This window comes from Melanaphis sacchari, unplaced genomic scaffold (genome assembly GCF_002803265.2).
Source record: "Melanaphis sacchari strain LSU unplaced genomic scaffold, SCAv2.0 Contig9_pilon_pilon, whole genome shotgun sequence".
NCBI lineage: Eukaryota > Metazoa > Arthropoda > Insecta > Hemiptera > Aphididae > Melanaphis > Melanaphis sacchari.
Window position 1 is genome coordinate 1,037,936 of NW_020271711.1, and position 144,179 is coordinate 1,182,114.

Genomic DNA, 144,179 nt, shown 5'->3' on the forward strand with positions numbered 1-144,179 from the left:
TCAATTTAGTAAAATGTAATAATATCTATAAACTTATACTTACTTAGCTGCTTGAAAAAAAAAGAAATATTGGAAATTAAAGAAATTTTCACGAAGGTGTTTTCAAATCTAACAGTATGTGTTTATAATTCACATACATATTCTTTAGGTTAACAGTAAATAAATAAAACGTATAAATATCTGAATACCTAAAATATTATTAAATTATTTAATTAATATGAATATTATGCTTAAATACGCTCTTCGCTAACTTCAAGGAAATACATACTATCTAAAAAATGTATAAATAAATAACTATAGTATGTTGAAAAAAATTTAATATGTATTTCGAACAAAAAAAAAAAACATGTATAAAGTATATTAAAAATCATACCAATGGTAAAATCATTTGACATTTTCATCATTTCTTAAAAAAATATTTTGTATTGATTTCAACTATTTTATAAGTAACAACTGATGAAATCCAAAATATATTTTTAAAAAATGTCTTATAAAATTAGTAACATATGAAAGTGAAAATGTGAAATAGTAGTATAATATAATAATTTAGAAACAATAATGACAATAATAAATATGTCCCTACTATAATATTTAAAATTATGTGGTACATTTTGTTTTCAACGTGCTGGTACAGAACAACACGTTGAGTTGATCAAATAAAAGAAGAAAATAACACATTTTCAATAAAAATAAAAATAAAAATAAATAGGTCTAAGACAGATAGCATCAGTCAATAACAACACCTACCTACAACAATTATATTAAGACAATAGACCATTAGGAAAAAAATAATGATACTATAATTATGTCCAAAGTATATTAAGAACATACGAAGACTTTAAGAGTGAAACCAATTATAATGGTAACATTCATATAGCCAACATAATAATATATCAAGTGGCGAGAAAGTGACTTTACAACACCTCTCCACGTGTTATTTAAAGTATGGGTCGGTGTTTGGTGGTGTTTATGCATATCGATTAATGTATTTCTTTTGTCAACAAAAACGCTGATTCCGGCCCTGGGCCTATAGTAGTCGTTATCATTACGATGGTAGAATTCACGGAGTGGACTTCACCACTGACTTTGTAAGATTGAAATATATCAACCAAAGATGCATATGCCCCAGAAACCATGGCAAATAAAGCGAGTAAAATGATGGCCACATCTTTGGCAGCCGTCAATCTGTTCATAGCCTTCTTTCTGGTACCCAGTGGATCACTGCTCATCCTCTTTTGCTGTTGTCCTTGTGTTACACTACCACATTCTATACTCATGTCATCAAACATCGCATAGTTATCGACACCGTCAAATCTTAAATCGTTTTCTGAATCTGAATCCTCGTTATGTTCACTATTATCGTTGTTATGATTCCAAAATACTATCAAATGAATTGCAGCTGGACACAATAGTCCCAAGATGGAGAAGAACACTGCCCCGAATAAAGAGATGATGGGAGCAAGGTTAGGTACGATAGCAGCAATACCAACTGTAATAAATATATTAAATCAATGTGAGTATACACTAGAACGACATTATATCAATATAATATGGTACTGTACAAGTTCCCAGGATCATTAAGGCCCGCATGACATAATATTCCCAATCCATGTACTTTTCTGGTTCATCCAGTTCTTCTTCAGTCTGTTTCTTCTCGTTGTTTGTTGTATGGTTCACTGTTGAAGTAACCGTGGTCATGGTTACTATGGTACCGACTATGGTGCTTACAGTGGAAGTCTCTTTGTCTATGGTAGGAGTTGAATATTTGGCATCTGATTTACGTTTATGAAGCCAAGGCCCTAAGCGAGCCCAAACGATCTCACTGGGGACACAAAATTGCAAGCCGTACGAGAAGAGTATCGACAGCGTGACCATCATCTTAACTGCCTCAGCAAATCTATAATTTGGAGCAATAAAAAAAAATTACAGTTTATTAATATAACTGTCACTAATCTGATTATTTTCAGTTTTATCATTGATTATTAATTATAATACTAAAAATACATACAAATCGTTAGGAAGATTGAGCGTAATCGAACCTTCTGTGTCATTGCCGAAACGCAAGTATCCGAGGAAGCCAGCTATCGAATATAAAAATACGACTAGAGTCATGGCAGCATTCAACACTCCGCACGGGCGGGCCCGGAGAAAATGCTCTGGATGACGCATTGAATTCTCAATCGGTAGAACCTGTCCATAAAAAAGTGTTATTATTGAAGTCATTATATAGTAATTAAAATTGTCTGACATATAATACATACAGTGCCGATACCCTCCATGGCAAAGACAACGGTAGCAAAGAACAGTGGCATGTGCGCAATTGTGCCAACCCATGGGCGAGACGCCATATCTGGTAGCGGCACGGCTGCAAGCACAGCTTCCTTACTAGAAAATGGACTGACACCGACAACCACCCACACCATGGAGCAACCCAAGCCGACTAGTATGAATGTTGTCGCTACGGCCGAAAAGGGGACCAACACTCGGAGTGTACGAATGATGCCGAGAGGAAGAATCGGTAAGGCGAGACCCAAGATCCAAGTACGGATGGAGAAATGCCACTCTTCAGGCGTATGGTTGTCTGCAACCTGAAAAAGTCAAAGTGAAAATAGGATGAAAGCTGTTTCAAGTTTATGTACAGTTGTTATATACCTGTTTGAATGACGCCGAGATGAGTATGACGTAAACGCAGTTACCGAAATAATACGTGCAAAACAATGCAGCGTTAACAAACCCTCTTTATTTAGACATTTTTGCAGATAGTTAAATGAACAGTGACATGAAAATATTTGCAGTCACAGGACATAAAAAAAATAAATAAAAGAATATTGCATTATTATTTATTGTGTATTTTTTGAAAATATAAATTATATATTGGCACAAGAAATGTGTTAAAAAACGACTTTGATTCAAACTAGACAAGTAGTAAAATTTTTTTCTTTAAAAATAGTTGTTAGGTTTTGTTTATTTTTTGTTATAATTTTATAATTTTTTCTATATCAAAAATTACAATTTTATACAGTTGGTATTTAAGAGAGGTAGCTTTACCATCATATGTTTAAGGTAAAACAATCTAAATATTATAGTTTATGCGAATATATTAATTTTGTTGAAATTTAAAAATAATATGAAAATGATAAATAATATTTGTTAATAATGTCTAAGATTTGACTCAATAAAATATAAAATTTATATCCAATTACTATAATTAAAACGTTCAATATTTTTATTATATTATTGATCGAATTTCGAAAAATGTATTTGGGTTGTTGTTTCATAAAAAAATAATACTAGATACAAATTATACCTATTATAGCTGAGTTATAGATACATGTTAACTTTTTAGTAAATTCAAATCTATTACCAGGATTTTTTCTAATATTTATTATACAATCACTACCAAATCAGATCGGATAAAAAGAACTGTCATTTATTGTACATGATATTTGGTTATATATTAAACAGCAATTTCATATGCTGAATGTACGCATTTGTGAGTATTTGATAATTTTATGTGTACCTAATGTATATTTACATTATTTATCTCAAACAAATACGATGTATATCAAAACAAATACGCCTGCATGTAACTTTTTAATAAATCATTCTTTCATTCCCTTTTATATTATAGCCTTATGCCCAATTCAATAAACTTTATTACAGTTTAAAATATCCACGATAAAGGCCATAAAAGTCAAACAAAATATACAATTGATAACGAATGACAACTGTCAAGTTAAAATGAAATGTATTTACTCATAATACATATACAGCATAAGCATAACAATAGTAGAAACGAACTCAATAGCTTTTATCCTATAAAATATGTCAGTGAGTAGATATTTCTTTTTAAAAATCCTTAGTTGGTGTATTAAAAGCCTGTTATTTTAGCTACAAAAATACTCTAACGATTGGTCAAAGGTCTGAAATTTATCTTTGATATACATGGTGTGGCAGTCATTTGATGATCTCAGGTAATAGGTATACACAAACAATATTTATTTTAAATTTAAGATCAGCATTCAAAAGATATTTTTTAGAATAACTAGCACAGCAAGTCAGATTTATGATTTTTTATCCACTATAGTTAAATAACGCTGTTAATTAAATGTTATGATAACAATCAATACTATATTCAATCGTCATACTTTGCGAATGAAGCCCAGGCGCGAATTCGGCGCGGACCGGTCTTAAATGCCAAATACGCAGTGTCGGCGAACCCGAGGGCCGGGCGACGTGTACGACGAGCTAGTGTTTGTGAGCACAGCACCTGGAAAAAGAGTAATACGTTTAATCAGAATTAAGAAATAACTTAACTTACGATAAAAATTACTGTATCAAATTAATTTTCCAGTAATTTAATTATATTTTATTGTAGGTAATTTATACGTAAAAAAAGTTACTAAAGTAAATTACTAAATTACTTGTTAATTTTTTTTTTTTTTTTTAATGCATTTGAAGTATCATTTAATACGTAAGTTATTAGTATATAAAATGTAAATATATTATAGAAATACGATTTTTTGGCAAAAATTCAAAAATTAAGCACAAGTTTTAAATAAGTAATTTGGAAAATACATTGTTATTAAAAATAAATAATAATGTGTTTGAAAATTATTATTTTTATTGGTACTCAAATAACATTTTATGTAATTTAATATTGTTGATTGTTATTACTTCGTTAATATATTAATAATAATCAAGTAATTATTAAGTTCCAATAATATTTAAAAGAAAAGTGACTTCAAATAATAGTAGTATAATAGTGTTCCATTGTATTTCGTGTTTAATAGCAGCAACAAGATTAAAACGTAGTTAACTTAACCATGTTAAAAAACTACAATTTTATTAAAATTTCGATCGAAATAGTAAAAGAATAACCGAAAAATCATAAAAGGATATTACGATGACAGCCGGTAAGTCATGTAAATTATAGACCACAGCAGTATGTTAAGGCGCATATATTAGAAATCAAACGGCGCGAGTGCTGCATTCATTTGAAAGTGCGTAACAAATTACAATACTGCGTGTATAATATGAAAAAAAAAATTCGGCCTTCGAACTGTACGCCGCTTTGATTATCGTGTTGTGTATAATATTTTTCACTGAAATACTCCAGAATATATTCATAATTGAGTAGGTTGTTGTAATGAACGTGTTCAATTTGAATTGAATTCATATGATTTATCAATTAAAGTATTCGAAAAACAAGGATATTCGAATATTTATATTGTTATTTATAATTTATTCATACATTAGAATATCGGTTGGGTCAAACCAATTTTAATAAAACTAAATTTTATAAATTATATAATAATGATTATACTATTATTTAATACAATGTTAGCAATTATTAATTTATTTAAGCTTTTAATAGTTAAAATTAAACTTTTGAACCAAAAATAATTTTTATTATTATCTAATATATTTTTTTTCTATTAGAAAGTATTGGATTTTTTTACTATTGACCTCCCATATAGGTATACAATTAGATCCGATTTTCAACCTTAAACTTTTCATAATTTAAGATTCAAAAGGTAATTATAAATACTATACATTTTACTATAACACTAATACATTTGTTACTCTGCTCAGAATAAAAACATATTAATGAATATGATTTCTCATAGTTTAAAATATACAACGATTGGTACAGTAAGATGAAAAACACTACATAGTTAATTATGTATTAATAACTATTATAACGATTATACAATATTAAATAATGATACATTTTTGTTTGTCGACCGATAAAACGCAGGTGACATAGGTACTTATTAAGTCACGAATTCAAAGAGTGTCTATACTGTACACGTAGTGATAGTTTTCTGTCAATTTCAGTATTTCATTTAAAAAAGTCAAGTTGAAGTACGTACTTAAATATTGTAATAACAACAGATTTTTTTTAGTACATTTATCATTAATTATGTATTTCTGAATGAGTTTTTACTTCTTTACGTTTTCATATTTGAATTCGGGCGTGTATTTATTTTTATCTTTTATATTCTAAAACAGATTATATTTTTAAAATTTTTTTATGTTATTTTCTCTGAACATAATATATATGTATAATACAATTTTTTTAAATAAAAATTCCATACATGCGTGGTCATACATTGATAGACAAATTACTTTGTATAATAACATAGTATTAGTGTACTGTAAATAATATGTTTGGTAAATGTGGACGGACGACTGCGCTTAGGGTGAAATCGATAGAAATGATCGTACACACACAGCGGGGTGCACTGTACATGTAATATAATATTATACTCACCAAAAGGTAGATGCAGTGCGCGCACAGTGCTCCGATAGCAGCCGTTCCGAACAGACCAAAAATGAGCCCGCCATTTTTGAACGCGTTCGGCATGGCAAGGACGCCGGAACCGAGACTACTCTTTATCAGATGTAGTAAGGCACCGGTCGCGCTGAAAAACCATTTTTGATTTTAAACGCGGCATCGGGATGATACAAATAATAATAACAATATGGTTTATACTCACGTGGTTGTGTTGGAGCTGTCACGCATTTGGAATGGGTCGTATGGCAGCTGCTTTTTTTCACCCTTGTCATGACGCCACCCTTGAGTTCCGACGTTGCCGTCGCCATCGTTGCCGTTGTTGTTGGCTACGCCACGGCTCTTCGAACTTAAGATGTGTTTCATACTGCGAAAGCTGCCACAAAACATGCGTTCATTAATTATGGGCATCACTCATTAGGCATATCATGAGACGTTCATAATTTGTTGTCATTATAATAACATTATATATTCGATAATGCGCGCAAATCGTAATGTCAGTATGATAGTACTATTTTATGGTTTAAATAGATGACGAAAAGAGTCTACCGACAGATTATTGCGCCAAAGATGACATGGCAAAAATATAAACAATTACATTGAATAGAATATTATACTATATATGACTAATATTTAATATTTCTATATTATATGTTTAATGTACATTACCCGAACAGCTAAAGTCAAATTTTTTCATTGGGTATTGTACTTAAAATTAATTTCAAATATTCGAATCGTTTTCTGTTATTCGATAATCAAGAATTTAATATTTTTGTTTGAATTTTAATAAAAATAATTCAATCTTAAATACTATATAAACATTTTACTCGTACATATAAGATCCAACATATACATGGCGATAATAATCAAATATGTTATGAAAACAAAATCTTATAATAAACTAATACAGTAGAGTCTTGATAGTCTGGACGAATTCAGACCGAGCATCGTTAGGATTATCGAAGAGTTTTTAAAATTACCTACGCAAATGACTAAGATTTTTATTTTTAATTCCATCACCTTTATACTTGTTGCATTTTAAATTAAAAATAATAAACAATTTAAATAGATTTACAAATTAATTAACAGTATTATAAAAAAAAAAAAAAAAATGTGTGTAATAATACCGGACTTATGCCGTCCAGATTACCGCGTTCACCGGACTATCAAGGTTTTACTGTATGTATATTTATTTAATATATTTATTCAAAATCGTTGTTCATAATATACTAATAAAATATTGGTAATCTGATTAAAAAAATAAAATTAATAATTGTTTAAGTACCTATTGGGATACACTGATATACATTGTTTAACAATCGCTCCATAAAGATAAAAATATATAATAATTAATGACACATAAGTCTCGTATAATTGATTGATATTATAAAAAAAATCTTTATAATTATAATTAGTAATGTACAATTAAAATCTAATTGAACACTTAACAAAAAAAAAAATCAATTCAAACTTGTAAATAATTATGAGGTCTCAATTAAAATATAAAAAAAACAATTTATAAATATTATAAATGTATATATTATAGAAGGGCACTGAAATAAAAAGTTCCCTATAATAAAGTGTTGGTTAAAACAAATTTTATATTTGTGGTTTTGCCTCTTGCTATACTCTTTATATGTATACAAATATGCAATACTATACCGAATATGTGGCACTTCGATACATATATTTTATAGGTACTTAAATGCCATGTTTTTTTTTTTATGTGAGATGTCTCTCGATAGTTTCTCAATTTACAAGTGTATACGATCGGTTATCACTTATCAGTAATAAAATTAAATAAAAATAATCTCGAGGCCTAAAGATGTATTTTTGTAATGATTAAAATTAAAACAATCATTGTGTTTTAATATTTGGTAAGACTATAGCATCATGTCCACGTTTTATAAATTTAAAATTAATTATAAAATTAATATACTCTAATTAATTAATTAATTTTTTTTTTTTTTTTGTAATAAATTTTAAAAATCAGTTGTACAAAATAGATAATTTTAAAATTGATAAACTCGTATAATGTTAGTTTTATTTATAATTAGTTTTAGTATAGTAGTTTAATCTTTTGAAAATTATATTATAAATTGAGAATTTTCCTGATACATCATCGTCGTGTAAGACAAGAATATTTTATTTAATATTTGGACGTTTTTCCATATATTATTGTATTAAAAAGTTATATTAAATATATATATATATATATATATTATACAGTTTAAAATGTTTTATAGTAATATTTGTAATCTAAGAAAGTTGTGCAACCTATTTTTTTAAATAATTTTATATACACCAGTGTAAAATGTATATATGTATGTTAATATCACTAAAATAAATAAAAACTATAAACTTGACTATACAATTTATAAGTCTTAAGTATATGATTGTACATAATAATACATAATATTATGTTCATATTTTTACTATGGGTATATTTAACATATTATGTTTTATAGTCATATTTAACATACCTATATATTATTATAATATATTTTTAAGGGATTAACTATGGTTACTTTTATTGGACACTAAAGTACAATAATATGTTATACTCAAATTTAAAATTAATATATTAGACTTTTTATAAACAATAGTCGTTTGTTTTATATAATAAGTCAAAATAGTATTTTCAACTAATATTTTAAATTTCTTTGATTGATGTTTTTTTTAAATATTTCATATAAATGTGTCTTTATTAAACTTATGAAACGGCCAATAAATCATGATTGTAAGTTAACATTTCGTATAACATGAGTAATATAAAGTTTTTTTTTTTTTTTGCTAAAGAAATATTTGTTTCATTGTTTGGTTTCGATCAAATAAGTAAAAATATATACTCGATTACGTTTGAAAGTTAAGTATATGTTAAAAATGTTTATATTGAGTGCTCATCAAACAATACATTTTATTCTTTTGTCTTTTTTAACGGGAAATGTATGAACAAAGTGTACAATATCATTAAAATAGAAAGACTTTTACCAGTAGATGCATACTATAAATTAAATTGTGCCTTCGTCAGAACTTGCACATCGTTATAGACGTAAACTACATTGGACACAAATAATGACGACAAATACGAACAAAAAAATTAAATAATATAATAACTGTTTACAACTCATTGAATCACTTGAATTTCAAGTGTAGGTATCCACCGTTATATATAAAAAAATATATCTACTTATTCACCGTGCTTTCGCGTAGTCGTTATCTTACACGAGACACAAACACCTGTGTAAGGCACCTGAAGCCTAATCGTTCCACATATGCATTTCTTATTTCCTCACCGTTGTTAACGAGAGTAAAAGCTTTAAACAAAAAAATATTTACATCCTCTCGAGACTTGAGGGAGCGGTGGCGGCCACTCTAAATGACGGTTGCGTCACGCACCACAAAGCCTTGTATATCTTACTTGTTATGTCTATAGGTGCGACATGTTTCGACACTTTTATTACATGTTTGCAAAAAATATTACAGACGTGTTCACGTGAAAACGGTACTTAAATAAAGTAAATCGGTTGAATTAAGAAAAAATAAAAATAAAAACGGCTCATACCTTTAGCAGCTGGGGCTGCAAGTAGTGGTGATGGTGATTTTGGAGTGTGCTACTGCTAACGGTGTTGCAGCAGAAACGCTGCGATTTTCTTTTGTTGGCCGCAATTGTCACGGTCGCTGGTGCTGCTTTTCTCGTCCAGTTGTCCCGGTTTCCGGTATATGTATTTATAACCTGACCGCTGTACAGATATAGCGGTCGTCCGTCGGATGTGAGTGGTTGTCGACGACTGAACAGATTTTAGACTTAAATATGTTTACGAGTAAAATATATAACGACGACGACAATTTATTGATATCGATATATTTTAATTAATTTCGATGTTGATTACGTATACTGCGGCTAGTCATTATTAATTATAACAGTGACTTCTATTCTCTTTAAGTTAGCAATGGTAAAACCAACTATTCGGTCGATAAATGAAGCTTTGTCGAGTTGCTGCTGCTGCTGTTGCTGCTGCTTTGTGACTGTTCGCGACCACTGGATGAAACTATAATAATATGTCGATGAATGAACGAATTTGACAACAGAATGTTATAATAATATTGTAAAGAAATGATATAATTATAATGAGTGTGTAGATTGCACTAATTTGTCTTAATGATAGAATCAATCGAAGACAGCTATATACGTTCCAAAGTGGTGATGACGGCGGCGCCTCGTTATGACAATAGCGATAACGCGCGCGATAATAATTACTCTGACCATGGATGTCGAGAGAGCAACACGTTTAACCGAATGCGATTTGAAAGCGCAGAAAACCGAACACTAATATCAATAACATATTATCTAGTATGCAAATGTCAATAATATATTCTATAATATATTATTAAACGGTATCACCTATAAACGACGACGATTTTATTTTTAGCATGTGTAGGTATACTAGATGCCTGTGTCCTATATAGTTAAATAATTATTGTACTTCGGGATCACCTATTGATTTTTGTAGAAATCGATTTCGGTTATCGCATTATTAAAATATATAATAATATAATAGACATTCACTATCCTTATATCCAATTATTTTAAATACCTACGAGTTCGTAATTGTTATGATACAATTTATTATTTGCGTGATAATTAAAAATGTTCTTTTCGAATGATTTTATCAAAACAATATAATATTATAATATTATTTTTGTCATTTAAAATGGTTGAATCGATACTAAAATGTATTATAAAATCAATATTTATAGAAATTGGATGACTTCTTAGTAATTAAATCGACTAAATTAAGTATTCATTAATATTTTCATTTTACCATATGCAATAAATTAAGTATAGATAGTCTGTTTGAAAAAAAATAAACTAAGTATATTCAAAATGTAATATTTAAAATTTACTCAGCGTGTTGTTGTTTTTAAATAAAATCAGTCATCTTTGTTTACATTTGTTTAAATATATAATAAAATAACAGCCGTATTATAATACAATAATGAAAACGCTGAAGCGAATACGTTAATCAGCTTGTTATAACTAACAAGATATTCCTTTGTTTTTACCATTAATAAATAAATTACGATATCTATATTTCAAAATCAATGCTACATTTCAGTGGTTCCTATTCTAAATAACATTACAATATTCAAATAAATTAAAACTGTAAATTATAGTTGATAAATATAAAATAATTATTATTTAAATAGTTTAGATTAGACATTTAAATAAAATATAATGTTTAAATATACAATAATATGTTAATAAAATAATAAGTCATAATATTTAAATTTTTATTTTAATTAATATTAATAACATTTTAGGACAGTCTTGTGGTGTTAATTCTGAAAAGACTAAGTTCCAATTTTTTTATGAAAATTATTATTTGTCGTTATCTAAATCTTATAAATTATGAATAATTAATGGAATTACTGAGTAATAATTTAAAATAGTATATTTTATGAATTAATTTAATAAAGATAGGTAATCTATTACCACGATATTAATTTTGTACTTGGTCTTAAGATATTATGAATATCTTTAATTAGTGTTTGCTTTAGACATTATAGTATAATAATATCTACCAACTTTTAGAACAAATATAATAAATATTCAATTTAAGTTTTATTGATGTTGATGATAAAAATTATTAGTTTCATAGTATATGGTTATTTGAATTATTCTGAATTAATTGTACCTATAATTTTATAATTTTATTTTAAGATTATTTTAGTGTACCTAATATAAATACATTTATGAAATTAATTTAATTAAAAATTTTTTTTTTTCGGTGAACCACATTTTTGAAAAAAATATAATTCTTTGTTTTAGATCAATATATTTAGGTATAAATGTATAACACTTTTGAGAAAAAATTGTTAGAATGCGAACTACGATAACATTTCTTGAAAACTATTTTATACTTTACATTATTCAGTTTCACACTATTGTAGGTAATTTAAATTGTATAATTAGTATATAACATATTATACAATAGAATAGATATTCTTAAAGTTCTTCAATTCTTGTGGTGTTTCCAAACATAAAATGTATTTACAAGTGTACTTTCTAGAAAAAATACGAAAATAATTTCGATTGAAGTTTTATTATTTTAAATAAAAAATCTGTTTATTCAAATTAGTTTTTAGATTTTGAGCAGATTAATGTGTTATATTATCTGCCGTTAGACTTTAAATCAGTTAAAATGATTTAATATTTAATTTTAAGAGTGGTGTCTGGTAGAAAATGAAATTCAGTTACTTTCAGGTCAAAAAAAAGAAGAAAAGAAAAAAATTAATATAATAAATAAAATAAATAAATAATTTGTATAATTTATAAACGAGACTGTCCTAAGTGATTGATGATTCATAATCAACGCAGAATCGAACCTATTAGAGCTATCAATTTGAAATTTTAAAAGTAGATTAATATTATAATTTCACCATACATTAAGAAAGAATTTTTCAAAATTTTGATTTTAAGGGATTGAAATCAGTAAATAATAAAATCTTACGTGTAAATTGTATACCTATATGCATCGATGAGTAAGCGCTTATAAGTCGTGAGCCTTAAGCTCACATTTTTAGGCTTTTTTCACATGGACAATTTTATGTGGCATATTCCGAGTCAGCATGCCCAGAAGTTCAATAATTTTAGCATCAAATGGAAATACATCAAATTTATTTTATAGAGGAATTTTATAACACAATTTTGTCATAGATTAATATTTTTTATTATATATTTATTAAAATTTTACTGGCAAAACCGTGACAGGTAACTCGCTTACAATAAAATAAATAAATTAATACTGTAATATTATTTTGTATTTACTCGTCACTGATTTTTGATGAAATCGATTTTGTTATATTGTTGTGATTCGATTACGAAAAACCATAAATAAGTACTTGAATTTTTCACCGATTAATAAATATTTTTATTAATGCTCTCTGCAGACTTAGAAATACTAACGTGTTGATATAATATGTGTTATCATAGTTGTTAATAACACTATTATAGTATGATTCTATTTTTATTAAATGTTAATTAGTATGATTGCGTGAATGTGGTATACAGTGAAATTTTGAGATTACTTATTTGCTTTTTTTTAATATTTGAATCTTTATCAATATCACTTTGTGTGATATATTTTCAATAGTTTAAAATACTGTAACTCTATACAAAATAATAAATAACTAAGCATTTGCATTTGAAGTAAATCAGAAAAATTTAAAGTTGTTAGAATTTGTATCGAAAAAGTTAAAATAAATATCCGTTCTGTATTCTTAGATATTGAATTATAACTTTTTACTTAATTTTCTAAGTGTTTAAACTAAGCTAAATTATTAAGTACTTTTTAACGTCATATATATTTAAGTGCTTTAAATTATCCGTTTTGAACACTTTTATCTTTCGGTATCTACGTTTATCGCTTCATTGAGACATTTTACTTTTGAGTAAGTTTTATTATTTTTTGATTATATTGAAAAATATTTATATTTTTTTAAATGTTCTATAATAGCTGTTGTTATTAACTTTTGAAAATGATTTTAAACATTTTTCTACTCCTGGTTATATATTTTAAAGAATAAATATTATTATGTAACAGTAGCTACAAATTACAATATACACACTAATAAAGTAAATTATAATTTTTAAATAATATAGCTACACAATATCTGTTGTTAAAAATTAATTAGTATTTCGATAATGTATGATGAAAACAAAACTTTTGTATTATTATTTTTGTTATGCATACATACCAGTATAATGGGCATGATGAATAAAGTTAAGTACCGAGAAGCGGTTAAACATGATATTATGTTTTCGATACTAAAATAGTTTTAACTATGACCTGCATTATTGAAACATAAATACAATTACTTATTTATAAAAAATAATTATTTTATATGGCAATGCGCCGTTGTTATCTCAAAAATTATAAATGCGCTTTGGTTTATTATAATAAATTGTTTTCAGCTATTTAAATGTAGAGATATGTATATAACACTACATAATACTATAATTTACGGGTATATACGTAGATTAAATTGTTAATGCAGTACCTTATTTTTATCTATGTCATTTAAACCAGCTGCCTAAAATGTAAATACACAAAATGAGTAAGAATTTTTCAAGACTAACTGCAGTTTATTTACAAATTGAATCGGAAATTAATGTGGTTAAATTTCCGCAACTGTCGTCGAAATAACATATAAATAACATTTAAAACAAATGTCTGAACATTTAAGTCAATAAACGTATTTAATATACCTTCGTTTTGTTTGATTTAGAAGAACAAATTAAATTCCAAAAGTAATTAAATTATAATGTTTTAAAAATAGTTTATACTTATGTATTACATGAAATTGTTCACGGCGAATAGATAGGTAATACGTATATCTACTATGTATTGTACACATAAAACGTTATTAATTCAATAGTTTTTATTTTTCACAACAAGTTGTTGAATGGTGACTTTTGTTTGGATAAAAATTATATTTTATTACAATATACCTATTACATTTTCTTATTTAAATATAATTTTAGTAATTTAATTTATATAATAAATAATAGGTAAATGCAATTACCAAAATATAAGAAGTATAATATGTTTATATCTACCCAATCTTTTGAAATGTTTAGTATATAATTGAGATTTTTAAGAAATATATCTCTGTATTTGTCGAATATCAGATATGCAAATAGAATTTTTAAAAATGTGTTTAGTTGAAAGTGAATAATTTTTTGAGCAAAATGGGAAAATTGTTTAAGTGAGATTGAAAACTATTTATTACTTTCGTAGAAATTATCATTTATTGATTAATTTTGGTTATTTTGTATTGATATAAAATAATACTATTTCTAGTCCTTATACTCAACAGTGATTTTAAATGTTTACCAATTAAATAATATTTAAATACTATATTAATTCATAAAATAATTTTGAAAAATTTTTTTTGCTTGATTAGAATTTTGAATAATCTAAATTGTTTCTTTAGTTTTGTTATTAAATATAACATACAATATTTAGTTAAAACTTGTAAGATCATAAAATGCAACAAAATTTAAATAATATTCAAAAACTAATAATAAATTGTATGGCAAGAAAACATAGAAGAAATATGCAATTTTATAAATTTTTTCATTTGAAAAAATAAAATAAATGTGTGTATTCAAACAAAATTATCGACTCATATCACTTACTTGTTTTAGAATGAATGATGACATCTCGTGCTAGTAAAAAGTGAGGTAAGCACTTGATCATATTTTGAACGTCCATTGGGCATTGACATTTTTTTTATATAATGTATACAACTGTACCATAAAAATGTTCAAGTTCACTGTCAATCAAAATATTAGAGCACTGTTGGGTCTCAATCCAAAATTTTATCAATTTTTTTTTTTTACAAATATATTTGACGAAATAGACATAAATGCGATTTAATGAGACTGAAGTTCAATAAAATATTGCTTTTAATGATAATAAAAAATCAAACTTTTTTTTTTACTTCAAATTTTAATAAGAATAAGCTATCTCTTTTTATTATATATTTTATAATAAATTCACACTAATCGTGTGTGTTATTTGACTTTCTTTGATTAGGTGACTTTTTTTTTCTCAATTAAAATAACAGTGTACTTATCCATAGTTTTTTATTTTTATATATTTTTCAAGTATTAACTTTTATTTAAATTTAAATACCATGAAAAATTATATAATATTTTGTTTTTATCTAAAAATATTATGCGAATACTGCTGCAGGAACATCTATGTTACATACTTACATATCATATTTATATATCAATATATACTGTTTTAATTATAACATTAAATTGATGACTCTTATAATGTAAGTATTTATTTTTTAAGTACTAAACTGTTGATGATAGGAAGGATATTATGATGGTTATATAGGATAGTATTACAATTAACACAAATAACACAATACAATTATTTATATGAATATTATATAATAAATTAAATCTAAAATAATGAAAAAAAAAAAATAACGGTAAAATATCCATAAAACTAAATATAAAATTATGTGCGATACAAAAAAAATTTAAATGTAATTGTCTACTTGAAATTATAATAAAAAATAGCGTTAAAAAACTGTAAATGAAACCATTTGATAACTTTAGAGATGTGTACTTTTCACAATATTGGAGTATCTACTATCAACGTTTTATATTCAGTGAAAATATTATCGCGGTGGACAATGTCGTATGGGTTATTCGTAAAAAACAAGTGCAGCGGTTATAGTTCTATAATATGTGCAGTCATTTATATTATAACTAATTGTTTACCTATCTAAGAAAAAAACATTATGTAGTGATTCTACTTATTGGTTTTGAGATACTTAAGCTTGCTTATATAATTTTTGAGAATATAATATTCTCTTTCCGTTCAAGCTGTTCTCAAACCATTAACTTAATACTATATTTTAAATTTCTAATTCTAAAGTAATACATATAGTCGTAATTTTGAAAGCGTTACACTTTAGTTTGAGAAAATTCTGATACAATGGGTACGCTATGGTCTGGAGATTGAGTTATAATTTCTCGTATATTATAGAAGGCTCCGCCGGTCAGTGCGAACAAAGCCAATATAAAATATATAAAATTTTTCGCATGTCGTAAGAATCTGCGGATAGCTATGTTCCGGATGGCTTTATCAGTCTTTGCGACCTTCTGCGTCAGCACCGCTGCCGATGCCAATCCGATTCCGTTCTCCACACCTACATTATCGCAGCTATTCATCTCTTGGTGGCTGTCTTCATAGTCATCTTCGCTTTCCGGATTCCAATACCAAACGGTCTCGAGTGCTGCAGGCACTATGAGACCAAGTACTGAAAAACCGACCGAACCGACGAGAGAAATCATCGGCCCGACGTCAGGTACCGCAGTCGCTATAATCACTGCAATCACACGTAAAATGATAAAATATTCATTAATAATTTACTCTTTATCTTTTCAAAAATGAATGGAAACTTGTACCAGTATATTGTCGACAAATTTTAAGCTCGAAAAAAATGTATGATAATACAATACTCCGAGTCGACAAGTGTCAAGTTCATATATTCATACAATAAGATTAAATTATAGGCAAGTATCTACACTAGATACTCGTCGAAACACTTACCCGTTCCGATGATCAAGATAAATCGCATGATATTGTAATCTAAACTCGTTTTTGTTTTTTCTATAACCACAACTTTCGATCCGTATTTACGTACGGCATTTTTCACTTTCTTTTTTTTAATCCATTGCCACACTAGGTCCGCGGTAACGGTCAGCTGGAGTCCGTAAGTCATTAATATTCCCAAAGTGACTACGATTTTTACGGATTCAGATAATCTGTGCATATAAAAAATCGAAATAGTTACAATATAATAAATAATAATATACGTATGATCCTATCGGCAGAGTAACGAGACACGCCGCTGTGATATACGTATAGGCAATACATTTGTAAAATATGCCAACCTGTTATTCGGAGGCAAATTAAGTGGCAAGCTTCCTAGGCACCGTTCACCGTACCGTATGTAACCAAAAAAGCCCAAAGCGCCGTTGAGTAGTACGATGATAACCATAGACCAGTGCAGTGTGTAGGATGGTGGTCCGGCAAGCTCTAGTGGATACTTCATCGAGTTTTCAATGTGCATAAGCTTTATACGTAATAGGTACGGATTTAAAAATGACGCAGGACGGACGAACGATTGACATATTCAACAAAACAAAATTTCATTTAAAATATAACATGATATTATTATCCTTAAATGATTTTAATTATCCGATAAAAAAAAAAAAATATTTTGTATTTACAAATATTAAATTTTCCTACACATACATCAAGTAATGTTATGATACATATGAACATATGATATATATTTTAAAATTTATTATTGTCACTAAAATCAAAATTTAATTGTAGCTGTTTAAAATAATTAACTACTTAAATTACTAGTAGGTAAACACTACAATAGTTAATTTCACTAAGGATTAAGATCGGTAAACGTTTAATTATCTTTTTATTGCTAAGAAAATTGTATGTGAAGTATAAAAACATTCTATAGTTATTATTTTTAGTAAAATCTACTAGTTAAATGTTATCAAGGATCTGTAAGAATTTATGTATAAGTATAACTTTAAAATGTTTATTTATAATTACCCTTTTCAAATTTCATAAATGTATATTATATTAAAAAATATAAAATTAATATTACCTATACTAATTTAAGTTTAAGTTTTCAACTAACAATAATCGCGCCTCGGATAGACCACATAGGTTACGTGCCGCGCAAAGCTAATGCTACTAATCTAAAAAACTAAATAAACGATTAGACGCACTATTAAAATAATAAGACTTAATTATGCCATAAAATTATCTAAGTAAGGACATTAAAGTTAAAAAAAATAAATAGGTGATTGTAAATACTATCAACTATATTTGCCTATTTTGTACTTATATGTAAATTCAACCAATATATTTGTTTTACCTGCAACAGAATGTTAATTCTATTTGTATCAACTTAGACGTGTAAAATAAGTATTAACTCTATCAATATTATTTTTTGACCAATTTAATCTTTTTTTTTTTTTTATGAGTTATAACTAAATTTATTATATTTATTACATATTTTTATTTTTTATTTGAGGCTATAACTATTTACATAACGCGTTCAAAGTCATAGAATTTTTATTGTTAACAATTTTGATATTTGGTTACTACCGTTTAGATTATGATATAAACATTGTTAAGTTGACGTTTTTTATGCCAATAAAAATGTTTTAACTTTGCTATATTATTTAGTTGAATTATTCGGATTTAATTAATTAACTAATAAGTAGTTCAGGGGTGTTCAACCTTCTGTGAAGATTGGGCCACATCTTATGGTAGAAGTTGTTGTGGGCCACTTACTTTTTAATAACAATACATACAGTATTTTATTTTTTATTTGTTGATAAATGCCGTGAACAAATCCCCAATAATAAAATATTTCATTAAAATCGGTTCTAGTTGATCCACTGATCACCTGTATAATGTGTGGCCGTGCTATTATGCTAAGATAAAACACTATTAAAGTTTATTCGATATTTAATATTTTGTAATTTTATAATTTTAAAACAAGTGTATTCTTGTAATATTAATGTATTATATAAAATTAATTAATGGTTTTTAAATTTGAGTGAGGGCTGCATTAATATTACTATGACCGTATGTGGCCCGCAAGCTGCGGGTTGGATACCCCTGCAGTAGATATTTATATGTATTACGTAAATTGTGCATACAAATTTGGATTTAATTATTTTAATAATATTTATTCAGTTATATATTTATTAATACTATTTTTAAATAATATAACTTTATTTAAAAATATGTTTTTTTTTTTAATAATATCTGTGTACTTAGTGAATAATTTTTATTTTTTAAAATAATGTGACATTGAAATTTATATGTTATAAATCTGACCCTAAAAGCGACTACCTCTAAATCAATGGAGTATACATTTTACATACACCCACAAAACAACAAAAATTCCAAATAAATTTAATATTCTCCTTTTAAGCGTTAACACGATAATGCTGAGTAAAACATAGGTAATTCCTCCTAAGTTAAGGATAAAGCTCACCAAATGCTTATATTATGTGTTAACTATATTTTTTCTGATTATTTTCTAATAATATAGTCATTAAAATAACAACTTTATAAGTACCAGAAAAAAAAAACCACGTGTCTTAAGTTTTGTGTCTTCATTATTTCGAGAATGTTTTGATAGCTAATTTTCTAAACACGATATGATATTTACAAAATGCATAATATTACCAACGACATTTGGATACTTTCATTGGCATACAAATCTTAAAAATCTTAATGTAACAGTATAATAACGCATATTATTTTGTCATCATTTATATTGGTTTTGTTTTTTGGACTCAAGCGATAAAAATAAAAAAATATGTAAAAATATAGTGCTCACCATTCCGACCCCTTCCATCGAACATAATGCGCTGCCTGCAAACAGAGACCAGCGCGTCATTGGCCATACTACTAATTTTGATAGTTCATTCTCTTGAAGAGGGTTGCGTCCATCGTCATCAGTGAAGATGAAGTAGAACATCGCTATAGTGCCCGCCGAAATCAGCCCATTAGCAATTACTGAGAATGGCACTAGGTATTTTATTATTTGAACCATGCCCATTGGAATGATTAGCAGAGCTACAGCTAAGGGGTACCAATGAATGGACAAACCGTTTAACATGTAGCTCCACGTGCCCACGGCTCCACCGGCGGTGTAAAGATCAACGAGCTACAACGAAAAATTGGTTGGGTGAATAAAATACGATTATTAATGTAATTTTATAGAGTCGTTTACAGCTATATGCATCGTTATAAGATGTTTACACGTAATAAATACATTTTTTTCGATAGTTTTAAAAATATTTTAATTTAGATTTAATTAAAAATTGTTCTTAAGTTTTTTACTTAATCATCATATTTTCAAAATAATACTGTTTTCCACTAATGTGCCATAATTAAATATTAAAATTGATCTTAGTGACTTAGTTTTAAACAATAAATTATAATATGTTATAATAATATTATAAGCTTAAAAAACCAATATTATGTCCCGTACATTGTGTTGGTAATATAAATGTATGAAGATAAACATACTTAGTTATCGTGCGTGCATTAAATATATAAACGTGTTAGTGTTGTTACTACAAAAATTATGTTATTATTAACTGTCCGGTAATTATCCAGATATGTTTGCACCGTACCTGCTTGCTTGTACTCGCCACGACGCACACGTAAATGATGTTGACACCGTAATATGTTAAAATCAAAGAGATTGTGGTGAACTTTCTGTTCGCAGCATTTGGAGTTACAGCAGTGATGTAAGAAAACAAACAAACAAAATATTTTACGATTAGTAATAAATCGGTGTGTGGGTGTGAATCATCTCAGAAAACTATAATTTCAATACTGAGAGAGTGTTTGAGTGGAAACTCTGATGTAGACGGCTCTGAACCCTAAAAGTCAAAGGAGTCTCGGTATATTTTATTCTCTGAGGGATCTGAACCTGTATATACACAGTACCTACTTTATACGATATATGACCTTTGTACGATCAAACGTAAACCTATTCAATGAAACTGATATCGTTCGATACGTATTTGATATTATATTAAAATTCGTCATATCAGATTATAATATATGATGTGTATGTTTATAATTTGAAATTGATATAATCTAATAATATACCATTCACCAAAATCGGAAAAAAGTTCTCTGTAGTTGTATATTGTAATAAAATGTAAATATTTTTTCAAGTTATTTCGTGAATAGGGGTGATGTTTTTCAAAGGGTATATGATATACCATGTGTATATTTTATATACATACTTGGCTAATGGGCCCCATGATGCGAAGTAGCCATTTGAGCCGTACTTAAACACTGCTTCAACTGTATCCGGATAGTCCATAGGAGGCAATAATAACATCTTTCCGTTATTTTGTTTGTTCGACTGATTATTGCTCGTAGATTCTTCTTCGACATCTTCGACATCTTCATTATTTTCATTTCTTTCTGCCAAAATGGCAGCCGCGTATTTACCGGATCTTAATGTTTGTGAGCAACGAACCTACAAACATGATCAATTAAGTATTCACAATAAAGTGGAAAAAAATCATTTAACAATATAAAAGGAGAAGTGCTTAGACCTACTACACTTAAGCCAAAATTGGAAAATTTATAGTAAATTGTATTTACTTCAAAAAGAAAAAGTTTAAAATCTAATAAAATTTAAAAGAATAGCTAATTGTATAAACAAAAATGTACTTATTCGACACTACGACAATCTTTTACTAATATAACATGATTTAATTAAAATGCTCAATATAGTTTTTAACTCATTTTTTTTATATGGTAGAAACGAAAGACTGAAAAAGTAAAACTATAAACGGGGATTGGAAATATAAGAGTTATACATTTGCTTATACGAAACAGTTTTCATATTCCTTACGTATCCTGGTTATATAATAGTTAATTAATTTACACGTTTTTTTTTTTTTTTTTAAGTAAACTTTTGGTAAGTAGTAAGAATATTTGAAATAAAAGACGTAGGTATGGGACATAGTCATTATTATTTAACTATTTGTTGGTAGAATGACCAACGTCTAAACAATAATAATAATAATAATTATGAATGATTATAATCATCCGTGTTTTTTCTTATGGGATAAAATATAGATTATCTTATTATAATATTTTGAACGTGGAAACCGCAAACGTATGTGATAAAAACAAAGGTCGTGTTACTATAATATTGTTATTTATGCCAAACGAGCGTAAATAACTAAATACGTATACTAAATATATTATAGTTAATCTAATCTTACTATAGTAAACTACGTTACTTAATGACAGTTTGCAAGTTGCTTGGTTCAAACACACAAATGTCGTATAATAAATTAGGAACCTTTTAAGATAATAATATGTTTATATACTTACAATAAATGACATCATATTCAACACCGCAATTCCGAGGATCACTATGCCTATAGAGCCTACCAACAATCCTGCATTATGAAATGCTTCGGGCATGGCTAAGAATCCACCACCAATGGTCGACTTAATCATATGCATCATCGCTTCCAAATTCCTATAGGTAATGAGTGAACAGGTGTAGATGCGACAAGTGACAAGACATTGAAAAAAAATTAAAATACAACGATAAAGAGATGCAATTAAAATATAGTGATATATATATATATATCTATTTAAATACAAAAATAATATATACTATAGTTTCTTACGATATATTATGTTTTTCTGTGTTTGGAATTTCGGCGGCTACTTCAACTTGGATGGCGGCACCATTGTCCGTGCTGGTGCCAGTAGATTTGGTTTTTACTTTCTTCATAATCGCATTTCACGTGTACATGTGCCGCAAAATTTACAATTCAACTGATAGTGTTGATTAAATCGAAAGTGATTATTATGTTAACTCCTGAAAAATATTTATTGATTGTAGTTATCTTTAGTATAATATGATGTTATATGTAGGTATATAATTAATTTTATCGAAAAATAAAAAAGAGTTTTATTTAAAGTTTTCTTAATTTTTTATTTCATATACTTATTTATAAAATAATTGACCCAATTAACTTAAATCAAACTACAATTACTAAGAAATATTTTCATTTTAGTATAGCATATAATGTAGCAATGGACATTGTCAAAATAAAACATATTCAAACTGAACCAGACACATAACTGTTAATGAATGAAAAAACAATAAAAATATATTATGAACAATGGCCATGATAGTATGTTATTTAACTAAGCAATAATTAAACCTAATATATACATTTAGAAATAAGAAGATATAGTAAATAGTAACTAAAAACAATGAATATCTCTTCTTCAACAATTTAAATATTTGAACTTTTATTCTAATAATTACAAATCATTGTACGAAAATAATTTAGCCAATAACAGATACTCACAATTATCGAATCAAGAAAAAACTTATCGAATAAGAATTTGTTTACTCGATGGTGATAGTGAAATACCATTCATATCGTGAAATTTATTTAATAGATTTATAAAATTGGATATTTACATTCCTATAATTCCACAAGTCACAAGAAATAAATGTTCTTATTTAGAATTGAGTAAGAATTTTGAGCGTTATAATAAAATAAATTTTTATATTTGTATATCTATTAAAAACCAATAAATTTAATTAATATATTGTTTAGTTATTTTAATATGTTTAAGAGTGCATTAGAATTTCAGGCTGAACGTTAAGTTGTTGGTGTATTGAATTGTATCAAGCAGTTTCCAAACAAAAACGAATCAATTATAAAAAAAAAAAAAAATTAAATAAAACAATTTGTTAAAATTACACTATTACAGGTATTTATAAATATATCATTAAGCCAACAATGTTTCTTTTTTATTGTAAATAAATTAAACTGGTCATAATGGAATAATACCTATTTTATTATTAAAAAACAGTAAAATCTACTAACACGTAATTGTGTTTTAAACCTTGAACCTGTAAAGAAATAGAATGATCGCAATGAAAAATTTCCAAAGTCATTATTATTAAAAAAAAATAGAAATATGCTTAATCATCACACACAATTTTTGTAAATAGGAAAATAATTATAATATTAAATTGTTGAGGTAGGTACATAAAAATAGTAGAAGTGTAAAAATCACATAATAATATATGATATAATAGAGATGGGCAACTTAAAGTTACTAGAGGGCCACTTTTTTTTTTTTTGTTTCTAATTATCATTCATTTTTAGTATTTTTTAATTTTTAATTTTTTTAATTTTTTTTTTTTTGAGGGTTGATAAATTATCTAATGGTTATAATAACCAATTTCTAATCAATATTGATTTTGAGTTATCAACAACAATATTATCGAAAATTATATCATAATTAAATATATTACCTAATTATATGTTTATTATTTTTAGACCTACTATTTTTTTTTTTTATTCACACGTTAACAAATGAAAGATAAATATAATATATATACATTTCGTTTCAAATATGATTTAAATTAATGAAATCATATTCAAAAGAAAATGATTACACAAATGATTACTGATAAGTCTAGTAACATATTAGTTATTATACATTAAAATTTGTTCGAGTAAATCTTAAAACAGTAAGGACACAATTATATATATAATTATATGAATAATAATAATAGTATTAAATATTAATCAATATATTATAATAATATTATATTAATATTTTACTTAGAATACATTTATCATACAATTAAATAATTTTTTTTTAACTTGAATTAGGTATATAGATAATAATAGGATATATCCGCATTGCTTCCGGGAAAAAATTTATTGTTACATCCAAGATGTAACTATGTAAATGTATATTCGTTTATTATAGCTGTACTCGTATAAGTAATATTAAACTAAAAATAAATATCAATATCAATTTACTATAGTTATTACATAAAACAAGCATTAGAAAATTGATGTAAACAAAATTATGTTGAATAGTAAATATACTCAGAAAACGATATAATAACTACATTTATAAACAATAGTATATAGTAATAAATTTGATATGTCTTATAAAAAAGAAATTTATTATTATTTTATTTTTTGTTTAAGTTATAGAAGTCAAATATATTTTGTGTTAAATAAACCTTGTATTATGTTAGAGAACGTGTATGTACCTACAGTATAATGAAACAATTATAACCATTTTTTTTTTCTAAATTAAAATTTCATTTTCTCTTAATATAAAAATAAGAAAGAAATATTTTCGTTTAAGTTAAAATTAAATGCATATTAATTTTTTTTTAAATTCCCATTTAATTTAATTTGATTTTTATGAAATAAAATTACATTTACTACCTCTATTTATTGTAAGTATATAGATTTTATTCTATAAATGAACTAAAAATTTAAAAATAACATTTAGTTTATAAGGAAAATTTGAGAAATAACATTAAACGAATCAGTAAAAAGTTATAAAATAATTATTGGTATTCATTATTGTTATATTACACCTGTAAGAAAAAATAAAATAAAATAGCTATAATATATACTATACATATAATTTTAGATTGAGAATGAAAATATATAAATATAATTGAAAAAATTCTAACATGACTTCAAAATATCTTAAAATAAAATATCGTATATTTATCTATCACACGTTCAGACGGATAAAAATATCGTGTTAGGGAAGGACATCAATTATTTATAAGCATCAATAGATCAGATACGTAGACGATGCACCGACATTTTATCGGTCACCTACCCTATTCCACTACAATTACCTTTGGTACTCAAAATTTTTCAAAGTAATTCGTTATTGGTTAAAAATTCGATATAAATGCAACGAAATATTCGAAAAAACATTCTGCCCTGAAATAGGTATTAGGTACATAAAATATACAAGTTGCCATCAAAAATAAATAAATAAATAAATAAATAAATAAAAACTTGAAAAAAAACCAATTATAAAAAACAGCAATGATATATAGATAACGACGATCGACAATAATTACTCTCTAGAGAAAAAAAAAAATCGAAATTCGGTGGACTTGACGCAAATCGTTCAATAACAATCACTATACCTATAATCTATTTACGGACAATGAAAAATTAAACGATACATGATAAATATTTTAAATAATATAGTAAAATATATACAGTTGTACATACTTTTTTAAATTATACAATATAAACATACATACATAATTTTTGCATATTATTCATTTTTTTTTTTTTTCCAATAGTTTGTTAGAAACAATCGGTTAATCGACAAGTTTTACCTTGGTTCCAAAGTATTTCTAATAAACGGTTTCTACTGTATAATGATTTCACGGTTTCGGCCGTAGGTGGTCAGCAAGCAGGTACCTTTTTACGACCGGAAAACAAACTACTCGATTCCGAGTACCTGCCTACTTTATAAAGGCTCAATTCGAGCGGCCGAAATCGGGGTTGGGGTGACATTGAAACGCATATTATTATTATTATTACTATTATTATTATTACTATTATTATTATTATTATTATTATTATTATTATTATTATCGATCCGTGCATTATATTATTATTACTATTATCCACAGATTTCTATACTAACTAAATAAGGAACTCATACATTATTTATATTATTAATAGTGAAGTTCGAGTATCAGTTTCCGCCATTTTGTCGGTTGGCAAAACATTAAATTTCCAATACAAAATGTATTAGAAATAACATCGTTTTTAACGGTAAAATAATATAGAAATAAATGAAAAATTATTTATATAAAATATTTTTTATTTATTTTTTTTTTTTTTATTAAACGACAGGTTTAAAACATTAATAAAAAACACAATACAACATAATTATTACTAATGTTTACCATATAAAACACCATATAATGCCAACCGAAAAACTCGGCTTCGAACGATAGCGGGAGTCCGCTGTCTAGTTTATATATAGAAATCTGTGCATTAATCATGCTCACCTTTCGGCCGGAACAACCGGGTGGCGGACGTGGGTACGCGACGGACGACGGCGCTGCGTGGCCGCGGGAACAGGTTGTCTCGTCTCGTCTCGCGGTTAGCCGATTGTGATGATGACGACGATCGCCGCCCTTGGACGCTCTCCGCCGAGTTGCTGGTGCTGCTGTCGTTTACAGCGGTGCGCTACCGTGACGCCGGGACGACGGGTGGACGGCAACTGGTGTGCCGGGATCCGTTACAGGACTATAAGACGGTCAAAACGAGAGCGACGACGTTACCGCGTTCTGCCAACAACGTATCGCTCCACGCTCTCGGTGCACACTGCAAAGGACGGACCGGCTGACGCGGTTATATAAGCGAGAACAGTCGGCGTGCATCTCCGTCGGGTTTGGCTAATCTCTTGAACATTGTCGTGGTGTGCGCGCGTGCATGTGCGTTTGTCCGCCAGGGTTGCGGTGGGGACGCGTCCTGCGCGCACGGCGGGTCGGTGCCGCGGCGGCGGCGTGGGGGTTTATATTTTTTTGGTCGAGTGACGTCTCTACCCCCGACGAGATCGGAATGGCGGACGGACACCATGGCGTGGGGTGGGGGGAGGGCGAAGAGGACAGCCGAAACGTTTCGAACATCCGACACGAGAACATACAATAACATTTAAACAGGCGCCCGCTATACGTAGGTACCCACTACTATACTATGTACACGACAATACATAATCGTATATATATATATATAATAAACATAATAGATATGCCTACTCGCATTATTCTCGTTTTTATTGTGTACTCGGTGGTTCGCGCAGTGTTTACCTGGGTATAAATAATTCAATATTATGTTCTCCAACATTTTTTTCCGTTGCCGACGGATTTGTGTGTTGGAAAAATGATGATTTTTAAATATTTATTCAAAGACCTTTTTCCGATTTCTTGGGAGTTTTTACTTTTTTTTTTTTATCTTTTGGTTCCACGTCGTTAAAAAAATGTTGTACATCAAGTGACGGCTCCTATTTTTTCGTTTACGCACGTCTATTTGTTTTACACACTTTTCAATTCAAACGTCGAATCGAAAGTTAATCCGCCGCAGCAGCACTCACGAACGGCTTTATAAAAAACAATTATTTACACGTTATATCGGATTTTGTATTTGTCAGTGACGTATTTTGGTTGATTTTTTGAGAATGTCCAAAATTTTAGAAACTCACAAACCTGTTTTTAGAATTATTTATTAAAAACGACATTGGGCTTAGTTTTATATTAGCAATTCATTTTACATATTTAGAAACTTTGGTATGATATGGCGATAAATAAGTTCAAGGTTATTATTCAACACTGAATACTAATATTTATTAAAAAATAAACTTCTTACATGATTATATCTGTAAGCTCAGTTTGAAACTTAAGAACATTTATAGTAAATGATCTAAGCAATTCTAATTATCTGAATAAATATTAGCTATATTTAGTAGACCTGGTATGATTGTTCAGACGGTCGACGGAAAATAAGTGATAAAATAATATTAATATTAATAATGGATTCTCCAAGCTGATAAACTATTAACTAGTTTTAAAAAAATATATTACATAATATTTCATTAGATAATGATATTTTCGTTTTTTGACTTAAAGTATTTTTCTTTTTGTCTTTTAATGACATTGTGAAATTCAAATTATTCTTGGATATTCTCGATTAATTGTATATTAAGTTTTAAAACATACTTTAAAACACATCATCAGATCTAATGAAATTAATTTCCTAATAACAGTGTGGAATTAACTGTTTTTATAGACATGGCTTATTATGCTTATACATTATAAACACATTTTTTTAAGTCTTTAGATTTTCAGATATGATGGACGCCCTTCCAAATTACGCCATTTTAAAATATGTCTTTAACCATTTTTATAATGTTGATAAATAAATATTGAATTTAATGAAATTCACAAGTTACTAGAGCTCTCATACATTTTAAATGCATGATCGCGGATTCCAATAATCAACATTTTCAGAAAAGTTACCCACAAACTCATTTTACAGTGGAATAGAGTTGTTGTCGATGGAAAACGGTAGTTCATATCTTCACAGTACGCTCATTAAATAATATAAAAATTGTCATGAATTTGAAAATGTAATTCAAAATATGTATATTTAAAAATGCCAAAAATCAAATTTCGAATAAACAGCTCTGCTTCATTGAGAAAGAAAAAAAGAAGGTGAGCGTGCTTGGTGAATCGCTCTGTATATATATTATAAAAAAACATATACATATATTCAATTTATTTTTATAGGTATAATATTATATTTTACATAAAACGCGTCAGTAGGTAATGCATTCCACATTCTTGAACCGCATACGAACCGGCCTAAAAACGTAGTACGCAGTTAACAATTGTGTGTATGTGAGAGTGAGAGTAGGAGGAAGTAGGATGTGATCGCATTATAGTCACAGTAACACAGGTAATGCGAGTGATACTGCAGCTGCCACTGTCGCGTATTCTACGAAATATATTATTATATACCTAAAAGTATGCAGGTAGCGGTGTTTTATTATATTATATAACAGATTTATGAACCGTGGCAACGTATAATATTATTGATACTGTAAATATTGCAGTGTACAAGAAACGCATCTGTTAACAATACATTACTTTTATTATTGTATATTTGTGTCCAGTATAGATAATGGTATTATAACGAGGGCGAAAACGTATTTTCGTATTGGAATGGAATCGTCGTCATCGTCGAAGAATATAGTTTCGATAATATTGTAACATTTCCAATAAACAAGAATATTTATAATTTTATAAACATATATAACAGGCCTGATGTGATATCACATCCTACACCTAACAATATGTCAATCGGTTATTTAGTTATAGGTACGTGCGCGAAAATAATTACAGTTTCGATCGCCGTCACCTAAAGTGTCTTGCTAGACGACGAGAAAATTATGAAAATTTAAAATACATTCTTTACTAACATCAGTTTTGGGCTTTTGGTATATTATTATCACCGCCAAACTTGTCGAATAACGTTGTCATTGAATTTTTTAGTGATGACTAATAAGTTGATTCGTTTTTCTAAGACATTCTCACGCCTTAATAGCACGTGTATGTTTTTTTCATTAAGTTGCATTTTAGTGTTCTTAATGGGGTATACATACCACTTAGTGATTAAAGAATTCCAAGTATAAATCGATTAAAAAAAAAAATAATAATAATGTTATTTTCTCATTGATGTTTATACTTTGTATTATAAATTTTGCATTTAAAAAGTAAAAATTTAGTGATGGCCTACAATAATCGAAACACTAAAACCTGATTTTAGTGTGCGGACGAGGCACGTGTACCTACAGACAAAACAACTAATAATATTATAGTGCAACGCCCTCCATCTCATTAAAAAAATAATAGTAAATTAAAACATTTATAGGCGTAACACGTAAATTAAAATACTAAAGTATTATTTTGTTTCAACAAACTAACAAGTTAATCATAAAATACATATCAGTTATTATACTAATAACTTTATTATTTTAGCAGTTTATTTTGTATCTTTAAGCCAATAATAATAATCGAAGTTTTATCAATAATGCTTGTATATTCTGTAATAATTAACCAACTCTTCTATTTGTTAAAAAGTCCAAACTATGGTATTTTGTATTTCTATTTATACAGGAGATTTTATGAGGTTAGATAACTCGTTAAAAGTTTGATATTCAAACATGTTGTACGAGAACAATAGATGAAGCGAGATTATTATTGTTTTTTTTTTTTTTTACCGTGATTTAATATAATCCAAAAGCTGTTAATTGGTAATTTAAAATAGAAATGTTTGAGTAATTTTATGGCAAATATGCATAAAATTGAAACTCTAAATATTTTTTTATTTTGTATCAACTTATTACATTAAAAATCATTAAAAACAATTGCGGTACAACCAGCTAAAAAATAAAATAATCACTTAAATAACATTATTCAAATAGTTACGTTTGTCTTTCATCGTCATCTACAAATTTTATCAAAATACATATTTCACATTTATATTTTAATCTATAAAAGAAAATGTTTAAATATGAAACAAAAAAAGCATTATAAATCAGTATCACGTGTTAACAAGTTTTTTAAATATTTATTCATCCAAAATGTATTGAATTTTCAATTTTTATTTTAAAATAGTCAGCAAACTAAAAAGAAAATAATTATAAAATACTATACAATCTAATATTAATATATTACGTATTTTATTTAATCAATAGTAACAGTTATACTGCGCAGTAAATTAAATCGAATTTAATTTATATGCATATTAGTGGTTATACACTAAAACCACTGTATTTTTTTTTTAAATAGTGATCAACAGTATTAAATTAGAAAAATTATCTTGACCAAATTAATACCTTTAATACGTTCACGACCAAGGGGTAAATTTGGGTGTCCTTTAAATAAACCATATTATATAATGGCTCTCAATTAAACATAAACTCATTGTATCTCATAGCAATATATTTTATAATATTATTTATCAAGTGTTTTCGGCTATTAAGGTCATGTCACACATATATGTGACATAATTATTTATCTATAGAAAAATCAGTAATCATCATCGTAAAATATTATTAAATTTTTTTTTGTGAATAAGTTTTTAGACAAAAAAATATAAACGAAATTCATCTCCGATAAATTAACGCAAATAAAATATGATTCGAATATAACCATTTGTCAAGAAATCATCAGCGGGTACATCTCAAAATAAAGTGAAAATTATATTCATAAAAAACATCAAAATTAACAAATGTTAAACCTAATACAAAAAACTCTACTTCAATGTATAAATAAAATTTAAAAAAATTAAACAAATTACTTTTTTAAATCAACTATATAAATAAATTTCTCAGATAACGTATAATTAAACCAAGACAAAATAATATTTGTTAGAATTAACCGAAATAAATAAATCCCGCTTAAACATCATATTGACCGTGTCAAACATATGTGACACCGATCTCTCAGAACAGACACCCGTGTCACATATATGTGACACGTGGCCATGAAAATGACAAAAATGATAAAAAATTTTTTTTTTCTTTTCAAAAATGACAAAATTTTTCTTATGCATGAAATAAATTTAATATATTAGTTTTAACTTAAAGGAAGTTTAAATATATTATCAAAAAAAAAAAAAAAAAAGAATTGAAAATTTCATCAGCGATGGCTTTTATTACGATTCACGGACCACATCGTCTAAAAACTTTTTTATTTACAATAATTTTTATATGTTCTTATAAAAATATAAATCTATAAATTATTTTAAAATGTATTTATTAAATTCTTTATAAGTTTACAATAGTTCTCAAGCTAATATTTTAAATTTACCTTATTTTACACTTCAAATATTTAATGCTAAAAAAATAATATAACAAATTTTCATATAGCAGAATGAATGTCATAATGTTAGAGTTTATTGGTATATTATGGAACTTATATAAAAAAACATTGTGTATTTGTTTATGGTTTCTTTGCAATATTCAAATTTTAAATTCTCATGAATAAAAAATAAATCACAATTGAAAATTGTTGATACTAAAAATGTAAATATCATGAAAAAATTAATAAAATGCTTTCATAGACAATATTTTTATTTTAAATTTCAATAATACATCAAATTACTTAAATATTTTAAAGTTGACATAAAATTGGTTATACAGAGCATAAATGTTCTGTTATATACATCTGTAATCAGTGCTGTACTAATAATAAGGGTTAACTAATTTTAATTTTGTCTTATTTTTTAGCCATTTAATATCTCACACTTTCTAGATTATAATCTTACTCCTCATAATTTATAAGTGTAGGTCACTGTTTATAACACTAAGACAACTTATGAGCGAGTCCTTTTAAAAAATATTATAATATCGTTTTGAAAAAAGTATTGTTCATATTAGAAACTAGAAATCAATTTCTGTTAACATTTTTTTTCATTCATTTTCAGATGAATAAAAATAAAACATTTAAGTGGTAGAAGTAAAATTTTCCAAGGACATACAGCCATACAGGGACACCGTTTTTGGTCTTGTTTTTTTTTTTTTAATTTGAATTTTATTAATAAGAAAACTCAATAAATTTATTGATTATGAAAAAATAAATTGAATATCGTTTCAATATTAGTCTTTAAATGTATATTTTTATTCATTTTTAAAAGCTTTTACTTTAATGTAATAATAATATAATATAATATAATATAATGAATATATATATATATATTGAACAGTATTAAAAAAAAAAACAGTTACGAATACGAGCAAGAGTATTTTCTTTTTTATTTTAATTTAAAATAAGAAAACTTACAAGTAGACTTATTATTTTATATAGTATTTATTTTTAATATATTTTATTACAGTTATTGACGTATGAATGTTACCTATATGTATTTTATCATGATGAAGCTAATAATTTAATTAAATAAGTTCATATGATTAGATATTAATTAAATAATTTAAATTATACAAAACTCCAATTAAATTTAAATAATTTATATCAGTATTTAGTAATAATACGAACTTAAGGTTTGGTTGAACTAAAACTGTATGATAATAATACGTATAGCTGTAGCATTGTGCGTTTTCTTTGAGTTTTGTTTTTCGATCAAGAATTAATAATAATATTTTCATTATAACTATATCGGGCATTGACTTTTTATCGATTATACACATCCGGTTCAATATGTTTAATTAATCTGTTCAGATGAATATTATGTTTTATTTTCATAAGGTAAATCAGTGAATTAAAGAAAACTTATTGCCTTTACTTTTGATGATAAAAAAAAACTAAAACAAACACACGGTGTACGTGTTCAATATTTGTGTCCATCCAATCTGAACGATAACCTATATGCTGGATGTATCAGATAAAAAAATCCGTTATGGTTCGATCAATTACGTGTAAACTTAATTAATAGGGCCTATGTTTATCGTTGAATAATTTATTAAATATTATTACGAAATCGTAAAATATAATAAACGAGTTCGATGAAACGCTCATAACGTAATTATTCTTGTTTAATACAACGAAAAGTTGTAATTATTATTTTTATTATTTTTCCAGGCATCAGCTCTAACAAAATATGTTTAGAAACGACTCTTCTTTGGAGTATAACTCGTATGATGGATTTTTATAGTCAAATTATATGATACTTATTCTATGAAATCATTTTTTGAAATTATACTTGATACACTAAAATTCTTTGAAGTGTTTAATATTGAAAATTAATTTTAGCATTCTAGATGAATTTTGAAATTTAGTTGTGATGTTTTTAAATATAATTTGAACTCATTAATCTTAAAAAAATATATTTGCAGTACACTGTAGATACAGACAACTTTGGATTTCAATATCTAACAAAAATCAATTAAATTTTTATATTATATTTATACTGAAATAATAATTATTATAAGCCTTAATGAAAATAATCCTTAATTTTTAATTTTAAATACTCATTAAACATTTTTATTATTTGTATACATTTATTGTTTTTTATTATTTAAAGACTTGTTACTAACATATAGTCCTATACTCCTATCTAGTATTGCGTAGTTGTAGACGTGACGACAAATATACAACAGTGATGAATATAATAACTATAAAATGAATAAACATAATTATATGATATAGTATAAAATATCTATTCATTCAAAGCATTATTAACCAGTATTGAAAATGTAGGTAAATTTAAATATTATAGTTTTGTCATAAAGCATACCTAAAATCAGAAGCGTCTTCTAACTCTGTGCTCCCTGAGGTGTAAAAGAATAATTTATCGGTATGAGGTTAATACAGATACAATAATAATTTTCTAGTTTTGTTAAAAACAATTAATTTAGGTATACATTATAACCAAAGACTATATTTTGTAATTTAATATTCAAGAACAAGATATTGTTTCGTAAATATTTATAAAATACTGTATAGATATATTACATCTCACTTAGATATAACTGATATAAATATTTAATATTTAATCTTTTGGGTGAATTTAAAGAGGGTAATGTATCTTGCTAAGTGCTTAATCATGGCACACTTCATTAATTTACTCATAAATAGTAAACATTAAGTTTGGTATTAAAAATAGTAATAAGCCAACGCTTTCGGATAAATATTTTGAACGGAATATACAAATTGTGATGTACCTACATTTTTTATTTTTAAAATAATATTAACTGATGATAAATGCTAAGTTTCGATAACCTAGGCGCGGGAACCTTGTCATTAAGAAGATCATTGTAACGGATATAAAAAATGTGAAAGATCAGAAAATTAAAAAAATTAAAAAATTATTATTCTAAAAGCAGTAATTTTATAATTAATACTTAATTAATTTGGATTATTTCATGAATTTATCGTTTTTGATAAGAAAAAATATTATTTTTTAATTAATCACTTAATAAGTTTTTTTTTTTTAATTAGGTAGGTGAGTAAAACAACAACAAAATCATGAATTCGTGAAATATATAATTTTAATTTTCACAGTACTAAAATATAAATATATATTTTAGTAACTTATACTTTTTATTTAATCAAGATTTTTGATCGTGTACTATTTAGTATCTGTTTCATTCATGCTTTATTAAAATCACGTTAGATACACCATAATTTTTTTATCATATTCTTAAATTCCTGTTATTAAATTTATAATTTTATACAAATATTACAAATAATCCAATTATATTATTCTACTTAACTTATTTGCCTTTTTTCTTTTATCTATTCTATTCTATTCGAATTAGATCTATCTAAATCCGTACCTAGTGTTTACATAAATATTAATGAATTTCTGTGTCAACTTTTGGTTCATGAGACATGACGTATCTTTATGATAATTCCCAAAATATTATGTAGCATGAAAACGTTTTTGTAGATACGACTGTCAACTTGTAATCTTTACTTTCACGTATAAAAAATATATTGAAGTTTCATATTACATCAATAAATAGTGTAATATCGTTATGCGAAAAAAAAGTAGAAACTTGTGAGAATATTTTGCCTAACCCCACACAACCGAGCAATTAAGTTTTTTCATAAAAAATTTATAATTTCATAACATTATAATATTTGTTCAACTTATCTTGAATTGAATATTTATCTGTTTTCAAATACGTTTAAGACTAATTTTAGATTCTATTTTCGAAAATGTTATTTTAACTTAATAATATTGAAACTATAAGTTGTGTTATTAATTTAATTAAAAAGCTTTACAATTTATCTATTTATGTTAAATATATTGGTATTTAATTTACATCTAAATAAAAAAAAAACAAAATATTTTATTAAACTTAAATTAGATCTAGCTTATTCATTTAAAGATTTTTAAGTTTGTTTCGCTATATATAGTATTTATAGTTATTGATTATTATTTAGAATATGATCAACCTATTACCTACTCTAAATAATTTAACAATGAACTATTATTTTTGAATATGTTAATAAAATATTAGATGGTTGAATTAATTAATATATTTATTATGAGAGAAGTAAAACAAAAGTGATAAAAAAAAAGATAAATATAAATTATTAATTTAGTTTATTTTATATATATATATTTTTTTAGACAATTTAAGCTTTGCAAATTATTTTTAACGAATAGTTTTTATAATTTTTAAAATGGTAATGTCAAAAATTATTTACACTACTATCGAAAATTTTAAATCTACATTTTAGCAATCCCTGATGATATTCGTGTATTATAATCTTATATTTTTTATAACATCGTAAATAGGTAAGGCATATGTTTATAATAAGTTTTCTTATAGAAAGATTCTAGCTAAGTATTTTATAGTGTAGTTGTATATGTTAATGATTAAACCGGTTAAATGACAAATTAAAAAAAAAAAACATTCGGTTCTATTAAACTTTTTTTTTTTTTTAATAGCTATGAATTATCATTTTCTACAGAAAGGTGATAGTGATTTACATGACTTGTATTTCCGCTGGTGCTTTCATCATTTCTTGTAAACCTATACACTATAAATTTTTCTTAAAAATAATCAAATTATTAGTATAAACTATGAACTGTAAAGATTAGATTTCTAGTAACAGTTTTATTATGAGATCATTAATTTAATTACAGTTTGCCCGATTACGTATTATTTTAGAATCTTTAGCAAACTAGGTTTAAGATGATAAAAAAAAATTGAATACTATATTATATAATATTATAGACCATATAGTTAGTGTATTATACACCTGGTAATACATAATAATGTATATATAATTAATTCAATCCTAAAACCCATAACAAAATATACCTACTTTATGTATATACTAAAAACTATTATACATAGTGTGTTCAAATAAAAATATTCGTTAATGGTGTTTCTAGGTTAAGGTGTCCTAAACCTAAACCCAATTATTTTAAGGTAATAAAATATTTTAATATATTTTTCTTATTTATTAGGTATTTTAATGCGATGATTAGTGGCAGATTTTAGATAGGGTGATTTGGCAAAGTCATCCCCCCTTGATAAATGTTAACCTAAAATAAATTGACATGAACATCTTAATAACTTGATTATGAAATGTAACTATATCTTTTGATAACCATTTAAATACAAAATATAACATTCAAATATTTCAAATAGTATTATGTTTAAGACGTTTAAGTACAGAACAGTATAACAGTGAACATATTATATTACTATTAATATAGTACTTTTAAATTTTAATACTTTCTATCAATAAATTAATTATAACGCCATGTTATTAAAGGTATTTATATTTTCGTTTTAATAATATTTTACATGTTCTTTTAATACATCGTATTTATTTAATAATAATTTTGGAATAATTTTCTAAATTTTTTAAAATTAATTCTTTACTCTTTAAAAGAGCAAGGTTATTAAGGTGATTAAGAATTTTTCAAATTAATGAGAAAGTATTAACAATCAATTAAGGAGATCATTAATGATTTGCTCGATCACGAGAATCGGAATGCAAGAACAGCACACATTTATCATAATCCAAATAGTTTGTGTATGAGTTGCTTGATTTCGACGAATATTTAGTTTTTATTTGAAGCTTTGTGTGCATTTCAGTATGATTTCAATATTATAAGTACAGTCTACATATTAGTATATTTATTGAATGAATAAATAACATATCTAGATATTGTGGTGTAAAAAAGTTTGAGACGAAACTCCTAGAATGTGCTTCATAGATAATAAATTTAAGTTTTGAGCCTTATTGAATCCATCATTTAAACCACTGTTTTTTTCTGTCTCTGTTCAAGTTATGTACAATTGGAATAAAAGATACGCACAGCAGTAACAAACATTTATTCATATAATAATATTGTTATATCCACAGATATTTATTATTATAATATAATAATACTAGATAATATTCTTCCTGTTATCAGAGAAACACGCTTTAAGAAAATTTGGCGAGCAAAACTTTTTAATATTATTGTCAGCGTAAAGCCAGAATAATACATAGCAACAATAGTAACCGTTATCGATTTCTGAAGATTGAAAACATTTGCGTGGCCAATCGTGTTTTACTCTTCATATGTAATATAATATGATGTCCTATTTCAATCATTTTACTATGTTAGTAACCATATATTGTTATCTATCTGTGGTTATATCAATTATTTAATATTAAAGCGTTTATAATAATTATTTATACACAAAAACAAAGCTAAAAGTAAAATATAATAGTGAAGCGTCCGCAGGAGATCCTCTGTTAAACACTGTAAGAAACTGCGTCTTCAGAGGCCTTGTTTACGATGTCACGGATGTTGTAAAATGCACCACCGACCAACGCTACTGTAGCGAACACGAGTAGTATCATATTCTTCACGTGCCGCACGATTCGGCGACAAATGTTTCCGCGGGCTGATAACATACTTTTGGCGCCATTCGCTGTTGTGGCTGTCCCGTCATAGCAGTTCTGTCCTAAGTCATCGTTGTCTTCGTCATACCAGTACCAAACGGTTTCCATGATCACGGGCACGATCAGACCCAGCAACGAGAACCCGATGGAGCCCACGAGCGATACGAGCGGCCCGATGTCCGGTATAGCCATGGCCACTATAACTGTGATAACATTTGAAAAGAAAAGAGACGTATGTTTAAAAAACGCATCTAAATGATTAATATTTTTTTTTGTTTATTATTGGATTGGAAGTCTTACTTTTTTGTTATTTTTCCTGAGAATATATTAAATACTTGCGACTCGCTTTTATATGTACCTATATATCTATATTATTTTAATTATGTATATTTTTATATTTGTAAATCTATATTATATTCATATTAAATTAATTTATTATTTCTTAACAGGAGTTATAAATAGTTTATGTTTAAAGTTGACTTTTAATTGAGTTAAGTAAAATTTTTTTTCATTAAACATATAACTTGTAAAAGTTAAAAAGAAAGAAAATTAACTTTAAATTTTAAAAATTTCACATTTTTCAATATCAATCTACTTAACGAGTTAAAAATAAATGTGTATTCTTACAACACTTTGAATGGCCCAAGATAAAACGTTTAGCATGGGCCTAAAGCTACAGTCTCCCACAGTTTTGTTATATTGTTGTCGTTACACGTTAATAAAAAGTTTTTTAAAATCTAATTACGGTTTTTTCGTATTAAACGTTAAAATGAATAGTTGGTTAATTCAGTTAAGAGCTAAAAATAATTATATAATTTATCCAGTTCCCGTTAACTTCGACGAATTTCTTTCTGGCCAAGTGATTATCATATTATACATAATGCGTATATTTTATGCGTATTTATGCTTACTGGTTCCGACGATTAAGATGGATCTCATAAGATAGTAGTACGTTGTTAACCTTGGCGAAGAATCATCGTCGTCCGTTACATCTCTGCAGTCAGTAGTTTCACCCTTAGATCTAACGAGCTTGCTACGCAGTCCTTGCCACGCTAAATCTGTAGTGACGGTTAGCTGGAGCCCGTAAGTCATCAGGATACCCAAGGCGATCATGATTTTGATAACTTCCGAAAGACTGATATTGAAATAATAATATTATATGATAAATCGTTATGGTTAGTTTATATCTACAATAATAAACATAAACTGAATTGCATATAGATTAGCAGTTTATATTGTTACAATAGCAATAGATTAATATGAATTTATAATAAGAAACAATACAAGGTGATATGAGGGAGGGGCGTTCGTTTTTGGCCTAATCAAGTTTTTCGTAATATAATATTATATACTTACAAATATATTTTTTAAAGGATGATGGGTTTATTGTTATTTTGTGAATGTTTAAAATACTATGGTTTTTTTAATTTATTTGCTTTGAACGCTTTATACACAAGTGATTTGGTATTTTTTCAAATTTGATTATTAAATTTTTTGATTCGTTCATATCTTAAATATACTCATTTAATTTTTGTTAGTACACTATTTAAACTACTGCAACTCATTAAAACAAATCAATTCTAATAATAAAGAAGCTGTTAAAATTATATTAGTCGATTGTAAAACAAAATTAATTGTTTTCGTGCATGATGAGCAACAGATTAAAATAATAAGCGTATTGAACATGTTTGGTGTACTGGTAAACATATTTAAAATAGCTATAATTTTAATCATATAACGATCTTAAATAGTAATATTATTTAATAGTAAATATTTTGAATAATTTTTTAAAAGGACACCATAAAAGGTTCCATAAATCAAATTAACAATTGGTGGGGAGACATGAGTATACGACGATTCTAACGAAGAATTTAATGTAGGCTCCTACATAACGGAAATATTAAAAACCAAAATCGAAATAATTTAAAACGTATTCAACTGAGTTCAAGGACTACGGGTTTTTTGTACCTACATATATAATTACGGTTAGGACGTGGAGACAGTATTGTGGAGAGTATTGTTGTTATATGGTCGAAAATAGTAAAAACAGAGATTTTATAACTAGTAAATGATTTTAGAGACAGAACCAGAAACGTTTAAACAACAGTTAATTACTTAAATTAATTAGAATAAACAGAGAGTCTATACTATAATATTGATAAATAATACAATTAAACATACAACAAAACTGAAAAATCACGCCTTTCTTTGCTGCATAATATACAAAGTGGTTCATAATATTCTGGTTCAACTAAATTCTCAAGTCCCTTTTTTACTTTGAAAAAAATATATTAATATAGTAGTTATAAGTATATAGAATATAGAAAAAATGTTAGAGAAAAAATGTTTTAGGTTTAAAGAATTTTTTATTGAAAGTTATAGTTGTTTTAGATACAAATCAAAACTAATTTATCATATTAACTAGCTATTATTAATAAATAATAATAATGGGGAAATATAATTCGACTGTATAATGACATTAATAATCATTTATCACCTAATCTAACCACAATTTATATCCATAGTACTTAATATTTATTAGTAATTAATACGATTATCATGGATTGCGACTGTTTCAATTTACATTATCATAAAGGTACCTTTTATGAGGGGAATATAAACTATTATACATTTTTATAGTTTTTTTATTTTCCAATCGTTACACTATTACAATGTTATTTATTATTTATTACCTACTTAGTATTTATTGCGTTTGGTTAGACTTCTAATGACAATTTAACTTTGAATAACTTATTAGTGGCTTGTTTCAAAATTTACCCAATATATTATAATTATGTAAATAAATTACATATACATTCATTATGCAAGTACTTATATTAAATTACTTTCAAGTGGTTAACAATTATTTTAATACTAAGTGCAATTTTTGTTATCGATTAACTCAACTTGAAAAAAACCGTAGTTAGAAAAGTTAATACCCTAGGTCGAAATCAGGACTTTAGAATACCGCAGTTAGAAAAGTCTATTAGGCGAAACCTGCCTACCTAACTTTGGGGGAACCTATTCTAACACCTATCGACTACCGTTTGAGTTGAAATGTATAATCGAACCTTGAGCATTTAAACCGTTATAGAGTTGCAACGAATACTACATTACATGTTGTTTAACCAATGTAATTTTTACAATTCGTGTGTTATGAAACCTTAAATCTCATATTTATTGTCGTTTAGAGTGTTTTTGATGTATTTATCTACATTAATTGTATAAATCTCAATAATATATTTAATATTAAGTTTATCACATATATATTATATACCATGACATCACACCAAATTTTTGCAAAAAACTAGATGGTAGCCCTCACCTGATCAATATAATTTCATATAATAAACAAAACACATAATAGCAAGGTTTTAAAATGCATTATTATATTCATACTTTTCTAAAATTAACAATTTAAGTATAAACATTCGAAATAGAACAATTAATAAATATGATCAATATTTGAAGAAACAGTTTAAAAAATTAATTTTTTCTATACTAATTAGCATTTAGCTTAATGATTTTTAATTTAAAAAAAGTAATATACAAATATTGATTGAGAATAAGCCAAATAAGTAATCATTCTGTATAATCTACCTAACCGATTCTAACTGCGTAGATACCCTATTTCCTTGAACTGAAGGCAACAGGTAGTCTATATCTGGGGAATATTATACGATGGTATTATAACATTCTTGAAACACGTTGGTAACCGCACGGGGAACGGTTTGGTGTTCGTGTATAGTTTTGGAATGTTATTATTTTTCAAAGAAGCCGTGGAGAAATGCATTTTTTATCGGACCATAATATTATTATTTTTTTTTTTTTTTGTATTTATGTCTTAGGTCTACTGTTTTAATTTATTTTTTTATTTCACTTGAATAGTATACCGCATACGACACGTCGTCATATATTATGCGCCTAAAACAGTAAAATGCATACAAGTACTAACCGGTTATTCTGTGGTAAGTTGAGCGATATGCTGCCTTCACACCTGTCACCGTACCGCATGTAACCAAATAACCCTAGCGCGCTGTTCATCATGACTATGACCACCATGGACCGATGCAGTGTGTACGAGGGCGGTCCGGCAAGTTCCAATGGCCTGCTCATCGCATTCTCGATATGCAGCAGCTTTTATTTTGTTTGTTAGGATCGGACGATGCACATGCAACGAGACACAACAGGTTACGTCATTTTATTATAGGCTCATTAGACGCACAACCCGAATCAATATTAATATCTAGGTGGGCAAGTTAATAGTTGTTTTTTTTTTTTTTTTAACTCGGTTAATAAAAAAAGTCAATATATATCAATAGAAAAAAATTTAAAGCACATAAGACACCTTTTTTTAAATTCTCATAAGTTTATACACGCTAGCCTACTTATTTTTTTTTATTGACTTAAAAATTATATATAATCAAGGTCATCCACAAAAATGTTCACTGTCGAGGGGGGGGGGGGTTAATATGTATATTATACATATTTATATATAGTTATAACATATCATAGTACTTTATACTGTTATAATTTTCTTTATTCAGTGTATAACTTATTACGAACTCGGTAAAAAACTGATGATATCACATTAAAAATGATTAACTGTGTTTTTTCATCAAAATATTATATGAGACACAAAGAGCACTGAAAAAAATCTTATAACTCATTATTTATATAATATTAATTAACTTATTTTAAAAAATATTAAAATTATTAATCATTAAATAAAAATTTAGTTAATTGATTTCACGTTGGTTAAAAAATTAATGAAATTAAGTAGACAGTTAAATTTACAGAAACCAAAAAGTAAATGGTCGAGTTAAAAAATTTAAGTAATACGAGTATAAGTTCTTAAACTTTACTTAAATTTAAGTTTTAACTAGTCATAATGCCCAACCAAGCATATTTAATGTAACATAATAGATAGTTATTTTATTTATTAAAAGTATGGACTGGTAGTACATGACGATAATACAATTCACAGAAAATAGATATAGTTTTGAAAAATTAGCAAACACAAATAAAATAATATTTACAGGATATTATGAATAGTGCTATGAGGTAAATTATTCAACATAAGCAATTCACACCATCGTAGAAAAATAGCCAATCAAATAGTCTATACTTATATAGGATAAAAAGAACGCCACTCTATTTAGTGCGTAAAGATAAAAACGGAAGAACCTATATTTTTTTTAAATTTTAATTCATTCAAAATTTAACTCACAACAATAAGGGACGCATCTATAATTCCAATTAACATGTAAATATATCTACTAAATATTTAGTTCCTCGTTGTTTACTTCTTGTAAGTACCAAGTACTCATATTTAATATCAGAAACGTAGTAAAAAGAATTTGTTTTAATAAATAATTAATGTTATTGGGATATTAGTTTTTTATGTTTTAAATTTGTAAATAGAAATAAATCGAAAATTTTAATTAATATACTTATATACTGTCTCATTATACCCACCTTATACCTATTTCTACAATATTAAAATAGTTCAATTTATTTATGCCATACCTAACACGTGAATGCTAAATAAACATGTTACAAAATTATGAGTTATAATAGTAAATAATAAAAATATTATTTACGACACTAAGTAATAACTAATAATAAAGCCTTAATTTTATTTTATACAGCCCGTATAAAATAATTTTATACCGTGCGTTCAATACCCTGTACAATACAGTTTTATACCACTGTATAATACAAACCCACATCTCTAAATACGTATATGCGATAAAGCTATGACTAATTACCATTCCAACGCCTTCCAACGAGCACAAAGCACTGCCGGCGAACAACGACCACCGAGTGGCCGGCCAAACTATTAGCTTGGCTTGTTCCTCTGGGGCCAGTGGTCTGTTGTCACCGAAGAAAATGAAGTAGAACACGGCCACGGTACCGGCAAGTATGCACACGTTGGCGGCCACCGAGAATGGGACCAGATATTTGATCAAACGGACCATACCCACTGGGACGATTAGCACTGCGGTTAATATAGGGTACCAACGGATAGACAATCCGTGCACCAAATAGCTCCAAGAGTCCACAGCTGCGTTAGCAGTGTATTGGTCGATGAGCTGAAACGATACCGAGCATAGAGTGTCACGACGCAAGTCGAGTTAAGACAATAATGTTGTATTTCACGTAATTATATTAAATGTAAATGAAGTATGTTAATTAATTGAAAATTAAGTAACCCAATGACAGCTCTGTAATCCTGAATAATTATTTTAATGAATATTTTATTACGGGATTTTTTTAATTTAACCAACGACCTCGATTTTAATAAAAAGTTTTAAAAACTATTTCAAAAATCGGATAAAATTTTTTTTTTTTTGACTTTTGAAAATTTGAAAATATTCATTTTATACAGTTAGGTACTTATTATAAATATTTTTTAAAAAAAATGGCTAGTCTTGAACGAACCAAAGCAAAACTTAATTTTAACAATTTAATCTTTCAAATTTTTTTATTAGAAAGTTAGTAAGATTTCAATAAATATCAAAACTATACCCATTTACATAGGTACTTTAATAACACTATAATTGAATTTATCGTATCATATCGACTTTACCTCCTCACACTAAATAGCATCATTGTTGATATACTATATTGTATCTAAGATTTTTTTTTAAATAGCCACTATCAACTTCTATTATACCCTAAGTTATAACTTGTGTTAGTTTCAACTACATTCAAATTACATACTGTCTAATCAAACTAGTATTAGTTATCCGAGAAACATTTAAAAATGTCATGTTTAAATTATAGTTTCTCTAAATAATAAAACAATAATATTAATATTATTTAATTTTATTCTGGTTAAATTGCTGATAATTGATAAATGTCATAATTTTTTTTTTTTTTTTTTTTATAATTTTAATATTGTTTACAAATCATGATAAAATAGTGGCTATTATAATAATACATTACTTTAAAAAATAGACACTAAAATATTCGCACTTTTCCTTGAATTCAGGTTCATAATTTTTCTATTAATTAACACACTGTTTATACCCGATAACTGTAATAAGGTCATGGTATTTACCTGCTTACACGTACTGGACAGGATGCATACGTAGATGATATTCACTCCATAATAAGTGGCCACGAGCGAGATGCTAGTAAATTTTCTGTTTTCAAAAATGTCATCGTTTCGGTAGCGGCGAAACACAAAAACAAATATTTGACCATTAATATAATACAAGTGTACTAATAAAATTATAATATTAATTAAATAAAAAAAAAAAAAACTATTCACTAGGTAGCTACAGTATCACACGAGTTTATTTTATTGCATTGTCACAAAAAGTAGATACATGAAGACGAAAGCAGTACGAGTCCCATGGTATCGAACTAATAAGCTTTGTAAAAACTCTAATCTAATTCACCACTATACATTATAATAATAATATTTGATAATGGTCTAGATGATGACAGGTTATTGGTTATCGGACATACCTGGCAAATGACGCGAGCCAAGCGAATCGGCCACGAGCGCGATATTTTAATACAGCGGCTACGGTATCAGGATAGTCCATTGGAGGCAGTAGTAACTCGTTGTTATACCGCAGGGTTGGTGGAATTTTTCTGTCGTCATTATCATCATTTTCTCTTTTGGCCCCGGCGTTATTACTATTCTGTTCAGCCAAGATGATGTCCACGTACTTACCGGACCGCAATGTCTGCGAGCACCGAACCTAAACCAAAAACACACGTATAATTTAAGATACATTTTTATTAGTATCAAATATTTTTCTAAATATTTAAATTAACTAAAATCAAAACTATGATTGTAATTTATTCACAAAATATTATCGTTTTTAAAATGTCGAAACGACAAAATAATTTCATATAGTTGTTAATTAAGTTGTATTGGTGTGGAAGATAAACAAATAAACAAATAATACTATGTATGACTTATTAAAAATAAATCCGGAGAACTTACTATATTATGCTATATAAATATATATAAAACATCTGATCTCTAAAATGATTAGAAGTTGGATATTTAAACAAAAACTAACAATGTTATTCATTAAGTTATTATTTATAAAATAAAGTTCGTAAAGATGACTAAAATATTTCACCACTACGTATATTAATTGAAGACAATGACAGTTTTTTAAATATTTAGGACAGAGACCTATTCACACTCTTTTGCTTTACGACGGTAGGACGGTATTGATCAATAGGTTAATAATATCTAGGTACCTAGGTGGTAATATAATAATTACTATTATATAACTAACAAGTGATTATTATTATTATTATTATTATTTTTTTATTTTTTTTTTGGCAAAAATAATTTTAACAAATTGTGTTTTAAATAGAAATATTAATGGATAAACGTATTTAAAAATATCTTTAGAAATATATATTGACGACCGTCTTAGCTCATTTTTCGTATAGAATGCTCTATTATTGAATTCACATTTAACACATCCATTATAGTGCGTTACTCATTGACGAAGTATTTATTTGGGTGAGGTAGTTTTGACTTCACATTCTAGACTAATGTTTAAACATTAAATTTAAATTAAATTTCTTAAAAGTTATTTTTTAATTTAATTTTACGATTTGACCATTAACTATAGTCTATATACATTAATAGATAATTATTAATCGAAATACCGAGTTAATGAGTTAATAATTTGCTTCGATTGAAAGTATGTTGAAAATGTCAATGTTTATAATAGAATACAAAAATATGCGTATATGTGTAAACGTTTCGAATAATATTTTTAAATAAAAACTAAATATATAAAATCGTAATTCTTCGTTGAAGTATTCCAATTTCGTCAAAATTACAATTTCAAATACCTATAAAAAAAAAAAAAACGTTCCTAAGTATTTTTAAAAATATTTAATGTATTATAATATTTTTAATTTTTTGTTGTTTAAATTAATACTATAATCGATTGACCTTGTAGTAAATTTCAAGCCTTAGCTATAAAAATTGAAAATTTTATTACGTTTTAAATAAAAAAATTTGCCAAATATTATATTCATAACTTCTGGAATCTGGTCCACTTGACAATTAATAGGTAACCTGTAAGTCAAATTTTTCAATGTTGAGCTAGCTATATACCATGTTTTCTCTATAAAACGTATACCTTGATTATTTCATTATAATATACCGTACATATAAATAGTATGTTATGTTTATCGTCTTTTTAAGTGTTCGTGTTCCGGCGCTTATTAAGGGAAAATCATTTAGACAACCAAATAACAAATATCCATGTAATAGATTGTACATATTTATTTTAGAATATTTAAATTGTATTTATATAAAACATATCATCACATTTATAATTCACAGCGAAATCGCAATTATAAATCCCTTAAATTAAATTGTATGTGTTTTAGACTTTTGAGAGTTTAATCAATATGATTAAAAAAATGATTTACTGTACGTTTTTAAAAATGATTAATTTGAAAATAAAACAAAGTTATCTATTTCAGATTTTTGAAAATTAAATTTTAAATCATAACTATATTTTATTACTTCTCTAATTTCATATTTAAAATTCTATAAGGTAGTTTATAAATTAATAAAAAATTTTCGTAGCAAGGGATTAAAAATTTATGGAAAAAGTTTTATATCAAAAAAAAAAAAAAAAGTTTATACATTGAAAATAATTATTAATATTAAAACTGACAGAGTCAAAAAGTATCAACTTCGCATATATATTTATGGTGGTCAATTAAATAGTGTGTTTAATACTTATATATAGAATGTAACAAATGTTATACTCGTGTTATACTCGCAATTGGATGTGCTATTGGAACTCTATTTGCGTGTTTTTTTTCTAATATACAGGAGGACAAAGGCTTTTTAAGCGTAAAATCGAGCTTTAATATTCATTCTGATTTCTGATTTATGTTGATCGGAACGTTTCGCATGTATACTTACTATGCACGACATCATGTTCAACACGGAAAGGCCTAGTACTGCGGTGCCTACGACGCCCATCACTATGCCAATGTTGTGAAAGGCATCGGGCATGGCTAGAAACCCACCACCGATAGTAGCCTTTACCATATGCATCAATGCTTCGTTGTTGCTGTGCGGCGATTTTGGTGCGTCCGCCGATTACCGAAATAAGAAAAAAAAACGTAACAAGATTAAATTTCCTTACCATAAATATTCGACATCATCACATTTTCATTTTCATTTTTTATTTCCACGCGACACTGAACAGAAACCGATGTGGAGATGCTTTATATCGTAGTCTTTGGAGCAAAATCTCTACTTGGCATCGTTTTCCTTTCAATGTGCGCGGAGTGCTGTTCCCGGTCGCCCGCAGATACGCAAATGTTCTAAAAAGGCCGTTATACCCACATCGTCTTCGCTTTACCGACGTATAACTCGTCAAATTTTTAGTTCAGAAAAATCCGTTTTACTCCGCAATTTTTAATATCTATAGAGAATTGACTTAATATAAAATTCAAATGAAAAATCATAGAACCCCGCATCGTTTTTTTGTTTTTTTTTTTTTTGATATTTTAATTTTGTAGCAAGTCGTGAGTATTTTAAAATCATAAATGTATTAGTGTCTTTAATACGCACGCACACAATGATGATCGCATATTAATAATTATAATGTACTCACGATATCTTGTGCTTTTCAGAAGCTGGGATGCCGGCGGCTGCGGCCGACACCACCGATGAGGTGGTAGACATGAGACGTGAACGTCGGCGCCGGCGACGCCTCATCTCCGATGCCGTCGGCGACCCGACGGCCATCGGCACTTCTGTGCACCTCTTGTTGATCACGGGTTTGGGGCTCGTGGCCTGTGACTGTACCTCCACCATGGCGCAACGGTTTAACGTCGTCGCGATCTGCAGTGTACGTATGTCCGCCGATAGCTCCTGCCAAGTCGACAAGACTCAGGTCACGAACCTTTGGGTGAGCTTTCGGGAACTGGTGTCGTCGCTGTTCACAATAATTATAATAATAACAACAATAATAACAATAATAATATACTACCGTAGGCAGTTAAGTTGACGGCGTGATGAAATGCACGCCCGTCGTGTCGACTGTAGGTAACCTGCGTAATACTCGCTATCAACGAAGGAAATGTCTCGAAAACGTCGCGACAACGTTTGTTGTACCTATATATTATGTCGTTACTACTCCGTTGGTACAATTAAGGTTACCGGCAGGTACTAACAATGTGTTCTATACATGATATTATATATACACACCGTATGGACGCCACAAGAAAACGACACCATTGTCCATTGATAAAAAATATTATTTCGACGAAAATAAATAATAATTTAGTCGGGAAGAAACCGCGGAGAATCGAGTGCGATGTTAGAACAGTCGTCGCGATCGGGACAGTGCGTGTTTAATCGCTGATCATAGACAGTTATTGCCGAAAATCCCGACAGACAGGTTTATTACACCGGAGGTTTTATTACAAATAGATACACTAGTAGTGTGATGAGCAATTTTTTTTTATTTGTTCGTTCGTTTGTTTGTTTTTTTTATCACAGTGAAAGGATTTACAGCGGCGTTGTCGATGGAGTTAAGAGCGGGGAGATTAGAAAAAAACCGGTGAATCGTTCGTAATGTTTGAGAGACTTACCGGTTAATCGTTTTATCTTAGAGATTAATGATAACAATAATATAATATCGAACGCTGTCACCCATTAACCACTGAGTATGCGATAAATAATAATCCCATAGTAACAATTAATATGATTTATTGCAATGCTGCAATGATATATATAAAACACGCATCACGACGCGCTCTAATCAGGGTTGACCAAATTTTTTTCGACAGAGATGATCTAATGTAAATATTTGAGGATCGACTGGTGTAAAAGAATTATTCATTTTTATTTTTAAGTCTAGCAACTAATATTAAAACAATAAACGTGCTTTTATAAAATAATAAAATAAATCATGTAAAATTATATAAAAATGAATGTTTCAAACATTCTAAATAATTTCAAAATAAAATTATATAAAACTGTTGACGTTGCATTTCTTTGACCAGTTGATTATAATTTAATATTGGAAATAGCGAGTCAGACTGCTAAACGATGATGCTGTTTTAAACGAACATCAGAAAATGAAAAGCTCGGTTACTCGGTTATAGGATTTTACAACTTTCATACCTATGATAAAATGTTATTTCAAACAAACATATTAATCCGAAATATTTATGTACCTGTACACGTGTACTAAGTGTATAATAAGTTCAAATAAAGGGAAATTAATTTTGAAATCATCCCCACGATCGATTTTTTGATTACTTCGGCTTATCATACCTAGCTTATTATACGTCTTATTCTATGTTATTATATTTACATATTCTAAAACGGCGATCGGCGGAAACCGACGCGGATCTCTCTCTGATGATAGTCGATTCATACTTAGTATACTATAAGCTGAAAGTCATAAACGTCACACACCGATACCGAATAATCGGTGATAATGGCTGCGTCATTTTTTAATTTAAGCCCCAAAAATCCCCTTACGGCATCCTATCACGTAATCTGCAGATGATTGAAATTACATTATGACTACAATTATTCGTCATTGTATTAATAATATAGATTATAATTTATTAGATCTAACACGTAAATCGTGTTTTTTTTACAATGCTTAAGTATCGCTATAGAAGACGGCGGCTCGAGACGGCAGCGGTAATGACTGTCGAGTGCATATACACCTATCTACACAACATATTTTGTAAATCGTTCACTTCCCGGTAATAATATTTGCGTTATCAAAATCCGTATACTGTGCATTAAATGTCAATTTTTAGATTTTTACGAAAAACAACCAGTTCGAGTGTTTGACAACTTAATCGGTTTGTTATTATTTGTTATATTTAATCTAATTAAATCATATTATATGTGTGTACCTACTGTTACTCCCTACACCACCACAAGCTTAGCTAAAGCCTAAAAGGTCTAGGTAATTATTATTATTTCTTAAATACTTTGTAAATATATTGTGGTAACTATAATAATAATAATAATAAATAATAAATATTAAAATATCAAATATCAATAATTTATTTTAAAATGTATTTAATTTCTTGAAAAAAAAATATTTTTATTAATGATTTGATAACATTTTTTTAAATTATATATTTCGTAATATACCTACGGCATCTAAGTGTAATTCCAACCAAAAAGTATTGTCAAAAATAACACGGATACACCCACACTATAGCACATCGGAATACGTTACTAATAATGTCTTATAAATATTATATGTAACAATTATAAATTATTTTATAAAACAAATATAAATAAAGAGAATTTCATTTCAATATTTGTTTTATCGCTCAGGTTTTCGTACATTCATGTAAAAACGATTAGGTACATGATTTTTGAGTAATTTTAAAATTAAATCATTATTATAAAAAAAATATAAAGGATAATATTCTTAAGGTTCAGTACATATAGGTTTTAAATGTTATTATACATTTATTATATAATTATATTCAATCAATCATCAAAAAAAAAATGTACATTTAAATAAATTATTTTGATAAAACGTGTTATTTCCGCCTTCTAAAAACATATAATATTATAAATATGCGTTTAGCAAAATGGATTTTGAACAATTAACTTTAATAATATAGTGAATTTATTCATTTAGTTTTTTTAGTTTTTCATGATATTTTAATTCTTAAACGAGTTACGATTATTTTAACATTTTAATATTACATACTCTTAACTTTCTTGATAGTTAAAATATCGTAAAAATCTGATTTATGATGAACACAGATAATGTTCTTGTATTTTTAGTTTGATTATTCAACTCAATATTAAGCTAGGTAAAAATACAAAATTGGAAAGCAAATTTGCTATGTAGTATATTATTTGAAAAACGAAGACAACACATTAGAGTGCAGCAGTATTATTCTCTTACCTAATTATTAAAGTTTTATACAAAGAAAAAATATTAATCAACAGGTCTCAAGGTTTATTAAATATTTTATTTTAAATATTAATACACTTATTGACTTACCTTAAAAATTTCGAATTCCTAAACTATATAATATTCTTAATAATATTTTGATGTGTCCGTTACGAGTCGAATTGGTTCTTCCGTGCCATTAGATTAATTCTTTTTAAATTTAAACATAATACAAGTATGTATTATAAAAATGAATTTCGCGAAATGCGAAGAGCTACGTAAGTCTGACGAAATTATTTACCGTATTTCAATAGTTGTTGGTCAAAGATTGTATGTAGAATAACACACAACATTGTTTTTTTATAAATCTAAAATATGAAAACTTAATCTCTATTTTATCAAAGGATTACTTATATGTGCATTTGATTTTATTTGCAATTGAAAACGAATAGTTTTTATTTCCTAAAAACACAGATATAGTTATTTTCTTTCTAGAAAAAAAAATGTCATGATTTACATTAAAAAACATGTTTTTGAACATATTTCATGATAACATGACAATTATAAGTAGGTAGTAGGTATATATTTAAAGTAATATAGTATACAATATACTGGTATTATATTATAAAATTGAACCACTTGTAAATTTTTGTACTAAGTTATTAAATACTTATTTTTTTTTATTTATCTTAATATTTTGTAAACATTTTGCAAGCATAATCTCGAAGGCTCAACCGGTTATTGAAAAAAAAAAATAATAATAACTGTTAATGCATTACACTATTAATCTTATTTTCGAATAAATATAAAGAAAAATAAGGACAAACAGTTATTACATGCATTGTACGTTAAAATTGTATTATTAAATATGTAAGCTAATAAAGTACTAACACATTACAATGTCGATCAAAACTATGCGACAATTTTTTCGAATATACTATGATCATATTAATAAAAATTTATTTTAAAATAGCAATCAGTTATAATGTCTCGAAACTTGCGGGTACAACGAGTAACTTCACTTGCGATTTCACTATCATACTGCTTCAAATCGAATCCTAAGTTAAACAAAAGCGGTTATGCTAATAATTGTTTAGGACAATAATAAAATTATAGAAATTGCAGTTTTTTTTTACAGTAACCCTGGTCAACAGCTACACCACCAGTACTAAGTATAAACGCTCAAAAGTTTATGTGATGACGGCTAAAGTATAATAACACTAGTGGAGGCATTGTCAATAGGCGCGGTGACTACCGCCGACCTTTACCTCGACCCGAGATCTACTTCGAAGGCGACCATGGCCAGCAATATAGGCAGATGCACCAATCATGTATAATTATAATTTATTATTATTATTATTATTATTATTATTATTATTTTCGTGTTATTGTTATGATCAATTGAATTATTAAAATGATTTGTGACAATAATATATTATAATATTTAGTTGTCACCGTTTTTCGAATGTATTGTTTTGCGATACTAGAGAGGGAAGGGGAGAGAGGAATTGTCACGGTCGTTGAAATTACCGATAAAGGTATTTCTTGACTCAGATGGAAACATATTATTTAATAGTTGACATTTAAATAAAAATAATTGTAATAATATTTAGCCGTTACATACCAATCTATAATTATAGGTAATACTCATGCGATTAAATATTGTTAGTCTGTCTACATAAACACAACTAATTCACTGTCATTGCTGATAAATAAAAAATATATCATTCGTATTCGTGTATGCGTGCCACGCGCACAAATTTGTATAATAGATCTGTAAACGTGTTCGAACCAACACAGTACATTATATAATGAAATGATCGAATAATAGACCTACCATATTATCGCAAATAATTTTTTAGAATTTAACTGTAAACACTTGTAGTTTTTTAAGTATAGTTATTATTTAATTTATATACATTTAATCATTGAATTAAGTTATCAAAATAATAATAACTCTACACCACAATCAAGAATTTATCTCATATAAAACTTTGAATCATTGTGAGTATACCTAGTTTATATGATTAGTATGTAGCCATGGTAACCTAACCTACCTATACAATGATAGTGCAGTAATAGATACATACAAAACTTATCATTCAAAATTCTAAATTACACAAAAACCCAATAGTGACGCTAACGCGAAAACAGTTATTTACTATATTATATTATCTAATACTAAAATTTATTTTTAAATTTAAGCTACTTTAGGGATTTTCCTAAAAAATCTTTGAGATTATTTAAAAAGTTCCATTAAAAGTAGTCATATTATGATCGCTTTTAAAATAGAATTATAAATGTGATGCGGCGTCCTGCATAGTGATAATATATAACCTAGCTATACATACAATTATAAGTTAAATTGTTATAGTTATTTCACATAATATAGTCATCATCTAGGTGTTAAATGTATGCAATAATCTAAAACAATAATATTAATGTGTATTCCTGCTGTAATATTTTAATTAGGTACTAAAAAAATTTCATATTCTTGAGTATAGATTATAGGCTATGTACCAAATTTCAAAACCACGAGTGTAATAGATTTGGTTGTAGATAACTTACATAAACAGAGAGCGCATACACATACACACATACAATACATATATAGTATATACATACACATACACGTACGAACGTACGTAGATATAAAATTAGGTTTTATTAATATAGATAGAGTTTCAGAAATGCATTATTTGTTTTAAAAAAATAATATTTATCGTATTATAAAAAATCAAATGAAATAAAAACACTAAATAAACTTTTATTCACAATGACTATGTCAGTTAAATGATTTTATAATATGATATTCATTGATATGATAGGTAGGTATTAGAAATACTAAGAATAAAGCAACATAGTATCTATCTAATTAGTAAATCTAAGTAAATAAAATTGTATACACGGTGATTTACCAAATATGTTAATTCTTTTTTTTTTAACAATGCACTTATTTAAATACTGATTTTTGATATATTTAAATATATCTACACTATAATTTTTACGGATTATATTTTCAAATATTAGATTTTTTACTATTTAAGGAGTTTCTTTGTAGTGTTATTACTTATTATCAACTTTTTTCTTTCAAATGAAAACCAACAATTTTTTTACTGTAAATTATCAGTTAAACAAAGAAATTGGTTTGCTCAAGATACTCCTTAAATAGTATAAAAAAATCTAAGTTCCTATTTAAAAAATATGATACTCATCATGTGTTAAAAATAAAAATTTTAATAAGTCATTATTAAATTTAAAAATGAAGACAAGCGTGCTAGTTGAATCATTCTGTATATTATATTATTAGAAATGTATGTCCATCAATAAATTTAATAATATAATCTTAAATAATATAAATAATAGGTATAGTTTAATTTTCTAATGATCTCATTTTTATGCCATATTAATATTAAAATAATATACCTATATTATAACCTTTATTTTTCTCTAAGGTCATATTGGTACAAATTGATGATTTAAATTAGTACATTTTACACTACTCAAAACTTTTTAACACGTTATGTTATGTAAAGTAAATGTATAAATTACAATTATTTTTGAACTAATAAAAAGTAATTTAAATTTGAATAATTTTTGTTTTATTTTCAGAAAAAACTAAAAAAATAACTTAAATTTACTTTATATTGATATTTCAATATCATTATAAATTATAATTATAATTATTCATACTTTATAGTTAATTTTATTGTTTCATAAAATATTGACAAAAATTGGTGTTTAAAGTTAGTTTGTGTTAAATAAATGAAATAATTAGATTCTAGAATCAGTAAAAATTAATTTGTAAAAGAAACATAATACAATAAAAAACTTTGACATTTTATTTAAATAATTATAAAGTTATATTATATAGTGTTTGTTGGTTATAAATAAATAGAGTTTAATTATAGTGAAGTTGGATAACATACATTATAGCTATACCTAAGTATAACATTATAGTTATTACTCTTATTTTCTTATTAACTTAGTGAATTATTTATTATCTTACCACACTTTCACAATATATTATTTTATTTAATTTATTATTTCAATGAATTACAAGCACCTCAAACCAATTTATTTGTATATTCATAAAATGTATTCTGCAGGAAGGTGTAGATTGTATAGAGTTAGCTTAAATGGAGCCACGAGTGATTGGCGTTAAAATCATTGTAACACAGAAAGCTTAAACTGTGTTTATTATACCAACGGCTTTCGTTCACGTTGATGCTTACGTCATAGTTCATATATTTATTTATTTATTTTTTTTTAATACTAATTTATTTTCATATTTTTATAATTAATAATTTTTTGAAAGGGAATACCTTGTCGGTTTTAATTATATTATTTCAACAATATCTTATCTATATTCGTATAATGAAAAAAAACATATAATTTTTTCTCAATAAATATCGATATACTTGCATGCATCATATATATTAATTTTACTATATATCAATTACTAATTAGACACTATAATGTTTTTATTCTTTATAATTCCAACATCATATTCATTTTAATAAATAACATATTATATAATACTTAGATACCTACCGAAAGTTTAAATAAAACTCTGTTTAATTTAAAATATTTAAAATTATAATTTATAATGTTTTTTTTTTTTTGTACTATTTAATTAAAAAAGTGATTATATAATAAAATTTTTTTTAATTAAAAATGGCTATAACTGTTATTATTTAAACTATATCATTGATACATTATTCACAGCCATTATTCATCATTAAAAACAAAGTAACTCTATCTAAATGTGCAAAAATATTTAGTGCATTTTGTTAATTTACTAATATTTAACTTCAATTTTATTAACTATTATTGTTATGTTGTTGCTTATTATACGAATTTGATCAAATATATACATAATTACTTAATGATTGTCATAAAATACGATGTAGGTAAATGGAATAGTTAAAAAACTAAGCCTTTGCGATATCGCTGTTTAATTCAAAACATTTATACAACAATTATACAAAGATATTATATCATCTGTTTAGTGTATTGCTGATGTAATTTATTGATGTAATATTGAAAATGTAATACTGTAATGTATTGAAAATACTAAATTATTTCTTATAGCTATCAGTAAATAGTAAACTGTTTACTGGCCCACATAGCAAATTATTATCTGCCCACTTAATAGTCTCGCCGTTTGATATTCATAGCAGTATCTAACCATCTCCGACCGACTATGTGGCCCACTCAACTTTACTTAGACGTAAACCACCCCGAACGCTTTTGTCGGTCTTTGAACGGTGTCTTTAGGGAGTTAACTTACTCGTTATACTCGTTAGTTGTTTAAAATATGAAATACTTTGTCCATACATATTTTATCGTTTAAGCATACATTCTACATTATATTATGTTTACAGTATAATTATTTGTCATACCCAATATAGTAATAATCGAACTCGACCAACTTAAGCTGTGGTGTATATATATTAATAGATTCAACATAATTTTCAACTAATGAATTACGACTTTACGAATCGATACTTCATATGATTAATTATTTACAGAGAATATCAGTTATACAGGGTACAAAAGATAGATAGTTTCACATTCTCATCTTATATTCAGTATATCTCGTTTAGAAATAGTATTTATTTTCAATAAACAAAATAAACTAATAAAAAAATAATAATGTTTTTTTTTTTTTTTAAATTGGTATACTTAAAATAAAATATAAAAAATTTTTTTTATTAAATTTTTATTTTAATCAAACCAAAAATTAGTTTTTGTTGATAGTAATAAGCGATGTATTCTCAGAGTAATGCTAAATGGTTATCATAAAAATAAAATTACTTAAAAACTTCCAGACACAATTTGCTACACAGAAATGGATATCTCGAACTATATTGGATAGTGAGTTGACCTATTATCAAACTTCGTTAAAAAAATATACTGTATTTGTGCATTGTGCGTTGAATTTTTTACAATATTTAAAATTTAAAACGAGATATGAGTGCATTTTTTGACTGTAATATTTTAAATAGTAATTATTTGAATACAAATTTAAATATCGTAAAAAACCAAGGTACAAACAATTTCCATAACTTGAAGTGTATTCAGTTACTTAATACTAAAGCTAAAAACATAATATTTTGCTTCTGCTGAACGCTGATTGCTGTTATGCGTGGGTCAGAGAGAGTAAACAATAATTTTGCGCTAACATCTTTTTAATATTAAATACATACCACAAATCGCAATATTAAATGACCCAACTTATGTCACATAATCTTCTTTAAATAATTTGTATACCTATAACATGTATATGTATTTAAATACGTATTATATATATAATCTTTACTTACAGCAATAGGTATAGACAACACATCTATTAAAATACCAAAATAAAACACTAAAAATAGTTGTGAATTTTTGTTTTCGATCTAAGGACAGAGATTTTCATTTGATAGACTATTTCATTAAAACGTTTAAAACAATAAAAAATATAATTATGAAATTCTGTTAATATTTCATCGATAAAACAGAAACATATGGTAAAGTACTTTTGACAAAATGAGAATAGCAATTATTAATAGACAAATTGAGAATATTTAAAAAATAGAAATGTCAACTGCAGTGACAAAATGTTCTTTTTTCGAAATATTCGTAGTCTCACCAAAGCTCAAAAAAATAAGTACTTATTTTTTTTTATATATTAAAAATGTTTAACAGTAAAAACATTGTCTCAGATTTATTTGTATTTTATGGTAATAGAAATATATAAAAAAATGTATGTACCTATTGTTGTAGGAGTTGTACTTCAATTAATTGAAATTTTAGCATATTTTAATTATATTATTAAATATACAATTTATAAAAGAAGAAAAAATAAGATTATAAATTATTAGCTCAAGATCAGTGTTGTTTTTGATTTTATTGTTTAAATTTTTTGGTAAAAATGGAGTTAAGTGGAAACAATTAATTAATTAAAAATTAAACTACTCGTATATTAGGAAACATAATTATTTGTTTATCAATAATAATTTCAAAAACAATTTTTAAGATTTTAAAAAAAAATTCTTTTTTTTTTTGATTATTACAAATGTTTATAAATAGCTGAAAAGTAATCTAAATATTTTTTAAATTTTCTTATTTATGTAACCATAGTAAATAATAGTTAAGGTAATAATGAAAGGTCTCATTAGTATTTTTTGAATAATAAAAAAATAAGTACAATCGTTTAAGAATAAATTGTTATTCGACATTTGAATTTTGAATAACCTTCAGTGTCAAAATTTGAACTTCAGCCATTCATGAAAAACTGATGTAGCTCTATGCAAAAAACGTATGATAAATTAATTATTAAATGGTCAAGCCTGAGGTATTAAAATTAAAAGAACTATGCATTTTGAAATACATAATAAATTACATATTTTTAGTGATTTTGAATAATTTCATAATAAACCTTAAACACTTATAAATAAAATGTTGAGTAAATGTTTTTGAAATTTTAGTTTGCTATAAAATCTTATAATAATAAAATTAAATATTATAAAAAGGTATATATTATATTATACAACTTGTAATTTTTGAATTATACGACTTCATACTATTTTAATCTTAAAACGCTTATAAAAAATATTTTCGTATAGTGTATTAGATGTGTAGTATAAATGTATTTTCAATAGATTTTAATTGTGATAAGAATTAAGAACAATTTACAAATGATCTTGTTTTAATTTTCAAACTTTTTATACCAAGCAAAAATATTGCATATTCATTGTAAAAAAAAAATAATAAATAATATTTGTAGAGACTACTAAAATGCTTTGCCAGTTCGTATATTATTATTTATAAATGTATAATTTTTTTATTCATAGATATTTGAAGTTTAAACTTTAAAAAAAATTGTTATTATGACGAAAAATAACAATTTTAATTATTTTGCAGTAAACTTTTAAGTTATAACGGTTAAAACTCTACAATATTATTATCGGGGACTATCGATCGATTGTCTTAAAATACTTTTTAAAAACCTTTTTTTTTTTCATTACCTTTAAGATAGCTGATGCCCGATAATAATGCGTACATCGACAACCGGATATATTTAATAGACAAAATAAATACTGTGCAACCAATCGGACGACTGGTATATTATCATGTTCGCCGTCTATATACAATATGTCAATATGTATGTCCAGAAATAAGGCGTAAAGGTACGTTTAATAATACAGTGAGGTAGGTAAACGTTTGAAACGATCGTGTGCCGAAATCGTAAATCCATCACGTCGTACACCCACCTAAGGACCTACATCACACCGATCTGTCGAATAAAGTTGCAGTGTGTACATAATGATATAGACATATAAGCAATATATTATATACTATTATTGTGCGTTTTTGTGTTTCTTAGCGGAAATTACCAAACAAGATGGACACGGCGCTGTGAATTATTCCGACAACGGTATAATACTATAATGTACATTAAATTGATACCTACCTACGCTTAAAAGACTTGTCTTAGGTTTTGCGGTATTTGTATCGCGACGGCGCAAAGTTCGATACAAGATTAAACCGACATTCGCTTTGGCTGTTGACGGACTTTTGGCGATCCTGCGAAATTGCACGACCCACTCTTTGCATACTATTATACTAATACAATATAATTATCCCATGAAAATGTCGGAACAATGAAAATTTTGTGGGCGTGTAATGATGGCGAATTAAATCTAGTTTATACTTTAAAGAAGTCAAAATAAATACCCAGTATTTTTTAAATTAATCAGAAAACCAAACAAAAAAAAAAAAAGAGAAACTAGAATTTTTACGTAAACGGTTTTTAGCGAAATCTGTTTTATTTTATTTTCCATGTGATAAATTAAAAATTAATTACTGTAAATATTTGAAATTTCTAAAATTATTTATAATAGCACTTTCTATTCACGATAAAAAGAATTATTTTATTATAATTTAAAAACATTATTGTCGAAGACTTTTTTTACGTATAATATTAGACCATTATATTTTGTATATACAATTTTATTTTAAAACTCAACGTTTTCGACAAAAAATTAATTTAATCTATCGTAGTTAATTATAATGTAAACTACTTTTATAACAACATCAAAAATATATAACATGAAGTATAGCTTAGTCATAACTCATAATATAGACTGATAGACTGTCTCCGGTCAAAATCGTTTTTCGTATAGGTACAATGATAAATCATTATTCAATTATTCAAATTTAACACGTTCATTGCAATAACCCACTCGATATCTACTGTACAATAGAGTGGTACACACTTGTCCGCCTGTATGTTAATTTTATGCATTTAATTTGTAAATTATTTGTACTTGAATCGTGGCCTGTTTTGTAATACTCGTATATAAGTAAATAAATCTTCTAAAGTACACTGCTTTATATTTTTATGTTTATATTATTATTATAAATTCTCTGCGTCTATCATTCTCTGTAAAACATAATTTAATAAGTGATTGTCGTGAATATTATGAAAAAGGAAAAGAAGTAAAATGAAAAAAGTAAAATAAAGTTTACTTCGTTGTAATCGGAATGACATTAAACGCTTTTGTGTATAATAATTATCTTTTTACACCACATACCTGCCTAAAGGGGATATTATTTTGCTACAGGATCCTAGTGCTATTAATTATGCATTTATAATTATACAATATCATATTGACGCGATAAGGATAATCTTAGGTGGCGACGTTTCCGCGTTAGCATATATTATAATGTACATACGACAACAGCGACAATGTATCTACATAATATTATAATTATTATTTATATGCTACCATTACACTGTGTCACTATTCCGCGTGTTTATTAAACATGCAAGACATATTACGAGTTGCAACAGATATGTCGTAACTTAAATAATATTTACTGCAGAAACGTTTGTCGCAGATATTATTCCTTGTAATTATTACAATGTAATGAAGTATAAATACGAAAAACGCGTTAATAACTGTATTACTGCAAATACGATGACCTGCGACTTCTTCAATTGTGTGTGTATGCGTGAAAATCGTAATTGTGCAATAAGCGTGCGTATTTCACGCGTATACCAGATACCTATATACCTAATATAGGAATAGGATAACTACTAGTCGTCGTCACGTAGGAGAACACAAACGCATCTGTGCACGAGATAATGTGACAGCGCATTACTGCTATTTTAGAGCTATTATTTTTATAACAATAATTTATAATATTTATTTGATACCGTATAATATAATTATTACTACAAATGGGCATATTATTTATTATGATTTACTGCGTAGCGCGATGTTTGCGGACGCGATGACGGTAACGGCGCGAGGACAACTGTACCTATACTATGCTGACAGTACACTGTATTTATATTATATTTTATATATTTTTATCATATTGTGTGGATGTGAGTAATCACACTGCAGTTATGTATTATTATATTAACCGCGCGACGGCGATGACAGCCACATTATACGTATTATTATTCACATATAATTGTATAATAATGGTATAAGATTGCGGTAATTTAATGATCATGATTAGTTTAAGAATAAGAATACGCAACGATTGTTGTAATAATAAATGATATAATTTATAATAATCAATTTCTTTTTGTTTTAATTAATAGTTATAATATTATAATATAATGCGTATACTAAAAGTAACATTTATATGTATATAATAATGTCTTTTATGATTTCCTGTTGTATGCGTTCTGAAGCATCAACAGTGGAGTAAATAATAAATTATAATGTGTGAAAAGCAAAAGTAGTAATATTTAAAATTATAATATTACAAATGATAATAATAATGTATACTAATGTATATAATTATAAAATATTTTGTCGTGAACTCGCACGCGTTTGTTACATTAAGCCCGATAATGTTAAGAAAAAATTAAAACTAAAAATAAATCGTAACAGAATTGTTACGAATGTCGTAATTAATATATTATATAGTATTATAATTTAAATGCGAGAAACGCAAAGGTGGAAAACAACATGTTTTCCACCGTAAAACTACACACTACCTTATTAACTAATAATAATAATGTACTGGAATTATATTATATTATAATATGTATACATGTATATATATATAATATCATACAATATACAAATGGATATAGTCAATAAATAAAAAAAAAAAAAAAATACTGAAAAAACAAATGCAATACAGTAATAATCAACTAATACACGTGGGAATACGACAATTGTATAAATACGTATATCGAAAAACGTGGCTGGACGACTAAAATAACAAGTGTATAAAAAAATAGGTATAGGTATTTGGAGTTGAGGGGGGGGAGGGGTTGTGTTTTCGAAAATAAGTTCGTCGTACGATTCGGAGACAGAAATGCGTGGCAGGCAGGCGCGATCGAGAAAAAAATAAAACCATTGCGCATTGCTCGAAATAATATTATGTTTTACTGTATATATCATCGTTGTTTCGGCTTCGCTTCCGGTCCGTGTCCGGTCCGGTCTCAACGCGTGCCGTTCGCCGCCACCAAGAACGCCGATTCCGGGCCCGGGCCAATGGTGGTGGTGGTGACGGTGGTGACGGCGGTGCCGTTGGCCGCGTGATGGCCGCCGCCCTCGCCGCCGGACCCGTAGAACGCCACGATGTCCACCAGCGACGCGTACGTGCCGGACACCAGGGCGATGAGCGCGATCATAACGATGGCCACGTCCTTGGCCACGGTCCACCGGCTCATGCCCTTGCGACGGCGGCGCGTCGACCGGCCGCTGCTCCTCCTCCGCTGCGGCTGCCGCTGCACCGCCTCCAGGTCCGTGTCGTCGTCCACCGCGTAGTAGTCGCCGTCAAAGTCCAAGTCGCCCTCCGAGTCGGTCTCGTCGTCCGTGTCCTCGCCGTCCTCGTTGCCGTGGTTCCAGAACGTGACCAGGTGGATGACGGCCGGGCACATCAGTCCCAGTATGGAGAAGAACACCGCGCCGATGAGCGAGATGAACGGCGCCAGGTCGGGTACCAGAGCGGCGATGAACACTGCGAACACGACATTGTTGTTGTAGTAACGTTAAAACGACGATGTCATTAGAAAAAAATGTTAATTGCTCCGATTGTATAACGTATCAATTAGTTCGCAAGTGTATGTATAATGATTATATAAATTAATATTCGATCGACACCGCACGAGCATGAGACGATTTTTCGGTAGATGCCAATTAAAAAATTTAACAAATATTTCATTTATTTCATTTTGTCGACTCACAGTTATTATTACATTAATTATCGTACAGTGCGTAAAAATTCAAATGATTTACACTTTATTAAATAAAATAATTGTTGATGGCTATGTTTTATTACATCCGTCGAACATGCATCTTAGCGTAAGTAAAGAGTTGAAAGCTAATACGCGTATATTACTCTCTCTCTCTCTATATATATATATATATATATATATATATACATATATATGTATATAAATAAATGTGTGTGTGTAGAAAGAGAGAGAGAGAGAGAGAGAGTGAATTAAACTGTTTTAAAATACAATTATGAACGACAATTATTTATGATATTTTTTCATGAAATCATGTTTGTTACTTGTGGATACAACATTATATATCTTATATGTTTTTATTTTTAACGTTGTAAAATACATGGATGCATATTTAATTTACATGTCTTATAAATAAAATCATAAATAACGCATCATTTTATCTTACGCATAGCCATGAATGGGTAGAGGGGGAGGCACCTTCTGATATCTTGTAATTACGGCCCTAAAAGTTAAGCCTCAGTGTGAGCGAGAGGTCCATATGAAAAATATAAGGGCTTATCAAAATTTGTGATAAAAAAATGAATAGAAAATTTTTCTATATTATTTTAAAATAATATAGCTAACTAATGATACTCTACATTTTGGTGTAAAAACATTATAACCCATATTTTATAGTATAATTATTCTTTAAACCAAAACCATTTGGAATTATTAATTAGGTATACGTATATTATTTTGAAGAGTAAGAATTAGAAATTTAGATTTAATATAAAAACTTATTTAACTTAACTCCTACCTTAAAAATTATCATTACCTTTTATTAATAGGATTTTTAAAATATACCTATCACATAAAACATAAAAAGTGACATTTAATTAATACCTTAACAATCATATAATATTTTATTAACGTTATTTTACTTGTGAGAAATTAAAATTAAATTAAGGGGGTCTAAAAATACTGTGTGCATCACCTGAAACGCAGATTTAGGCACGTCTATATGAACAATTAATTTATACTTTAATACTTTATGCTAATTGCGGAGATAACATAGTACATAAATATATTACACAATAAACATAATATACCAAAAGATGTTCGAACGACGTGACTGTATAATGATATTACAATACGATAATATAATACAGTAATTTTATTTATTGCAGTACATCGGATTGTGCATGTGAGGCGTTTAACAATCAGTCGTTCGAATAATCGTCTTACAATTTGTCAAATTTTCCAGACACACATCACCTCAACGTGTGAAAATAAATTAATAATAAGTAGTATTTTACCGGTTCCCAGGATCATGCTGCCCCTCATCACATAATACGCTTTTCCCACGGGTTTTTCCGTTTTCTTAGATTCGATCTCGAGCTGCTTTTTCTCGTTCACAGATGAGGTATTGGTCGAAGTGACTGCGGTGGTTGTAGATACGGTGCTGCCTGCGATGGTGTTAACGGCTGGCGTGGAAGGAGTTGTCAATTTGTTGTTCGCAGAATATTTGTTGTTTTGCTGACGCTTGAGCAACCACGGCTCCAGTCGAGCCCACACTATTTCGCTGGGCACGCAGAACTGCAGACCGTACGAGAACAATATGGACAGTGCCACCATGATTTTCACCGACTCAGCGAACCTGTAACATAATTAGTTAATAAATACATGAAAAATTTCCTAGTTGAGCATGTTTTAGGTTCGCGCTACGTCGCTATGCTAGTGGAGTGGTGAAGAGATAATCGAGAGGCGATTGCCTCTGAGTTTTTCATGGTTTGTGGGTACCGGGTGGGTATCAATGAATAAATTTGAAATGTCCAAAACATATTTATAATTAAATATATTACACAAATGTATTTTGCATGTTTTAAGCACTAATAAATAAATTACATTATATGTAATTATAAATTTTCATTGCCAATTTTAAAAGGACACGAGTTTGACATGAAATAATACGATATTGTTTTAACATTAAAAGTTCAACAGTATAATTTCTACAGAAATACAAGTTTTCCATGATATAAGTACGTGTTTATTGCAGATTTGATATTTTACGCATACCTACAGTTTATTACTTTTCATCATAACCTTTCAAGCCATGTAGATACAAAATTAAATATATTGTGATTTAATATTGTTATGCGTTCGCATGTCTTGAAAGTTTTAGTACATATTTATTTATTTATTATTCATTTATGCACATAAGAACACGTATGTCTCGTAGTATTTTCGCGCGTCGCATAGTATTGCGATTGAAGTTATACGTACAGATCGTTGGGCAGGTTGAGCGTGATTGATCCGTCAGTGGCGTCACCAAAACGCAAATATCCAAGAAATCCGGCGACCGAATACAAACACACGACCAGCAACATGGCGGCGTTTAGAACTCCACAAGGACGAGCTGTAAGGAACCGCTTTGGATGGCGCATTGAATTCTCTATCGGGAGTACCTGTAAAAGTCGTTTTGTGTATTTGTATGTAGACTATTTTATGATTTTAACGGCGATTACAATTGCGATCGACAGAAGTATGCATTTAACCGTACAATTCGTTTTTATTAATGTTTTTTTTAGATACAACTATAAAAAATATAGTCAGTTTCAAATCAAAACTAGAATTTGATTTCTCGTTGCACTTATGTCGTAAAGTACATACGAACTTGGAATTAAAATGTATTAAATATAATGCACAGGAATTTTATGACGAAAATTGATTTTACATATTTTGACACTATGTATAATGATATTAATATATTATATATTGTACAATTTTCGATTGGCTATATTTTAAGTGGATAGTTTAATGGTTATTGAGAGTCATCGCATGGACATTAAGCAATGCACTCGGACCATGATAGATGTACTTACAGTGCCGATGCCCTCCATGGCGAACAAGACGGTGGCGAAGAACAAGGGCATGTGGCCCACGGGGGCGATCCACGGGCGGGATCCGATGTCGGGTAGTGGTACTGCAGCCGTTAGAGCACTCTCGTCGGCGAACAGGCTGACGCCGGTCACCACCCACGACATGGTGCACCCTAAACCCACCAGTATGAACGCGGTGGCTATGGCCGAAAACGGAACCAGTACCTTGAGCGTACGGATGATACCCAATGGCACCAGCGGAATGGCAAGGCTGAGGATCCAGGTGCGGATGGGCATGTGCCATTCTGGCGAAGTGTGCGTGTCAGCCACCTGTTTACGAACGAAAAAAAATCACAGAATAAATATTGGGTACACTTGTTTGTCATACATAACATTGTGCGCGTGTATCGTACAGAATAAATTATTATAATGTGTATGTTATATGTGCTGTGTATATGCTTTCGCGCGATTGTGTATATAATATACCAACATACATAGGTATGTAATGTAGGTACTATATGCGAATTAGAATTCCGTTAGAAGTGACGTCCTCAGAATTATTAAAGTAAAAATGAATGTTTTAAAAGTTTCGAATTAGTTTTTAAAATAAGATTTGAAATAAATAATAATTAATAAGGAGTCCAAAACAGTACCTAAATACAATTATTTATCAACAAAATAGCGTTTCACCATGCGATTTTCAGTAAATTACACAACGAATAAAATATCTAATAAAAAAATAATAAATAACTATGGTCGACATATTAATAATGTACAATTGATATGTGAACATTGTGAACTATAAAATACGGGAAAGTATAAAAATATACAATTTGATGTGTGAATTGTGTGTGTGTGTGTGTGTATTTATCGGTGATGTCGTCGTATAACATTACCTGCTTGAACGATGCGGCGACGAGCACAACGTATACAGTGTTTCCAAAATAATACGTGCAGAACAAGGCAGCGTTGACAAATTCTCTGCGTATGATGGTAAATCCAGTTCGAAAACGGTTCCAGTTCGTCATTGAAAGGTGCGCGTAAAATGCAAACAAAAAAGTAAAAACATATGAGTATAAATTAGTTTTATTAGGTACCTATGCTCATTTACAGAATGAAATTTTATTAAACCACCACATTATTGAAAAATGGAATCATACGAGTATTTCCCTACGCTACCCTAAATTGTACTGTAATCGTATTTATTGAGATAAAACTAAAAATTCTCTTTAAAACGTATTGGTAAATTAAAAAAAAATTCTAATAAATATTTTTACTTGAAATGAGAAAACGTGTTAAATAATATTGTTAGAATCTTAATTGTCTGTAAATAAGTATTTTCTCTCAACGAAATAAATGAAAAGTGTTTTTTTTTCAATTTTAATTAATCCATAGGTACATATTATACAAGTACCACTCACGAACATTTTAAAATATTATAAAATACTCCATATCTACATATAACTATATACCAATACAGAATGTTCAGTGTTGGAGAAAAACGTTTTAAACATTGGATAAAAATCATGTCAATCCTGAAAGTTTGGACAAATATACGAATTTATAGTTAATGCGTCGGCACATAACAATCTTACATTCTACCATCGTGTGTATACATTTCATGAGTGTGGAATATTTGTTTGTGGTATTTATATATATTACGATAAAGCAATGTTTATAGAATTTGCTAATACATGAGTATTATTTAATATGAAAATGTTTTGTTCAAATTTACTACGATTGAAGATTGTTTTTATTAAGTTTATTTGAATTTCAGTTTATGTTAAAATGAATAGACTATTGCTATAAAACATGATCTTTTGTTTAATATAAAAATGCATATTATATATATTTGAAAATGTACCTACGATAGAACTTTTTTTTATATACATTATGGTGTAGACATTGTCGAACTCAACTTTCTTTTAACACCAATTTATTCCTCTGTGATTTATCAAGGCTTGCGCCTCTGCCAAGACCAGATTTATAAATGACGATATGATTATTATGTATCCGATTAGAAGAAATATGTTATATAGTATTACTATACTTATTATAGAATAAACACAAATATACAATCTATTCAATATTTATATACATTGTCTAACGTCATTGATACCGTTGTAGTACATGGTGGTAGTAGATTATTTTATACTTGACGCTCGTAAAAAGTCATACCTTACAATATTTTGGATATAGTATTTTTTCATAAAAGGTTATGACATTTTGTTATTGATTTATATTGTTATCTAAAAATAAAATGTTTACGGCTTAATCATATTTATCACCAAATAGTATGCGTAAACATAATGGACATTCTATAACTTAATATTATGTCGTTATGATTACTGAATTATATATTATTATTATGTTATCCATCCAGACAAGTATTTTGAGAGGATAATACGCTAATAAGAAATAATATTACCTATGTTCATGTAATTGAACTCTACTTATAGTAGGAAGTGATACGTTTTGTCTATCATGGTTTTATATTTGACCATTATAAAAATGTATACATATTTCTTCTACGAAAGAATATAATAAATAAAATATATTTTAATTAAGTCAAAAAATTAGTGTTATTTAAACTTTTTAATGCTTATAAGCCATATTTAAAATTTATGGTTCTCACAGTTTTTAAAATCAAATTTACATTTTTATACTTACTAGTTATAAAACTAGTACTATAAGAAAAACATATACCTAATGTATATCTCGTAGCTTTTATATTATATTATGTATAATAGATTATATAGTAAATAAATGATTATTTAATTGTCATAAATGAGAACAACTACTTTTTTAAATTAAATGTTTGATACTGAATATTATTGGTAATAAAACATGTTTACATTTAAGTTTGATACTTATTTCAATAAGATCACCAAACACAATGTCGTATATGTGGTATATGCCTTTAGTTTGTCAATAACTAACATTAATACACAAATTAAAATATATTGAAATAACTTCAGTGATGTCTAACAACTTTAATAAATGTATATGCATTTTTGCATGTACTAACATATCAGCTCTTAATTACAGACTAAAATGTAAAATACTAGTAATTAATTAATTTTTATCATAAGGTTAACTTATAATTTGAATAAACTATATAGGTTATTACATGTATTACATGAGGGTATGTATAATGTATTTATCTATATTTGGTTTTGTGTATAGTATATGAGATTCTATTTGAGATCGTAGGTGTATCCTGTGAACAAAGATTTTGTTATATACCTACCTAATGATAATTAAAAATGGAAATTAATAGAATTACCAATTATATAATGATAATTTATTATAATTTTACCTATGTATATTAGAATAATCAAATATTAGAGCTATTGAATATTCTAATAATTTATTTCAATGTATAAACATATATTTATACATTACGTAATAATAATTATAATGTATCTGTAATAATATCGGTATTAGATAACCTATATTGTGTTATGAAATTTAAAATTTAGCTTGACTTTAACTTATTTTTCAAAATTGTTCTTATAATTATGATACTGTAGCTTAATATAATTATATTTTAATTTTTTTTTAACTACGTGGACAAATATATATATAGTGATGTAAATATTCAATTTGCTTAATGTATTGATAGAGTTGTATAGATTTACTATAGTTGGTTATTAACAAAATACCTTTAGTCTATAATTTCCGGGTCTTAATATTTTTGCGTTGTATATTATTTAACTATAATCAAGCCTTTGGCATACTTAGGTAAAGTACTCGAGTGTTCTATAAAATCAAAATTTTAATTAATGTACCTAATTTAAAAATAAATATTAACACATATATAATACCATGACATTCAACAGTCAAATAATACCTAATGAATATCTTAAATGCAGATATATAATTTTTACAAATTTATTCTACTGTAGATTTAAAAAAAAAAAAAACTAAATTATGAATAATCTGAACACGAATAGCTTTTAGGACTCGTAAAAATTAATAACCTTTAATAAAATCTATGATAAATTTAGAGTAAAATAATTAGAACCAGCAAATTATACATATATTAAAATAAAACTGAAAAACATTAACTATTAAAACGACTTTTCTCTTTATATTCTCAAAAAATAATTACTTAAATTATAGGTATTATTTTATTCTACTTAAATTTAAAATTGAGTATAGGCCAATATAATTACGTTAATCACAAATATTCATAAAATTTTAAACATACAGTTATATAAAGGTGTTTATTATTTACTTATTTAGAATCGTTACATGAATTAATTTGAATTATGAATTTGTATGGTTTTTATACACACATTTATTTCCTTCAATAAATAAAAATTCATTATAACAATATCTTAAAATAAACGAAATAAATTTGAAAAAATATTGCTCAAAGCTATTATTTGTATTCAAAACAGTTAATTGGAAATAAAATTATTTCATCAATAATAGTGTTAAAAATTGTTTGATACCATAATAAAATTGTAATTCATTGTAATTTATTATGTAAAAATTTTTATTAAATAATTTATATTTATTTTATTTTGTACCTTTTCATTAATATATTGAAAATATGTTTGTTCCATAGTAAATTATATCATCAAATAATATGAACAGAGAAAAAAGTTGGTATTTTAAAGAAATATTTTCAAATCAAAATGTATGTTAACTTCGCAATTATTTTCGCACCCAGCTTCGTAATTATTTTTATCCTAGATCTATTAATTATTAAGAACGGCTATATTTCCATGATAATATATTCTATTATTATTTTTTAAAATATTTAAAATTTTAATTTTAATAAGTTTCCAAAAATGTTTACATATTTGATAAGAAATGATATCTATGACCTAAATAATTTAACATGTTCAAAAAATTTGTATCTATCAATTTAGTTGTAGACGCATTTATCACAAGACATTAACGATCATGATTCATTACTTACTATTATATAATGTTTGGATAAGAGTAAAAGACATAATTATACATTTAAACATAATAATATGTTTTTGGTATTTTATAAAGACTGAAGGACAACGATAAATTTAATCAAACTTTTATAATTCACGTAATACTATTAAAACAAGAGTGCGTGTAACAAAACTTACTAGCTCGTTCTGTACATGTTTGTTTTCAGTTTTCTGTGATCATATAAGTTAAAGTACTATGTCATTGCGATCAATGATTCTGATCTACCGGATCAACAATTGCGTTTACCCAAAATAACAACTATAATACACATGCTGAGAAAAATTTAATAACATTTTTAATTACCGAAATCTATGTAATTAAATTTTTCTCTAGTCATATTATAATTGTTGAAAGTACAATCATCAGCCTCTGTCAACCAAACCAAAAACAACCTTCACTCTTCACACACAAAACATCCAGAATGTGCCTGGAAAATAATCCGAAACGTATACATGCCATGATAACACGCTATGGTCCGGAAGTCGTTAGCGTATCGCTATTGTTCATTTTAACTTTTTTTTTTTATTTTACAGTGTTGCTTATCGTTAGTTTTCCATTTATATTTTAAGATGAATAGATTACAATTTGTTGAATCTAAACGCAAAAAGTCATACGATAATTGTATTTTTAAATTTAATTTCAAAATCCTAAACACTAACGACGTAATTTGGATATAAATGCCTCTATAAAAACAGTTGAAATATTACTGTGATTCTCAATCAATTTTAATTTATTTTTTAAAATTATAACATGATATATTATTATAAATATATAGCTAATATTTTTAAGACTGACAAATGACAATATTATTTAAATTCGTGTGATATAGTTACGACCATATAAAAATTTTAAATATTGGTAAAAAAGTTGAACGTTTTATAAAAAATAAAACTATATGCAACTGTATAATATAAATATATATATATATATATATATATATATAAACTTAACGACAAAGTTCTTTCAGTATTGTTATTAATTTTGATGAATATTGACGATGTTGAATCAAAAAAAAGTAACTATTTTGTTTTAGAAAAAAAACATCATTATCAAATATCTAATACTAATAAGTTATATATCAAGTCAAACTGTAATACAAAACATCGTTTACTACTACAACTTAAAATACTGCTGACATCGTGGCTAATAATTATAATATCGTTGTGATCAATCACTATATATATTATAAAGGTATTAAAGTTTCTCTCCCACCCACTTTTATAAGAGTAAGTGAAAACGTTTAAAAATTAGATCACTGATTTCTAACCTCGCAGTCTGTAACCACAATAATGATTAAACGCATAAATGAATACTGATAAATTATAATAATAATATGTTTAACTTTAAGTAAAAAAAAATACGATATCGAGGGTCACAAAAAAAATTATACATATAATAATAATAATACAATTATTAAGTTGGATATCATACTGAATTAAATAAATATAATAGCTTACTTGGCGAACGGGGCCCAGGCACGGAATCGGCGAGGGCCAGTACTAAACGCGGCTGCGGCAGTTTCGGCAAACCCAAGGTATGGGCGGCGAGTGCGGCGAGCTAGAGCTTGCGAACATAAAACCTGAAAAATAATTTTATTGTGAAGTAGTTAGTTTAGTTAGATATGTGATTGCGATACTTAAGTATAATAATCATAACAATATTTTAAGAATAAACCACAAAAGAAGCATATATACATATCATATATATTTGGCTAAATTATAATATACATAAAATAATAACATTTCATAGTTATAATTATTATTATAAGTGTGTGCAGCAGAAAAAATTACGAGATATATCATTATCATTATAATATTGGACGAACGGCCTCAAGGTTGTGATTTTTACAAAATAAAATATTTCCGGAATATATTTTTTTTTTAATCTATCACTATTTCTATTTACATTCTATATACACATATTTTAAGAGAACATAATATTCATAATAATATACTCATAAATGTACGTCTCACACGCACATACAACATTATAATGTATAAGATTTACGTTCCGCATTTCTAATGCAGTTGTTATAGATACTTTTCATATAAGTAGAGCAAATTTACATATTACCTAAGTTAAAGATGATAACATTATCATCTATGTATAATGTCGTCAGTTTTTTTTTTAATACTAGTAAATTACGAGTAGATAAAATATTATAATTTAAAAATATATTTTATATGATTTTAAGTTCAATTTAAATGATATGATACAAGGTAAATCTATTTTAATATCAAAAGCAACAAAAAATTTTATTAGCAAAACGTAAATATTACAAACCATACGCATTATATATTTATATATTACAAAAAATACAATAAATGCATTCTCAATCTTCACAATGAAATGTTTCAATCGTGTTTTAATATCTTAATTTAGTTGTATTATATTTCATAATAAATTAATTGTTATTCCAATTGATTGAAATATCTTAAACTATAAGTGGAGCAATGCATTTATATTGGTATTACAATGATATGGAGAAATAATATATTTTTTTTATGGTTATTCAGAAATAAATCTTAGATACTTGGTATTTTCACCAAAAATTTTAATTAGAATTTTTACTTTTTAGATATAATATTGTACAATTGTTTGATTTTTTTAAGATACCTATTTATTGATATTTGAAACGTTTTACTTTTTTTTTGAATTTATATTGATAGGTACGTAAACATTTTGAAATTTGCTTATGAATTTCTTGATAAGTTTTTCTTAAAAAAATTAAAAAATATCAAAAAAAAATAGTAATTTTTTTTATTAGCATTTTAAATTTAAACCTTGACAAAATTTCTTTAAATCACGAACATTAATTAATTAGTTAGTAGTTCGTTATTGTAATTCATTAAAAACTAACTATAGAAAATTGAGACATTCCATAATTACTTAAATTATTTTATTCTATCTGCAATGCAATTTTATAATCAATCTAATCGCCAGTAGGCATGCCAGTATAAAACAATAAAATAACCATAATATATAATATTTTAGAAATAAATGTTATGTTTTTGGTAAAAACGAGTTCAACTCACCGTACATTACTTAAAATAAAATACATTTCTTATAGTAATATAGATAGACACTAAATATAAATAAATTATTAAATATCATTAAAAATATATATTAACACATGCCTCCGTTTAGAATAATTTTTTCAGTTTTTCGTTTATTCAAAAATTTAGTATTGCCATTTTCCCAAATATCAATTTAGTAGGTATATTAATATTATATATATGCATTAACCAGGTTTAGAAAAAATACATTAGAAGGCACGATTTTAAGGTAACATATCGTACAGTCTAGTAACTCAATTAATTTATATTGATAAAATATTATGGCTAATCGAAAAATGGTGACTCGGACAGACTTAAATTGTCCGATAACACGAACCACACCATTTATATAAAAATACGTTTTAATTAAAATCAAAGTAACACAATGGGTTTTGAAAAAATATACAATAACTAGAGCTAGGATTTCTTTTTATGACTTGCATTTTTTTTTTTTTTTTAAGTACTATACAGTTCTAACCAACAATTAAATTTATTTTGTTGTATAACAATTTAGAATATGTAATTTTTATTTTGCATTTTTTGTGTTACATACATTTTGTTACATTTTTAAGATAATTTTTTACAGATATTACATTAATTTTGTATATTTAAACTCATTTTTGTTTATTTTAAGCTTTTTTTAATATGTGTTGAATAAGTAATTCCAATAAAAATTCCACCTACTTCAGTCCATTGATATTAAAAAAGTAATATAAGTAATTGTCAACTCAAATTTGAATATATTTGTTTAATTAGTACTTCTTAAACAAATTTTTACTTATTTTGTATACCTACTATAAAAATGAATAATTAATTTTTTCTTGCTCATCTCAGTACATTTTTTGGTTATTTTTTAAGTTCATTTCGATTAAAGTTTTTAAGTCATCAAAATCCTAGCTCTAATAATAATAATAATAATATGATTATAAATCAAAATAATTTTGTCGTACAACTCACCAAAAGATAAATGCAATGCGTGCAAAGCGCTCCGATGGCTGCCGTGCCGACAAGTCCAAAAATAAGTCCACCGTTTTTGAACGCGTTTGGCATGGCGAGGATACCACTGCCGAGACTGCTCTTGATTAGATGTAATAAGGCACCACTGTCACTGTATGTTTATTGTATAGACGGCAGTCAGGATAGGGTGAAACAAACAAAAACCAAAAGCATTTTATTAACTACTGATTAAAGGAAAATTAAAATATGGTAATGCACGGGTAGATCTATTATTATTTAATTATACGGGCACAATCAATTATTATACACCGTATAAACGTTAAAAATTGATAGATCTGCGAGGCCTTTGCAGCGGGCCACTGATGCATCTATTCGTGCTATGAGGCACACATATTTTAATATATGTATACACTGTACATTGCAGAATAGTGTATATAAGTACACCGACTTACAAAGCACCATTACTCGCAAACCTTAGACCCTGCGCGCAGCCTTTCGGGGTATCGACTACTTCATAATATCATAATATTATAAGTACGTCGTGTTTAATCATTTCGGTATCGTTAGTTCCGCGATAAAACATTAAAACGTGTAACCATATTTAATATACGCGAATGTTTTCTCATAATTATTATTTATACGTACGTGGTTGACTCGGACTTGTCCCGCATCTCGAACGGATCGTAACGCGGCTGCCTCTTGCCGCCTTTGCGACGGCGTCCGCCAACCTTTCCGTTGGCATCGGTCTTTACGCCGTTGCCGCCCGAAATGATGTACGACGTAGCCGTCGCGGTCCCATCGCCCACACTTCCGCTGTTGCTGCTGTTGCTGCCGCTGCTCGAGTACTCGGTCAGCTTCATGCTGTAATCGTAATCAGAAATCATGAGGTCGTTGTCGATGATATTATTTTTGTTGTTGATATTGATGATGTTGTTTGCAGCGGTGACGGCGATACAACGCGACGATACGCATTGGCACACACGAAGACGGGACACGACGTTTTATTAGGAACGTGCAGGCACAATGAACGACGGCCGAACAATGAATAACCACACGCCGTACAAAGACGATGGCAGTTTTGACGACGATTAGCGTCGTACCGAGAGAGATGGTCGTGGCCCCGGAGAACGTAAAAAAAAAAAAAAACCCAATTCGATTACAATAATGTAGGTAATATTATTATTATTATTTCATCACGTACGCCCTCACGCGGCATACGCATACATCACATCATCCGCAAATTCGTTGTCGTAGTCTTAAGCGCTAATAATATATATTAAACGAATGTTTATATAATTGTATATATTATAATGTATAATATAATGACAGGTACTGTACGTCGATAGTAATTATTATCGCGAGTACCTACCTACGGGCTACGGGTACCTAACCTCCCATGTGACGTTACCTACGTGGCTACGTGTCATGTCGTATACGATTATCGGTGTTTTTGTATGTACCTATTAAAAAATCAGCAAACCATGTTTCCGTTTAATAGGTACCTGGATGGATGGCTGGCCGTCAGAATACGTTTCGCCCGCGCCGCACTGGGTCAATAGTAGGTATATATCGGAAAGCTCCGCGGTTTATTCGAATGTCGTGTAGGAGGTAGGCAATTGTATACCTAACATTACAGGTATTACCTATCTACGCAACGAGCACGGAAAATTGTATCGATCAGCGCGGATGTATATGTCGCACACCGACAACCGTGTCAAGCGAAACGGGCCGATGGTACGCAGAACGAAAACCCACGAACCAGACCATTGCAAGCTATTCTCGACAAGAATACGCCAATCGTACGCATAAATAGTACACGAGTGTAGGTAGAGACAAACAGCTAAAGACATAGGCACGCGCATAGTTTTGTAACGATAGCCAGCTAGTGTACGTACACTGTATGGCGTACCCGTACACATGGGCATAATACGCAAATGCATTAGTGAGTTGTGTGAAAAATGCGCGCACACAGGAGCCAAAGAATGTCACGTGTCCCCGAGAAACATGCGACGTTTTCCGCGCGCGTCGATATACGTACCATTATGTATGTATATTATTGCTGCAGTTCTCGGGGAACCTAAAACGGGTAATTATTAACGTTATTGAAATCGTTGTAATGTGTAGGTACGCGCGTTTAATGGTATATATATATATATATAACACATACACACACGTATAGCCGGTGCCTGTCCGTTAATTGTGCGATTCTAATGTGCACAATATGGTAAATAATGTTGTTATTGTGCACAATTCGTACGTATTATAATTATAATATGTGTTTACAAGATTATAACGCGCATACACACTCCTCTCACTCTGCCGCACGCACGATGCATTTACCGAATTAATACCGTCGTTTGTATATCACTATCAACAAAACGCGGGCGGAGATAAATACGATAATAGCACGCGTGTATGTGTAGGTACGACACGAGAAGAGATTAAAATTAAATTGTATAATAGAAAGTACGCGAGAGAATTCATTAGCGATAAATCTCGTCACATTGCCAAGTGATTCGCGTGATGATTTCCTAAAGAAATGTCAATGATTAGGTATATACCGCTGGCGTGTACCTATGCATTTTTCGAATAATCGAAATACGCGTGAAACACACGGACACCGGCGGCGCCGCCGGCCTGCAATTCACCGCAGTGGCAGGCTAATTATCGAATCGTGAGATCGATCTACGTCGATTTTTAATTATATATTTTATTTCGGACGTGTTCATCGGTGTTTTGATAATCCAATTTAATCGCATTTAAATTCGAGCGTAATAATGTATTGCTACTAGTGAAACGAGTCTTACGACAAGTCAGTGATATATAATAACTATGATAAGTAACAGGTATATATTATAGGTACAGCCTATTTAACAAAATTATGATGTACATAAAAAGTCGAAACGCATTGAATGCACAACCAGGTATCTGCAAAAGGTATACGGACCGGTACAGGTTGTGGCTGTGTACAGGGGTAGATAGTTGCGGGAATGTATCCCTCGCACCATCCAGCGCGTCTGATCGCCCCTCCTTCCTTCAAATCGTTTTTACCTGAATAGCAGTGGTCGCCACCATACGCATGGGGATGAAGCTAGGATGAAACTGAATAATAAGGCGCGGTGACGGTGCGCGATCAACAGAAAACATACATACATATACATACCTATATATATATATATATATATATATATATTATACTATACACACGTGAATAGGTGCACGTTTTTGGCATGAAATATAATTATTAATAATATTATGAACGCTGATGTGACAATCTAAATATCGAACGTTGTAGCATTAGACAGTTAACGTGACTTAAATTTCCGTTGAAAGAAATTTCAGAACGATGATATTGATTAGCTAAAATTGTTCTCAAAAACCAGCTATCATAATATTGCATTATGTAATCAATAAAAAATATATATTATTATGATATTTAAGAATATGCCCTTATTCCACGTTAAATGGTTATTAAACAGAAATTATTACTGTTTTATTCCAAGTTCATAACTTCTACAATCACGTATACCTTCTACTCACAATGATAATAATTTATACGCTGTATGCTAAAATTATTCTAGTTACTAAAATACAACTATAATATAGTTATACTCAACAAATGTGAAAATCGAAAAGTATACTCACGTAGACGATGTAGTTGATCCTCCGTTGGCAGCAGGATTGCCGTTCGTCACCATCAGCCCTAGGGTTGCTGGAATATCTATTGAATAAGTAGACGCATTGCGCTTGTAGTGTTGTTGTGGTGTTGATCGTTGATGTTGAGACATTGTTGATTGTGTCTGTGATGAATTAGGTAAACTACCATCGGAACCACCGCTTAACCGAGTATGTGTCGATGGCGCCCGTGAACTCCAATCCTCCACGTCATCTGTCAGCACTGCTGCTGGGTTATCCATTCCTAATATTGAGGTAATATCTTCTTGTGGTGAGCAAAATTAGACCAGCTGTATGTTTGGTGTTGGTACTGTTTATGGTCGATGATAAATTATGAGGTGAATTCGGCGATACCGTGCTAGTGGATGTGACGACGATGAACAACAACTAATTAGTTTGTGATTTTTGTCGCCTTATTGTTTGGTGCAGTTCTCTTGGTACGCTAAAACAATAACTGATATTAAATTTATTTTATTTAATATTAAAACGCTGAACACGTTCAGTTATATCAACTAGATTAAGATATTGTTGAAGCTCGGGCAGCATGGAATTTACAACTGGTTTTGGTTTCGAATCTGGAGAACTAGAACGATTACGTTTCAGTGATCTAACTGTAGAAGATAAAGACAATGATGTCGTAGGTGGTGGGAGTGATAGAAATGTATAGACACGTTTGTATGCGGATTCAGTGGTACAACATGTGATTATAACAGTATAGCATGTGATTTAAACGGTTCAAAATACATTTTTGACTGTATAACTGGCAATTTCGACTGTAAAACAGGTGATTTCGGTGGTACCTACCTCTGCGCACCTACCGAAATTCACGATTATGGCGCCTTCCGAGACTTATGCAATGATAAAACACGTAATAAATTTAGGAACTTAAGTAAAGAGGAGTGTGATTTTAGCGTGTTATTCAAATTCGATGGTTTTTCTGAAAATTGCGAAGTGGATGCTTGTATAGTCAATTTTTTTGGTGACATTTGTGTAACAGATAATAAAATGATTTCAAAAGTGCATAATCTATCAACAATGGCAACGTGATGATTCAGGTGGTGATTGGTCCGTCGGAAACGCCGGAATTGAAGAAAATTCCCTGTAGTAATAAGGATCGGAACCACGTTCATGATTGTTATAAAACATGTAGGAATCACAAAAACATAACTCGCAATGTAGCAAAAAAAAAAAATATGCAGTTATTTTTAATTCTAAAGCCATGGTAAATAATTCAAAAAAGTATTATAACGAAGGCGGTTCGGTTTTCTGAAAATATCGTAAATTCAATGAAGACCGATTGATCCAACTAATGCACTGTCAAATACTGTAGAGCATGAAAAAAATATAACATAGGCCCGTTGTACTACTCGAGTGTGTACAATATAAAAAGGTTTGGAACAACGATGACAGCTAACGATTGGACATAATGCGTCATCGGAGGGTGAGTGCAGGGACCTTGGGCATTGTTGATACGGCGACTACGTGATGCGTCATAGAGCGTAGGGAATAAAGATAGGACCACACTGAAAAATTCAGCCATCTATTGTGCTGGTAATTCTCTAGGGGGTCGATTGTGGGTAGGTGCAGCGAGGATAAGACCGAATACGTTATTTAATTTATTTCTGGGTTTTATCGGTGTTTTACATGTCCAAGTGAGTGTTGTAGGAACCGTATTAAATTGTTACAAACAATAATACACACGCGCCAGTCTTATAACTTGTAAGCATTTTTCAATTATACCCACACACATTCAAAAGAATTCCTATCGTAAAAATGTTCAGTTATATTGTATAAGCCATCCACATTCCATTCATGACCGTCACCCAACTAATTGTTTGACAGAAGAAGGAGTGACCGAATTCGATTGTTAAAAATACTATACAAACGAATATTTTCTGATCTCTTCGATAATCAAAAATATTTTTTAAAAAACTAGCTTAAGGGAGCGTACTTACGGCAAACAATTACATCGAAAACAAATTATAATCCGTCATTTACCTGTTATATTACCTAATAATACTTATTTAAAATTTTTAAAATACGTTTCTGTATTTCACATTAGAATCAGAATAAATATATTATTTTTAACGTTTTACACAATTTATAAATGTTTATTTAAGCGTTTCACTGCTTAACTTAATATTAAAGTATCAAAATTAAAATGAATAATTAACTTAACTCAACATTTATTATAGTAAGTATAAATCGAATTTGTTTCTTTTTTTTTTTTTTTAATAAGATCGGAAATTAATTTTATTTTATATTTACACTCTACTTAAATTTAACTGTACACTTTAGATTCTATAGTCTAAACGATACTTGAAAAAACATCGTTAAATGTTATAATATTAGAGTTGACTGATTGGCGGTGTCATTTGAACGAAATGAGAATTACAAATTAATAAAAGGATTCATCGGTATAATAAATAATATATTTATAGACTGCTGTAGTTTTGATTTGAAAATTATATAGCTTTGTTATACAAATGAAAAATAATTGCCAAAAAGATAACAGCTGCTATGACCCACAATAACAATTTACTCACAATATTGAACTTTTTAATTTAATTACACTGAACATTTATATACGTTTTAATTTAATATGTTTATCGAGTTTTTTTACGTAACCGTAACACTAACATAGTAACATAGTAACATACTATATAAATAAAAATAATTAGTTTCTTACGAGATAAGATAAGACTTCATCAATATTATCATATAAAGTACGATTTTAATTAAAAACAAAAATGTATCAGTAGGTACCGGAAACATTAAATAAAACGATTATAATAGATTCTATTAAATATAATTTTATTAAAAAAATCAAATCATAAAAAAAAAAAATCAAAATTAAAAACTTTGATATTATTGATGTTAATTTCAAAATAAATATTACAAAAATCGTTATGTAAATTGATAAACCTAATTAAAAATAAAATATGATATTAAAATGATTAATGATCAAAATAAGTAATTGCAAAATGCACTGGTTTAGAGATTCACGTCGAAACTTTGATGTATTTAATTAATTATATGTTTGTAGGAATAATGATATTCGATACATGTATCTGTATGGTTTTTTTCGACATAATATTTAGATATGATATAATGTATAATTGAACAATACTTACCATAAATAAAATCAATTTTTATTAATAAAATTTTTTTTTAAATATTTAATATGATAAATTAAAGCTATTTGGATTTTATATCTAAAAATAAAATTAAGATTGATCACAAGTTTCAAGCATTAACTATTTAACTCTCCCTTCCTTTACCAAAAAATATTTAAAAAAATCCTTTGGTAATAAATACTACAATTAAGTTCTTCAAAATAAATAAACTGTTAAATCGCTAAAGTCGTATCTAATATTATAATACATCATATCAGATTAGACCCGAGAGACTAATTTAGTAATTTTATTGTGGTTCACACTAAAACATAGATTGTAACGTAATGAATATAATTATTACAGACCTATATTTAAGTACTATATTATCACAAATAATCATTTATTTAAATACATTATAATTTTTCAATAACAAATAAACAGAGAATAAATCACTTAAATATTAGTTCATCGAATTTTGGCATATCAATAAAATCTTGATACTTTGAAACAAAAGCAACATGTGATATTTATTATTATTGTACCAAATGTATCTAGAATTACATAAATCATAAGTATATTTAAAAATATAAAAAGGGACAAGTTATAGATCACTATAACAATCTTTAGTTTATTAGTGTATTACATAAATATAATACATAAAAAAGACATACATTTTATAGCAATAAGGGATTTAAGATATATGTATAGTGTAGATAAAGTATTAAAAATGAAATTAATTTATCTGATTGCGATCACGATGTGTAAAAAATCGTAGAATAAATGGATTTCAGAAACAATATTGTTGTACTAATGCATCATAAAAATAATAGATACAATATTAATTTTTAAATGAATAATCGTTAAAAGACCAAGAATTGGTACCCATAATTATATTGAATATTTTTGTTAGTGTTTTAAGTATATAAAATATTGTATAAAGTATTTTAAGTATAGACTATAATAAAATTTTATTAATAAATAATAATGGTACAATAATTCTGAATAAATGTTAGTATAATCAATATAAGTGGTTTCTTACAAACGGCAACAAAAGAAATATGTATACTAACATTACTAACAAAAAAAATTCTCAAGGCCATGGTAAAGTATAATCATACAATGCACAAAAAATTTATAAATACGACTGTTAAAGTACCGCATGCATACACATACAAGATTTTTCAATTGAGTATTTACAGCCCCAGAAAAACTTTTATCGAATCGATAAATCTTAATTTATAGACTTAAAATATATAAAATGTAATATTTAATTTTATGATAAAATGAGTAGGTATTGAAAGAAACACTAGATAACTAACTGGAATTTAAAAATATCTTTGAATCTTTAATAAGTAATTTTTATTATAACTAAAATTACTATTCATCAATTATTTAATTTATTATAGTCTATTCATGTATTATATATCATTTATTACTTATTAGTATTACCTACATTAATATTTATCTAGGTACATTAAACATATTATATCATACATGTATAGAGTAGTACAATAATATGAAACATTTCTTTTTAGTCAGATAGATTAATGTAAAAAATGTGTATAAGGTGAACATCGTTTAAATTGTTTCATTTAAATACTAATTATTTATATACATTTTAGTGAATGTTCAATTAACATGCGCCACCTTCTATGCCTACATATATTTATACATATATAATCTCAAATTACAAAAAATTCAGTTGTATAATTTTTTTAAACCTTTTTGTAACAAAAAATTTTGATTATTCAATTTATAAATTTAATAATCTAGTACGTTTATTCAATTTTCAATATTTTATTACAGCCTATAGCTGGTATCGCTCTTACATAGGTCATAAAATAATTTATTTCTTCGAAAAACATATAGATATAGTTTGATACGATTTACAAATTATAGACTTGATTTGATGAACTTTTGACATATTCTATTTTATAGTTTATACATATTTTATTTACACTCGATAAACAGTGATTTATTTTAATTTTAACATTAACTATTTTATAACATAATTTAAAACACAATATTATATAATTTAAAGTTGGTATATCTTTTAAAGATATAAAAATTACACACATACGTTATATATTAGTTTCAGCTCAGAATATTGTATATATATTTAATATGCATATTTTATATTTAATACATTATAAAAGCTCAACCATAATAACACGTAATTTTATCAAACCAGTAGCAAAATTATAAATGAAATGAGTTAACTCTACAAATTGTACTCAATTAATAGTAATAATATGTTTTTTTATATAATATTTGTGTTTAACTATTAATATTTATACAAAGAAACTTATTTAGAAAATTTGTGAAAGAATCTCCTTTTAAATCAAATATCTGTTTTTCTACAGTGAATTCCCTAAAACAAATTTCTATTGAGATAAGTTTTGTTGTTATCAGTATTCAAGAAAATAAATATTTCACATCAAACATTATAGTTGTATACGAAATCCATTAAAACTTCCGTTTTAACAATAAGATACTCAACATTGTCGTGATTGGGTTCATTCCTATTATATTTTACATAGGCTTTTAAATTCTTATTTCAATACAGCTTGAAATACGATTTCACCCCCCACAATCTATTGAATTGTATACATGTATTATAAGTTATAACACGTATTATTAGTTTACATTTCCATTCTACAGGTGTTTATGTATAAATAATAGTTTTTCAAAAAGAGCACCGTATGTACCGTCGTTATAATACATATTATTTTAAAGGAATTCAATATCGCCTTTCTTAAACGTGCGATGTTGAAATTTATGACCAGTTGAATAGCAACATGTGGTTTGCTTAACAATATAAAAGGTTTCCGCACCCTTGATTGACCCAACCCTCCATGGCGACCCGCAAACTATTATCACGATTCTAACAGATATACAGCCTTTTAAACCACGGCTAATACATGTTGTGATGAATACTTGTGTGCATGCAGTGTATACCTATTAAATATACGTAGGTACCACATTCCATTCTATATGATAAAATACACACATGAAACATATTGCAAAAAAGACACGTGTGTGGTCTAAACATAATATGCTTAATATAATAAGATTTTTAATCTCAGACCTTAGTTCACATACATTTCAAATTTGTAGTATATTATAGACGTATAGCCTGGGGTGTATTAATGAAAATGTCATGGTTTACTACTATATAATGTATAAATACTGAAACTAAAATGAGAAAAAAATCATAATAGTTTTCAACAAATTTTGAACTTATAATACATTTTATTTATATATTTTATAGATTATGGTATTGTTTATAGATATAAACACGGTACACATCACATTAGACTCATTCACCATTTATATTTTTTATGACGATTAAATCACATTTTATTATTATTTATTATAGAATTAATAAACCTACTATATTACTATATATAAAGTATTTATGATATTTCAATGGATTTTACTACGGGTTATAAAAATAATTACAACAGATCAGGTGGTAAAAAAAATATAAATGTATTACATATCTAGGTTATAACTTTTAATTAGTACAGGATTACTAGTAATATCTTTTTAAGTTTGAAACTAAAATGCTGTTATTTTTGTTTGAATATAAAATTGATTTTTAATACTTAAATCTACGATTATACATTATCACTGTTCACTAAGTGATAACTAATAACTTAGCTACCAATTCAATTATAAGTACTAAAAATAATAAAATTATTTTTGAATGATTTACTTATTAATTTTTGTTGTCTAATTCATTGGTTCTCTACCAATATGATAAGTCACCATGAGGATCCAGTGTAGGAGTGACACAAAATACTTGGAGAAAATAAAAATAAAAGACAATTATTAATTTTTCGAATTTTGTAGAAACCATTAAGGTCATATATATCATTAATTTTTCATATTTTATACAATTTTTTATTATTTATCGATATTCATACTTTATTTTTAAATTTAAAATGACAATGTTTACTCAACACTACAACTAAAATAAAACGTGCAACTATTATATTTTTATGTATTGTATTTTTTTAAATTTGATATAATTTTTCTAAAATGAACAGTATAAATTGCTTAATATTCTATTGTTAGAGTGACGCAGTACTGGATGATTGTGGATAAGAGTGACATAAATCCAAAAAGATTGAGAACCATTGTTCTGATGGAATAATTTTAATACGTCGAATTGAGATTAAATTGTCAGTAATAATGATGTCATTTAATATAGCTTATTGATTGATTGAACTATGACTAATACAGAAATATTTTAGCATATTTTGATGATTTTATAGATATTATAATAATATATTCTTCAGTTATAATTATTTAGTATTGAAAATCGAACATTTTTATTTTTTATACTATATGCCTACTGCTTCAATTTTTTTAGCATTCCATATGATAGATATTATTAATACGTAAAATATTAGATTATGTAACATACTACTGATGTATTTATAATGTTTAAATAATAATAAATAATAATCAAATCTAATCAATATAAAAATATATATTAAATATAATATCTGAATGCCTCTAAAATTAATATTGTATTATACGTCTTAACAATTTATTATTTTTTATATTTATTAATTATAAACATAATTAACTTCTTTAATATTATATTCGATTAAAGATAAATTTATTTTAACAACTTATATATAATTTTAATAGTACTCGATTATTTTGTAATATTAATTATTATACTATTTGTGTTATTAATTAAATTAAGTTATTGATTGGGTCACTGCAATGAATTTGGTAAATTTGAATTCAATGATATATCTATCATCGTATGCCAAAAATGATTCAAAGCGGGAATGTCGGAAATGATTTTAAATTCTAATAAATTTTCGTATTTTTTTTATTTTCCACAGTTATTTTAAAAATCATTTTAAAACTTTTTCTACTTTTGACTCGCCTAAGAACAAATTAGAACTAATTTGCTATTAAAAAGCTACTCTAATTTAAACGGTTCATTATTTTTACTACAATAAATATCATCGGACACAAAAATAAATTTTTATTAAAATCAATACTTACATTCATCATATTGATAAATATCTGAAATGTTTAAAGATAATATAACCACGTAGGTTTTTATATGTATTTACTGTTTGGTATAGTTAGGTATACATTATCCTCGAACATACATAACATTTTATTAATGAAATATTATTATCCACAAATGTTAAAATTTATAGGTGATTTTAATTTACTATCATTTAATTTACTGTACTATTATATATACATTTTTATGATCGAAATTGTCATATATTCTATAAAATTATTATTTAAATAGATAATTTTACATTTTTTAGTTTTTAAATTACTCAAACTATTAAAATCTATGCATTCTTTTTCTAGTATACGTTTTGTTGACAAACTGTAATTGCACGTTAGTGTAATCAAACGATTAAAAGTATAATAAATTAGTAAGAGTGGTGTAACAGGTCACAATGTGTATAAATAATATGACGCTATTTAAATAGCAATCTGTATATAATATAAATTATCGAGACCATGAAAGATACATTTTAGTTTAACCTAGAATTTTCAATGACTTTTAAAAATAAAAAAATGTGCATATAAATCGGGTTATCGGGTTCGTGGTTATAACATGTTAATATTAATTAATTATAATCCATCAAAAACTTATTAACAGCCAGTATCAGTTATGAATTTATAAGCTCGTAGGTAATTTTTTTTCGAAGAGTAATAAAAATAAACCACCAAAAACCTTCAGCTGTAATTTAGCGATGTGGAATAGGGAAATATTATATCTATAGGCTATAATATTAGAGTCGGAAGGATTGAATACATAACATTTATAATGTTATGTAATATTTACATACCATAAAACGTGGTCTGCGGTCATTTGGAAACACAAATTTAACTAGGATTACATTTGAGTATATACGAGATGACCGCTACATAAAATATATAAGTATACAAGTACGTATAATGTACACGGAATCGAACTTGAGATTTAACGATCCAACTTTCAACTGCATATTTTATTCATGTTACTGTTAACACGAAAGTCATCATAACTTACTTGACAAATTATTTTTATCATCAAAATCATCATCATATTATAGACGAGCACGCGGTTAAGGCGGGTGTATGGATGTCCCTAATTTATTGGTGTTAGAGTTCGATTTTTTATTATACAAGTTTCCAAAGACAGTTACTTTCTATAGATAAATGTTACAGTCCCAAAATAAATATTGGTTTCTCCAAGATAAAATTAAAATGTCTGCTTGATATTACATCACTTTTTAATTAGGTAACCGTAATATTGATTTAAAAAAAAAAATGTTGATAACTCACTCGTGGAAAATAACTGTAATCAAACCTTAGCGTGTCTAGATGACAATCAATTGTATATAACTGGTCAGCTGCGGGGTGGCGAGGAGAAACATCAACTGATATGTACAGTGGTTTATGATTGCCCGTGAAGGTATAATAAACATAAACTATTAGTACGATCTAAATATACCTATAATTATCATAAGGTGTGGCAGTGTTACACGCTCAAGTATATCTCAGTAATCTATATTTAATTTTTTACCACTATTAGGGCTGTGCAGATGATTAGACGTAGATATATAACTCGGAAGCTGCACCTATATGGCTATATATTATATTATATAAGTATAGATACTTATTTATACCTAAGTGTAATACGCGCTAATAAGCATTTATTATACCGTATAATAATACTATTATAATAATAACCACCCTTTGACACAAACGATAGGTCGCACAATCCCGTCGACGTCCGTCTGACCACTTGTCAAGACGCTGTGGCGTATCGGTTCGTAGCGCACAACCTACGCGCGCTGACAAATTATCATTAATTTTGTATTGCACAATGCACGCACATCCGTCGACATATAAATGCGTTATGTGTCGGATACGTAGCTGTGGGGGTATTCATCGTAGTCGTAATTATGTTGTATTATTATTTATTAGTAATTAAATACATGTCGTCGTGTCGATACAATATCCTACACCCGCGATGATGATTGTAATAATATGCATAACGATATGCATACATCACGCCTCGCCATTCACCCGACGATTAAAAAAAAAAAAAAAAAAAACTGAAAAATACACAAAGGTGTTACTCGAATGTGTTGTATATAAATTATTAATTATTAAACGTACTGTTAATAATAAATAATAGTCATAAATACTCATAATCGCGTGTTTAAAACGATTTCGCAGTTCTAGTATAAATACTGGCCAAGAATGATTTTTTGAGAAGTTCAATTATTCAATGTAATGAGAAATTCTCATTCCATGTTGGAAAAAATTTTAGAAATTAGTTTCGATTTACATTCAATCTGTATATTAAAATTTATCTATGACTTGTGCCCGAGTGACCAGATCACGACTCTTATAAACACGCTTACAATAATAGAATTATTGTATTGTACCGCCGCCGCACAGTATTCCGTATTTAGTATAATATAATAGACCGTATAATATTATTAGCATTATAACTCATTATTACCTAGTTTATTCCTACTTCGCATTATTGTACGTAATTTTACGTAAATATCGTATCGTTATTATTACGTATCGTACTTGCGGCTTATTGATTTAACGGCGGCGGCGCTTATTGAATATTAACAGCGGCATTGACGTGACCTTAACACACATACAAATGATTTCGCGTCGGTTGTTTGACGACCGCACGACGGCGGGCACGATATGGAGGTATTTATGAAGTTTTATACGTTGTTTAACGACGCGCGCATTCATATACACCTATTATATAAACCATGGCTACTTAACTGCGGCGGCGGCGTCTCATTAATAATTAATAATAATAATAATACTTAATATACCTAAACGGGTAGAGGTATATACAATATAAGCTCGCGATTATTGTATCACAAACATATTATTATAACTAGACCTGCACCGGAACTACTTATACGTTACACTGCACAACGAATTATACAACACGTACATCGTCGATGCTATTGTACATATAATATGCTATATGGTGGGTATACTGCTCGTAAACTTACATAGTGACTCTGCTGTTGCAACAATTTATTGTTTATATTATAGGTAATATTATAATATACTCGTGTTAAATCCACGATGACCATTATCAGCTATTTAGTGTGTATAAAAAAAATATCTGCATTATAAGTTTTAATATGAATACATGTTGTTGATAACCGTTCAATTTTAATTTACTTATAAGTAGGTAATACTGTCGAACAACAGGTTTTACTGTCTCAAGTATATTTTAAACATTGTTCATTATTAACTCAATATGCATACTGCATATTATAATGATGTGTGTGTGTGAGTGTTTTTGTAGATTTACAGTCACCGCTCAGATACGTTTCCGTAATAATTTATAAGGTACCTTGCCTACAATAATAATTGTATAATATAGGTATTATGTATTATATAATATTATGTAGGTAATAACTAAAGGAATAATAAACGATGTAACGAAGACAATTGCGGTAATTGAAAAATTATATACGCGGGCGCAAAATGACACGACTTTTACGACCATTATCGTCATTATTCAGTTATTATAGTTATTAAACAATAATAATATTGTTCAAAATAAATCGGCTTATTGTCTTCAACTATTGTCTTCATCGTGTAAAAACAACCAACGACGACCACGACTAAGATGACTCCACCAAAGACAATGTCGTCGTATCATCTAGTAGTAAATAAATTCTATTAGCTATGATGGTATAATATCTACAACGAATAAAAAATGCGTGGGAGCTTTAATCCTCGTTTGTTAGTTGCCCTTCATACCTACATAAACACATCTCATAACCCCACAAAAAATTATGCACGGAAAATAAAATTATAAAACTCGTTATAAACATTAATTTAATAATTTACTTAAATTATAAGTATTTGAAATAGATTTAAAATTAATTAATAATTGCGACGAAATAATCATTTCTATTGTTTAAAATCTCATATACCTAATACCTAATATGAATATGTACACACGAATGAATAAAAAACTGGGGAAGTCAATCTTCAATATAGTAAGTTTTGAGTGTAATTATACCTATAACGTCTATCGACATTGATGAGTAGGTCACTGTAATAGATGTGTTGAATTTGAATTCAATGATAAATCATTGCATACGAAAATTAATTCTTAGCGAAGACGATGCGTCAGCCTCTATTTCAAAAAGTATTTTATAATTTATTTATATTACTATGGTAATTTATTTTTCTATTTGTAATTCGGTATGTTAAACTAATTATTTCTAAACATATTGGATGTATCAATTATATATTAATTATTATTGTATTATATCATATATTATTGTTTATATTAATAAATCATTACCGATATACCTCGGAACGGTGTAATTAGGTTCATGATAAAAATATTAAATAGTTTAAAATTGGTTCAAATATTTTAAACATTTTAGAGTAGGAATTTACAGCTATAAGTTTTTGGATTTTAACAAAATAAACAAAACCGATCTTATCCAAAACTGGTGTTGTACAAAAATTCTTGTTTTTCTGCGATGTTCCTAATTATTTAAAAAAAATTATACTATTCCTATTGAAAATTTTTCACTTTTAATTCCTTGCCTTTTGACAACAACAAAACAAAGTTCCAACTATAGATCCAATTAATAATTTTTTACCAGAAATCATTCTCGATATTGACGTTACACTCGGTGCAGCTGTTATTGTATATTTGTAGTTAACTATTCACTATATTAGCATTAAATATTGATTAATTTATGTATGTTGTTTATAATATACATAATTATGTTTTATTTTATATATAATATTATATTACAATATAATATAATATATCATATTGTGATAAATATAATAGATATTAAATTATATTTTTTAATTCAATAACAAGCGTAAATACGTGTGCACAGGGGCAGAATAGGCAAGAATTGCTACACTAAAACATTTTTTTTGATGGATAATTAACCGTGATAGAAGGTAATAAGTACTAAATAAGTACTCTTATAAGTTATATATTGTGTTGTCTTTCGTTTAAGTACATTTTCAAAAATAATGGTCATAACTTATTACAGGAATTAATGATATTGTATTAATAAAAAAATAGGAATATCAATTCATTTTATCTACAAAAACACAATGTATGTTCTGCAGTACCTAGTTGATAATTACAACATATATATTAGTTTATATAAATCTTGTGTATTTTCGTTTTCGTTTATTTATTATTTTATAAAAGATTAAAATGCATACATCAAACCATTTTATAGTTTTTTTTTTTTTTTTTAGAGATAATTATTTGTATTGCGTAAGAATAAGATTTCATTGTGAAACTTGAAGTCGAGTAAAAGAGTGGTTTTATTTTAAACTGGCATTTATAAAAAAAAAAAAAAATAGAAAATGAACCATATTACATCATACTGCACCTTGAACCTCTGCAAACTGTGCACGCCCATAATTACTAGTGCGATATTTAAAAATGTATAATTTTATTGTAGGTATTCTTAATTTAAATTTCAGCAGGTATAGCTAGGTCACTACAAATTACAGAAATAATAGGGAAAAAATCTAAACAATTACAGCTTTGAAATTTGCTTAATATTTTGCATGAAAATTATAATAAAAATTTTATTTTTTTGTCCAAAGGGTTGGTTCACTATAAATATGTTTTAGAAGAATAAAACCAAAAATCAGTAATTTAAAATTTATTTTTGGAATTTTTAACTTTATTTTTTTTCTTAGTACGTTTAACAATTTTATCAGAAATGATTATACCATATTTTTTTTCTTTAAAACTAGGTATACAACGTAATAATGGTATAAGTTTCAATAAAATGTATCACATTAGAAATTATAAGGAATTTCTTAACAAATATCAAATACATTTATCAAAAGTGCTTATATAAAGAAAAATAATAATAATAATTAAGTAAATAAACAAATTAATCAACGTTAAAGTAACATAAGCAAAAGTTATATATTTTTTTTATCAAGTCTTATTTTTTATATTAAATGTTAAATTATTTTCATTATTTTTATCGAATTTGAAAATATGATTTATAATTACATGCCCGTGTATTCGTGGTCTTTGTAAGATGTAATGAATGCGGATGCAGATGCTCTAAGTGTATATTGACGGCTAAATAAAATCCATGCAGCTCATATTATAATGTTGTCGCCTAATGAAATTTGCATATTGTTATACTCCACGGCCATCAATAATAATTGCTTTTTATCCAGTTTATTATACCATAATATTGTTCGTACCAATTATATGTATAGGGCTTGGATTTGAATTAAAATTGCAATTATTTCTGAGAACCTTCTCATTGTTTTCTATTAATATGTTTCGAAAAGGGAAATGTATGCAATTTTAAATATTTTTATTATTTTACTGCAGTACCTAATGAATGTTAATAACATTACTTATTTTTACAATATGAGCTAATTATTTAATTATATCTATAATTTATAAAATGTTGGTACATATTATATATGTAGGTAAATATACTGTATTTTACAGAAAAAATTTAAATGTAATGATATCTTAACCTTATAAGGTATATTATACTAATACAATTTTTAAAAACCAAAAATAATTTTTTTTTTAAATTTATTTAACTAAAATTATAGTAAAACTAAAAAAATATTATTCCAAATTTACCTCATATTAATTTTTTACAGCGTTAAGATTAATGATGTTCGTTTTCTTCTTTATAATTATAACATTATATTTATTTTATTAGCCTATAGTTATTTTAAAATATAATAACATGAACTAACTCTAAATTCTAAGTATATAGGTATTCTAACGTCTTACATATCCGTATACTATCATAAGAATACACTTACCCCCACGGCTTGCTATAGTATTTTTAATTTTATGTATAAAATAATACTATAAAGAGAAATATAAGCTTGTTAAGTCAAATTAAGATTTACAAAAAAGTTGAGTTTTAAAATATTAAATTCCTATGCCACATTAAATTCTAAAAAATTAATTTTAAAATAAAATCTAAGTACATTGGATACATTGATTTATATTCATCTATGTGATCTAATTAAAGTCATTATTTTTTAGTTAGTTTTTATTTTATATTATATTCTTTTTAAGTATTATTTATACAACGATAATTGAACTAAACTTTGATAAATATACCTACAATTTTTAAAATAATTTAAATTATTATGTATCATATAGACATATCGATACCTATCACTTAATGAATGTAGCCCATACGAGTATATAGTATAGTTTTACACCTTCGAAGTAGTAAAAAAAAAAAACTTTTGAAAATAAATAGAAGATAAATATTTAAAAATAAACTCTTATTCGATTTGATGCAATACAAAAAGTTTGAATTAATGTATAATTTCTAATTAGATTCTTCAAGGATTAAAAATAAAAACATTTGTTCGTATTTTATATGCATGTTCACTAGGTGCACAAGTTCATATAACAGTATACTTTTAGCCTATAGGTTATAGGTTAGGTTAAGTGAAAACGATACGAACAAATAGAAGAGAAAACGAAACTATCTATATTTCATGAACATTGTAGTATATATAAATATAATACACCTGCAGCGTTTCACCAAAACGATAATCACGTATAAAACACACAAATACACAATGCAGCGGTACTTATCGTCAAACGGCATTCGGATATCAACAATTAAAATAATTGTTACAGTCAGATAATAAAAATAATAATTATTATTATTATTATAAATGCGTTGAAGCCGTGATAGATCAAGTTTGTGCATGTATATTTTATGTGCGCACTGCGCGCATATACGGAGAAATTTTGTCAAATCGGCTTCCCGCAGACGTGCCGCCGCCGGTGCTTCCAAACTTCATTATTGTTACCTGGCGAGTGGCGACGACTTCAGGGTTTCATGTCTACACCAAGCACTACATCATTGAGTCATGAAACAGAAGTATGTTCATTTTATGAGCTACCGTTTGTGTATATAGATAATCCCCCCCGAGTAACCCAATCTGGTCTGATACGTAAATTAGAGTTAGTCGCTTACTGTGAAACGTAAAGTGTATAATTTATTGTATTTACAATGCATTATAACAGGAGATATATAGGAATAAATAAAAAAAATAAATAACATTGAGAGTATATAGACAATATGAAGTGAATACTGAATATCCATAGAAATCGGAATTGAACGAAATTAATTTTCCTTCTGAAAGCAAAAACATCGCTATCGAGATGAAAAACCATCATAATTTAGACACAATATTTTGTGGTTATAAAAAACCGATCTCATGCTATAGACAATAGTATCCTTCTCACTTCCCTATCACGCGTATAAATTTCCTATTATTGTGTTTACTGTTTATTGATATTATCATTATTATAATACAATCGTGTCATAATATTGTAATATTTCAAAAAATAATAATTTTTTTACATAATTTATTATTGTATCTATTTTATATATCACATATAATACACATTGATGATAATAAGCAAATGCCGCTTATTTTATATTGTTGTATTTTTCATAATAATAAACGTCCGTACATTGTGTGCGATCGTGGTTCGCCCTCGCCACGGTGTGTTTATATTATTATTATTATTATTATTATTAGGTAGGTTATAATATGGTCGTTGTTTTTGTTTACACGCAGAAAACCACTCAATACACGATGACGCTTTTATTTTTTATTTTTTTTTGTACCTACTATTATTATTTACGTTTTACTTTTAAAATTCGTTTTTTTTTTTCACTCTTATTATTATAATAAACTCAGCGGCGGCGGCAACAATCACTTGTTCGGGCCCGAGCGAGGGCACGAGCTTTGCTCGCGATCGCGATCGTTCGACCGCAACGGCACGGCGGCGCGTCGTTATATCGGCGTACATGCGACCGCGACCGCGTCTTACCAACGTCGGTGTATTGCCTATATACTCGATCTGTTTCACCTTGGCCCGTCGGCGAGGACACCGTAGCCGGTACCCGCCGTCACCGCCACAGCAGCCACGGCCAAGAAGTCGTACGCCGGCGTATAATAATAATAATAATAATAATAATAATAATAATAATAAAAATAATAAAAATAAAAAATTTAATAATAATTTAATATATCCATCATTATATTATTATTATTATTATTACTTAATATTACATGGTGAGCGTATAGGTCGTAATGTGTGCGTGTGTGTAAATTTGTGTTGATATATTATATTATTTGTTATTAAATTTTTATTGCATTAAAGTTGTGCGTGTATCTACCTATTACGCGACCATTATATTATTATACTTGATATTATTATTATTACGATTAAAACCATTACGGTGACGATTATTATTATTATTATTATTATATTCTCGTTATCGGCGGCGGCGCCGACGATAGTCGCCCTTCAATCGTGGCTGATGAAAAACCGCGAAATCTCAGCAATAATTACGACGATAGTCGTAATAATTCATAATAATGGGACTCGGTAGTTTGGATATATAATAATAATAACAATATCATGTAACGTCGATATTGGGCGCGCCTATATAATAGAGTCCTGTGAATAGTATTTTTTATACTTTCGCGCGTATACACTTATCGGCAGCGGTTTTCTTTCCAAACCTTAATATAATTATTATCATTATTATCTACATTACATACTCTCGTGCATATAGGAGTGTAGGGCGAAGGTGCACTTGCACGTGTATGTGAAAGAGTAAAATAGCAGCTCATAGGGGAATTTAATATCTTATAGACCATAATAGTTATATCTATATAATATTATATGATATGTATAGAAATAATCTCTCGTATATTTAGCTCAAATATAGTAGTGTGTCGAAAATAATTGAAGGTACAGAAACTGGTTCGTGAATGCATTACCATATGTATATATTTCACATAGGCGTGCGATTGACAACAAATTTGGTCGGTGATCTATTTTTTCCATTAATGATAGGTGTTATACCTACGACATTACAAATACACGCAATAATGATAATTAATTTACAAGTGTACATGATGAAGTTGAAGTAATGCATATTGTATTGTGCAGCTATACTACATGGGTACACGTCCACAGGTGCGTTTGTATGCAACAGGTTTGCTGCAACCTGTAGTAAAAGTATAATATATACACCGGAAATATACGAATTTCGATATCATGAAAACACAGGTTCGATGGCTTGCGATTTCAAAACGGTTAAAACACCGAGAAAATTATAAAATTATTTGATAAAATTATATTATCTACTTGTATCTAAACAAAAAAAAAAAAAAAAATTATCTATTCCTACCTGCGTATTTTTTGTTAAGCTATTATTATGCGCAGTTTATTTAAATAAAGATGATGATAATAATAATATAAAAATAATATAAATATTAAATATTCTACGATTTTTTTTCACGGAATATTAATGTATAAAACTATAATATATTTCGAAATTTCGAAATTTTAATCGTCGAAGACACTACAATGTAAATATATTATGTTGCATATGTACAGGTCATCAATATTCAGCGTTTGCGTATAAGACACAATCACAACAGCTAGTACAGCCTCAACTTAATAGTAGTTTTCTCCATAAGACTGTTATATCTTTGTCGCCATCATTATTACATATAGGTAGGCATTAAAACGGGCTGTGGCATGTCCAAATGGCAAGTGGCGACTATGAAACAACAAAAACTCTGCAGTAGGCATAGTTTGTTTTCGAATTTGAATATTCAAATGTATTTATGAGAAAATGTAGACGCCGCTATAATGTATCAATCGGACACTCATATAATGATTCCGGATTTTGAATAGTGGTATTTCTTGATTTCATAGCGGTAAAGCTATTATGAAATTCAAAAAAAAAAAATGAGCGTCACACCAACACGCGCCTACCAATTACAACGATAGTTGGTACGAAATGTTTATAAAAGTTACACAATGCACGACTTTATATAGGCGTAGTACGCACTATTATAATATTTTAATAACGTGTGCGCGCCTATAATTTATTGTTAGTATAAAAAAAATAACGATGATAAAAAATTAAAAAAAAAAAAAATACAGGTCGAAGAACGTCGAAAATGGCCTAGTATTTACTATTTACATCATATACGACCGCGTGATATATACACGACGAACACGTATGAAACAACAACTTTGACGAAAACTGCCTATCAATTTACATCACACGCACATAATAATGATAATATACTATGTACAATTATGGTGGTGACTGCCGACCGGACAACAACACACAATTTCCAACGAAAATGGACAATTAATTTACATCATACGTATGCAAGTTTTAAAGACTATTCGATACGAAATCTATATACGAATAATGATTACGATTATAATGAACAATACAATGTCGCACAAACATTACCATTAAACATAATGAGTAATGACGATGATGGTGACTGTGAACGTGAAATCATCCACTATTGGCTATACGCCTATATCACACTATTATATACCAAACTTTCGTAATATTTTTATGTCTTCTCAGGCCGTACAACTCATGTATAATAATATCTATTATGTATTAGTACCAGTATGTATAAAATTGTTTTTTATACCAATCTATGCAAATTATGTCAACAAGATATTATTTAAATACGAAATGTCTCGAATAATCTAAGTATATAATTACCGGCCCGCTTATTGTGTTTCGGTCGCATAATTTACTTTCATCTCATAATACCCACGTTATCTTTCAAAATGCACGCATAGAAGCATACAATAATATACTCGCACGTACTAATCAAAACATTTCACGATTCTATCAAACTTTTTGTAAATAACAAGACTACGGTTTTTTCTGCAAATCCTCTCGAGAAATTGTTGGTATTTAAAATCAAATTGGAATCATGACCGGCATTAAATATTATAATACATTCGCGATAGTTATTGGTTAATGAAACTAACGACTCAAATTCAATAAATTCCAACTGAAGAAAATTGTTCTCAAAGTGTTCGAAAAATAAATTGTTTTCACTATAGTTCCACGTAATTTATTATTTTAATTTATAGTTCTAAAATGATTTACAAATCAACATACACATCGTAACAAATATAGTAATTATACTAATTAGATAAAAATAAGATTTAATAAATCATAAAACTCTTTAATAGATATTATTATCTAATCAAACTTAACCTTAATTAATAATTTCCTTATTTTGTTAAATGTCTTGGTCATATAAAATAATTATAATAAAATAAATTAATAAATACCTACTAAAACATATTTTATTCAATAAGATAAACAAAATTGTATTTAGATAAAAAATTTGTTTTAAAAAAGTTATCAGAATAATAACTTAATACGAGGATTTTTTTTTTTTATTAGAAAGTTCCTCAACCTCAAGTTACCTTGATACAAATTTAACTTAAAGAATCATACCAGATTACATGCTCCATTGTTTAACTATTTAAGTATATTTTAATAAATCATCTTAGTTTCATTATTAATATTTTAAAAGTAATTTTACTTATATATGTTATATAGTATTATTTATTTAGGTTCATTTCATAGTCACGCGTATTATACGTGTATTTTTATTTGCACGCAGAACATTGTTTGAGTTTATACGTGCTACTCCGGCAATCGAAACACACGTGCGGAAGAAAACGCGAGACTGTAAAATGGATTCTAATACGTCTAATTGTCTAAATTATTTTTTATGTTCACCAAATAATCCATAAAAAAAAACTAGATACTTTATTTAAAAAATGATAATATTCATCTAAAGAAAAATGTTTAGACAAAATTAAAATTAAACATTATGATATTATTGTTATAACACAATATTAATACAATAATTAGATACATTGTTATAATTATTATGTACATAAAAAATAACTCTCACCCAATAATAAGGTCCCCTTTATTAGAAGGTCTATTCTGTAGCCGTTCATATATTTAAAAATATTTAATCTATTACCTTTATATTGTTACCGGAATCTCATTATTGTAACATTAAAATTTATGGGTTATCTAAGTGGTTAGTGTATTTAAAATTCTAAAATTTCGAATCAAATAGTACAACGAGACTCCTATAAATGTTCACATTTTTACATAATAGGTAAAATAATTTATTTTTAATTTTAAAGATAATAATATGATACTTCTCCTAACGTTTGAAAAACGGTAAACTAAAAATAGCAGTTATTATTTCAAATTTATTAATTGACCATTTTAATAAGTCATTTTTTTTTTTTTTTTTTTAATACGTTAAGTACCCATTTAATTCAAAAAATTGTACAAAATAAAAGTAAAATAAAGCATTAAAACCTAAGTTCTATGTGTTCGAAATCCGTAAATCCCAAATCGACATTTTTTTTTTCTACCGAGCCGAAACGAAACCGTCAAAATCATAAACGATATACACAATATAACACATCATGTAATAATATTATATACCGATGATTATGACGATTCGCGCAGACACTACTTAATAAAATAAAATATAAAAAGAACAAAATGCGTATTAGGTACCTTGAGCAGATGGTGCAGGCGAATTTGCGCCGGGTTCCGCGATCACTCGCCGCAATCGTCACTGTGCAGTCGGTGTTCTTGTCTCGGGCGTTTGATGCTTTCGCTACGAGCACACCGTGTACCGCTCGTATGGTATACTTGTACAGCGGCTGCTGCTGCTGCTTCCGCACGCGTAGACGCACCGCCGTCGTCGCCTTCCGTTACGCTCAAACTAGTCGTGCGCAGCGCTATTGATCATTCTTTGCAGCCGGCGTAGTAATATTATTACGATAGGTCGGAGTGCATCTATTGGTACAAAAGCCGGATATGTGCGTGCTAATACTGTTACGACGAGATGCAGCGGATATCGAGAATTTCGTGCTGGACATCTGCGTTTGCGGTGCTGGGAGTATTGGTGATGTTGGCGCGATGACTGCTGCGACTGCAATGCGGTTTCTGCTATATAGTGTGCGGGACCGGATAAATGAATGATCGACGAAAACAGTATATTATATAGAGCTAGATATGATCTATACGCGTACGAGCGGTGGCGGCGGCGAATCGGCGAGTCGGAAGGACTTTCGTAGACTACTGTTATGGATGCGGTGGAGGTGGAGCAGGTGGCGGTGGTGGAGGTGGCGGTCGCCGATGACCGTGGTGACTGCCGGTCACTATAATAATTTAATATCGCATATAATAACATATATATGTATATATAGTCACCATATATACACAATGGGTTTATTACATAAACACTGCAGGTATCACTATATCATTATACCTACGCGATTACGAGAACGAAATATACGTTAGATTATTGTAGAGCAAACGCCCGCGCAAATTATTATTAAAGTTACTAAAATATTATGGTCGGCAGCACTCAACCTATAACGATCTATATAATACTATTATTATAACAACTTTAAATAAGTATATTGCCCAATTATATTATTTAGGTACGATGGCCGCGGTGATATCGATCAATATTAATTGATCGAGTGAGGGCCACTTATACACAAATACGTTGCGTACATACGTAAGTACTATAGCAGCATATTATCATTACTGGCGTTAGTGTATATAGGCTATAATATTTTATGCTATATAGGTGTACACACGTACGTGATTATTATGCGTGCGTTCGCGTTATACTAAACTGCAACATAATATTATATTGTACACCTACCATCGAGGGTGATAAGAAATGGCATATTAAAATAATATAAATTAGTAAGTACGTGCCATAAACTTATTCCAATTGACCCAGTGTTTTATTGTATTCAATTATCGCACGGTATCTACCACGCAAATTGCTGAAAGTGATAACAGCGGTGCCGCTTTGATTTTCCGGGACTTTAAATCTATATATCACCTACATATTTATACCGTGTAGTCGTTCGAATAGTTCCAATGTATACTTGAAGGTATTATATAATAAAATTATGATGTAAATCTCATAATAATCCAATACAGATACAACAAAATATTAAGTAGATAAACGACAACTTCTAAAATATAATAAGACTATTAATTATATAATGACATTTGATTACTCCGTTTCGCGGTTGTAGATAACAGTGAAATTTATCAGTGTTAGGTAGTCACAATAATACTAAAATGTGAATATAGTTAATTATATGTAGTAATTAGTAACTAAAATAAGTCTCGTGTGAGTAGGGCAAATGACATAATACATAACCAAATTAGTCATAAAATTACACACTTAAAATTTCTAAAATACACCATTTAAATATTTGTTAAAAATTGTTTTGATAAAAAATAAATAAATAGTATCTAAAATAAGAATGACGAATAGTCACGTTAAATAAAATGCTGACAATACTTAAGTCGGTGTCCGAGTGCATGTACTTTCAAATACCTACTCAATTAACCTGCAGCCACGTCGGCAGTACGTGAAAGCTTTTAAATAAACAAACGGTATAACAACTGATTTTCGTTTTGATACATATAACAAAAATAGTTCAAAAAAAAAGTGAACTAACTCAAAAACCAAAAAATACCTAAATATGCAAATCAAAAAATAGTCAACATAAAATTATACACATTATTTTTCTTTGTCTTAATACAAAATACATTTGTTTCTATAACTGACTCTAATTTGCAACGCTATTGCGCTACAAAACAAACATGTAAATGTTAAGACTTTTTCTGCCTTTTGTCAGATATAGTAATATTATTAAGGTTCCATCATACCAACTACAACAAAATTAAATCTATCAAAGGTTCAGTTAAAGTAGTTAACTGTATGCGTTTGACATTAAGACAATGTCAGTACCAGGATAATAATTAGACACACTTTCATAACATGTTCCTTTCTAATTAACAAAGATCTTCCACCAGTGCAATATAATATGTTAAAGTTCACAATTAAACATATCTTTGAGAAATGCCCAGAATACGAATCTACACACACAATTCGCAATATCAAATATAAGCTCTCAACGCGCGACGATGAAACCATAAAATTATCATCTTATTATTTCTAAATGTAATTTATTTAATAAACTTTAATATTGTAAACAATAACCAGCCACAGAGATTAAATATTACTAATATTTTATGTTAAATATTGTTAGTTATTACATATTAACTAATAACCTTAGTGATTGAAGTCAGTAAATTCTCAAAATAAAAAATGTACTTATGCCTAATAAACGAAACGATATTTACCTAACTACTGCATAGTGCATACATACCGATACCAATTAGTGTTATAATTTATAAGTCTCCCCGTAGATATATACACTGATATAATGTAGTAATATAAAAAATAATTTTCAATTTAATAATAAATTTCTTCAAATTCAGATTTTTGAAAGTTTTGAATAAACTTACTTAAAACCATATTTTCAAATTATTTAGATGGTTTGTACTATTATCCTGTGACAATATACATTTTTATTTTTCAGATGAAAACCCTTTCTTAATATAATAAATTATTAAATGAATACATTTTGAAAATGTTTTTGTTACCTTATTGATTAGCTTAATTATGTAATCTAATTCTAAAATTCGAGTTTTTCAGATATTAAAATGTTCATATTAAAAATAATATTTCTTAAAAACGGTTTTATTTTAAAATATAAAATACCTAGGTATAATGTCGGATCTAATATTTATTAAACTTGAATCATTTTTACAAGTTATATATTTTTACTAAAATGTTTAAATCATTTTTGATCTATATATATTTTAAACTGTCATTATCATGGATCTATTATCTTTAGACCTTAGTACACAATGTTAAATAACTCCAAAACTAATTGTCCAAATTTTGATATTGATATGTAAAGATTTTTAGAAAAATTATTCTCTGAATATTTTATAGTATAAAAGGAAGGAGGATTTTCATTTTAAAAATAGGACACTTCTTAAATAATACAAGAATTTAAAAAATAGTGTTTAGAAAAATTGAAATGATCATGTTTAGTGAATCATCTTGTTTATTATTACATTGATATAATCCGTTATATAGGCATATTTAGCTTCGGGAAAACTTGTAATACAAAATTGCATACATGCAGGTAGGTATACCTCGTATAGTGTACATGATGTGCAAGGCAATTGTATATTTATAACAGAAACTATTTTATTCGTGACCGACAGTGGTTCTGCAGAATCCATGAACCCGTTAGTCTATCTGATAATCCTAGAGACTTCTATGGCATTTGTATATTCGTAAAAAAAATGCCAACTATATAGAAACAAATGTATTCCCTGTTAAAATAATATGTATATGATATTATGTAGCCCATTTTTTTTTTATTTAGTATTATTATACTACAATAGTAAAACAAAAGTTTGTATCTCCATATACGACACACTTTTCGAGCAGTAGGTACACTGTAAAACTCTTGAGATTTTAAAATATTATAGTCTCCGTGCAGTAAGTTATTTAAAAATTCCAAAAATCAAAATTTAAACAACTGCTGCACATTAAGTTTATGTCGAGAAAGAAAAAGGAAGTGAGCGCGTTTTTCACATCGTCCTGTATATAATACAATACAGAACATTGCGCGAGTCACACACACACACACCTACACGCACACACACATATATAGACACTTCTACTCTTACAGCAAATCCGCATACGGTCACACTCGCACATAACACCGGTGGCGTGTAAATTTCGCGGCTGCAGTCGCAGACGTCGCGGGAGTGGTAACACCGCGGGCCGGCGGGCGGCCGAAAGTCTACCGGACACACAATGCCTGGCCATCGCAGTGGCCGCTCGCGATGACCGTCAAACGGTGCAACGGTCGTTCGCCGGCCGCGCGGGTACTTTCGCCAACGCCCGCCGACGAAGCGTCCCTGATCTACGCGCGGTCACTCGATCCGCGGATAGTAAATCACGAACGTACAATATAACTACACGTTACGTGTATGTGTGCACAAACTTGTGTGTACAAACGATATTCGTTAAAATAGCGGCGAGTGCATGTGGGTGCGGCGGGGCCCCGCGACTGGGTTTTTCGCCAGTTGTCCGCGATCGTATTTCGGCCGGTCTGAACGTATTTTTACCTCCACCGCGCGTATACAAAACATAATAGTAATAGCAATAAAAAATAATTCGTTATTTATTTCCGCCTGCCCGCCCGCCCGCCCACCGCTCGGTGCAAGTATAACGAGCACCGGTGTATAATAAAATAATAAAAATCGCGCGCGCAACATTCGCCAATTACCGGCGGTGGCTGTAATTACACACGTCGGTCGTTTTTCGCGGTAAACGACGCGGCGGCGACGGCGGCGACGTTTAACATTGACCCCGCGCCGTGGTCGTCGTACCCTGTGCCGGAAATACGTCGACTTCACGGTCGCCACCGCTGCCTCCGTCGCTATTTTTGCAATTTTTGCGTTCGTGATTATATTATTATTTATTGTACAGCGGAGACGCGTGCGGTCCGACACAATCAGGGCCGGATTTAGGTTTGTGCGATGGCCTTTGAGCCTCGGAATAGCGTATATATATCGTGGGGGCCCCAAATAAAATATGTACAGGACAATGCATTTTTGATCGCCCATTAAAATAACGTGTGATATTTTCCTCTACCTACTATTATTGTGAATTGTAATAGTAAACATTTTGATTGTTGCTTTTGATAATTCATCGTGAGAACCATATCGAATCGGACAAGTAATATATCATATTGCAGGGTCGCGTTATAAAAGTAAAAATCGCCTAAACGATATAGGTATGCATTGTGACTTAAATAAATAATATAAATAATAATGTTTGGTGGTTAGAACGATTTAAAATTAAATGCCTGAAAGTTTTCTTGATTTTATTTTTACAACGTCAGACGACACAAAAATATTGCTCGTCTGGATTCCAGAACTTCACCGCTCGTCTATTTGAACGGTAAGTGATCACTTTACACGGTTGGATAACATTGTACATTTTATAATGCTGACACTTTATAGTTTGTACTATTAAAAATATAATATAAAGTATATTATATAACATGAAACATTTAAAGTCATAATGAGCTTTTGATTACTTAAAAAATGTTTTGAAATTGTACTGAATTGAGACAAAATGCGTCGAAAATAATTTTTACTATATTATTATTTATCGATCATATTATACATTATTTGTTATTTATCGTGTTTATGTCATTTTTATTTTAATACTATACTTAATTATATTTTTAATACAATTTGTCAAGGCTTGTTTATATTACTTTATACTTGATAGATATATAATAAGTTTAATATGTAAGACATATTTATATATGTATGTAACACAATAAAGTGTACAGTGTCAGCGTTCTGAAATTTTCATTATTATACAATTGTATAAAATATACGCAATTCACATTTTTTATGTTTATAAACAATAATAAATATTATACTGAACAAAGTGTCTTAGAACCATTTGAATACAAATTAGTGTATTATTATAACATACATTAATATAATAACATTACGAATACGTAAAATACAAAAATACCTTTTATTTTATTATTATTGTTTTTTGACGGAAACTTAATTTCAGTAATTTAAGTTTCATATTAAACAATATTTTTTCAATATTTGTAAATTTAAATCGAGTAATTTTTTATGCATCTATTGTTAAATAATCACCTAACTTTGGAGCTCTTGGGCTGTTGCTCATTCAACTCTCCACTAAATCCGGCCCTATAAACAAATGATGGCCGTATCAGGTATATGCGATATAATTATCATACAAATAATATATTTCTCGGAAACAATGTTCATCGGCTGTTATTATATGATTATTTTATTAACCCAGTGGCTGTTCCGTACAATATAATAAACAATAGTAATATTTTCGTATATTCTCTCACACGAGGAGTTTAACATGCGCCGCTAGTCACCTTGACAAGGACGCTGTTGCTGCACGACTGCAGCACTCGTGAACGTCACGCGAAAATAATATATTTTATGACGATTTATTAAATTCCACGTTTTTTGCAGATAATTTATTGATATAGTGTTTAAATTATCGTCTCGCGTAATCCATCCCGTTCATATCATCGTCATGATGTATTACATATATTATTATTATTGCAGCACTATACGGATTATTATTAATAATTATTATAATATTATTATATTATTTGTTATATAACATGTATAATGCAATTACACCACCACTAGAAGTGAGTAAATAATACAGCTATATATAATAATAATTGGTCGTCACTGATAATTATTATTTATTATATTGTATAATATTATTATAATATTGACTCCGTCGCCCCCGCCACAGACACAGTCGCGTAAACGGTGTAGTGAGGTTAGTGATAAAGGGGGTAAGCTACGGTCACGTGACCTACATACTCACTTATAATAAGCGTACAAATCGATTAGGGCAATTAACAATAATTGTCATGTGATTACATTGAAACAGTTAGGTATAATAGAAAAACAAGTAAATATTAATAATAATAATAATCTGTCTGTAGTTATTACTTAGTTCTTAGTTATTAATTGTTAATTATTATATTATTATACATAGGTACAACGCAGTACACTTGTATACAATAGTACGGATACTTCAGCCTAACATAAAGTGTAAAATACGACTACAGTTTTATCCTGAATTTCACGACATTGTGTGATTCTGCAATTTTTATATACGATATACATATATAATGTTTTGAAATACTATGCAGGTTCCTACCTACATAAAAACCGTCACTATATGATTGTGACACAAAATACCAGCGCATCATTGTACGAATTTATTGTCGCTCATGATCATGAATAATTCACCGGAGCTTTATTGTACAGGGAAAAATTTTTTTACACAATAAATATTAGGTGTATTCCATAAATACTAAACGAATGTCATTTGAACATTTATTATGACTTGTAAATTACCAGGAAACAATTCTGAGTTAAGAATATTTTTTACCAAAACATTAAATAAGTTAGATTATCAATTGTTTTATTATTATATAGTTTATTATCGTCGTAAATAAATTAAGTAATGTATACACATTACTTAATTCGTATTAAACGGTTTTGACGGTGGTACAAATAATTTAACTATAAAAATTATACAGAAAATCAATATTTTAAATGTGTCACTGTGGCATGGAAATTATAATAATATATTAATAATTGTTATAAATTACGTTTATTTCTAACTTCAAATACTAATAAACAAAAATATGAACATAATAAGTATATTATCGATACTATTGATTTTATAGTTTTAGAACAAATTATGAGAAACGTAAAGTTCAAATTTTTTACTTTAGAGAACTAATGAAGTATTTTTACTGCTCAAAAACATGTTAGTGAATTACATGACGAAAACAATAAATAAAAAAAAAACATAAACTATTGTAAAACATCGTTTCGCTCAAAATCTATTAGATAGATACACTTCATTTTCACAGTAATTTTATAAGTAATGAATAAATAAAAGTTTACCTATATATATCAATATAAAATTAAAAAATCGTACTGCCATTACTATTAGAATGAATTATAAGCGAAATAAATGTCCTTTTAAGTGTTTAATTTTTGTTGAATGTAATTTGTATTTTTTTTATTGAATGAGTACCCAATATACGCTTTAAATTTACATTTGCGGTGAATTAAAAATTCAAAATCATTTTCTAATCCGATATGTTATTCTATGAATCGATGCCATTTTTTTTTAAGCATACAATAAAATATGATACAGATCAAATATCTTTATCAAATATCAAATAATAGATCGGTAGTCATAAAGGAGTTATACTGTTACAAAACGTATATGATTTAAAACGATAAAGTTTTAATCTCGTGCATTAAAATTGTATACAATTAAAACTTAATATCCTCAATAACATTTATGTTACTATTATGATGTATTTTATTAGTATCTAAATAAGCCAGTAATAAAAGTAAGTAATATTATCTGTCCCCGTAAAAAAGAAGTATTAGATAAACTATTTAATATATTTTAATTTAAAATAAATAAAAGTAAACATATCGTAATTAAAAAATAATCGTATGAAATTAATAACTATTAATTAATTGGTAGATACTTACATAGATAAAAAAAATAGGTCATATTAATTAAAATTTTTCAAGGAATTTAGAATTATATAATTTGCTAAACAATTTTAGTATAGTATTATAATAAATAATAATAATATTTAATAATATGATCGATTAAAATTTTGATCTTAAATTAATTTAATCAAAATAGGTACTTGATTAAATTTAAAATTAAAATTAATAATAATTATATGTCTATAATTCGTATTAATATTAACCTAATAATTTATCAATAAACTTAAGCATAAATATTTCAATATTTTTTTTTTAAAATATCAAAAATTATTCCATTATTTCTCTATAAATTATAAACACAAAAATGCAGTATTTTTCTAGAAGTATGAGTTTTGGATTTAATATCTATACGACTATTTAGGTATCCAATAAACCGATACAAATCGATATTTTGTGTTTGATAATAGCAGTCGTACAGAGATGTTCAACAACCAATCTTACAATTTTTAGAACCACAAACTAAGTGTCAGCACATTCAACTGTATACGGCACACGTGTAGGACTCGAAATTTACAATAAGTTTAACACAAATCTATAACTAACAATATAATTATATTAATATCTATTTGAAATGAACTTTCTGGATTTTTTTTCAGTAATTCTTTTGAAGTATATTTCATAATAAGTAGTGATTATTTACCAACAAATCGTTTAAAAATAGCTAAAATCTTAACTACAATGCCTACTTTGCATTTAACCAATATTTTGTTATAAAAATTTGTGGTAAAAATAAAATCCCAAGGAGGTATAGATTATGCAATATAATATACTCCGTTAATTTCAAGTTGTAACTTATCAAGTTTAACCAATGTTGATTGCCATACGTTTTTATGAGAATGATGATAGATAATGGATGGTTTATTTGTTAATGTAGTGTAGTCAAGTCATCGGCGTTTATAATATATAGCTTTTATTTTTAAAAGTCGAGGTATCATGAGGTTTATGACAATGAAGCTTTTCATAAAAAACGTTTTATAAATTACGACTAGCTTTCCTAATACGTCATAATTTTCGTCGTCGACAAAAAAATTTCGTTGTCCAGGGACAAAAATATGGTTATGGTGTGAGTGTGTGACGTTCTGACGTCATTGTCCTTGTATGTTTATGTAGGTACATTCCTTAAAAATTGAATTTAGTTGTGAAATATTTAATATTGACCGACACTCATATTATTGACGAGTGTACTAATCTTTGTCAAATGTTGCCTCCGACCTCCATACAACCATACCCTAAGTATGTGTGTCTGTGAACATTATTATTTTTATAATATTAAGACAAAATAAATTATAAATTTATAAGTCTATTAATTAATTTTTTTTTTTTGTACCTTTTTATTTTTTTGACTCTTTGCTCTGCTTTTGAAATTAAGTTCACATTAGTGAATAGAACTAAAAAATGTGCGTATACCTACATTCCCCATGCAAACTTATAAGCTAATAATTTAGTATATTGTATTTCTCAAAACATCAAAATTTAGGTTATTAATAATCGATTACCCATAAATCATAAACTACAAACGAATGAATATCATGCCCATACGGTCACACGATCTATCATTTTTAATAAAAAAAATGTAAACATTTTTACTGACAATCTATCATGCAAGACGTTGTACTTGATTGAGATATCAAAACAGAAACATATGACGAGCTTACACGAATAGGAATGTTATAGGAATATTAAGACTCTACAAGTACGACGAAAAATAAAACGGATCATGTACAATATTTTTAAACATCAAGACTAATTTATATCAACAAATTATAAATACCGAATAATAAAAAAAATGTAAAGTAAATTTTATTTTAACAATAATTATTAAACAGTATACAATATACACCTCTTAAAAAGCTCGTGGATTTAAAGTCAGCCGCTTAATAAATTCAAAATCGTCTGGAACGATATCAAAGTCTAAATAATAACTCAAAAATCATCATAATATTTTGAAAATTGTACCATGCTTATAAAATGCTGACATAAGCATTTGGTAAAATTTTGATTTTTCGAAAGTAGGTACCAACTATAGATGTCTAGTACCTACCTATATTAGTTATTGTAACTGAGATCATAATTCAATTACTATAGAACTCATACAACCTTTTCATTTTTATTCAGTAGGAACTTATTTATTTATTTCACTGTTGCCTATTTGTAATAAGTTTTAACTAAAACTCTCCATAGATTTTTCATTACTTATTTTTTATTTTAATAATTAATATAAATACATTTACTAAACCTACATAATATGTATTTAATTATTTTTTACCGCATTTTATTTTGATTTTTTTTCTCGATATTCTTCATCCAACAATACATTTAGATTATTTTATCCAACATCAGTCTACATTTGTGTGTCAATAATTCATTTCTTCAATATATTGTAATCTACAATATAGGTAAAAAAGAAAAATGATCACGTACATATGTATATAGTAATTATTATTAATTATTTTATATGCATATCACATTATAATAAAATATTCACATTATATAACATTATTCATAAAATGCATTTTTAATTTAATTTATAAAATTTCTTGTGCATGAAACTATTGAAATAATATAATGTCATAAATAAATAACATATTAACATATTTATTGGCTTATTCGTTTAAAACTGAAAGTATGTAATATGTATTTAATACTTCAGTGTCGAAAAACTTGTAAATTATCAGATAGCATAAACGAAATATTCGTATTTATTGTAACCATATATTTTTTAAATAGTTATTTTATACAACAAGGTAGTTTATGAAAGATAAAATTGTCCCTATATTAAAAGATTTTAAATAATATTCATAGGTTACCAAAATAATAAGTTACAACGTTAGAAAGTTTATATGATGTAAAATATTTATCAACTTTAGGTTTTTACATTTAAATTTGTGTAAAAATAAGTTTTTTGCAATATTTTTTGATTCGTGGATATTTGAATAGTTATTACTATTTAATAGTAATAACTATATTAGTTTCTAAGCTTATTCATTTTTATTGTGAAAAATTACTTCGATTTCCCAACTTGAAAGGGGTCAGTGATAGGAAATTGAATGCAACTAGTAGGATCAAAAGTAAATACTTCATACTTTTCTTAGTAATCAGGAAAAATAATTATGAATTACGAGAATATTTATATAATTAGGTAATTCTAAAAGAAAAAATAACAATCTCTAGTGATTTAAGTTATTTTTCTTTAATTCAATCATAAATAAATGAAAATATTAGTACTTAGAATATTCATAAAATATTTATAATAGAAGTTTCTAGAAATGGTATAATTTTAAAAATATTTGGACTCTTTTTGAGCTATTAATTAATATTTTTAATTTTATACTTTTTTATTTATTTTTATTTTATGTTGATAAATATTAAATATACTCGATAAAAAAAGTTGAATATTTTATATAATATCCAAGTTTCTTCATATATTTTCTTATTATTATTTTTTTTTTTTTTTAATTAACTATATAAATCCAAATTAATTTTTTATGAGCATTTAAAATTAAAATTAAACAAAATTTAAACGATTTCTTTTAAAAAAAAATTTTTGTTCTTCATTATGGTTCAAAAAATATTAATAGTAAAAACTTTAAGCTCTTTGTCACTATATACATATGTTAAGTTATAATTTAATATTTATTATATTTTTAAACATTATGGAATAAGTATTCAAAATATTAAGATTAATTTTAATTATTTATACTAAGAACTTATTTACATAGTTCTACAGTACCTACGTCGATATTAACTTATAATTATAATAAATTAATAAAAATAATATATAAAATTATACTAAAAAATTTAATAATATAGTAAGCCCAAAGTTTTTTGCGAAAATAAATTTAATATAACGTATCACTAATAGTAAGATATTATAATTCTCAATATTTAAATACATGATAAAATATCCTATTAGTAATACAGGTTCACAGACCGTTCCTCTCCGGTCGTTTTTAAATTGCAATAATTATCGTGTGACCTACACAATGATGATATATACACACGATATCTAGGTAAGCTTACATACAACCAGAAGACTTCCTTCTTTTTTTTTTACTTTTCATTGACAAAGTAAAAAAATGTATTAATACCAATTTAGTTCAACTATATATCAGAAGAAATTTTGTTTTTAAAATTAAAAAAAAAAAATAGTTACAGATTATAAATTGTTGTTTAAAACTCTGCTTAATATGTATACATAATATCTAGTATTCGTATCCGAAATATTATGGGTCTTAAGGCCTTGCCACCATGGCCTTAAAACTACCTTGACCGCCACCGATGTAAGAGCTCGCATACTAAGCTTTATTTTTGCCAACATACCTGATATATACAAGGTCCATGACGTGTTCAGAGGGGGTATGCGAACTACGTAAATTCCGATGACTGATTACACAAAAACTGAGATCTTAATCACTAAAATACACACAGTCGTTTGTCACACTTCCCAGCTCAATGTATTTTAATAGTTTTAAAATATTTTTATTAGTTGATTAATAAAATACTATTTACACAATCATACAAAATGCACTAATACATATTATTTGGTTGATTTTATTTATTTGAAACATTCATTTCAAATCACCATTTACGAATTTCAACATATAATGCTTATTTCACTCTTTTCACAGATTTAAAAATATATATGTATAATTTATCAACACAAAATTATATTTTAATATTTTAATTACTTAAAACTTGTGAAACCTAAAATTATGTTATTGATATAGTATAGCACATTACAGAGTTGAAGATGTATTATTCAAGTATTTGCAGCTATAAATCAAATTAAATAATTTATATTTTTTGATTGTTTTTTAAATGTAAAAAAAAAAAATACAATATTATGTTTGTAGCTTATGAAATAAAAAACTACTCTACCGAATCTGATAAATTTTTCAGATATTATTCTTAGATATATCATGACTTTACAGAGTAGTTAAATCCGCGTTCAAAAACATACTAAATGCTTTATAAAATCCATCACAGGTGGAATGTCCATCTCGAACGATATAGTTCACAAAGCGATGTAAGAATGAATAAAACATGTATATCCAACATTTATATAATATTTATATACACATTTATATAACATTTATAAATGTTAAAGTTAGTAAAAATTAGAAGAGAATATAGAAATGTACATTAAAACTATTTAATTATTTGATTTTGTTTATTCCAAAAACATTTTTTTTCAATTAAACATCGAATATATCTACACACGCAAAGATAGTGCCACGATGTATATAGTAGACTTTCATTTAATATTTTCAACGGTAATTTTATAATTCAAAGATATATACTTATAAATAATTATATATGTTTAAATTTTTTATGCCTATTAACCAACTCAACATCTGTGGCCATTAGTTATAGTTATGATAATAACTATATAATTATAAGTACACTTATATTAATAAATAATATTACCTACATTAAAGTTAAAAATATTATTATTTTAATAATTCTAAATGTTTAAGAGCTAGCTATATGTTTTACAATTTAAATTGAATTATACAAATTTATACTTTTTAAGAAGTCAATTATATTTAATAGTCGTCCTCCGATTCAGACTCATAATTTTTTTATAGACATTTTATGTTAAAATTTGAACGAAATTGCATATACAACTATAAATAACGATATTCATTTTTTTGTTTTAATTTAAAATCATTACTTTTAAGGACATAGAATTTTCATTTAAGTATGTAATTATATTTTATATATTGAATTACATTTTCAAATTTAACACTTTTGACAAAATCTAATTCAATATACTGTAACTGTATGACAAATAATAAAATAAATTATTTAAATAGTATATCAAAAAAGGTACGTAAGTGTTTACCGCTCTGCTATACATTAGATGTAGAATGGTTATACCATTATAACTATAAGTGTGTTAAATTAGAATTCAATGATGCACCATATTGTATACGAAAAACGATTCTAAACGAAAACGACCTATAAGCCTATATCACCCAGTAATACGTTTTTTTGATATAGTTATTAAAATCAATTATTTTACTTTTAGTATGATAGAAGGTTGCTAAATTTTTTTCTCAAACATTTTGCATTTATTATACTATTAGTATTTAATTTTTATAACAATATATCAACTTTATGATACAAAATGAATAACATATTTTTATAAATATCGTAAAACAGTAAAAATACAGTATCTATGAATAGACAATATTTAAAAATAAATCAAAAACGTTATAAAGTATAGTAAAATTTATAATAACTTAAGATCCATAACAATTTAAGTTTTCACAAATTATTTTTTTAAATTACAACAAAATAGTTTACATACATTATTTATTATTTAAATAAGTGATTTCATCAAAATTGAAACTAAAATGTCTATAAAAAATAATTGTCTTTACACATTTTTTAGATTTTATAGTTTAGTATGAAATATGAACTAATAATGTAGAATATTGTATTCGATTTTCAAAACAAAGATGAAAAAAAAGTTTTATACATTTTTAACTATAAAATAATTTTGAATTTTTTGCGATTTTGAAGAAATTTATTAAATTACAACTAAAAGTACTTTTTTTTAAATTGTGCATACGTATTTTTAATATTTTTATACAGATAATAGAATAAATTATTTAGAATTTTCTTTTAAATTTCAATAATTTTAACTTCACTATTAATTTTTAATCAACATTTATAGAAAAAAATCAAATAGAAACTAAAAATTTCCCAAACCTATTAATAACTCAAAAATAGTTCAACAATTTTGATAATTTTATCGTAATGTCTTATAGAATGATAATAAAAACACTATTTTTAAAAAAAATTGAAGAATCTATTGTAATTTTTTGAAACATAATAAAATATCAAAATTGTTAGAAGATAAATTAAAATTTTACGGGTGTATATTGAATGACGTAAACATAATAATAAAAATTAATTTGACTTGACGGTTTTTGCATATACCTATAAAATGAAAAACTAATAAAAAACGTTCTATTACATTTTTAAATCTTGGGTATAACACCTAAAATGTTTATGCATTTCTAATTATAAAATAATTTACTAACTTTCATGATTTTTAATTTTTATGTATTTCATCAAATTTCTAAACTTGAACATTTATAAAAATATCATGACTATAGATTTTCGTTATTTTTTAATATAGAAATTTATGAGGAGCTTTGTATTCAATTTTCAAGCATTTTTACCCAAACAATTTTATTTTTAATTGATATTTATAAAAAAAAAACTAAACATTTCATTTGCTAATAAAAAACTCAAAAATAGAAGAAATATTTTTAAAATATTATCGTAAACATAAAATTATAGAATGAACATTTGAAAAAAATTTATGTATCCATTTTAGAGTTGTATTAAAAAAATAAAATCAATTTTGTCGAAAATTGAATTCTTGTTTTTCCTTGATTTTTTTTAGTTTTCCCGATGATAAGAATGATATGTAATGGACATTTTTAAGTTTGACTTCTTCAAAGTACAAGTTTTATCTAATTTTATAAGCAAAACCACCCCCATTTTTGAAAACTGAAGTCTTTTATTCAATTTAATGTATATTGTATAATTATCCATAAAAAAAAAAAAGACACATCGTTGTAAAATCAATAAATTCTCGCTTTGTTCAGAATATAAAATACAGTAGAAAATAAACTTAATAATAAAATAGGTTAATAGACAGTTTCCAGTCAAAATTGTTCTTCAAATCAAATGATAAATCATTGAATACATCCATCATAATGACTCACTCAACTCCTACTGTACTTGCCCACCTTTTTTTTTTATAAATATCTAAAAATAAAATTATTTAATGGTTAAAAATTCTTGAAAATATTTTACAAATCTCACATAAATTATTCTTATACTTGTATAAAAATATTAGAAATACATAAGCACTTTTATTTTTTACACATTTAAAGATTATATCTAGACCAAATTCTTGAAATTTTTTAATGAATTTTATGTATGTATATAAAATTTTTTTTTATATTCATACAATTACAAGAAGTTAATAGCAACTAATATTATATCTTCTATTTAATTTTCAAGCTTTTTGACCAAGAAAAATATTTTATCAACATATTATTATAAAAAAAAAAAAATACGAACATTTTTCATGTTTATAAATTACTAAAAATGATCATGTTGTATATAATTAAGTATGAACTTCAATCGTTCGTAAGTTAAATGTTACTTTCCAGTTATTTTTTTTTACATTTTAGATAAGAAACCTTGATAAAGAATCTTGCATTAAACTTTTAAATATTAGATAAACATTTTTAGGAACGTTTTAATGAATTTCTAACTATAGAATAATTTTAAAATGTTCCTTAAAAAATATTTAATGAATCTAAACATAATTTAAAACTTAGAGAATAATGTAGGTATAAACTAAATAGTTTTACAGTACCTAATTTGTATATAACTTAATAAATATCTACTTATGCTACTTATTGGCTATTACTTATATAGGTATAAGTAATTTATATTACTAATATTTTTAAAACTATAATAAAGTTTTAATTCAATTACGCAAATCAGGATATTTATTTTTAATTTTATGCAAACAAATTGATTGAATGTGTTTCTTTACTTTAAAATAATTTTAAAATTCGTACTAGTGTTAATGTCTAAATAAGCAATTTACGTTCAATTAGACAATAACGCTGTTTGTGAAACATGAACTACAACAAAAACTGATGAACAAAACCTAGCAAGATTGAAATAAAAGTGTTGCACAGATTTCTATCACAAAAAAAAAAAAAAATAATAAAAATAGATTACGAAAAAATACAAATAAAACAATATAATGAAATAGTAACAAACATGATAAATCAATCAGACATAATGTCATCAATGAAAAAGAGAAGGATAAATTGAGCAGGAGATGTATGGTAGAGCTAGGAACAAATAATCGAAGAGGTCGCTTAATGCCTATTATATAAATACTAGTAGGCAACAGATCAATAAGTCGCTTAAAATAGCCATGATTGAACAGAGTCAAAAAATACCTCATGTTGAATATAAGTGTTTAATCTTTGATAGCTACAGACAAAGAAAGACGGGAAGGAATAATAATTGCTGTAGTGAAGAGTATAAAATGTCTAAATGCAATAAAAAAATCAATTAATAAAATATTTCGTTATTATATTTAATAACTATAATAAGTATTTGCTTTATATTTACTAATTATTATTCAAATTTAAACGTTGAATTTTTTCATTTATATAATCGTCGTGATTTGTTAAATAACAATTATAAGTATTTATTTAAATTTCAATGAGTATTCTTTCACTATATTTAAATCTTTTTAATTGAAATCTGTTTTTGTACATATTTATTATCAAAATATTTTCATTAAATACATCTAACGTATAATATACACGGAACATTTTTTTTAAGCCATATTTTTACATTCTAGTGTAGGGCATATATAATATTTATAGGTATAGATTATTTTTATAATATTGTATAGAAAAAAAAATAAATAAAATAATTTTATTGTAAATCATAAAAAAAATGTGTATGTATATATATAATATGTATTATGTATGCGAGTCTATAGTATAAATTATTATAATAACTAATAGCCATCAACATGCCACATGTTATAAAAAATAAATGTTCACAAAAGAACAATTTCAAATTTTATTACATATTATCAAAATTTAATTATTTTGCCATAAATTCAGGTTATTTTGTTATTACCTAATGAGTTATAAGTTATAACTATTTAAAAACAAATTTAATTTTAATATCCTATACATTTACTATAGACATAAACGCCTTAAACATATTAATTATTATGATATTATCATTATTTAATGATATAGTATTGTGCTGTGTCATTCGGAAACCATTCCAGATATATATTATAGATATGTTATGGACTATGAGCTTTAATAAAATAACGCATCTAGTGAGTTTTATAGACGTACTCGCGATAGTGCCTAAATGCCCAGGTAATTCCTATAATTCACAGGTAAGATCGTAGTGTCCAAACAATACTTTCAAGATCAGCTTCAGGGTTTTATTTTTCATAAATTGTTTTTAATTGATAAAACATAATAATTTTTAAAATTATTATAACTTATAATTTTAAATGCGAAAATTTTGTTTTTAGTAATTTTGATAGTAGACATCGAGTTTCATAAGAAATCATGGATACATTACTATTTACAATTTTAATTATATAATAATATATAGTATATATTTTATAATTATTTTGAAATATTTAATAAAATATTAAAGTATATACTGAAATTATTATAATATTTAATTAATCTATGCATTTACATAGCGAGTAAAAAGAGGGTTAATTAAATTTAATATTTATTTTATTTATGCAAATATTTTCTTTAAGCTTAAAGCATATTTAATAAATACAATATTTACCTTAACGGCTCTATCAAAGTTTATTGTTTCCAATCAACGCGATCGTGCAATCATTATTCATTAGTATTGGTAAATTACTTTTAAAAAGTAAGTAAGTTACAATATCATACTAAATTATGTTAAATATAAAGTAAATATAAGTTATATATATATAAGTATATATTTAATATAAGTAATGAAGTTACTTTACTTATTACTCGAATAAAATACTGTAATAAAATTACTTTAACTATAAAAAGTTTCCTCTGTGTTATGAAATAAAACACTAAACAGTATACGTGTATTATAAATTATTCCAATTTTCTTTTAATTACCGTTATTTAACGTAAGCAGAAATACCTATAATGATCAAATAATATTTTCATAAAATATTTTAAAAATAATATACATTCAATAATTATTAACTTTTAACTATTACATTTTTGTTTGTGTTAAACATACTTAAGTATGATATTTTAACCTAATAGCAGCAGTCTATCCAGTATACCAGACCTGTTTATAAAAAAAGATGTTTATATTTCTAAAAAAGTTAATTAAAAATATAATTTATGTAAATAACTTTTTTGAAATCGACGCGGTATAAACCATTGAAACTGAATATAGTGACAAGTTAAAATTAAATATATGTTTAATATATTCAATACCCATCATAGACGTATGTACCTATAATATTATTATATTATTAATCAAAAGAAATTATCACTATACATTTTCGTTGTATTTACTTGCAGGAGATACAATTCTGACGAATAGTTATTGCTTATACAGTAGAAACTCGTTTAACCGTCAGTGCGGGACCTGGGCAATGACGGTTAATCGAATAGACGATAAATAGAAATTTTTCTTTAAACAAATATATTTTACGATGTGATTCGCAGACAAAAATATTATACAATAAATAATAAATACTAATAATATATAATGTGTAATTTTTTTTGAGACACGAGCTTTTTGAGCGGACATGTATCGTATTTTACAAAGTGTCTTGCGTTGCATTCAAGGCCGCTCGCAGAAATTTTTCTCAGGGGGGGGGGGGGGGCCAGCGAAAATAATACACTTACCATAAATTCTGTTTTTTTTAATCACATCGTAAAAAAATATTATTTACTTATTTTAATATTGCAAGTGTCACCTTATCAGTTATCAGTCCTCTTTATCGCCCTCCAAGACGCCATTTAAAATTCAAATAAATGCAATAAAAATAGGTAATATCTTAATTAGCGGAGGGGGCCGTGCCTCTCCCTGCCCCCCTGCGGGCGGCCTTGGTTGCATTTACCTCCTCTTGCACTTCAAACCAATCAATGTATTTTGATAACATTGCTTCTGCTTCTGAATGGTTGGTTGACGATTTTAAAATCGTTTTTCGACAGTGGCCGATGACGGATAACAGAGAATGACAGTAAATCAAGTGGCGGTTAATGAGTTTCTTCTGTATATAGTGGCGCGTTACAATAATAAATGAGTATCGACGTTACAATAACGCGTTACTTTCGTTACTACGCCCAACATTGGCAATCACATAAATATTCAATTATCATTTTTAGGTAAATCTCGTTTAAATTATAATCAATTAATTCTGTTTCTCTCTCTCTCACACACACACACACACACACACACACAATGGCGTAAACTGGGTGGTACAAATGTAGCACTTGCACCACCACATCTAAAATAATATATAAATATATAAATATGTAAATCACTGAAATAAAATTTGTATACCTATGATACTATTTTTTATTTTGAAACTATCTTGTTTTGTGTAATATACATTTACATAAAAAGGTACAAAATTGTAATTTTCGTGCATGTACGAGACCTTACCGACTAAATTATTATCCCTATCCATATTCTAAAATTGTGTGACCGCCATAAATAATTAGGTTATTATCTATGGTAACCACATAATTCCGTGATCATCAAATAAATAATTACAAATAATTCAAAACGTATTTGTTATTCAAAGAAATATATGGGAAAATATGTGCTGTATAATATAGTTCATTAGGAACGATTTTACTCCGGAAGTTGGATTATTGGTGTGTCGAAAATTATAGATCGAGAATATTATAACACGCCTATCTCTCTGCACCAACCACCAGAAATCGGGTTCAATTATTTACGCCACTGCACACACACACAACAACAAAAACAACAACAACAACAACAACAACAACAATAATTACAGGGCGGCCGCTCGTGGATATTATAGACGCCCTGGTGTCAAAACCATTAACGACATCGCGATATTGCACGGCTCACAATATCGTTCGGCAGCGTCGTGGGCGTCTTTGGCGGGCGGTGCGTTCTCGTGTCACGCGGACGCGCGCGCGCGCCGGGAACACAGCCGACCTCCGCCGCCGCCGCCGACACGGATGGTTATTTTAATTACGGCGTCGCCGCTGAAAACCCAATGGTAGGTTACGTCTTGCGCGCATTATTTACGTATTATCGTCGTCATTGTACAATGCACAAAATACTACACGCTATATATTATAATATACGCCTCGCGACGCACCGCATAATAGTTTGCGAAACATCAGCTCCACAGCGCGGACGGCGCTGTTGTTATTACATATTATTATTATATACCGATATATTATTGTTGGGCAGACAAGTACCTACATAAATATAATTATATAAATATGTATTTACAATATATCAATGCGATATTGTTTCGCGTTATTGCACGTCTGCGCGTCGGCCGCCCCGGTGCAGTAATAATAATAATTATCGTGCCCAGCCATTGGACACAAAACAGTACGCTAAATGTCATGAACGGCATAACGTAATGCGTGTAATATTAATAATAATTGTACCATAAGTGTTATAAAACAAACATATAAACAATGTGTATTAAACATTTATTACACTTATACGTAGCGTATAACGCGTTGTCGTATCGTAATAATGTTACGCGCGTTCGGGGCGGCGCACGCGGAAAACTGTGCGACTTGTTCTGCCATCGCAATATTCGCTGCACTCATTGTCCGTTTACATATTATTATTATTATTATTATACTGTATAATGATTTATATTATTATTGTCGTGTATCGACACGACGCGTGTGTACAAATGACAATATGATAAATAATATTGTGGATGTACCGACTATCGCCGTTATAATAACATTCGATATTACTTAATATCTGGTATATTAATTATCATAGAATTGTACCTGCTACTGGTGATGTTCCGCGGCCGCAATAAGCTGTGAAACTGCGCCGAGTGATGTTCGAAAACGTAATAATGTATTATGAATGCTCGACGGGTATACGTCGTAGGTATTATTATTAAAACATTGTGTTAAAAAAAAAAAAAATAAAAAAAATCATACCAAAAAAAGCACACTTTAGATTTATTATTAATCGATTAATTGTTTACGGGAAACATATAACACATAACACTGCACTTTTTTAATCCATATAAAATGCATTATTTTAAAATCGTGTAAATAGATCAGTTATATAATAACGTTTTTACATACTTCTATACTTTATTATTTTAACATTTAAATTTATTCTATTCTAACGCATCCGCGGTGGCTGAAGATAAATACGAATGAGCACTGCATTAATAATAATTGATTAGGATATTATGTAAATAATATTATAATTTCATACTTTATGATAAAATATGATACAAATTGGAAAAATGCATTTTTTATATGTATCTAGTTATTTAATTAGATTATTTTAAAATTTAAAATAAAATAAAACTAAATTATACAATGTGTAATTTAAATTATTACATATATAAACACATATAATATGTGTTGGAATAACATTTTTAAAATCTGATGAAAATTGTCCCCGATTTAGATCATTCTTATTAAAATAACATTAATTGTATTTTGCATATTTTACATATTTCAACGGTTTTACCTATTAAACGCATATTTAATACTTATATTTAGTAGTTTTATAGTGCATATTATTATTATTATTATTTATTTGTTTTTCGTCTTATTTTCACGTTCACAGCCACATAGTATCGATAAAATTATGACTGGTCATTTATTGCCAAAAATAAGATGACATACTCATATACAACAATATATAATACATTAATATAGATAAATTTTTGTATTAATTTTTTATTAATATGAACTAATATTTTATAGATTGAAGATAATGAGTTTTAAATGACGAAAATAACGAAATACTTTTTTATACTTTCAAAACATTTTTATACCTTTTTTGAATACTTAATTAATTAATATTAACTTTTTACATCATTTTAAATAAAATATTTTCAATTCAATTTTTAGTATATGTTTAATAATAAATGCATATTTTATAGCATATTACAGCATTTTTAGAAGCATATTCTGTGCATATAAATCCGGTCCTTAATTATTACATTATATTATATTCTCCGCTCTAGTTTTAGTCATGTTACTAAATAATCATATATGTGTTTTATATATCTACTATAATGGTAGGTACTGCACAGCTATAAACTTAAATGCAATAAAAGTTGTAATGCTTACTATAGAATTATTATGTTAATACGTACGAATTTTAGTAACAAATTGATTAGTTTGGGCTTCGTCGTTAACTATCACACATTTTATTTTATAATTATTTTGTTGTTCTTTTCTTTATCACTCGATCTTATATAAATCAAATCTTTTATAGTAAAATAATGATGTAAATGAGAAAAAAAATGATTTTAAAATTGCAAAAAGTGTAAAATAAAATATATAAGTACTAAGTCAATATTCTACATTCTTGAGTCACACGAATAACTAAATTTTAGTATAGTTTTATGATTCAAAAAACCTGGTTGAAAATATACACATAAAATGCTACGTAATAGTCACCAAACGTCAAAGCGTTTTCTACAGACCTTATACCTATATTGTAGTACCTATTATAGCTATTTCCTATTGACAATATATAAGCTCGGCGTAAATCAATGAAAAGTTATTGATCAGTTGATGATCATCATAAAACGAGTATATTATATATTTATATGTTGCCATTTTATTCCAAAACGAAAAACAGCTACAACTGCTGTAATATTTCAATATGATAGATTGATAGAATATAGATATTATATTAACAACTTGCAGTCCCCTATAAAAGCGTACATCTTGCAGTTCGTCACTTCTACTCGGCATCGTAGATGCGTTAAAGTCACTACCTGCACAGGTATACTATATTTCTATAATATATATATATTATACTTATATAATTTATATATTATATAAATCTATATACATTTATATATTATAGTGCGTTGATCGTCGGTGGGGTGGTGATGTAATGTTGCTCCCATCCATCACCAATCAAAGGTCGGATGACAATGACGAAAACTGCAGCTACAATGACAGTCAGGCAGCAGCGAGGCTATATCAATGGCCGTCGTTCGTAAATGACCTATCATTAATTATTTAATATTTATTATTACAATATAATAAATGTTATTAATAATGGGCAGGTACATATGAATAATTTATATTATGCTGCATAAATAATAAGTGAATATTATTTTATAGATATGAAAACATGTAGCTATATACATTTAGATGCAAATATAAATAGGTGATGTACCTACCTACATAGCACATACTGCAGGGCTGTGATAAACAATAAAATGTTCATTTATAAAAACTTTTCGATAACACACATAGTATTATAATATAGTATTTATTAATCTTAAGAAAGTAAAAAAATAATATCTATGAAGGCATGTGCTAAAATTAGCATATAAATTGAAAATATAGGTATCTATGTTTATATTTCTGCTGTATACATAAAATGATAAATTTTCAATGAAAAAAAATAGAAGGTATCACTCGTCTGAGTGATAGACTTCATATAACACATTACGAAGTCTTTAATTCTTTACATATCTATTCAATAATCTTACACCTTTATAATAAAGTATTAACTCATAATATGCATATTCATATACATACAAATTACTGATAATTTACTTATAAAATATATAGGAATAGGACATACCTATACAATGAATGCCTAAGTATTAGAATGTAGATTAATTTGTTATAATATATTAGTGAAATAAAATTTAAATTCTTATAACAATTCATTTCTGATTGAATTCTATAGTTTGAGGTAAGCCATCCAAGCGGATTAAATTTTTAGGGCTTATTTATTTGATTAAATTAAAAAGCCATGATTTTCGCATTAAAAATAAAATGGGTAATACGCTCTACTATAGCTGTATAACTGTCGAACGTACCTCGTTATAGAGTTGGTAACATGGTTATGTAATTAAATTCGAATAATGTCAGCCTATATTTCTAAAAATAATTTATTATGCATTTATATTTTCATTGGTGATTTACTTTACAATTAGTAATACGAAAGAATAAACTTATTTTTTACAAAATCAAATCGCATTTCATATAATATGTTATATAATAAATAGTCGTATACTCGTATAGATATTATTATAATATTATTGCATATATAATTACTAGCTGTTATTAAATTCAATATCGATGTACCTTAGATAAGTGTGAATAATAGGTTTGTAGTGTAAAATGTATTAAAATTAATCTAAATACTTTAAAAATGTCATTGTATTAAGTAAATGATAGTATAGGTACGTAATGACTAATGACATAATATTTCAAGTCCTTACGAGTTACGAATACAATTTTTAGAATTGCAACCAAATAACTATTATGGCAAACTTATTATTTTTATTTAAATTGTATTCAAATATTTAAAACTTAAAAAAAAATATATGAACTTATAGTTTTACTTATGAGGGATATTGTAACCAGTTATCAAACTCTTTTTTTGAGATCGCTTAAAAAAAAAATGCTTAAAAAAATTTACAATTAGTCTACATAATATTTTGAAAAATATATTAACATTTAAGTATTATAATAATAGAATGTTTCAAGTAAACTTCAGACTCACGTACATTATTTATTATTTTCTTAATTTTTTTATGAAATAAAAATCTATCTTGAATTACTCTCGGCTATTTACTATACAATTGTTTTAAGCAATTCTATCAATTATTTATAATATAATATTTAAATATCAAAATAATACACACACACACACACACACACACGCACGCACGCACACACACAAAACAAATAACATAATTGTAAAATCGCTCTGCTCAAAATGTAGAATGTTTGGTAATATTGAAATACTATAAAACAGTACAAGTCAAAGTTGCTTCAAAAAAATAATAAAATTTTAATTTTAATTCATAAAAGAGGGAACATTTCCAAAAAACATTGTTTCATATAAAAAGGTTAAACATGAATTTAAAAAATAAATAAATGTGACTTCATTGTTTCAGGTTTTGCGCTAAAAAATTCATCGGGTGTTTTTTCGAAGAAATGGAAAATTATCTATATAGATATCACCAATTCTTAAAGAAGAAGACAATATCCAAGTAACTAGTTATTTTCCAATTTCGATAATCTCAATTATTCTAAAACTATTCGAAAGTGTTATATTAAAACAACTCAATCAATTAATCAAAAAAATAATTATTGACGAGCAACAGAGTTTCCTACTATAACAAACTTTTTAGTATTTCAACGCAATTGAAAGCAGGATACCAATTTGATGTCATCAATGCTGGCTTTTAGAAAGCTTTCAACAAAACTGACCAAAATCTACTTAATAACAAATCATACCACATGGGCTTATGGAATCCTTTTCATTTGTGGTTTTTAACTGCTATAGGAAATAATATGTTAAAATTAAAAACTTGAGTTCAAGTCAGTTTAATGTAACTTCAAGTGTCTCTAAAGGGGTCTATATTGCACCGTCAATGTTTAACATATTCATCAATCACATTAAATTTACCAATTCATGTATATTATTCTATTCAAATGACTTAAAATTATTTCGTATTATAAATACCCTAAAGGCCAAAAGATACTGAGATACTTCAGAATTATATAAATTTCCTCTATAAATAGTGTACCTAATTAAAACAGTTTACTTTTAATTATTTTCAAGTGCAAAGTGTTGCTGCTATCAGCGTTTAATTTAAGAAATGAAAACAAAAAAATTAAGTATGTATACCTTATACCTTTATGGTATAAATAATAATAACGATAGTGTCTATACGGCTTACACTGAATAATAAGTAATAATAGCTAGTTATAACAATATAACAATAATAAAACTAATAAAAAAAAGCCAACTAATAGTAAAGCCCGTCGATTGAACAACAATCGTTACCTATGTCAACAATAGTTGACCAATACTAACAACACAAAAGAAGTGTCAAGTGACAGATTTTATCACATGTGACTCTCACGGGAATGTGTATTTACAATACTAAATTTTACAATGAAAAAATAACAGCACTCTGGATAGGATACAACCACCCGGCAATCAAAAAACGCATAAATAATTCACACCTAGCACATTATAAAAATATACATGAAATTGAAATATTAAATAATCGATGATGAATACGTGAATTAAACCTAGGCAGAAGTAATAAATATTAACAATTGTAATGAATATGAAGACGATGATTATTAAATAAAAACGTGGTTTTCGTTATGCACAGTGCACACGACTAGCTGGGGTAAATAATTATTATATCAACTGTGCTAGTCAAAATAAATCTTACCTTAAACACTTTTTCAATTTTTTTAATTTAAACTTCAAACCCAACAAAATAATTTTTAAATTTTGAATAAAAAGAAAATTAAAATAATATTGAACTAAAACAAATTAATTAGGAAAAATTAAAGAAGATTATTTTAGGAAACTTTATGATGAATTAAAATTCATTTTCAAAAATATTATTAAATAAACAGATAGTCAATAAAATATAGTAATAAAAATAACGTTTAGTTTAACTAAAAACTTTTAATTTATATCATAAATATACTTTACCTCCCCCTATAAAAAACCATATCTACAACATTGCTAATTACTACAACAAAATAATTACTATTCGTGTAATGCATTATTCATTGACATAATGTACAAACGGTATACATAAATGATCAATTATTAGTTAGGTACTACATAGTACATACATATTCACTAGAAAATTGACTATACTTAACTCCTTAAAACCGATTGGTATTGAAAAGAGAGATTCAATTTAAGCTACAAATTATTAACTACCACTAATATTCTAAATAAATTGCAGTTATGTGTATGGTAGTGAAGTGGATAATTTGTATAAGTAGATTAATACTTCAAATTAATTGTTACTATTTTTTTTTTTTTTTTTTTTTTTTTTTTTTAGTTAATATATCTATAACTAATAAATAACCAATAGCTTAATTAATTATTGTGTTTAAAGAAAACCAGTTTACAAAATTATAACTTTCTACTAACTTTAATAAATAAAGGGATGTAATATATAAGTAGCTTATGTTTAAGAATGCATTTTAATAGTACCTATACTTAATAAATTCAAAACATAAATAGTGAAAGCAGCATAATTTACACTTTAATAATTATACTTTTTAAGTACTTACTACCATAGATTAAATATACTTATTATGTATAGTATATTTAATCTATGTTACTTCTTACTATTTTGATTTATATGATAATTAATAAATATTGAATAAAAAAATCATTAGAAAAATTAATGTATTTAATAAAAATTAATTTAAAAGAAGTATCCAATCTGTTTGATACAAAATAAAAGTTAATTTCTTATAATGATTATATTCAAATTATTAAATGACTAAATGCTAGTTATATTATTTTTAAATTGAAAAGAAAATTATACTTGACATTGCAATTGTTTTTATATTGATATATGTATACAATATTTTTGGTTTAAAAATACATACTTTAAATATATCACAATTTTTCATAAACTCGTGAATTTAATATTTTTAATAATCAAAAAGACTTTAATACACTCCTAGCTAATCTTTTAAAATTGTTTATACTATACTTATCATAATAAACATTATCCAATATATTATTATAATTAATTTAATTGTTAAAAGATGCATATAGTATTAAAATTATTATTTTAAGATCAATTATACAATTTACCTTGATACAAAAATACTTGATACCAAGGTATGTGATAAATAGTAAAATTAAAACAGCCAAAGTACAAAAATGAAAACTGATTAACAAGTTACTTATAAATTTTATAAATAATAAATGAGCAGTTTAACATAGATGCTATAACATACTTCAACAAATCAATAAACATTTGAAAATGTAGTTTAAAATTATGCATAAATTGTTAAAATATTTTTAAAATGCGAGAAATCAAACACAGATGGTTTTAACTCAAAATGTATTAATAAATTAATCTACTTTAGATTTAATATTAAAAGCAATCATACAAAATTGGTTTTAAAAAACAAAAATTCGCTAAGTTATACCTTTCAATTAACACATGTGAGTATAATGTCTGGTAAGTATCATAGTTTAATATATAAATTTAAAATCAATATATTTATTTCACATTAGTTTTTAGGGGGTTATTTAAAAACATCAAACAGCATCCATATTATTTATAATGCATTATAATATTAGTAATACTTTAAATAATATAATATTTTGATTTTTACTATTTTATTCCAGAACTTATGATAAAACATATGATTGGCTTAATGATTCAATGTCTCATTAACTGTGACTGTATTAGGTGTGCAATGAAATTTAAACAGCAGATATTCATATAAGTAACAGTATTTACTTATGATAGACTAATTAGTATTATTTTACAGTAATAAATAACATTTTTACATCACATAATAAATGACAATAAAAAAAAAAAAATGTACTTTCAGATGGTAACTTTCATGGATTAAAATATAAATAATATAAAATGAAATAAACAATAATAATAATACAAAAATAGTAGAAATAGCTATCTAGTTAATAGCAAACATTTATCAAAGATTACTGATACATATTGTTGTATTTTAATTGTAACGATACAGTGAAACTGTTATACCAACTATGTCACTAGAAGGAACATTAAAAATTGGCAGTATATACAAGTAGCTATTTAGGGGCAATTGTAAATTGAATTATTTTTGAGGCACAATAAGACCAAAAAAATTACTATAATATAGTGAATACTGTTAATAAAAACTTCACTGTACTTACACTATGACTTTTAAACTAAGTATAAAATTAAGATCAATAAATCTATATTAAAATGAAATAAAACTATACTATTAAACATTAAAATAATTTTCTAACTTAATCTTTCAAATTAATGATTATGTATTTTTGTAAAGATTTTTTAAACATTTTTATTAATATTTTTTATAATCTATACAATTTTTTTTTTTTTTTTGAGATAAACAATCTATACTTTAGGGCTTAGGGGCACAATAAGTTTATATGGTTAGTGTAAATTACAACATGATATTGAATGTTATAAAAAAGTTATTTAATTATTAAATCAAGATATTTAATAGATCATTTACTAAGGATACCCTCTTAGCAACTACGTTTTAACCAGCTATTTCAAGCTCGTGAATGCAAATTTACTTGAACATTGAAAATTTTCAAAACACACATGTATCTGAAACAAAAAAAGTAGATAGATGTCAATAATTTTTTTTTATTCAAGAAACTACAATAATGGTACAATAATAAATATTAAACAATTTTTCCTTAAATTAAACAATTATCATTAGATTTCAAGTTCTTTGAAAGCAATTTGAACATTTTAATTTATCTTGAATTATAACTGTAACAAAATTTTTATTTTTATTTTAGCTGCATATAATATATTCTATAATATATTATATTTCACTGAATTTCAAAACAATAATAATAATAATCAAAGAAATAACATGTTATGTACTGTATTCCATTAAAAAACAAATTTTATGATTGAAATATCTTTCATCATTAAACATTTAAATGTTGACCTTTTTATTAAATTACCATGTTTTATGATTTTGTAAATTTATTGATAAACTTAATGATAAACAACTTTTAAAATTAAATTCTGAATGGAACGATGAATGTATTGATTTTACATAATTAAGCGTTGTTTTTTTTTTTTTTTTTGTATGAGTACACATTATAAGTTGTTGATAAAATAATTCGATTACTACATTCAGAGTGGTTTTGAATAGCTAATTAGATAAGAATTCTTAGTATTCTAACCAGATTTTGACAAAATTATTTTTTTATTCTGTTATAACTCAAAAACGAATATCCACAAAATATTGAAATTTTCACTGAGTACTTTTATTATTATTTTATTTATATTGTATAGTTTCAAAAATATTCTTACTTTAAAAACTATTTAATGGCAATTGAAATTTTAGAATTTTTTTTTTATTAATGTCTTAAAAATTATCAAAAATGTATATACACAACATTTTTTTATAGGCATTTAAATTTAAAATTTTGACAAAATTCGTGAAAATCTTAAAAATTACAAGTTTTTGTAACAACAAAACATAAAAATGTCCTGTTTATACCTAAGATTTGAAAATTGAAAACAAAGTTCTTCATTATTTTTTCAATCTTTTTCGACCAAAATAAATTCAATGATTATTTTTATTGACATTTTGTTTCGATTTGGACGAAATCATTTATTTGAATAATAAATATATATTAATTATTACAAAATAATTAAAAAAATATATTTGTGGGAGTTTAAACTGTTATGTATTTTGAATTATTATGAATTTTAACACACGTGGCACACGTTATAACGTTTTTAATTTACTTTTAAATATTATTTATTTATAGATACTTTGAATGTATTTTTAGTATTTTACGATATTTACAAAAAGATGTAATTAAATTTCATATCATAAAAACTGATATAATACTGTATAAATATATATTAAATACTAATAACATAATAAGTGCAATATTTTTGGAGAAAAAAGTTGACCAACCTTTTAAAACACTAAAAGTAAAATAATTAACTTTAATAACTACATCAAAAAACATATTACTAAGTGATATATAGGCTGATGACCGTTTTCGCTCAGAATCGTTTTTCGTATACAATGATATATCATTGAATTCACTTAAAATGGTAACCACTCGACATCTAATGTACAGCAAAGCGTTACCCACTTCCTTAACTTTTTTAGATTTAATTTATCAGTTCATTTTTTTTTTTTTTTTTGAAAAAATAATAGTTAAATAAATATATTATGTTTGACACTTGTGCATATTTGTTATATTCATGTACCTTAATGTTTAGATCATTATTTTATAACAATATTTAAAAAAAATAAAAATAAAATTGGATTTAAAATTATAATAAGATAAATACAGTAAAAATCATTTACTTAAAAACAGAGTATTTCAATCTCAATTGTAATAATAACCAAATTAATATTGGCATCATCAGACATTACAGTAGGTAATGTCCGTAATTTATCCGTCTATGTTGAAGTACTATTTTCATTGGTCATTGTGGCATCTATTGAGTGACTGATTGTTGACCTGTAACACGTACCACCAATAATTAATGTTAAACTTTGTTACGGGTAGTTTTCATAGAATAGATCATTCTAATAATATAAAAAGCGAAATTAGAATAACAAATCTAATGGTGTTAAAAAACATTTTTCTTTCTATATACAGTGGAACCTCGATTACTCGAACTTCTATAAGTCGAATTTTCGATAACTCGAATTTTTTTTTCGCCCCCAACCGATTTGAGTTATCGAGGTTCCACTGTATTTTAAATTATATTATATTGTTACCAGAACATTGTATCATTGCTAAAATACTAAATATCGGTAGATAAATAATTTTCTGCTAATAATAATTTTGAACTTCAATTGCATTATTATTAATACACCTAGACATTATAAGCATTGATGTATTATACTATTAAATAACTCAACTGAGAAAACTATTGAAAACAAATTTTCCTATGGGTTATGACTGACTTATGAGCTTTAGATAACATATACATTTAATGGAAAATCATACAATAATTACTAAAAAGAACATTTTAAAAGAAGTATCTTTAAAATTCCAGTAGAAGAAATAAATTTATATATTTTTAACATGACGTGATTACTATATTGTATTCGCTATCAATTTACAGTAGTTGTTATCACGTATCACATTTTTTACACAATATATTACAATATAAAACCTACTCACCCGTTTAATATAATATACAACCGTATACTATTTACTACTTGGTTAAAGTCATTATTTATTGACGAATTTTATTAAAATAATCTTAATTAAATCATTAACTATAGAACATTTTACTATTTCAGTAACATTAGTAACGAATAAACGACATTCAGACATCAGAGGTGATAGAACGTAATTTTAGTTAAGTTACTAAATTATAATTTGAAACTATAAATAAGAAATCTCAAAAGTTCATTAAACAAATAGATGAAAGACTTAGTGTTTTAAATTTCCCTGATGAAATTGTTATAAGTGATACATTTATAATTTCGAAAATTGGTAAAAAATTCATAATTCAATAAACAATGTTCATACGAAGTTTAATCGAATATCGACGATTTTCAATTAAGTAACAAGCGACGACTGCGAGCTATCTTAACGTGTACCTACCAAAAGTCGTTTATATTTTATTGTATGCATGTAATATTTTGATTTTTATAAGACTAACAATCTTAAAAATGAACTGTGTACCTATGCCGTATGTGTTGTATCTTTCTTAAAAACATACGGTATAGCAGTATTTGTGTTCATCACAATCGTACACTTAGGTACTAATTAATTTTAATGTTATCGATAAGTTAAAGGTAAAAACATTAACTGTACAAAAGTGTTAGATTTTTTTCTATGTTTTGATCTTTAAATAGGTATAAGAATTATTAATTTGTTATGTTTTGCATAGTCATATCTTAGGTACAAAAATTAAAATATCGAGAAAAAAATTGACTTATTATGCATAGATAATTCTTAACTGTAATCTGTAATTTTGATAATAACCAATAGCTGGTCATTGGTTAATTTACTTTAATATTAAAACTAACAGCACAATAACACACAATTGATTCTAATCAACCCGAATTTGCTATGCTGTACAATTGTAAGGCTGATACAACACAAGCATAGGTAGGAAAGAGAGAACGATATTTTCGTTTGTATAAGAAATATTTCCCATTCAGTTGGTAATTCCAAAAAGACGCTAACTATTATATCGACTACATCACTGCGTCTTGAAGATCAAACGTATCTTAGCCGACTATTGCGATCCCTACTCGTAAAAAATGTAGATTCATTATTTATTATTTTACATACAATATGCAGCAGAGAGAGCCATTTTTTATACAGTTTTTAATTCATTTAAATTAACTTTACTTTCGAATAATATTACTAATATTTACTCATAGATTATAGATATGAATGTAGATATAAACAAAATATCAACATCATCTTATGAGTTATGACAACCAGTTATACTTGCCGTTGATTTTAAACATACAGAAAGAACATTTTAGATCGATGGAAATACTATATGCTTCATGCTAGAAACCTTTCAAGAACGTATTATACAATTAATAACAAAATATTGTAATATTATTTCTCTTTCGCATGTTTTAAAATCTTAAGTTGGACGATACCCGCCATAATTCTCAAAGTCTGCTTCATACCTATTATTTAATAACTATTTTATATAGACTAAACGTAGACAGATGAATTTGGAGACAATATTATTAGAAAAAGATAGCATTTAACTCTGTCAATGTATCTCGTTAATAGTGAGAAAGAAATGTCTTTCTGTCGAAAGAGATTAAAAAAAATAAACCAGCAAAGATAACATTTTTATTTTTTAGGAAAAGTTAGCATACGCTTATTTCTTTCTAACAATATGGTCACGAGGCATTTTATGACAGATTATAAGGAACGCGCAGTCCATTTATTAATATACCTAGTTAATTGATCCACAGGCATAGATATTATAAATAGGTATGTTATTATTTGTGGACTGAACGATGTCTATTGACTAAGCAATTGGGTCGTTTGTAATTTTATATATTTTGTCCATCAATAATCAGTTATCCGTATTGTCTCACCTCTCACAGTCTCATAGTCTCACGCTCTCACCAATTTCAATATTTATATCGATGAAATCATAGGTGTGGGTATTAACTAGTTGAAAAATGTATTTTCTAATCAATTTATGAACTTAAAGAGTTTCATTAACAGTTGAAATAACTTAGCTTTTTGCAGTTGATATTAGACATTTTTTTAATAAAATTATAAATTATAAATTTTATTGTTTTAATGATTTATGACCTTCAATCGCTAAGTTATATATAAAAAAAATAAATATTTGTTAAATTATTAATTTGAGATGAGTATAGTTTAAATTATAAATAATATAATATCATGTAACGTAAAAGAGTATTTACATTTTACGCTGTACAATGTACATTATAATAAAAGTTCGATAAAATTGTTTTTTATAATTTAGTAAATTAGAAAGACATAGTCATTTGTTATGTAATTTACATACTAATTTAAAAAATAGTAGATTAACTTTTTTTAAACAGAGTTAAGTAAATATTTTTTCTATATTAAATTTTAACTTATTGAATTAAATTTATAATTTGTTAACGGTTAACTCCTAACTTATCAATCTTGTGCTCTTTTAACTTAACTTCAGTTAAATATTTCATTAACTTGCCTACCTTTGGATGATATAATAAATGACATATAACGACGAGCATTACGTGAACTACAGCGAGTTATAATATTCTTATTTTAAAGAGTATTGATCTGTAGCCGTAGTCTAAGTAACGAGTGCAACGACCTGCGACCGCAGAACAGTAGGAGTGGCTTATCGTATACACTTGCTCGCTGTCAAAATAATGAAGAGCGCATTCTCTCGGTTGTCGTATACGTTTTTTATTTTAACGATTTTCTTTCGGCGTAGCGTCCTGTTGTATTATCTCTGACGCCAGTTATTTGATTAGATTTTGTTCGTCTAATAAGTGTTCTTAACTCTTAACAAGTTGGTATAATTTTCTACCAAAGAACTCTTATAAATTATTTTTAATACACATTCCGTTGCTAAATTTCGTGTATTTTTTATTTAATCAATATCTCGATTTGTTGTTTATTATTCATTATCTGAGAAATACATTTTTGGTTATTATACTAACTTGTGAATAACAGAAAACGGTGAAGAAAAATGTCTTCTATAAACATTGATGTCAGACGACCATTAAGCTCATACACGGCTGTCTGCCGAGTTTGCATGAAAGAAAACACTAATGACAATTCAAATAAATTTCATGATATTTATATTGATAAAATCAACTCTGTCGATATACACGAACTTTTGGTTACAATGTTAAAAATCGTCGTGAGTGAATACAACATGAAAACATGCAAATAACTTATATTTCTGTTATTAAATTTTTTAATTATTTTTAGATTGACCCAGAGGACTTGAGGCCGAAATTAATTTGCGGAGAATGTTATAACAAAATCACTGAATGGCATAATATGATATTTCAAGCACAACTTAGCCAGTTTTGTGTTGACCAAATTTTTTCTAGAAAAAAAGTAAGAATTTCATATTATTTTTTTACTCATGCATATTGATTATAAGACCTTATAAAACTTACATACCTACTATAGATTTATTAGATTAAAACTAGGTACTAGATATTTATAAAATATTTATGATTTATGTGTAAACCAGAGACCAATAATTAAGTATTAGAGTTGCCCTTAGGCAATATGTATATATATTTGGTACCACATATTAAGGAACCATTAAAACAATACATATATTGACACAATAAACCATGAAACATTGATTAATATTTTATTATATTTTATAACAATTAGGGAAAGTCTAAGCTGGTCCTCTAGTTATCTGGGTAAAAGGGCACAGTTAGCTTAAATATATAATGTTGTAAGTAGAAAAAAAAAATTTATTCTGGTGTTCCAGTTGTCCCACAGAGCAGTGTGTTGGGACTAATTTTGTTTATTTTATACATGAATACTATTTGTGATCTAAATACAGGTGGATTAGTGGTTATGTATGTTGATGAAACTTGCCTACTTTTTTCAGACAAATCTTGGGAAATTCTAAAAAAAAAAACTACTGTAGGCCTAAATAATATTTCATGAGTTAAAAAACCAACCTTAACTATAAAAAAAAAAAACCAATCTTATTATTTTTTCTATCAACAACACCCTAATTCTCGTTAATAATATAGTCGTACACATATGTAGTAATATTAACTCTAATACTTGTAAAAGGCAGGAAATAATTAGGATAATATCTTGGTGTCATTATTGATTTGAATTTGAGATGGAATATATGTATTGAAAATACAGTAATAAGCCTGACATCAGAAATTTTTAAATGTTATAAATTGAATAAAATACTATCTATAAAAGTCATGTGTATTGTATATGAAACTCTGTATTAGTCTACTTTGTAACATGGCTTAATAATGTGGAAAGAATGTATAACGCTACTTGGTTAAGTGCTACCTATTCAGTTAATTTTAATACTTAGCAACTCTCCTAAATTTAAATAAGCAATAATCCAAAAACTGTATTAGGTATATTGAAACACTGCAGTACTTTCAAACACTATTTAATTTTATTAAAAATAAAACTATTATAGTTTTATAAAAATTATTGTTATTTTTTTTTTTTTCTATTGACTATTTTCTGTTATTCTAGGTTCTTTTGGTAAGTAACTGATAATTAGTAGGTGCCTACACATTACCTAATTTAACTAGATGTGAATATTAATATTTTAATTGTCTAATCACAGAAAACAAAATTGTAACACCATAAATGAGGTAGAAAATGTATTTAATTTTAATTAATTAAGAGACAATTTTTGTAATTATATTAGTTACCTTTTACTCCTTTAGGTAGGCAGGGCCGGACTGGTGTAACAAGTTACCAAGTTTTATTCGATGGGCCGCTCAAAATTTAGGCCAGTAACGAATGTTTAGTCGTAATTTTTTATTTTATAATAAGATAAATCAGTATAAACATTAGTAGAAAATATAATTGATAATTGAATCAAATTATAAAACTGTATGGTAGCTATAACTGTAACCAAACATTGTAAATTCTAAAATACAGTAGACTGATACCTTATCAATCCAATACTAAAAGGAGGTATATAAAATAATAGTGAATTGATTGAATTTATTTGAAATATTCAATATTACCATTGAGTATTCCATAAGTCCTTACAACTAAAACTGAACATAAACATATGAAATAGTTGAATTAGATACAAAAATAAAATAATAAATATATTTAATATTTATAAAAAAAAATTAATAATAAAATATTTCAAAAAATGTGAACTATTGTTTGAATTGTTCTAACTTATAAGGTTAAAAAAAAATTTACATTTTCATTGAATGATGATAAATGGCATAGGTAATGAGCATAACAACAATGGTACAAATATTATTTTTTACCATGGTATTTATAATTATTATAATTTTGCGTTTACTACATTATTCTAAAATTAAATTTATTGATACAATATCTGATGTATGATATTAAATTTTTTTAATTAATTATATAAGTTTTTTTAAGATATTGTTTTAAATTATAACAATGAGAAAATTAATGAAGTCCCTTGAAATTTACATTTTGAAAATAGAAATTATATGGATTCTTGAAAATGTGAAAAACTTAGGTGTTTTAATAAAATTCATCATAAAAAATTATTAATGTTTTAATAATAAAATAAAATATTTTAAATTATTCAACATGAAAGCATATTTTTGTATATTTTGAGTTCAAGCTTAAAGTAAATATTAGAATATCTTTGTATTTACTCTAGTATAGTAATAGTAAGTTTAATTCGTTGCTATCAATTCTTAATAAGTAATTAGTCACTATGGCAATAAATATTGTAAATGTAATATTCTAAAAAGTATATATATCTATATATAAGATTTAAGTATATATCTTTAATTTTTATTATTTTAAGATTTCTAAAATATAATTAAATGATCAATAATTCTCATTATTTTATCAGTTAGCAAGTTGTGTTTTTATGATATATTATTATAATGAATGTAATTCTTTTAAATAATTTTTTATATTTAATTTAACATTATATAACATAATAAGTTTTAAAATATTTAAAAATAAAACAGTTTAATAATTAAAAATGATACTCATTAATAATACTTAAAAGTTATTTTAATTATTATTACCTATATTATATTATTGTTAAGTTATGTTTTCAATTTTATTGAAACATGTGGTTTGCTTAAGCTAGAATTAGAGTATGTTGAAATTGTATATGTAAAAAATTTTAATTAGTTTATTTTATACTGCTATTGATTTTCATATTTTTATATAAAATACTGTTAATTTAGAGGATACTACTCTAGAATTTTTTGTCTAGGTTTTTCAAGTGTATAACATATTTTCATTAAAAATAAAAACACATTTTGTGATGTTTTTGTTTTATTGTGTTTCAAATATAAATATATGATACTGGAAAATTATAGTAAATTTATGTTTTATCAAAGTTATCACATTTTATAGGATTTTTATTGATATTTAAATCTTAAAGTGTATTATACTTATATACAATTTTAAAATTTATAATTTGAATATCAATACAGCCTAAATATGGCATAAATAATATCATTAATTAAAATAATCTCTAATATTAAAGTAAATTACATAAAATTGAATAGATTAAGTACATATTTTCTATGTCAAATATTTGTAAATAATTTAAAAAAATAAGGTAGAAAAAATACTTGTAGGATGTCATAGCGTTATCTCAATTAACAGGAACAGTAATAATAACTAATAAGATAATATAAAGTTTTGATCAAATTTTAAAATAATTCTATTATTTAAAATTCTGTAAATTTTAATCTAAACTATGCAACCAAAAGGTTGATTATTATTTAATATGTACATAATTCAACTAATATCAGAAGAAGAAAAAATTGTTTTGATTAAATTTATTATTTGATTATGTATTAGTAGTTACAAGTGTATCCATTTTTTTAGTCTGATTCTTTACTATAATAATGAACTATACAAATAATTTATGAATAACTTTTTAGAATATAAAACAATTTTCTTATAAATGAAAATGTATTACTATGTTATGCTAAGGTTAAAAAAGAAGTCTAAACTTTAAAAAAAATATATAGCAGAAAAATAAATTTCAACTGTCAATATAGGCTTAGTTCTCAATCTTTTAAAATATCAATGCACATTTCATTTAAAATCAAACAGAATTTTTACTCTTCATATACTAATATTTTTCAATTTTTAAAAGTATTGAAAAATACTCAATTTGACATTTATATTAAAATGCAAAGTTTAAATCTTAAATAACAACAATTGGAGGACATAGAAAAAGATTTTATTAAAAATACTACAACTCAATTATGAAATATTAAATATATCACACGTTGTGTTAGCAAAAAAAAATTACCTATTTTATAAAATAAAAAAGCAATATATATCTAAATATATATTTTATTCATTGACAAATTATATTTGTACATAGTATTACTTTGAATTAATTTTTAAACTAATAAATAATTTTAAATAAAAAACATATTATATTTTAAACCACTCCATTCATATAATGAAAAAAAAAAATGGTAGTCTCCAGTCTAAAAAATTGGAAAGGAAAATATGTATACATCAATTGTAAATGAAGACGCAACTCAGACTTGCCATAAGAAAATTGTGAATGTGACTCGGATAGGTTATGAGAAAATCTTAGATACAATTTAAATTTTCCAAGAAAAAATAAGTGAAAAATATTATTACTTTAACTTGCAAAACTTACAAACAATTAGGTACATTATGTTAATACAACTTAAAAACTAAGTACAACAATCAACATTTTACTAATTCTTCAGCTTAAAAATGCAATGGTTATACCCTTATTTTATGATTTAACAATAACATACACTAATTAATAATGAGAATAATGAGTGTTGATAATAAATTAATGATCCTATTTAATGTCTGAATTATTATCAATATCGATATTATATTTTTTACTGATATAATGGCAATATGTGTGTATTTAAATTAATATTAATAATTATGTATATCTAAATTTAATCTTATTGGTACATAATTATAAAACACCTAATACTTTTTCAGTAGATAGGTACTCACGCCTACCTAATTTTAGTTATAAGTCAATTGTTTTACAATAATCTTATGGGCCACCACTACATTTTAACAAAGTATCGAAGGTAGACAAGTTAATGAAAATATTTAACTGAAGTTAAGTTAAAAGAGCACAAGATTGATAAGTTAGGAGTTAACCGTTAACAAATTATAAATTTAACTCGATAAGTTAAATTTTAATATAGAAAAAATATTTACTTAACTCTGTTTAAAAAAAAGTTAATCTATTATTTTTTAAATTAGTATGTAAATTACATAAAAAATGACTATGTCTTTCTAATTTACTAAATTATAAAAAACAATTTTATCGAACTTTTATTATAATGTACATTGTACAGCGTAAAATGTAAATACTCTTTTACGTTACATGATATATTATTTATAATTTAAACTATACTCATCTCAAATTAATAATTTAACAAATATTTATTTTTTTTATATATAACATAGAAATTGAAGGTCATAAATCATTAAAACAATAAAATTTATAATTTATAATTTTATTAAAAAAATGTCTAATATCAACTGCAAAAAGCTAAGTTATTTCAACTGTCAATGAAACTCCTTAAGTTCATAAATTGATTAGAAAATAAATTAACTAGTGAAGTTATAAAGTTTAAAAAAATTTACTTTTTAACTAGTTAATGCCCACCTCTGCAAAGTACCACATACCTACTAATATAATGTATATTTTTTAATATTAAGACATAACATTCAAAATAACTCACTTATTAAACGACTATGTTCTTATTATTATA

The 144,179-nt window shown here is 26.8% G+C and overlaps 5 protein-coding genes across 7 annotated transcripts in view; 1 reads left to right on the top strand and 4 right to left on the bottom strand.

The window, feature by feature from the left end:
• Positions 1-368: 368 nt before the first annotated feature.
• LOC112603252 (proton-coupled amino acid transporter-like protein pathetic) lies at positions 369-10,449 on the bottom strand. Its single transcript, XM_025351752.1, has 9 exons — positions 9,864-10,449; positions 6,504-6,674; positions 6,278-6,428; positions 4,149-4,270; positions 2,653-2,737; positions 2,262-2,588; positions 2,009-2,190; positions 1,563-1,897; positions 369-1,489 (listed from the first exon to the last, which is right to left on the bottom strand). The coding sequence occupies exons 2-9, from the start codon at positions 6,662-6,664 to the stop codon at positions 981-983; spliced, it is 1,872 nt and encodes a 623-aa protein (XP_025207537.1). The 5' UTR covers positions 6,665-6,674; positions 9,864-10,449; the 3' UTR covers positions 369-980.
• Positions 10,450-16,353: 5,904 nt separating this feature from the next.
• Positions 16,354-27,622, bottom strand: LOC112603244 (proton-coupled amino acid transporter-like protein pathetic). The gene is made up of 9 exons (XM_025351738.1): positions 27,323-27,622; positions 23,121-23,314; positions 22,816-22,966; positions 21,708-21,946; positions 21,084-21,168; positions 20,282-20,611; positions 17,787-17,968; positions 17,443-17,657; positions 16,354-17,218 (listed from the first exon to the last, which is right to left on the bottom strand). The coding sequence occupies exons 2-9, from the start codon at positions 23,225-23,227 to the stop codon at positions 16,794-16,796; spliced, it is 1,734 nt and encodes a 577-aa protein (XP_025207523.1). The 5' UTR covers positions 23,228-23,314; positions 27,323-27,622; the 3' UTR covers positions 16,354-16,793.
• A 10,532-nt stretch (positions 27,623-38,154) lies between these two features.
• On the bottom strand, positions 38,155-53,444 carry LOC112603188 (proton-coupled amino acid transporter-like protein CG1139). 2 transcript variants are annotated; one of them, XM_025351660.1, is made up of 9 exons: positions 53,221-53,444; positions 49,834-50,157; positions 49,134-49,284; positions 46,679-46,917; positions 46,266-46,350; positions 44,971-45,294; positions 43,155-43,336; positions 40,111-40,334; positions 38,155-39,402 (listed from the first exon to the last, which is right to left on the bottom strand). In XM_025351660.1, exons 2-9 carry the CDS (start codon positions 50,034-50,036, stop codon positions 39,050-39,052), a joined length of 1,761 nt encoding a protein of 586 aa, XP_025207445.1. In that variant the 5' UTR covers positions 50,037-50,157; positions 53,221-53,444; the 3' UTR covers positions 38,155-39,049. The 2 variants fall into 2 exon arrangements, with proteins under 2 accessions (XP_025207445.1, XP_025207444.1); XM_025351659.1 differs by lacking the exon at positions 53,221-53,444 and adding an exon at positions 50,212-50,680.
• Positions 53,445-63,895: 10,451 nt separating this feature from the next.
• On the bottom strand, positions 63,896-102,913 carry LOC112603183 (proton-coupled amino acid transporter-like protein pathetic). 2 transcript variants are annotated; one of them, XM_025351643.1, is made up of 10 exons: positions 102,418-102,913; positions 80,805-81,276; positions 77,805-78,020; positions 77,160-77,310; positions 74,604-74,725; positions 69,084-69,168; positions 68,191-68,517; positions 67,592-67,773; positions 66,625-66,965; positions 63,896-65,094 (listed from the first exon to the last, which is right to left on the bottom strand). In XM_025351643.1, the coding sequence occupies exons 2-10, from the start codon at positions 81,074-81,076 to the stop codon at positions 64,574-64,576; spliced, it is 2,217 nt and encodes a 738-aa protein (XP_025207428.1). In that variant the 5' UTR covers positions 81,077-81,276; positions 102,418-102,913; the 3' UTR covers positions 63,896-64,573. The 2 variants fall into 2 exon arrangements, with proteins under 2 accessions (XP_025207428.1, XP_025207429.1); XM_025351644.1 differs by having other exon boundaries at positions 80,805-81,288.
• Positions 102,914-138,361: 35,448 nt separating this feature from the next.
• Positions 138,362-144,179, top strand: part of LOC112603179 (DNA-binding protein REB1-like) — a 7,386-nt gene continuing 1,568 nt past the window's right edge. Inside the window, exons 1-2 of the mRNA XM_025351636.1 lie at positions 138,362-138,604; positions 138,676-138,807. Coding sequence (XP_025207421.1) covers positions 138,431-138,604; positions 138,676-138,807 — 306 coding nt within the window. The 5' untranslated portion in view covers positions 138,362-138,430. The remainder of the gene's footprint in view (positions 138,605-138,675; positions 138,808-144,179) is intronic.

Coding starts and splice junctions, on each gene's coding strand:
- LOC112603252 (XM_025351752.1), bottom strand. CDS start 6,664: ATGAAACACATCTTAAGTTCGAAGAGCCGTGGCGTAGCCAACAACAAC. Junction 2,589..2,652: donor TCTCGGCGTCATTCAAACAG/GTATATAACAAC, acceptor TGACTTTTTCAG/GTTGCAGACAACCATACGCC. Junction 1,490..1,562: donor CTTAATGATCCTGGGAACTT/GTACAGTACCAT, acceptor TATTTATTACAG/TTGGTATTGCTGCTATCGTA.
- LOC112603244 (XM_025351738.1), bottom strand. CDS start 23,227: ATGAAGAAAGTAAAAACCAAATCTACTGGCACCAGCACGGACAATGGT. Junction 21,947..22,815: donor TGAATATGATGTCATTTATT/GTAAGTATATAA, acceptor TCATGTTTGTAG/GTTCGTTGCTCACAAACATT. Junction 17,219..17,442: donor TATCTTGATCATCGGAACGG/GTAAGTGTTTCG, acceptor GTGTGATTGCAG/TGATTATAGCGACTGCGGTA.
- LOC112603188 (XM_025351660.1), bottom strand. CDS start 50,036: ATGGTGGAGGTACAGTCACAGGCCACGAGCCCCAAACCCGTGATCAAC. Junction 46,351..46,678: donor TGGCTCGCGTCATTTGCCAG/GTATGTCCGATA, acceptor TTTTGAAAACAG/AAAATTTACTAGCATCTCGC. Junction 40,335..43,154: donor AACTTACCACAGAATAACCG/GTTAGTACTTGT, acceptor TTTCAATATCAG/TCTTTCGGAAGTTATCAAAA.
- LOC112603183 (XM_025351643.1), bottom strand. CDS start 81,076: ATGGATAACCCAGCAGCAGTGCTGACAGATGACGTGGAGGATTGGAGT. Junction 68,518..69,083: donor TCGCCGCATCGTTCAAGCAG/GTAATGTTATAC, acceptor GTTCGTAAACAG/GTGGCTGACACGCACACTTC. Junction 66,966..67,591: donor CTCAACCTGCCCAACGATCT/GTACGTATAACT, acceptor ATTATGTTACAG/GTTCGCTGAGTCGGTGAAAA.